At 47.3% G+C, this 142,800-nt stretch overlaps 4 protein-coding genes and 1 long non-coding RNA gene across 7 annotated transcripts; 4 read left to right on the top strand and 1 right to left on the bottom strand.

Moving 5' to 3' along the window:
- The first annotated feature begins 21,036 nt into the window (after nucleotides 1–21,036).
- arhgef37 (Rho guanine nucleotide exchange factor (GEF) 37) lies at nucleotides 21,037–31,744 on the top strand. Of its 2 annotated transcripts, none has more exons than XM_027003571.2 (14): nucleotides 21,037–21,442; nucleotides 22,387–22,469; nucleotides 23,172–23,575; nucleotides 23,899–24,028; nucleotides 24,659–24,806; nucleotides 25,109–25,308; nucleotides 25,468–25,598; nucleotides 25,906–26,010; nucleotides 26,250–26,363; nucleotides 26,513–26,830; nucleotides 27,054–27,182; nucleotides 28,440–28,635; nucleotides 29,213–29,379; nucleotides 30,613–31,744. In XM_027003571.2, exons 3-14 carry the CDS (start codon nucleotides 23,270–23,272, stop codon nucleotides 30,820–30,822), a joined length of 2,154 nt encoding a protein of 717 aa, XP_026859372.2. In that variant the 5' UTR covers nucleotides 21,037–21,442; nucleotides 22,387–22,469; nucleotides 23,172–23,269; the 3' UTR covers nucleotides 30,823–31,744. The 2 variants fall into 2 exon arrangements, with proteins under 2 accessions (XP_026859372.2, XP_035388310.1); XM_035532417.1 differs by having other exon boundaries at nucleotides 22,825–23,575.
- A 24,564-nt stretch (nucleotides 31,745–56,308) lies between these two features.
- ppargc1b (peroxisome proliferator-activated receptor gamma, coactivator 1 beta) lies at nucleotides 56,309–88,953 on the top strand. Of its 2 annotated transcripts, none has more exons than XM_035532390.1 (12): nucleotides 56,309–56,389; nucleotides 80,366–80,551; nucleotides 81,263–81,469; nucleotides 83,642–83,755; nucleotides 84,556–85,468; nucleotides 85,708–85,753; nucleotides 86,292–86,356; nucleotides 86,919–87,441; nucleotides 87,536–87,596; nucleotides 87,756–87,874; nucleotides 88,000–88,130; nucleotides 88,530–88,953. In XM_035532390.1, the coding sequence occupies exons 1-12, from the start codon at nucleotides 56,309–56,311 to the stop codon at nucleotides 88,619–88,621; spliced, it is 2,538 nt and encodes an 845-aa protein (XP_035388283.1). In that variant the 3' UTR covers nucleotides 88,622–88,953. The 2 variants fall into 2 exon arrangements, with proteins under 2 accessions (XP_035388283.1, XP_035388284.1); XM_035532391.1 differs by lacking the exon at nucleotides 56,309–56,389 and adding an exon at nucleotides 56,527–56,595.
- Nucleotides 88,954–93,302: 4,349 nt separating this feature from the next.
- On the bottom strand, nucleotides 93,303–103,541 carry pde6a (phosphodiesterase 6A, cGMP-specific, rod, alpha). The gene is made up of 22 exons (XM_027003626.2): nucleotides 103,065–103,541; nucleotides 101,529–101,681; nucleotides 101,214–101,303; nucleotides 100,974–101,114; nucleotides 100,612–100,686; nucleotides 100,429–100,493; nucleotides 100,129–100,195; nucleotides 99,871–99,918; nucleotides 99,422–99,571; nucleotides 99,022–99,165; nucleotides 98,708–98,773; nucleotides 98,450–98,596; nucleotides 98,182–98,289; nucleotides 97,539–97,648; nucleotides 97,256–97,343; nucleotides 96,967–97,067; nucleotides 96,587–96,694; nucleotides 96,267–96,330; nucleotides 95,348–95,422; nucleotides 94,844–94,927; nucleotides 94,170–94,338; nucleotides 93,303–93,904 (listed from the first exon to the last, which is right to left on the bottom strand). The coding sequence occupies exons 1-22, from the start codon at nucleotides 103,539–103,541 to the stop codon at nucleotides 93,858–93,860; spliced, it is 2,577 nt and encodes an 858-aa protein (XP_026859427.2). The 3' UTR covers nucleotides 93,303–93,857.
- On the top strand, nucleotides 101,650–102,764 carry LOC113573397. Its single transcript, XR_003410202.2, has 2 exons — nucleotides 101,650–101,945; nucleotides 102,178–102,764. It is a non-coding gene; the product is annotated as an uncharacterized LOC113573397 (long non-coding RNA).
- Nucleotides 103,542–105,804: 2,263 nt separating the features above from the next.
- Nucleotides 105,805–114,053, top strand: slc26a2 (solute carrier family 26 member 2). Its single transcript, XM_027003556.2, has 4 exons — nucleotides 105,805–105,906; nucleotides 109,293–109,901; nucleotides 110,874–111,613; nucleotides 111,834–114,053. The coding sequence occupies exons 2-4, from the start codon at nucleotides 109,311–109,313 to the stop codon at nucleotides 112,606–112,608; spliced, it is 2,106 nt and encodes a 701-aa protein (XP_026859357.2). The 5' UTR covers nucleotides 105,805–105,906; nucleotides 109,293–109,310; the 3' UTR covers nucleotides 112,609–114,053.
- The last annotated feature ends 28,747 nt before the right edge of the window (nucleotides 114,054–142,800 follow it).

Genomic DNA, 142,800 nt, shown 5'->3' with positions numbered 1-142,800 from the left:
CTTTCTTTCTCCCTCCCTCCCTCTCTTCCCCCTGTGAGCACAGGACTGACAGTGGAACAGAGTGGGCAGGACTGAAGGGAAACCCGGTGCCTAATACCACATTTCCTCATGTCTCCTTCATCCAAGCCAAACGAGGGGTCAGTGCAGAGTGGCTCCCTGCATGTTCAACCCGCCAGCTTCGCTCACGGTCTGGCCGGCGTGACGGCCCGGCCTCTGTGGGACAGACTCCTTCCGGGGAGGCAGGCTCCTGCCTTAGTCCTGCGCTGTCAGTCTCAGGGACCTGAAATGACAGGACACCCCATTTGCAGAGCATAAAGCTGCGTGACACTGGGCTAGGAGTGCGTACAGGGAGTTAATCTGGGCACCCAAAGCGTCGTGTTAAGGCGTCACGTAGGAGAGATTTTTTAGTGGCTCGGGTGTAAGCCAGTTGCCTTGTTATAGACATGTAATAAGCAGGCAAGCCGTCACATACTGAGCAGACTGGGATGATGCATTCCATGCTCGTGTTCAGAGCAAACACAATGGGCCCGGTCCGGAACACCGGGGTCAACGCCAGAGCCGTGTCTGCAGAATCGCTGTGGCAGCCGGACATTTTCATGAGACGTTGTCTGGGGGGGGGAACTCTTCGGGGTGGGTCTGTTTCAGACGTGTTTAGCCAGCCGGGCGCGTTTATGTACGTAGCAGGCAGTGATGGAGTGCCGGCCTGCTGCTCTGTGTATTTACACATCGCGCACGTTCCGGACGGCTGGCCCGCTCCCGATCACCAGTCAGCCCCCCGCGCTTATCGGGGAGACCTGAGAAGTGCCGGCCATGGTGGTGGCACCAGAGCTGGGCCAAAGAGACCTGTTCTGTCTCAGACCAGCCGTCTTATCGGCCGCGGCCCAGATAAGACTGACGGAGGCAGGGCACAAAGAGGCGTTTTAGATCAATGATGATGTTTATGCTTAAGAAGCAGAATACACACACACACACACACACACACACACACACACACACACAGACACACACACACACACCCTCACCTCCTGTCTGCATTTCCTTCTTTGGAAACAAATGCCTCCAGATATGTAAATACTGGATCTGCAGTAACACCTCAGGGTGGTCTATGCTCAACTACTCATTCCGCTTTGCTTTAAGGTCCTGCACACACAGCAAACCCCGCTTGAATTACGGCCTGTCACAATTGCGGTAACTCGTGGCTGCCGCGCCGCCTGGCCGGCGTCCCCTGCCGGACGCTCCTCTGCGATGACGCCGCACCTGACCACGTCTGCTCAGGGTTACTGTCGCTGCTGGCGGCACTCGGCCATCCCCCACGAGCGCTGTCTGCAGGACAGGAAGGACAGCAGGCTCACGCGGGGCACGCAGGAGAAACCCGACTGGCTCCCCGGGACCCGACGGAGGAACGGCGTGCTTGCGGTTGAAAGACTGACCACACAACCCCCTCACATCTGTTGGAGGAGGCACACCGTGCCTCCTCCTTTCCCTCCTAACTCTGTAAACACATGATATCATCTTGGTATTTATTTTAAGTGAAAATGCAAAACAATTCGTCTGTCCGTTACTGCGTTCGGTTCTTTGAAAACGGTGCATTAAATGTGACACCGTATCAGTTCCAGGCTACAGAGGCAGAGAGAGGAGGAAAGATTCGTTTTTAAATTACACTGCTTGGTCATGGGAGCTGATAACCGCAGCGTTTACGCAGATCAAAGTGGAACAATTCCATGGCTTACGCTAACGCTGGCTTCTAATCTCTCTCTCTCTCTCTCTCTCTCTCTCTCTCTCTCTCTCTCTATTTTTCTTTCTCTCAATCTCATGTTCTCACTTCCTCTGCAGCTGAAAGGACGCAGGGTGAGAGCAGCTAGAACACTTTTCACGTGTAACAGTGCTGAACATGTGCACAGAGCAGCCTGATTCCAGCGTCTCGTCCCCGACTCTCACGGGACAGGGCGTTTGGTGCAACTGCCCGCGTCTGCCCCGCGCCGACGACATGGCAGATTATTCTGAGCATTATGAGGGGAAATATGATGAAATCCAACTCGTATCCCTGCAAGATTCATGTTTCGCTCCTAATCCTCACAGACCGAGGGAGAGGAATTGGCTGAGAGAAAGGGTGAGTTGTTTTTGATTAGAACAGTAGATCAGAGGGAGCGTTGGGAGAGCCAGGGAGAGTGAGCATGCGGAGATTAGCCGCGGATAGCGCACGCCCCTTCTGGATTCAACAAGGGATCAGGGGGCTCAGTCTGAGGCCCCGGTCAGGCGGCACTAATTCAAGACGGGCTTCTGCCAGGCCTCCTCGGGGCCAGCGGCGAGCATGGGGCCCTCTCTGGGCCTTCACTGCCCTGCAGCGCACCTCCTGGGCCAGGCGTGGCCGTTGAGCTCCACCTAAGCTCCTACTTCCCTGCTCTTTCCCCTCGATTATCTCAGTCTCGCTCCCTCGCTAAGGACTTCCTCCGGCCCGGGTGAGAGGGCAGGTGCTTCTCGTTACTGGGCTTTGAAGCGAGAGAGGCGGATCCGCGATAAGCCGGGCCCTCTCCCGCCGATCTGCGTTACCAGCCTGCCACTGCGTGGAGCAGGGTACACAGGAAACGCGACACCTGCACAGACGTTGTTAAAGGAGATTTCTGCACATTAAAGGCGAATTCCGCACATTAAAGGTGAAATCCAAGTATGAACCATTTAATATGGGCCACGTTACTGTGAAGTCGATCTGGAGGAGCCGACCCAACATTCTGCAGGCCGAAGGACCTAGCAGCAAATTAGCTTAACGGTCATGTGACATAATGGAATAAGGAAATAAATGCTACCCTCAGAAAAAAAACCAGCAAGGCTGCAGTCTTGACAAGTCCCAGCAAATTTGCTGCAGAATTGAAGTGTGTTAACACACACACACACACACACACACACAAAGCAATGAATTGTGCCACACATTTTATGAGGTTATTTGATTCAATAAAACAAAATAACTGTTTCCCATCTGGAAAATGGTCATGTATCCCAAGCAGCAGGGCAGATCTCATCGCGGAGGCTCTGCCTACTGCCCTGGTGATGTAGTTACTGGTAAAACTTCTTCTAGAGAGACAATAATGTCACGGATGCGGGTGTTTGCGTCGTGGGCTCGGCCTGCGGAGGGAGAAAAACCGGAGCAATTCAATCAGCTAAACTGCTGCGCCCATGACTCAAGGAAAAAGAGCCCTAAAGGCCTTCCAGTGTTTTAGATTCAGCGAAATTCGATGCCAGGAGCACTTTGTCCTGCAGCCGCGGCTTCCTGCCTTGGACTAGAGCGGGGCCACGTCGAGCAGCGCCACTGCAGGGAAAACACATGGCACAGAGGCTGTAGCGGTGGACTGAACCAGTCGAAGAAAACGAACCGAGTAACTGATAAACCGATAAAAAAACAAACAAACATTGCATCCAGGCTGCAAAAGGAAAAGTTTCGAGTGATCAAGGCCGCAGTGCAGGAAGGAGGACATGGTAAGGACATGTATCGAGACACTGACGTGGCTGTGTAATGAGAGGACAGGAGCCGGAGTTCAGGGAGACCGGGGATTGCCGGATACTGGGAGCTGGGGGGAGGGGGTTGATAAAAGGACCCATGAGAGCACAGCCAGCGTAGCCGGGACGCCCCTGGCCGAGGGTATCACGGGCATTTCCATCGGCACAGGGAAAGTATTTGTTTGAAGTGCTGGCATTGTAGTTAGCTGCGCGTTATATCCGGCACGATTTATCGCTGTTTTGATTGCCCTGGTGTTATCAGGCCGGCAGTGTTTTCACTGGCCGTGAGGAATGCGCCCAGGAATGTGTTGATGTTCCTGTACAGCCCAACACGCTTCTGCTACTCAGCACCTCCGCTTCAGGCCGATAAGAGCCTCTATCAGATGGGAAAGAATGTAGCTAACGGGGCCTGCCCAACGCCTCGCGCCTGACTGCCCCCCCGCGTCCATTAGGCTGCTGATGCAAAGATCACACACACACACACACACACACACACACACACGCGTGCACGTACAAATGCTGCTGATGACTGACACGTGCTAGCTGGACGTGTCACACGCTCGCAGGTCCAGTCCAGACACGGAGAAGCTTCTGGGAGACATGGTGGGGAAAAGACCATCAGCTCTCATTCAGGAGAGGAACATGGGAGGACTTCAGTCCAACATCTTCAGACTGTCGCTGAACACGGTGGGAGGGACTGGCACGCACCTGCAGTAACGTGGCCGCCGGTGTGGAGTTGATTAACGGTTAGCTGAGGGAAGCCGGGGGAGTTGGATCGGAAGAGTGAGGCGTGACGTTCCCACTTGTCCGTGGGCAAGCATTTGTCACCCTGCCGCCTCTGCCCACAGCCTTCATAAATCAGCCCTTGCCTTCGGAGGATCTCCACTCAGGTCCCCTTTAATCTCCAGCCCCTTTTATCCAATTAAATTGTCCCGCACAATGACAGTGGGGGTTCCCAACGCGGAGCTACCGCTCCACACCGCCTGCCTCAAGTTACAGGTGTGGCCGGGCCGCGGGGACCGGGCCGCCTAGCGCCCACCGCCCGGTGTCAAGTGTCTCGTCCCTTTGTGCGACTGTTTGTTTTTTTTTCTTTTAAATCAGTCTTCCTTTTCTTCTCGTTCTTTTCTCTCACATTGTTTTGGGCCTCCGGAGCGTCACCATTTGGTTCTGGAGCGAGCCGCTGTCTGTAAACGAGCCTGTGAGGCCTGTGATGTCATGCATTTCTCCTGAACAGGGTTCTTTCTTGTCTCATGCCAGGGCTGGCCCACCGGCGTAAATCATAAACTGGCGGGGCATCTGGGTGAATCACGGCACCATTAATCCATTGCTGGAACTCACACATGTGTTTGCAGCCCTGTGTGTCTCTTGCGTTGACAAAATTGGCCCAGACACACTCACATTGTACTTTGGGTTACAGACAAATAGTAGCACATTTGTCGAGGGGAAAACTGCTTCTTACTGGGTTTATTCGTCTTCGCTGAAGTTACACAAAGCAGTACGGTTAAATTACACGTTCAAACGTACAGTTAGCAGAACATTCGGCTTAGTGGAAGAAAAAATGCTTTTAGCTTAAGTTTACAAAGCAAAAAGTAGGCACTTTAAACATAAATCTCTGTAATTATGCGATTGCCAGAGCATAATGTAAACTAAATTGCTGGTTGTGATACAGTGACACCGAAGCAAGCAAAAGAGTGAAGTTCCCTGCGGTTGCTGCTGCACGTCCAGTCCATTACGGGTTTTGATTAGGATTATGTGAACAATAATTTCTGGGTGATTTGTTGATTGAACTTCTTAAGAGACCAACCTATACCTTTATCACGTGGAGACATTAAAAAGCCATTTGAGCTTTAAAAATGTCTAAGTTTTCTAGTGCTGCCATGGATTTCCTTTCCCAGGATATTAATGAGGAAATGACACGAGCTTGTAAAAAAAAGAAAGAAAGAAAAGAGAGGAAAGGCAGAGGGAGAGCGATGCAGGATCGCCAGGATCAGCCTTGTGATTAATCCTGCTTTCACAAACTCCTCCGGGAATTCCATCAAAAGGCCAGGGATCATTTAATTGCCATTCCCACTATCCCCCCCACCCCCCGTCCAACCCCCCACCCCCTGCCCCCAGCCCCAACCACCCCACCAACCCCCCCGACATCTCCCTCCCTCACTTTCCCGGTGAGGGGGTCTCGCCGGAATCCGGCAGCCCCCCCACACGGACCTGCAATTGCTTTCAGATGTGCATGCAGGGGATGCCAGCTCACCTAGCAGGCCTCCGCGGCAGGCAAGACCTTGTTAGAGCGGGTGGGTTACAGTGCCGCGCCTGCAAGCAAGGGGAGTTCTGGAACCGTCCTGGGGGAGTAGCACTGCGGCTAAAATCCGATCAAAGCGAGAGGCCTCGCTGCCGATAAGGTGGGGCGAACTCGATTTCCGCTCGCTCGCACGACGGCCGTTATCGCGGCCGAATGACTCTCAGCTTCCCTTAACCCCCAACAGTGCCCTGATCTGGTCTGAGTTACAGACTTTTACAGCTATTTTTAGGGGCCATTTCTCCAGATTTGTAGGACTAATGTAGCTACTGCAATCTGCAGGGGAAGAAAACCAGCTTGTCTGTTGATGTTTGGTAGCTGATTTAACAGTCTAAGAGTTGGGGGTGGGGCTGGGGGTGAAGGGGGGCGGTTCTGAAATGTGTTCTAATCAACCTACCAGATCTTAGTGCTTGAGCTCACCTCAGGCTCCCGGCTTTCTCCAGCTTTCTCCAGATTTAAGGGCGCAGAAAGCTAAGAATGGCGATGAAAGGCCGTCGCTGTGTCGGCATGTCGGCAGAATGGGAGTAGAACCCTGACCTTATCTGATGTGAGACAACAGAGAGAGCCTGATGGCTTGGTAGAAGATGGTAAACGCAGAGCCGGCACAGAAACAGGCCTTTGATCTCCTTTTGATCAACATCAAACAGTAGCTAATGCTTTCCTTGCTGAATGCGGAAAGGGATGTGCATGTGACGCTCACAGTAACGACGAGGGCCGATGGCAATGTTTGCAGGCGAGCCTCTCTCACCTCTGATTAATGTAACAGATTAGAAAGAAATGCAGCTAAACTTACGACCCCGGGGGCCAGCGACAGCTCCAGAATGCAACGCTGCCCCTTGACGAAAAAAGCGTGGCGCGGAAACGATGTGTGGTGGGAGAATATTTCTCAGAGCAGCACGAAATGCGGACCTCGCAGGCACCCTTACACTGCGGCACCGCCCTGCATGCCTCTTGTTAGCGCAGGCAGGGGTGTCAGATCATAATCAGGGCCACACCTGCTGAGCCTTCCCAGAAGCCCCCCGGCAGGGGGCCCACATTAAAGTGCTCTAACAGCTCTGGAGAGCCACGTTTCTGCGCCTGGTAAACATTTGCCTGCCCGTCACTCCGGTCCTTCCTAAACGGAACGACGAGAACTGTCTTCAGACTGAGCTGTGCTTTCTGTGCTTCTGCGCACGGAAATCACCACAGAGGTGCGTCCCTGAGGTTTTGTGCGTCGCGTTCGCTTGCACGACGGCCGTCCGTCCCTGCTACCGCTCGCCGGCTCATCAGCAAGCCCCCGCCTGCTCCCCCTGCACGTTTCAACCGCGCACTGCTGTTAAAGGGACATAGGTTGCCAAAACACATTTGATGGTGAAAAACACACACTCTTTACAATGACAATAAAAAACGGGTTTAAGGTGCTCCTGAGAACTGTTTTAGGGCTCTCTTCCTGTAGTCTACATGGGGTCCCGCACGTCTGCGCCATTCAGAGGGCCGTAACCACCCCTAAAGTGCTTCTTGGCAAGAGGCGCAGCCTGGTTTGAGTTAGCAGAGGAGTGGCACGATAAGTTAACGCATGCGGCTTTCTCTCGCTCTTAAACAGCGTAAGACAAGGGGAATAGAAAATCAGAGAAATGTAATTTGCACCGGAGCACTTTTGGGTCCCATTAAGTCAATTTAGAATCTGAAATCAATGCGCTGGATTTTCTATACAGACTCTGCAGTTGGTACTCCACAGGTGGTGTCTTAGCCTGCCACTCCGAGTATAAGAAACCGACCTCTTGTAAATGTCATAACTCTTAAATGGCTCACTATGATCTGTTTATAATCTATAAGCCTTTATTTTTTAGGATTAGCAATATTGATTACTCTACTGTGCCAAACTAGAGCCATAAGCCTGTCTTTTGGAAATGACAGAACATATCCAGACTACCCATGTGGCTTTGTATTCTTCTAAATCACTTAACTGCATAGTAACCGTTTGCAATCAGAAGATGGACAGTACAGGACCCTTCTTGATGTGAACGGAGCCTCTTTGCTGACAGGGAGCATTGCGGAGCTCGGAGAGGCCTGGCGTGCACTGCCATAGAAGGACTCCGGGAGAGCTCAGTGCATGAATCTGCCATGCTGTCGAAACCCTATGAAATGTAACAGCCAATCTCTAGCCAGTGCTGTGCTGAACACTCAGGACTCAGAAGCAATTAGGTGTGGGGGAAGCTTTTTCCGGACGTTTCCGAAAGTCCGAGGCACAAAACCCATAACCACAAACACACAATCTGAAGAACGAGGGACCAAAACTAACAGCTGCATGTGTACGCAAGCCAGGGTTCACTAACACAGGCAGACCGTGGACAGTTTATACACATATACTAATGACATCTTTAACTAGACACAGGTAGAGACAAAATGGGGGTGAAACCAGAGCAAAACAAAAAGACCAACTGAGAGTAGAGAGCTACAAGAGATCACTGCCTCTCTATGACAAGGACTAGGAGCAGAATACTAGATGACCACTCCAGAAGCCTTTGATGACCAGTCCAGCACAATGTGTCTTCATGACCCCTCTACTGCAAGATCCTTGGATTATGCAAAAACCTGATTACGCGAAAAACTGACCCTATTCCCTGCAAGGGGTGGTTAAGGCCCTCTGAATGTACCTCAGTTGAAGCTGGGTATCAAAATGTGGGGTTTTATCATAGCATGGAAGTTCCAGAGTGTTTTTTTTTTTTTTTTGAAAAGGGCTTAGGCAGCGTGGTTTTTTCCCAAAAATCCTAAACATACACTCCTTGGCTCGCAGGCATTAATCGGTTTTGTTTGGAAAAATGAAGCACTGTTCCCACTAGGAACGTAATAGATGGAAATATTATATATTCATTTAGATTGGACAACAGAACTATTTCTGTGCAACACCCAGACTCCCACAGAACTGAATCATCATATCTGAATCATCTTATCAAAATAAACAAAGCTTACATTTTTTTTCGAACACATGTGAAGTACGCCTTAGCTAATTTAGGAGTTCAAACATTTGCGGGTCTCATGAAAACCTACAAACCATAGTCAGTGATTTCTGAGGAAAGAAGCCAAGCCTGGCAGATCAGTGTGAAATAGCTAGTTCTGCAGTACACAGTAACATCTACAGGTATCTCGCCATAATACATCACAGCAAGCTGGTGAATCAGAGCATGATCTTACTAAATTCTGACGTCCGTGCATAATTCTTAGTCCTTTTTAAAATGAACAGTCATTTACAATTCAAGGGCCTGGACACATTATAGACATATTCCACTGTATACCCTTACCTTTAATTATTTAAAAAAATAATACTTACAGAGTAAGAAAGTCATTTATACTCAGATGCAAGTTTATTATTATTTACCTATATCACCAGGGAAGAAATGTTGCCTTTTAGAACTACTGGCAGGCAGCGTCACAGGTCCAACACTGGGGCCAGTGATTGGTTTGGCCCCTCACACATTTTGTCTGAGAGATCCACGTACGAGCCCATTACAGTAAGGGGTCGGTCCAGCTGCTGTCGGTCAGGACCGCGGGGACGATGACCGAAGGCAGTGATGGATCTCCCAGCAGCAAACGCGCTGACCCCAGGGGCTGGCAGAACAAATGGAGCGACAGGCAGGGACTGAATGGGGTCTTCAGGAAGCTCGTGGCCAGGCAGAAGGGGCTAGCGGCTCCATCAGTCACCAAAAAAACCAGCAAGAACCGCAGCTGCAGTGGTGTATCGATTTCCAGACCCTCCCTCCTTTAAGATTTTATAATCTTCATTCTCCATGTTAAGATCAACATTACCTAAATGAAGCAATACCTTATTGGAGCAATATCTTATCTGAATGTTTATGGTACACCGTGGTTTTGCTACGGACAAAGCATGTTTTATTAGTCCCTCTAAAAGTGTTGAAGTCCTACAGGTGATTAGTCTGCTTTACTTGTCTGGCCCGAAGCTCTTCTAATAAACGATCGGCGAGGACGCATTGACCAGGTCACTGGAGGGAGGGAGGGAGGGAGGGCGACTCTCGCTCCAGCACCTTCACTGGAGCGCCCCACATCTGGAGTTTATCAGGGAGGAGGAGAAGAGACGCCTGCGGTGTTGACAGTACCGTTCAATTCCATTTTGTTTACACAGCACATTTAACAACTAATTGTTTGAAGGAATTCGGGGTCTAAACCGTTCTTCTTTAGAGGTATATATCATGATATGCCACATACAACTAGTTTAGGGAGAGTTAGAAAATGTTGTATAAGTTACAGCAGTCGCATCTGTTTTTTGCTTCTTCTTCTTTTTTTTTTTTTTTTTTTTTGCTGTTGGCCGGGTCAACGTACATGATCATGGGAGCAATAAGCACATTAAGACGTTAAACGGCGGCGCATTTTGTCAAAACGGTGCGCGGAGAAGCAACTGTTTAAAGTGCGCCTCCCCGGATGGGGGCCTCTGCTCGTGCCCGCCCGCGTGGGCAGGCCGAGGGCTGCTTCCTCAGAGAAAATCAGGCTTTGTTTAAACAGCACGGGGCTGGCACTGGCCTCGCCGCCGACCGCATAATGATACAGCGTGACTCGCCGTGGAGGACATCGCTATAAATTCCCTTGAAGAGTAGCTGACAAGACTCTGTCCTTTTTTGCTCCCCCCCGAATCGCTTTGGCTCGAAAGGTTAATTTGTAAACAGCGTTTGTTCGTCTCGGTGAGCGATCTCCTAGCCCGCGAGTGACTTGTCCCGTGTAGTCACGCCCCAGCTTGTCTTGTTTGAAAGAAACATGGGCCAAGCGTGTCGGTTCCCCAAAGTCCTCGCAGGCTTCCGGGTGGACTTGCATACGGCGGGTGCAGTCGGAGAGGTGAACGATGAAGAGCACGCGCTAAACGGGGCCAAGGCGCCCTGGAAACCTGCGGCAGTGATCGCGTGACTTGGGCCAAACCCAGACCCACGAGTCCCAGCGCACCGGCTGGCCACGACGTGGCACGCAGCTTTGCCATGTTTGTTTTGCCGTCTGCGAGCATAAAGATTCTGACGGGATCCATATGTGGACATGTTTGTTTGCTTCTAATCGGTCATCCATGCAAAGATTTCATGCTAGAATAAGACGGAGCGCTGTGCTTATGGAAACTGTCATATGGTGTAACACTGATTACAGTAGGAAACGTATTGACTGTAACGTGCCTAGACTACACTGCGGGTAAATGAGCACTAACGAGACCCTGTTATGCTTGGAGGTCCATGTATATTTATTCTGCGGTGCCTGCTTACACTGCCCCCTTGTGGTGTTAATAAGCTCCTTAATGATGATTTGGCTGCCTCCAGGTCTCTGGTGTTCGGTTTGGACGCAGTATCTGAATTGTTCTCTGGCCAGGCACAAACACCGTTCTTGTCCAGAATAAGACTTGGGCTTTGTTAGGCATCCCATTATTCCGATAATGGGTCTCGCCCAGTCGCTTGTTATCTGTGTCAGGGCTTGTTTTCTTAGGGGAGCTCAGCTGTGGTTAAGATTACTCCCTTAAACCACAATGGACAGAAGTGGAGAGCAGATAAAAAAGCCTGTGGAAACAGGCGAGGCCCAGCGTCTCGGCAGGGACGCGCCGAGACCAGGATGTCACCTCTTCCGGAGCACACACCTCCCCCCCTGCCACATCTTCCCCACGGTGTAAAAGAGAAAGGCGACCCGCTCAGCTGTTTTAGAGGCCGTGGGCTCCCACACGGGCGCACAGTGCACTTTCTCAGGCTTCAGGGCCTTCCCGGCAGAGCAGTAATTCCAAGTATTCAGAAGCCTCTCGCACTCCCCCATCCTCTCGCCTGCGCGCTCATCAATCTCTCTCGCTGTCCTGGAATGAGGCCTTGGTTTATTGAGAAGCTCGAGTTGACGAAGCTATTCTGGTTGTGCGTAATTCCAACCGTCCCAAATAAAACATGGACTTGATTTATAATTCTTTTTATTAGCTGCCACAATTCTGTAATAAATCAATCAGGCTGAATTGTGTGCTACACACCCATCAGAACATCTCGTCAGAGCAGTTAAAGCATTTGACACCTTCGGTGTGCTCCTTTAAAAAGGAATTCTCTATGTTCTTGCAGATTTGCAAACATCATGACTGGACTTAATCTTTAAATCCAACCACAAATGTACAGGCATTAGATTCCTCAGTACTATCTTTATTTGTTATAAAGAAAATATAAATGAGTAAAAAATGCATACTTTAGCTGTCCACCCAAATATGGCCGTATTCTCCTATGTACAGTCACTCGGGGGGCCTTTTTGTGGAATTTTATGCCACTGTGACCTTTTTAGACCTTTCCCCGAGAATGACTGTTACATGTTTCAGGAGTTTGGGAGACATCAACCGTTTTGGCCTCCTCACGCAGTGGGTTTCTCAGGGGTGGCTGCCTAAGGCCAGCCTTGATGAAGGACTCCGATTCCAGAAGGAGAAAAATAACTGTGGTATTCCGGGGGAACGGTGGAGGGGTGGAGTGGTGGATCAGGCAGCAAAGATTTGGCGTGCTATCAAGCATGCGGCTTAAACAAACTGCTTATCTTTAAGCAGGGAGAATTTTTAATAAATTCAAAGAATCAAAAGGAAAATACTTTCTTGTCATAATATTTGCGACCAAAGTCAAATATGTACACATCTGTATATGTAGAGCAGTTCATTACTTTCAATAAACCACGGGGAAAAACCGCATGACTGAAAATCTGTATTATCACAAAGCGCATTTGTCTAGATACAAGTTTTTGGCTGAGCTTTGATGTGTAAGAACAGACTTCCCTTGGTAATTGTACCATTATCAACTATTGAACTGAAATTCGACGACAGTCACACACACTAACGCTAAAAGGTTTCAAATACTGGTTTATTTGAACTGTGCGTGATATTGGCAGGGAGGGAGCAAGATGCTGGTGCACGAAAATCTTGTCCATCATAAGAGTAAGAAGCGAACGAAAGCACAGCAGTGAGCTGGCTGTAATACTGGAGGCACCAAGACTGGCAGGGTAGCAGCTGGGTGATTTTTCATCGAAGAACAGGCAAGACCTGCACAGCACTGGATAACTGTACCTATGGGCTTCACGTTTTCTCCTTATACAAGGAGAAAAACAAGGTAGAAGTTCACATTATTACTAATAATCAGGTGATTGGGGGCAGGTGCGATGTGTGTGAGAAAGTGTGTGTGTGTGTGTGTGGTCATGGGTGTGTGGGGTGCCTCTTGCACCATGACACTGCACCAGTGATTTTCCTTTATATTTGTAGGTTCACAAGGTCATTTTATCCTTCTGTCCCACACAAAATCGTGTCTTGTTATTTAAACACATGCTGATTGTATTATCTCAGAATTTCCTTCTACTTGATAATATATTGCTCATAATGATATCTTATGCTATACTCTGGTGTGTAAACTGTATTATTCATCTTACGTCAGATACACAGTTGACGGCTGTCGTCAGAGGAGCCTCCCTGCTCAGACATGCCAGACAGTCCTGTGATTAGGTCCCTAGGCTCTGTATCATAGGCCTTAATCAAACACCAATCCCACGACGCGTGTTACTGTGGTAACGTAAGTGATTAGTGAATCCAACAACTTGCAGCTTGTTTGTTCTTTTCTGGCAAAGAAGAGAAGAGATAATATTTGTTTAATACAAGTAACGAGGGGTGGAAAAAAGGTCAGATGTTGGGGTGGGGTTGGGGCTGATGCCCACAGTCTTTCTGGGCCTTGCGTTTAGTATGGAATTGCTGTTTTGATCACTGGGTGTAAACCTGGCCTGACCCGAGTGGACTTCTCCGAGGTCTGGATGCAGAATTTGGGGTGGGTGGGGGGCTGTCTGGAAAACATCTGACCTGAGGGAGAGAAGAAGTGGTGTTTGGTTTTAAAGGACTCATGGTGGAGTTCAGACTGATAAGGAATCAGACTGAAGTGATGACCAATTTGTTTAGAAGTCAGATGAAGAGCCAAATGCTGGAGATGAGACATGCATTTGAAATAACAAGCTTGGGAAAAATACCGTGCTTACTTTATAAAGCATTAGTAAAGGCTGCAGCCTGACCTTGACTATATCAAATATTTAATGAGACCACATATCTGACCATCAGTTTTGTTTAAAAACGTGAAACCATCTCTCCCCCGATAAATCTAGATAACTTGAGTCTGGGTTTGCATCAGGACGTTGAGGCACTGCATATTGGCACAGGTAATCTTCGAAAAAGTGCTCATCACAGGGCTTTTGAAATGCAACCACCACAACTGTAACCCTGGCTGCAACGACAGCAGCGAGGTAAACAGAGGTCCGGGGGTGACAGCAGATGACTGCAGTTAGAGGCGGGTCCTGCGTGGATAAAAGAGACCAGGGCGTGGCGACAGGCATGAGCAGAGAGCCGGGGGGGGGGGTGTCCCTGCCCTTACCTGCCCCGCGCCATCCGCGCCGTGCTCTACTCGTCAGTGGCTCTGACAAACAACACCGCGGAGGACGTTTACCCTGCTCGTCACTTGGCAACCCCCCTCCGAGCCCCAGGAAGAGGAAAGTGCTGGAAGACTGCTCCTGATACTGAAGATAGGCATCTCCCCTCCTATGATAACCCACTCCGATAACGGCGCTGTAATCTGCTCCTGCGCGCTGTGTCAGCGGAGCCGAGAGCGAGTCTGGGAGCCCCTTTCGTCACATCTGCATTCTCAGGAAAAAGCAGGGGGTCATAGATATGATAACCAGAGAGAGAGAGAGAGTGAGAGAGAGAGAGAGAGAGAGAGAGAGAGAGAGAGAGAGAGAGAGAGAGAGATGTGCCAGAGACTGACTCGTGGTTATTTTACACGCATTACATCAACGGAGAGGTTTGTGGTAAATGCCTTGGCTCTTGTGGCCAACAGAGCATGATTGGTTTTAATTCCAGGTAAGACGCAAAGTTTGCTACACTGCAGGGCAGGGCTCGTTGCCTAAATTGGTGTGTAAAGTCTATAAAAACAAAACAAAACTTAAGGAAACTAATCTCACGTAAAGAAGCACACAAGCACCTTTAAAATAAGGGCGCTTTATATCAGCAGCTGAGCATGTGTGATCGTAAAAGGCGGTTAAGTAATGGTCTAGAAGTGGTGGCTAGGCCCACGGCTGTGGAATGCATCTGAAAGGAGGGAGTGCTTTCAACCGAGAAATGATTGCCATTTCACCCCCATGACAAATATAGATCATGGCAGACGATTTACAGGTAGGCAAACGAAAATCTGTCTGTGACAATTTAGCAGCAAGAAACAATAAGTAATGAAAAGAAACATTTTTCCCCTGGATTTCAAATTCAATTTTCTTCTTTCTCAGATCCAGACTGTCAGGAGGTGAAAAGTTTGGCTTTTTTTCCCTGCGTTTCTTCATACTTTTCTAATTCTGCTAATGCTGACCAGCCTTTAGGGCTTTTAAAACTGTTTTCCTTTGAGTCTCCCTATCATAATAGTAGCATATATTTATCCATTTTACTGACTGGATGGGTGTGACTAGACAAGAGCACAGCTGTAAATCTTCAGAGCAACCTCACCGCTGCCTTCGCTCCAACCACTGCACACAAGACACTGGCAAAGCTTTACAGTTTGACCCCAGCTAATCCGGGGAGCGAGAGGAAGTGGATTTCGATCCGTATTTATATTTTTCCTTTTCCAATTATATACATGGGCTTAATTTGGGGAACACTCGTGTGGATTGCCTGAGTGGGCTTGTAATTCACATATAGCGCGTTTGCTTAAGCACAGCGTGTTGGTAAACATGATCTTTCCGAACGTGAGAAGCGAAAGTGTTTGGGGACACCTCGGCATGGCCGGGAATCAGGAACGCAGTGGCTGCACGGAGGACGGAGCGTGAGGAGAGGGTGAGGTCACTCGTTCTGATGTCGGTGTGAATTTACACCCTCATAAAAACGCGCCTCAGAACGAGGCTTTGCCCTCTCGCCTTTGTTACGAATAGGTTAGTCTGAGGCCAAGAGGCGTCTCACGGTGAGTTTACTCAGTAAACTGAGTTTACTGAGTAAACTCACGGCGAGTTTAGTGAAAGCGTCCGCGAGTGGGGCTTGCACAGCTGAGCAAATGCCCGAATAGCCGCAGGCCAGCGCATGAGCCCTCGGGACCCTGGTCACGTACCATCAGGACGTTAATCTGGCCACCAGCGCTCTCTGCAGGGGGCCCTTGAGGAACCGCGCTCACAGGAGCTGGAAATTTGCCCGTCAGGTCCAGGCTACTCCTCAGAATAGGCTGGCATGTGATTCAGTGCGAAATACCGCATCCCGGTCCGAGGGCTACCCCAGCGATAGAGATCAGCTGCGCCCCGTTGCGTTACTTCCGACTGCGTCTGAGGGAGGGACAGTTTGGGCTACATGTGGCGTGGTGTTTCAGTAGGGCCTGTCAAACCCACACGTTTGGGATTGCAGCAAGCATGCCTCCTCGTTGAAACCGTTAACTCTGCACGGCTGCACGCATTCTTTCCAGGGTCGGCCAAAGTACCCTCTGGCTAAAATGTGTACGATTTAATACTTTTTACAATCTGGTCCATTACATTTTGATACAGGTTTATTTCCCCAGTCCGTGCTAAACGTCTCCCCCCCCCCCCCCCCCCCCCCCCCCCGGTTTTGCGGGACTAGGCCTCCGAGGGTACCTGCAGTTAGCGGGCCACACTCCACAGGCGATGCTTGTAAGAGCGGTGCAGAAGGCACCCTTGGCTGCAGCTGCACAGCCTGCGCTCGGCAACCTGGCTCTGCAACGCTAAGGTCAAACGCTCGCAGCTTTGGGCCTGAAAAAGCGCACACGCAGCCGTTTTCGATTATTTGTGCCCTAAAAAAATCCCCGTAAAACATGAGCGGGGCTCAAACCACAGCAGAAAAGACCAAATTCTTTCATAAACAGCCTCACTAGAGGAGGCTTGAGGCAAGCTCCGCTGAGGCAGAGGACAGCGGCCAGTACCCCTCACTCTGCACCCCCCGGGGGGTGGGGTGTAAGTAAGGCCCCTCCGACGACGCGTCTGTCTTTAAACGGCTTCATTTTCGTTATCCCAATTTATGGGCTGGAATAAAAGCGATTGTTATTTGTCCGCACATTTCGGAACAGTTAAGTTACAAAACATTTGAACACAAGTTCCATCCGTGATACTAAAATATCGGTTTCTTACATTTGCATTTTTCCTTTGGATCCGGTTTCCCCTTCGAGTCAGATTAGACACTGATTGCAGTGCTGGGCATCCATCGTGCAATTAGCCGAGGCAATAAACGTGCGATTTGCTATATATATATGACGAACTCGTTGGATTTGATCATAGTTCGCAGAAACCAGACCACGACTGCCTCTACTCGGCCTAGCGCGAGGCTGCCATTGCTCAGCTGGTGCACAGCTGCTAAATAAGGAGCGTCTGAAAAAACCGGCTATGCAAACGGAAACCGGCGTTTGCTGGGATTAGCAGCCGGTGAGATCCAAAATCTACGCCGCGTCTGATGGATTTTGAAATGTTTCGGGTCCCCGTGCGCGATCTTTCCAGTAGAGGAGCTTTCCCTCTTTGCTGCTCACGAGTCACCTTTCACTCTCATTCGGGCTCCTCATCAAGCCCGATGTTACGCACAGATCCCATTGCACGGACACGCGTTCCGCGCCTTTATCTCCACTTCCTCTTGTAGTTTTTCATTGCGACCGTACCTGTGCAGGCATAGAGACAAATGGACGTGGAGGATGCCGTGGGAAGGAGAATAAAACGGTGCGCTATGCTCGGACGCAGCCGTCTCGGTGGAGCAGAATGGCCATCCCGAGGGTGGATGAGATCATTGTTTACTTGCATTGCTTTTCCATCTTGGCACCAGGCACCGGCCAACACTAAAGTTCCCATCAGCTAGTATTTATGCGCGCGGGCATACATTACGACAAATCTGACAGAACCAAATATGAAAAGGAAGTGGCCATATTAACAATGACAACCGACCCAACGAGCGTTTCTCACTCCAGTTAAAGTGTTTATTTTGGCTGGTTTTGAGCGAGCCCAGTTGTTGCGCGCGCGCGGCCCCGCGTGCGAGAGCTGGGAGCAGCCCTGGCGTGCATTAGTCCAGCTTCTCTCGCTCTTAGCCGGACTTCAAATGCAGCCGAGTCTCTCGACGCACTGGGCCTGGCGTGCGCTCACACACAAACAGATTTTTTCTTTTTAAAGAGCACGGAATGAGTTCCAGTCTGTGCCTGTCACACTGTATGAAAATCAATGGAGTGTTTTCACCATATTGCTGACATTTGTTTCCAAGCTAACTGATGAAATGAATAATGTCTATATGGCCTCTTTGATTTCGACTATTGAGCGCTGATGTGGATTTCGTTTGCCTGTACTGCCCCCTCTTGGTCGGTTCTTTAACACGGTGGTAAACTTGACAGAAGGCTACATTTCCGTTTCCGTCTGCATTTACTGATATCAGATTCGGTAAATGTGTAATCTGGTTGTTACGATCGTCTCTGTCCGTTCATCTACTCGTTATTCTTTACAGCTACAGGAAGTGGTTTGTACATCCAAATGTTCTGCATGAAATGTATGAGTATATATACACATTTCGGATTCACTGTCTAATTACATTGTCTCATGGGGTTGCTTTATATTCACTGTTGTGTTTGGCTTTCAGGGCTCTGCCGATGAACCTATAATTCTTACCAAGGTCATCTCTCCCCTTGCCTTTAGCGTATGGCCCTCAAAGGCAGAAGTAGTACCAGGGCTGCCACTATGCTGGACAAACACACACAAACACACAAACACACACACACACACACACACACACACACACACACACACACACAGCTTTTTAAAAAATGATTTCATTAATTTCCTTTCCTGATCATAGTCCAGACTCCAGACTAAATGTTAGAATATAAAAGGTTTTAATAATCACTCAGCGAAGTTTAGCTGCATATAATAATTTAAAGATGTATAACTGTTAAAGACAACTAGGAAGAACGTGGAGAAAAAAGTAGGATGAGAAATATTATAACCATATGTTTGTCAGAGGACTCCGGCAGGCCTGCTTCTCTCTTTGAAACATATTATTACTATGCCATAGTTGATTTGATTATAATTTTCGTTTAAAAGCCCAAAAAATGCATGTTGATTTTTGCAGCGGGAAAAAGGATTCCAAAACGTCCAACCGTCTGGAGCTGGCGGCCGATGTGCTGTCATCAGGCTGCCCAACGACAAGCTCTGTTCGCTGGGTGCCCCCGCGCGGTTGGCAGGTTAGGCTCTTAACGCCTCGCCTCGGTGCCTGATGGCGCGGTCGAGGGGCCAGCGAATCAGGATCCCGCTTCTCTCGCCATGTCAAAATCTGTGGCTTCTCCAGGAAAAGGGGGCTGCAATTTACCTCCCCAGTGCCCTGGAACCCAAAAACCACACAAGTGAGCTGGAGATGAGAGTGAAGCACGCGTGGAGGAGTTGCGTCAAAAGGCCCCGAGCGCCAGGAGGTGGAACGTGTGGAGAGACATTCCGCGTCTTGTATCTCCCTCAATGGCTCGCTCACTGTCTCGGAGGAAAAAAGGACATACTGTGTCACAAGTTAAGTGTCACGAGTTAAGTTGCTCAGACCCTCATCAGTATGGGAAAACTAAAAAGAGTGAAATGTGTGTTACTGTTTAACTCCTGCCGTTTAACCCTAGTTGTGTTGGGATGTTTGAAACCATTGCTGTATTTTATTACTGTTGTTGTGGAGTTTTTTTGCTTAATGGTATGTGTATTTACTCTTGAAGGCCATTCATTTTCGATGCTTCAGTAGCCCTGGGCAAGTTTTTCTCCAAATCCGAAGCCAATAAGGGCGCTTTCCACTAGAAAACTGTATCTGGGTTATTGAAAATGCTGGAGTCAAAATGTGTGGACAGTCACATCTATGAAGAATGGGAGAATTTAGTTCTTTCAAGTTACTATACTATTACTTCTATGACGTCAGGCGAGTTTCTTTCTTTCAAGTTACTATATTCAGCAGTACAAATCAAAGTTGAAAGATGAAAACTTATTTTCATATTTTTGGACATTTGATCACTTATGGGTGCCAAGAACAATAAGGACAAATGAAGAGAAACTGGAGGATTTAGAGGATTAATATCGGAGTGTATTTGCCTTGTGCACCACAGGGTTGTGAACTGACCTTATCATCTCTCCACCATTTCCCATCAAAAGAGTTGTAGCTTTTTGTAGTCTGGATTTGTTTTGAGAGGTTTATCGAGCCATTGTCCTGAAACAATCCATGAGCCGAATAATAGGTTATTGTTTTTATTCTGTATCGCTCTACGATCTGATCCATATAATAGTTGCCTGGCCATTATTGTTCTCGACTCGTGTTTCGAACCTGACCCTGTCATGCAGGTTTTCCTTAGCGACTTGTGAAGGATTCGGCCCTTTCTTTCGCGGGAAGCCGCCCAGCCGCTTGTGCAGTCTCTCGTCATCTCAGAGCCAGACTATTGTGACTGGCTACTCGCTGGTCTCTAACAGACATCAGACCTCTACAGCTGATCTAGTCACACAGAAGTATGTCTGGTCTTCGGTCTTCCAACGTTCACACACGTCACTCTACTGCTGATGCCAAAAGGTAAAGCACCCCCCCCAGTAACAACAGTCAAAGCCTGGTCTGTATCTCGAGTACTTCTAACCTAACGGCATGCTTCGAGTCCCGTGGAAGACAGGCATCAGTTCGCTGTCCTGGCTCCCAGATGGTGGAAATAACTTCCACCGGCTGTCCAAAAAGCAGAGTTCTTTGCAGTCTTCACACACAGACTGAAGACTCATTTATTTGTGGAGTATTTAAATGACTAGTCCTGCACCTATGGAAAATCAATAGTAGTAGATTATCTGAACACTTCTAGCACTTATTGTTTGGTATCACACTTATTGCTGTTTAATACAGTACATATGCTCAGTGTGCATTTCTTTTAAGTATCAGCATTGATTCCTGTACCTTCTGCCATGAATACATTCTATCAGTAGATGACAAGGCACTTTTGTTAGTCACTCTGGATAAGAGCGTCTACTAAATGTCGAAAATGTTAATGTAAATGGAAGTAAATTGCTTATAGTTACATTAGGACGCTTTAGTACACTTTACAGAAATCAGAAATACTGCTGTGGCAAGTTCTAATACTACTACTATTAAATTTATATTGATGACGAAAAGTCTTTGTGTGTCAGATAAAAAATAACCACACGGTGTCTCTGTTTCTCAGCAATCTAATGTTTTGTGACATATGCGTAGGACAGATCCATCTCCAGGAAGCCTTTTAAAACCCTCAGATTTTGTGCCTAAATCGTCCCTCGGGTGGGTTATTTTAATGTTTTTGCACCAAACAAAAAACCAAAGCCAAACGTCCGTGAGTCCTACAGCGTGCAACGCATCATTCGAACTTGCAGCTTTAAGGATGCTGCGCTGCGTAACGCTGAACGTGACGAAGCGCTCCTCGCGTTCTTCGGCCGTCCGCGGAATGCGTGACGCGAATGTCACGGACAACGTGGACGCGAAAGTGGATCGCTATGACGAATCCGCGATGCCTCCTTCAGTCGTTCCAACCTTTGTCACTGTTTCGATCCGGTTTTTAGCTCGTTGAAAGGCTACTGAACAGCCAGGATCCGTCAGGCACTCGAGCAACAACGCGCGGTTTTCTGAGTGACTCTGAACGTACCCGGGACCGAAATGATCTCCGGCCACCGTTTTTACGCAGTGTTTAGGTAAGCGCAGGCGAGGGGAGATGAAACAGTAGCCGGCCTCACGTTTTGCTCTATTCTGTGTTGTTTAGGAAATAGTTTTCTTGCGTCCTATATAATTAGACTACTTCTAAAACATCTCCTCTCAAGGCTCTGACACCTGTAGGTCTCGACTGGATGTTACCTTTGAAGCGCCACATTTTTAATGGCATGGGGCTGTATTAATGTACTTAAAATAACTTTCCGACTGAGGGTTTGTGAATGAAACAGCTAAGACGAAAGAATGAGTTCTAGGTTAACCATGTTTTAAGCGGTGTCACTTATAGTAACGTACATTCAATATGTAGGTTCATAACCTTTGTCATGAACGGACGGCGAGGTTTGCTTCCTGTTAGTTCTTGAAATTACGTGAATTATTTCATATCGCTGTGAGTGGTGAAGCGAGCGTGTGTGGTTTTCGCTGAGTAATGCCGAGCGTGATTTGGCCTTGGCATTACGTTTTGGCCACAGCTAAACAGTTCCGTTGGCTTCGTTTTATTTACTTTTCGCACTAGACTATGTGAATATAGTAAATGTGACATTTGGGCTTTGCATTTTTGATTGGTTGTAGGCGCGCGCGCTTAGATCCCAGCAAGTGGGCTGCTTCCTCTTTAGTCATCACTTCCTTTGCATGGGCTGCTGCAGTCAATCAGCCTATTCAGCGGTGTGTGTGTGTGTGTGTGTGTGTGTGTGTGTGTGTGTGTGTGTGTGTGCGCGCGCGCGCGCGCTCATTGGCCTTACCCCGTGGCTTGCAGCTAGCAGCTAGCAGCCCCTCCTTCACCCAACACAGTGCTCTGCTGACCCACCATCCCCCGGCAGCCACACACCCATATGCCGCACGAGGCTCCGCAGTCTGACTCAGTGGAGAAAGTTACAGACCTACTGAGTGCATGTTTGTTTGTGTGTTTGTGTTTGCGTGTACGTTCCAGGCTTTACACTGTCGTAGTGCACCGCTCTTCCCAGATTTCCCTGCGCCACGACATCCAGCTCTAATTCATCTCTGCCTCTGAAGGTAAAGAGTCACTTTAACTACTGATTTTATGACTAGGCTAGACGGCCGGGCCTGTGTGCGCTGCAGTGCGCCACTGAAAACGAGGCTCAAAGAGAGCCTGTGGCCCTCTGGGAAGCGCGCGAAGTTGGTGCTTTTTCTCTCTATGTGCATGTGAGATGCACCGAATCCCTCACCTGGTTGAAGCGTATGTTTGAGCTTAAGTGTTCCTGTAAACATTTGACACAGCTGAGGAGCAGCATCAGTGTGAAAACGCCGAGACTGAGACGCAAGACTCGCCGCGCACTCAATTCAAATAGTTTGATCTCGGTTTGTTCTTTTTTTTTTTTTTTTTTTTTTTTAAACGAATATCAAATAGCTTTAGAAGTGTAGCCTGCACTACACGGAGTCTTGGTCAGCGACTAACATGTAGCATCTTGAGACTGGGAAGACCCTCCTCCATGAGCGCACGGTGTTCCGCCCCAGAAGACACAACACCGCTGACTGGCCCAAGTCCTTCAAAGCCGGTCACCCTCTTGAAAAGCAGCTTCCTAACTGTTGCCGTGGCAGCAGGAACCTCTAATAAAACATTCTTCCAACTTGGGGAGTTTCTAATGCTAATTTCTAATCTGAATTTCTAAATTCTAGTTTTGAATTGAGTGTCCTGACTCGGTGTGGCTTGTGTTTGCTGATCACTCCCATCCTTCCCATCCTGTTGTTCTGAAGCCGCTAGCTGCAGCTCTTGGTCCGTGTCGGGGGAGCTCGTGGTGGAGGTGCGCTTACTTCAACAGCCTTCGTCCTCCGTCATCCCCCTTAGCCCCGGCATGGAGAGAGCCAACGGGTCTCCAGCAGGAAGTCTGAGGATGCTGAGAAAGCCAGAGGAACTCGGAGGGGGCGTGAGACCGACTGGGGGGTTGGCAGAAGACGTGGAAGGACCTTCCGAGGGTGCGCCAGAGGAGGATGAGGAAGAGAAGAAGAGGACTGCTGCAGCTGAGCAGGCTGCGGCCAGAGAGGGTGCGGCTCAGAGGCAGCTCATGGCCACCCAGGAGCTGGTGGACACGGAGAGGAACTACCTGAGAAACCTGCGTGTTTGCACGGTTGATATTCGTGGCAACCTCCAAAAATTACAGGTTTGCTTTGCCTTTGTTTTTGTAGGCTGACGTTTTCTACGTGTGGTGCGGTTGGAAGATGTCCATCAACACACACAGTTCCTTCAGCGCAACCAGATATTTTGTATGAACGTAGTTATTGAGATTTCTTGTCTCGAGTGATGGTACTCGGGTCATTTCAGATGATTATTCTGACTGAATAGAATATAGTCTTTGCTGTGTATTATTCCAGTCATTACTGAATTAGGCGCTTGGTTAGCTTGTTTATTATGGCTGTAAATGAGTAAGGTCAAGGCAGGAAAGGTCATTGGAACTAACTCAGAAAACCGTCTTTTTCCACACAGCCCCCCCCCGCCAATCTGGATGGTATGTTCCTGCACATAGACAAAGTAATGAACGTGTCGGCCAGGTTCCTCAGCCTCCTGGACCAGGCTCAGATGGGGCCCAGCAATCATCAGTATCTGGAAATGCTTTGTGAGCATGACTGGCAGATTTGGAACGGCGCGTTGCCCTTCCTCTGGTGTCTGTTATCTTCTGTCCGGGTGCCATACACAGTCCCGAGTTTCATAATGCCTGGAATTTTTTGTTTAAAATATTATAGTGCAGACAAGAATTTCAGGTTTAAATTCTTGCAAGTGCATTCTGATCTATGACACATTCTCAGCCATCATGTCCCAGCTGTCGGAAAGCTACTGAAACTAGCTCTTAAACACTCACAAGAACTGCGTGTGTAATGGGATGACTGTCCTGCTACAGAACACAGATGTTCACCAGTCGCTTAGTGAGCTTGATGTTACAGAAAGGAATAAGTAAACATCCGTGTACACTTGCATAGATCATGGTCTTAACTCTGTGTGGAGGTTAAAACAAGTTATTTTTGTCCTCCATGGATCCCTGCTTGACAAGATCATTATATAGAATATTTTTGGAGCAAAGTCATTTCATGCCTGTTATGCTGTTGACTGTGTTACAGAAATAGATGTAGATTGTCAGGTTTATTTTATAGGTTCCCAGTAGAAGGGGATGTCCAGATTTTAAACCATTAGTTTGGTGATGCCCAGTAATCTGATTTATCCCAGCAATGAAGATGGTCTTATTTCTCAGGTGGATCTTTCTTGAGTTTATCACAAGACATAGAGACCGCATACAAGGAGTACCTGGCCAACTACAGTAACGTCACAGCCATAGAGAACGGCTACAAACAGAATGAGTCCCAGTGGAAGGCGATGGTGAAAATGATCAAGGCCTCCGTGTAAGTTCTCACATCTCAGGGTTTCAGTGCCACAGTGTGTTTGTTTTATCAGCTTGAAATGCTGCTGAGTATCTGCTACGGCTGAACGCTTGTTGCCTTTAGCAACCTCACATGTCTGCACTGTGTTGGAATGAATGACAGCATGCTCGACAGGTTATGAGCGCAAATGACTAGAAACCTGTGTAGCAGGAAAGTCTGTGTGTGGTATAAGAACATATCGGCTGTACATGTACACATGACAGAAGCATCCCATTCCGAGCATTCCTGTATACCCGCTCTCTCTCTCTCTTTCTCTCTCTCAGGCCCGAGGTGAACGCCTCCACGCTGACATTCTTCCTGGTGATGCCCGTGCAGCGAATCACCCGCTACCCGCTGCTGCTGCAAACCATCCAGAAGCACACGGACGCCCAGCACCCAGCTTACGCCATGCTGGAGCACAGCGCCCACACCGCCGTCCGGATCAACTGCACCATCAACGAATACAAACGTTTCCGGGAAGTGGGTGAGGACATGGAGACCAAAAACAACTTAAAAAAAAATGTTTTAATAATTATGTAGGAAGGGTTCACCAAAAAGGAAATTCATTCAAACGTGGTTCTTTTTGTTTTCTTAAAATTTTAAGCTTTTGAGTTTCTTTATTTCTTGCCCCACGTTTTCACAGCTGATAAGTATAAGAAGACAGAAAACCTGACCATCAGGGACAAGATCAACCGTCTGAGTAGTCACAGCATAGCCAAGAAGACAGCTCGGCTGAGCCAGTACATTAAGCAGGAGACTGGAATGGTACCAAAGGTGGGGCACTGTTTACTAAAGCTCTCCACCACTAAAAAGCACCCTGTAATGGGTTAATCATTAAACTGCTGTCTAGTCATAGGTATATGATCACTGTGTTTAACACTTTACCCATGTTGGTCGCATCAGTGTGTTGGTGCCAGTGTTTTGTGAAAAGACTGTGCATGAAAAACCTCGCTGTAAATCAGTTTGGTGAAAACTCTATTCCGAGTTAAACAGTTTGTTTACATATCTTTAGGACAAAAATGCTTTTTCCACTTTTTCTTTCTCTCTCTCTCTCTCTCTCTCTTTCCTTCCTCCCTTGCAGCACATAGATGAAGAGTTTAACGCCCTGGCTGGCTTCTTCTTTGTTCTGGAGAAGGGCGTCGTGGAGCTGCATGACAACATGGAGGCCTACCTCGGTCACCTGCAGGTGAGCCCTCCCCGTTACATTTTCCACATCTTGAAATTGAAATAAACCAACGTATCCGTTTGTTATTGTTTTAGTTTGGTGAGTTTCCACTGCTGTTTCAGCTGGGGGGATTAAAGGGGAAGCCAGACGGGGCTCACCCCGGGCGGGGGGCGGAGGGGACCGCCGCTTGGGTCACATCTGTGAGCCTGCACAGCATGCGTCCCGCGGTCTAGGCCGTGAGCTCTGGTGTTTTGTTGCAGAGGTTCCTCAGCTGCAGGCCGGAGGAGGCCGACCTGGAACAGGAAGGCGAGAAGGCCGCTCTGTTCTCCAAGGAGATCACTGTGGCGCTCAGGCAGTGGATCTATCCCGCATACGTGAGTGTTCAGGTTATCCAAAGTGCTTAAGCAAAGAGCCCTGCTCCTCTCACAACATTCTCAAGAGTTTCGCTTTTGCTTTTCCTGGACGCGCGTCAGTATCGTGCGATCGATAGTGTTCGTGTTTGTGCCTCGCTCCTGTGCCGCAGGAGGCCAGGCTAAAGGCTCTGGTCTTCAAGCCGGTGTGCGCCCTGCGTGAGCTGACGGCCGGCCCGCGCAACCTGATCCGCAAGCGCCACCACAAGCTGCTGGACTTTGAGCTGCTGGAGGAGAAGGGCGAACTGAGCTTCAAGGAGAAGGCGGCAGCTGATGCCTACACCACCATCAACGCGCTGCTGCTCGCTGAGCTACCGCGCTTCAACGGCGAGGCCGCGCAGCTGCTGTGGGCGGCGCTGGGCGCCTTCAGCCTCCTGCAGAGGGACCTGGCCGCCGACATGGAGCAGCTCATCACCAGCTTTACCCATCAGGTGGGGGGTGTTTGTGTGGAGGGGTTGTGGCCAGGCGCCGAGCGAGTCTCATATCTGTTTTCAATAGAACAAGCGGTCCTTTGTTCTGCACCCTGTGCCAGTCTGCTGCAAATGAGCTGGCATCCAGGCCTTTTCCTACACTCCTTTAGGACCTGTGACTTGCATCACCAGGTATTCGCTGACGCAGTGTGTTGTTGACGCACTTCTCCCTGTCTCTTCGCAGCTCCCGCACATCCATCTGGAAGACGGGGCGTTCCGGGAGTGGGTGGAGGGCTCGCTTCTGCAGGGTGCCACTGAGCTGCAAGCGCTGTGTCGGAGCGTCCGTGAGGAGCTCAATGCCCCCATTGTGCAGGTCCGTGCCAACATAGGGCCTCGCCATTGTCTGCTCCTGGGCGGAGACCCACAGCCCGGGGAAACATCCCTTCCTCACTCGAGCTGTCGAGGAACTCGTGAGCCGCTGTGGAATGGATGTAGGAAACTGAGCTCAGTAGAGCCATTCACCTTCCGTCAGCCCACACAAGGGTCGTGTGTCTCGGACGTGTCCACCCATTCGGCCCGTTCCCCTCCCGCCCGAACATTTTCAGACGCGCAAGCTCTAGAGCAGCTAGGAGCAAACGGCCGTCTTCCGTTTGTGCTGTTGCTTTAAACACACAAAGGGAAAACCATAGCATCTGGCGCTACACCAGGACCACGTTGACAAAGTCCATTTGTCCAGTTACGTAGGTCTAATCCTCGTGTTTTGCTTGGCCGAAATGAGTGTCTTCGACGCGGTTGTCATCATTCATTATTGCGAGCCTCTCACTTTTTTTCAAAAATTGCCATTACTTCACCGCCCGCAGTGACGGGGGCAGCTCCGTTACTTCAGCGGACGGGAATGTCGAAAGGGCAGATCCTGACAGATGAGTCTCTCTCCGAGCCTGTTGGCTGGAGGTCCCCGCAGGTCGTAATGCAAGCCTTCTGTCCGCTGCGCCCCCAAACGTATTCGTGCTGATGTCTTCTGAAGCAGGCCTGGGCCGATCAGAGGAGGGCCACTCATGGCTGATGCCCTGCAAATGCAGCCCGGTTTCATCTGGGGGAATGTCAGACAGCTTTTGACTTCATAGTTGGGGGTGGGTAATTTGGGGGAAGGGGGGAGAGTGGTGGATATTTATTTAGAGACATTCTCCCATTTAGTGCCCAGGCAGGCTCTCGCAGCAGTAGCAAATGAACAACAATCCAACTGTCTTACTGCATGAGTCATGATGTAATTTCCAGTGATATCTCGTTATAGCCTACTGTAATTTTGGCTGCGTGGAAGCCTGTGTCCAGAGGTTGCCCCACGTCGAAAGACTTAGGCAGTAATTACACCATAGTCACTAGGCACATGGCATTCACAGTGACTTAGGATCTGGAACTTCTAGCTGAGAAACACAGCAGTGCATTGTGATTTTATTATCTGCATATTATTCAGGGACGTATTTTATTTTGAAAGACTAACTAGCTGTGACACTGCCGCCATTGCTCATAAACGTCACATCGCGACTGCGATTCCCTTACTGGCAGCGCTTTTGGATGGTTGCCGTACGGTCGTTATTTCGACGGGCTCATTCTGCGCGTCCGCTTCCCCCAGGCCCCCGGCGCAGAGGCTGAAAAGCGCCTCAAGGCTCTGGTCGGCCGGCACGGGCAGGAGAAGATCTACCAGCTGACCCGGCCGGTGGTGGCGACGCGCGACCTGGACCTCAGCCTGAACAAGGGCGAGCTGGTGGCCGTGCTGAGCCAGATGGACACGCGCGGAGACCGGCGCCGCTGGCTGGTGGACGCTGGAGGTACACGCCTGATCGTCCCTGCTGTCTCAACAACCCTCATGCATCAGTTTGATTCAAAACATTTTCATCTAAAATATTTAGCACAGGGTACTGCTTGCTCTGTTCCTCTAACCTTCACATTTAATTCATTTATTTGGAGGGGGTGGTGGTGAAGGTGTTTGGAAAGTAACTGTGTTTGACCTCCAAGTGTTTCTAGCTTATAGTTATAAAGCTTTGTTGTCATGTGACATCAGTAGTCCTTTAGTTTAAAGAGCATATTGGGGAAAGTGGGAGTTCAGTGGTTAAGGTACTCAACTAGTAATCAGAAGATTGTCAGTTCAAGGTGCACCACTGCCAAATTGCTAGTGTCGGACCCCTGAGCAAGGCCCTTAACCCTCAGTTGCTCGTTGTATTCAAACATATCTGTAAGTCATTTGGATAGAAGTGTCAGCGCAATGCCATAAATGTAAATGAAATTCAGCACTAACGAGTATTTTAAAGCCTTTATCGTGTCTGCAGAGCCACCTGCTGGTCACACCACATCACTGCACTGGCCTGAATGTCTTTGACTTACGCCAGCCTATGGCTCCCTCTGCAGGTCCCAGGGGCTACGTCCCAGCCAACAAGCTGACCAGCTACCACCAGGTGACCGCGGGCCCTCTGCCCTCTCCCAGGCCCGGCGCCACACCCAGCGCGCCCGGACGGCGGCACTCGTACACGCCCGGGGCTCAGTACTCCACCGCCACGGCCCCGACCTGCTTCCAGGTGAGCGGCAGGTCCTGGAGGTCAGCTGAGCCCGAGCGGCAAAGACCTCCAGCGTTTACGCCCCGATTCGCGCGTCAGGGAGACGGAAAGCAGGAGTGTGCACTGGCAAAGTCACTCCGCCTGAAGATCAGCCACCACGCGCACACACACACACACACATGCACGACGCGCTTTACAGGAAACGTGTAGTAGCAGCAGCCGGCAAGAACAGTATGGCCACGAACACGGAAATGAGCATCGCAGCCTCGTCAGCCACATTAGGGTGAAATTCTCCGCTCTTACGGATTCGCGCTGAATTATTCATTTGTGTGCTTTGGCTGTCAGACGGCGACGAGCTATTTTGCCTGATTACCAGAGAGGAGGCGCGGGTCTGAGGAGAGCTGCTCCATGGTCACGTGGCTGAGCACGAGAGATGTATAGCCCCCGCAATCGTAAACGCGTGATAGATTTTTCGGCGCAGGCTTTGAGGGTCATTAATCGTCGCTGTAGTTCCGAATGCTCCTTATTCCAATCTGGAAGAGACAGCCAGGTGACATCCAATTTCACAGATGCATTGTATCCTTCACCTTTGCGAGTTTAGATAGGGGATTCATCATTTGGCAGCAAACCCTTGGCTACCTTTTTTTAAAGCTTTTCTTAGAATCATTTGTGTTTTGTATTTGTGTTTTGAGTAAACAGTACCAGTACTGGCCACATGGGGGAATACTTGGTCCTAGTGATTGGAGAATCTTGCATGATTGAAGCTCTTTGATTTTTTTTCCAAGTCGAGGCATCTCAGTTCAAAACATAATTACACCTGGTATGGATTATGACTGGGCCGCAGTGGAAGGCTCTTTGTTTGACATGTTCAGTAAGGGTTATTAATCTATTTATTGATAAACCAGGATACAGCCAGTAAGCTTAATAAGGGGTAAAGCACACTTGGGTGTCGTTTCGTCCAGCATCTGTTCATCTCACTAAAAGATCCACCTGAGCTTTCTATGTCCTCATGAACAAGGCTGTGTGTGGCACTCTGAAGCCTTGGCGAAGTCTTCTACACGTTAAAATTTCACAGTGGTGTCTGTTGTAATGACTAATCTGACCTGTCTTCATCCTTTCTCTTTCTCTCTCTCTCTCTCTCGCTCTCTCTTTCTCTCTCGCTCTCTCTCTCTTTCTCTCTCTCTCTCTCTTTCTCTCTCTCTCTCTCTCTCTCGCATTCTCTCTCACTGTCTCACCCACTCTTTCTGTCTGCAGGTGTTTGCCAGATATGACTTCACGGCGAGGAGCAGTCATGAGCTCTCTCTGCGTGCGGGTGAGCCTGTGCGGGTGGTGGAACCCCACGACAAACGGGGCAGTCGCGAGTGGTGTTTGGCGGAGGTGCGGGGCCAACGGGGCTACGTGCCTTCCAACTACCTCACCATGCAGCCCCCCGCGGCGGGTTTACCCAGCTTCCCTTACTGCTAGCTCCCGCTGCTCCTGGCTGCCCCCACCGGAGCCACGTTGCTGCTGCTGTTCTTGCGGAGGCGCTCTGGTTGGCTGCACTCTGAACACAGACACACAGACACACACAGAGGCCACTACGAATACTCTTAGAGAAGGGCTCTCCACACTTGCGGGGGTGGGAACCAAATCTTCTGCTGCTTGTGTGGACTGAAGATGTTCACCTCTCTGCGGTGGAGAGGACGTTCCAGCCCTCCAGCCGGACCGGAGCAGGGGAGCGGCTTTCATCCAGGTGGCTCCTGTTCCCCTCGGGCTCCGCTAGGCATTGCGTCTCCTCGCTGGATACACAGGGATTCTGGATCTGCTCTGCTGCAGAAGTGAGTCGTCTCTGTGCCCTGGGGGCCCTGCGAGTCGTCTCTGTGCCCTGGGGGCCCTGCGAGTCGTCTCTGTGCCCTGGGGGCCCTGCGAGTCGTCTCTGTGCCCTGGGGGCCCTGCGAGTCGTCTCTGTGCCCTGGGGGCCCTGCGAGTCGTCTCTGTGCCCTGGGGGCCCTGCGAGTCCTAGCTTTTCTGCAGGAGAACGTGCGCTGGATACCTGCCCTGCCTTGGTATTTACTTTCTACTTCACACTGGACGAGCTCATTATGTAACAATGGATGAGCTGGTATTAACATAACTGGAACTACTGCTACTGGAATTACTGGAACTAAAGTTTTGCTCTTATATGCACACTGTAAAAAGATTGTATTAGATGAATTAGTTTTTTCGTGTGAGACACTGTGGTAAGAGACCTGTAACTGCGCTTTTGTTTCTACTTGGCTACATTCAGAAATGTACACCGTTTGAGACCTTTGTAAATATTTGTTTTAAATTTGTTTACTGCTGCATCAAATGAGTGATTTGGCCCAGTGTAACTACCAGAGTCCACAATGAAAGCTGTACAGCGTGATGGACAGGCTGCGGTTGTGGTATCTCACTCTTTCAAAACTTTTTTTTTTTTTTTTTTTTTTTTTTTTGCAGTACTAAAAATCTCACTACCGCTTCCAAGCTATTTTTTTTTTAAATCATTTTAGTGGAAATTTTCGTTGGAAAGGGCACTTGTTTTGCTGCAGTGTCCCTGCTGCATGGTCAGATGGTCTGGCTGCCGTTACAGTGGCTCTCCACTAGGGGCAGCACAGCACCGTCCTCAGACCACCGGTCCCACTGGCATCAGCGGGTGAAAGCGCAGCCTGCCCCACTGACCACAGGCAGGTGTCCGCCCTGTGTGGGGCTGACCAAATATGCCCGAAGGTGCCCAGAGAGGCGTGTGTCTGCGAGGATCACCTCAGCTAGTATCGACCTTCCTCCCAGGCAACAGATCGCCGTGTTGCTTTCTGCTTTCCTCCCAGTCTATGCTCTTAAATTTGTTCTTTTTTTATTTTTATGTATTTTATCTGCTAAAGCTGTACAATGATGTCGGTGTTGAGGATACGAGTATGAGTTTTTTGATCTGGTGCAGCCACGCTGACGTCGAGCTGCTCTGTTCGACCTCTGGGCTCCGTGAGGCTTTAGATGTGATGGCAGCTGCATATTCTACCCCCATTTGGGGGGGGGGGGGTTGTTTCGGAAAGCATTGTGGAAGGTTTGCTGCTTGCTGGGTTTAGCACATGCAGCGATATCCCACTGAGAGCATGTAAATGTCACTGCGCTATCGTGTGTGTGTGTGTGTGTGTGTGTGTGTGTGTGTTTTTGGCAGCATCTCCACCATTGGCTAAGAACCGCTTGTCAGCAGTGATCTGATGCATTAACTCCCTCACTGTGGCTGAACCCGAAGCTCTATAAATACATTTTTCTATTCAATGGTCTAAAAATAGCTTCTTGTCGGCAAGATCCCTGTCCCTGGTGGAGCTCCCCCTGCTGGCCATGTCAGGAAGTGCGGCTGTTTCCCCCCGCCCCCCGGGAGGCAGAGTGGATCCTGTAACAGTGAATCGTGTCTCCCTTATTTCTTAACCCTCCTCTCAAAGCCAGGGTTCCACACTAAGGTAATCAGATATGCTTTACTTCCCTTGTAACAACGTAGATTGGGGAGTGCTTCCAAGTGTGAGATCAAACAAGCCTAATGCTTTCTGTGCTCTCTAAGGCCAAACGTGTGTGTGTGTGCGCGCTTGTGTGCGTGCGTGCGTGCGTGCACTGCATCGGCTGTGCACCATAATTTTATAGGGCTGTGGCCGTCCTGGTGCCGCACTGAATTTACCGTCCGTTCCGGAGGCGGCTCTGATGCACGGGGCACTTGCAGGCGCATTCCAGCACCAAGGTGAAGCACAGTCCCAGTCAGCTGAGGAGGTTGTCTGCTTCCGCACAGGCAGGGGAAGGTGCTTGTCTCAGAGCTGCAGTGCTCACTGGGCCTCCGCTCCCGCCATGTTCGAGCTCGCTCCTGGCACAGGTATCGCAGTCGCGCGGGGTGGATTTGACCTTCAGCGCGGCCCTGCCCGTGACTCTCATTAGAGCAGGTTACGAGGATTCAGGCTCGCACGCCAGCCTCTCTCTCTATGCAGCCCGCACTCCTTGATGCACTCCGATTATCATGTTTTTGTGTGTGTGTGTGTGTCTGTGTCTGTTTTTATTACTCTGGGCTGAGTAGATTGGAGGAGAGACTCAGCCATGCCAATTTAAAAACACACAATAAAAGTGGAGCTCTGCAATTGTGGCAGCGTGGATCACTGACCTCTCGCTCAGATGCAGTAAATCTCATGAGTCTTTCCAGCAGCGGTGAAAGAATCGGGAGACCTGCTCAGCCCACACCACTCCGAGTGAGGAGAGTAATTCAGTCCCACCCACCCTCAGTGAGGGGTAGGGGGGCTCGTTTCTTTAGGGGGGACTTGATTGGCCACGGACTCGTGTGCGGTGATCAGCAGAGAGCCCCTCTCTCGGCACGAGGGCTTTGCCCACACCGCTCATGGTTGGAGCGTTCATCTTGGTTTCTGCCGTGGCTCGTGAAGCCTGGCGCCTGCTTCCCGTCCTGTCTTGCTTGCAGGTACACGTGCGGAGTGGAGGGGTGTCGCACGTGGGGTTCGCTGATGGCAGGATGCTTGCAGTTGGACTCATCTTCCGGCGGACCTGGAGGAGCACTGTGGCTCGGTGCAGCCTCAGTGTTTAAAAATGCTGTAAGCCCCACCCTCTCTCTCTCTCTCTCTCCTTCTTCTTCTTTCTTCTATTAGGTACTTGTGAATAGTGCTGACCCAGAATGTAAATAATGTCAGTCATCAGCATAGGGACTAAGGGCTTTACTGCAGCGTGCTTGTGCAAGGCAGTGGTATGGTGGCACACACACTAGGCTGAACGTTGCATCACGTGCCTTGCCAGAAACATGATAAGGAACTTTAGTTTACAAGCTTTACATGACAGCCAGGCTGGAGGGCATCACTGTGACATGAAGTTAAAACGCGTCGCTGCTAAACTGCAAACTTTAGCATTGCTAAACATCACTAATTTTGGCTCTCAAACTGTCAAATATTTTTACATTTTTAGTTAAAAACTATAAAATGCATTTGATTTCACGATAACTGAATAATTCTTAACATTTTAACTATCAATTTATATTATAACCTGATTATATGTCATACTGAACATTTAATTCATAAATGAAAGTGATTTTTCAATCTAGTCCATGGTCCTGTCAGGTTCCATGCAGCTTTATTTTTAAATTTCATACGCCATAAAGTGCACAACTCCTTGATGCTGTGAGAGAACTTGGCAGCTGCAGGCGTTTAGGACACCGGCCTGAGAGCGAGAGTCGCCCGAAGCTTCAGACAGTATCGGCACTGCATGATGATGCAGTTTGGGGAGAGACGGAGTCTTCCATTTCCACACTCCTTTCTCCTCCTCGTCCACTGCAACCCCGCAGGACACGCGTCTCTGCCTACCCACAGTAGGCTTGCAGGGCTTGGGTCTCGTCTCCTAGACCCTTGCCATATCCAGAAAAGAAGCATCTCTGTGGGACAGCATCCATACTGTTACACACGCTCGCGCGCACACACTCCCCTTCCATTTCTCCCTCTAATTCCCACATATCTTGTTTGGTTTTTTTTGTTTGCTTGCACAGCTAATGAATGACCTCTCTCCGAAACAAGGAAACCTGTGTGTGTGTGGGGGGGGGGGTGTGTAAGTAAAACATCTTTTTCAAATATAAACTTGTACCTCCTTCTACTAATTGAGAAGCACTTTGCTTGCACAGCTGATGAAGGACCTCTGTCTGAAACGTCCTGTTTCTCTGGACCTTGTGCGCTTCACTAGAGTCTTTAATATCTCTAATCTCAAACTGCAGTACACTGCAGTTACTCACCTTGAAGCTTCTACGGATTTATATATAAAATTTTATATATAATGTATATAATTTTTTTTTTCTTCTCTCCTTTGTGACCTTCATCCTTGCCTGATTCAGTCCATTCTAACCATACGTTAAAACTGCCATGTTCTTACATCTCCTGGCCATAAACGGTTTAAGTGGTGCTATGTCTTCAAGGACCACGCACTCTGATGGCCCTTCTATAAAGAGCCTGTCGGCAGGGTCTGGAGCCCCCCCCCCGCCGAAATTCTTAAACACGTCGCACATCCATATACCAGCATCCTGATTTTTCTTCCTGTTCTTGCCTGCAATTGTATAACGCAGTTTACACAACAGTCTCTAACCTACATTCCCCTTATGCATCCACCTCTAAAGAACCAGTTCAGTTTTAATTGTACTACGTTAGCTAACAGGGTTTCTTGTTCTCAGGTTCGTGCAGAAATGTTGAGCGGTCGCCGTGTTGATGACCCCCGTTCGCTCGTTCTCGCTCCCCAGCCACCGTTATGAGGAGGCGCTCGTCCTCCCTGCAGCCGTCTCTGTGTGTTTAAAGCCGCCGACCAACCACGCACCCTTGGGGGGGGGGGGGGATAGCCGTACCTTCCGCGTCACGCTCTGATCTGAGAACAGTGCTGCCCTGCGTCGTCACCTCTCCCCCCCAGCAGCTCGCGCTTTAATTAGCAGCTTTGTCCACTTGCGCCGCGCCAACACCTGCTCGGATTGGCAACGGAGCTGATGTTTTATCGGCTCCCGCCCGTGGCCCCGCACGGAGGTTCGCTCGGAGATTCCCGGCGCGCCGTGTCGAGGACGTTGTCGGTGGGAACTCCGGGAACGTTCCAGGGAGACGCCGGAGGAGATTATCGAAGAGAAGGACCGTAGACGGTATGCCGGACAGGGCGGGAGGGCTCAGATCTTGGACCCCGCCCGTCGCCACACTCGATGTGATCAGGAGGTCGGAACGGGTTCTCGCAGCAGGCTGAGGTGCGGACGTGGCCTGAAACTACATTGAGGTCGAAAGCTGGACTCTGCGCGCAGAATCCCAGCTGGGCGCTTTGTCTTTTCTCCCTGTTTCTCTTTTGCTTTTTTTTCGATTTCCCCGTCTTCAGAATCATTTGCCTTGACCGGTGACCCCAATTTCTGTCACCCCTTGCTGTTTTGTCTGTCTGGTTCTCCCTCCAGCCTGTGCAATCAAGGCTGCCCGGGGCCTCAAGTTTGACTCCGTAATGAGGCTCACAAGGGCCCAGTGCCCCCGCAGGGGTAGCAGGTCGAGGCTGGGCTGGGCTGGGCTGGGAGCGTCCACGTTTCCAGGAACAGTTGTTGAGCCTGTTTTGCTGTAAAAGGGTCAGAGGTCAGATCATCTTTCAGCGGAGGGTCCACATAAACACCTATTTCTCTTAGTCCAGCGCCATGCGGACAGATGGACTTCAGAGCCTGTTATCGTTACTGGCATTCAGGCAAACACATCTCCGTTCAGTCAGCCTCTACTCGCCGAGAACAAAGGGGGATTGTTTTGCCTCCACTCCAATATGTTTACATGTAAATAGGCCCACACTGGCAACATGGCAAATTATACTGCTGCTGTAAATATTCCATGCAGAGGATTATGAAAAATAAAAATAATGGCTTGTCTAGAGACAGGGTTTCTGAAGCGCACGTACACATTTTCAGTAGCATGCAGCTCCAAAAGGAGTATTTCTTGTAGAACTGCTTTTTAAATAAATTCTTTTTTATCCAAGTCTAGGTTTGCCACACAAAAACAGGCCCATCTGAAATTCACCACAGGGTTCCATCATTTGTAGTTCGGCCAGGGCTGGGATTTGGAATTGACCGATGTGATATCTTGTTCTCTTTTGTCAGCCATCGGTTGGAAATGCAGGATAATGTTACTGGTTGCTTCTACCTGCAGCACCTCCCCAACTAGACCACTAGAGGGCGGGTTCTTTATTTTTGACTTTAAGCAGAAGTTTGTTAGACAATAACACACAATCTCATCTGTCATTCCCTAAGAAGATGATAATGTGTTGTTGTTTTGTTTTTTACCATGTGGCAGACACCACATCTCTGACGAATTAGACCGTGTGGTTAATTAGACTGAGGTTAAGGTGACCCCCACCTTTTGCCAGCAGAAAACTGATTTAAATGAACCCAAGTTCAGGAAAGTTCATATCCGTGGCTGGAATGCGGATACCGCCTCCCCCTGCTCTTAGTGCTGTGTCACCGTGAGTGAGGTGCTCCGACGACAGGAACATGCTGGAAATGTGCCTGACTGCCAACGGCAGTCTGGTGTGGCATGTTGTCGGGCCTGCATGGTTACACGGTGAGCCTCACGGGGAGGTAAAGGAGGAAAGGCCATGTCACTATGACTGAAGCCTTACAGCGTGCTGCACCGCTGCAGATTTGAGACGCAGACCCCCGCTGCCGCTCCCGGCCTGCTCTTGTGCCTCGCGCAGGTAGTGCTGGGTCAGTGGCGTTCGGTTTCCCCGACAAAGCTTCCATTTATGGCTCTTAAGCCTGATTTGATTACCTCACGTTCAGCAAGCAGCCGAGTCCCACAATCCCCGGGGATTTGATTCCTTCTCTTAAGCACTAGCAGGGCCTGTATTCCAGTAAGGCTAACAATGGGGGAGATAAATACCACGGAATGACACGTTCCCTATTCCCCATATCCTTGAGTGCCGGGACTACACCTGACAAAACGTCCCGCAATATTCTAGGGCTCTGGCGGGACTTGGCCGCTGTTCCTTTCTTGTGGTTCTTTTGACTGCATGTTGCCTTCATGGAAACTGCAGCTATCGTCTGTCTGGTGAGGCCCAAAGCTGCGTGTTGCACCGAGGCAACAGTGATGCACCTGTGCACTAAATTTAGGCTGCTACCTGCCTTCATTAAACATGAGCTCGCGTCTGGGGCTTTGAGAACAGCTCCCTCTTCCCGCCTCTCCGTGGCTGCGGCTCCAAGACTTACCGGGCCCTCTAGGTTTCGAGTGTGCTCACCCGGCACGGAGGCCCGGACTGTAGCGGTACGCTTCCCCCGTAGACTCAGCACTCGCTGGGCAGAGTACAAAGAGTATTGGCATATTTGATTCATTTTATTTGATGAACAGCACTTAATAAGCAGTATGAAAGCCTCAAGCCTTGACTTGTGTTAAAGCTTCAGTTAAACAGGAAGTGGTGTATCAGTAAAAACCAACAGGAAGTGCCATGTTCTCTCTGGGATTGTAAACAGAAAGCCTTTGTGAAGGAAATTGTTGCACAGACTCTGGTATATTTTTATATGTTAAAAGTATATTAAAAACAGAAAACAAATGTGAGTAGAATTCTTCACAGTCTATGGATCCCTTTTGAAGCCTGCTTTTCACTTCCTGTTTGTGGGGAGAAGCAATGTACACATACCGAGGAGTCAATATCGCTCTTGAGTTCATGAAACTTGAGCTCAGTGGTAATGTGACTGCTGGGTTCCACAACAAATCAATTATTTATTTATTTATTTGCTTGATGTGGAATTTTAATAATAAGTCATATAGCATATAGGGATCATTTGGTCACATGGTTATGGCCCGGTTGATTACTCCATCAATAGCTTGTCCGGAGTACTCGCTAGATCGATACTACCCGGCCTGCAGTAACGGCTTATTCCTCCATGCCTTTTAGTCAGCCATGGAGTCACATATTCCTGTCAGGTTCTGCATGAGGTTCGGGAGAGATTCAGTTGCCAGAATGAGGTGTGTGTTCTGTGCTGCTGCTCAATGATTCTCTGGGGAGATGTGTGTTATGCTTTTCTTTCTCTTTCTTTCTTTCTCTTTCCTACTGTGCGTGCATGTGTGTTCTGCAGAGTGAGAGAGCAATGAACTCTTCAACACTGAGCTCTTAATCTGGAGAGATGGTGCGCCCTCCACCACTCAGGAGCTGGGGAAAGGACAGTGGACTGAGTTTGCGTACAGACACACACCTCTATCAGAACAAGCCCCGCAAGGACAGGACGGCACGAGCTCACCGTGTGCCCATGGGACGGTGCCAGGTGAAACCCAGGAGTGAGCCAACTCGCTTGGCCAAAACTCCGTGCGCCCTGGCTACGGTACTCCCGGCATACGCTGAAGGGTAAAGCATCCAGGCAGGCGCCAACGTCGCGATCCGTAACCCGGCCCAAGCGTGAGAGCGGGTCGGCTCATGAACAGAGGAATTTGTTTTGGCTGATGCCGAACATGCAAGCTCAGAAAGGTAAAAGCGTTGTTTACACGCTGCTTAAGCAAACTGAGATATGCCTCCTTACACATGCCAACACTGTTTGTCCTCCTGTCCGCGTGCGCTAATCCGCTAACCTGCGGACGTTCGAAGCTTACCCCACTGCAGCTCCTGTGGAATGTAATCCTAGAGTGGACTGTGCTGTGACATCAGATCCCAGCTTTGTGCTTTGCCCACTGCCGTTCGATACCGCAAACCGCCCGTCGTTAGGGCTGAGCGTTTTTCCATAAGACGCCGTTTCCCCCTCGCGAACCGTGACCCGGGAAAGTTTCGAGTTAGTTGTTGACTGTGCCGCTTTCTTCCCTGTGGTGACCCGTTTGACCTCTGCGCGCCAAGGCAGGTCGACTCCGGCGCACGTCTGCGTTGTTTGCGTACAGCTGCGGCCTGCCGCGAGGCAAACTGTTGACGGCAGGCCGCGCTCTGTTCGCGAGATAATTCCCCCTTTCGTAATCTCTCCGAACAAATGTGCAAAGATTACATCCCTGAGATAGGACTGACCTCTAACTGGCAATGTCACCCCTAAGGTAAGTTTCTGATTAGGTCCTGAGCGCTCCCGCTCCCGGCCGCGCTGCTGACCTCGGAGCCCCGGACCGGTGCTCCTCGATAATGCAGCTGGCTGCTGAGACGGTGGGGGGGGGGGGGGTTTCGGGCTCGTATGCGGGATTTTCACGGCTCCGTTCGTGCGAACACGTCCACCCCGGCTCCTCTACCCTCTCCCTCGGTTTCCGTAAGCAGAGGCTGTGAGCTGCTCCAGATCTTAGTCATTGTTGGAGGGACCTTTCTGGTGCTGCAGATCAATGCTGCCCACACACATTCGGGGACATACTGTCAACGTCCACACACACACTGTACACACTCTAAAGAGAAAGGTATCCTGGTGCTTGACAGAAGAAACAGCAGTGTGGGACTAAACAGGGAGGGAGGATGAATCATTGCTGAAACCACAAAGCATGCTTCACATGTCGCAGTCTTTGCACATACAGGTTGGGTAACAATGAACCAGAAGGCAAAACTAAACATAATGAATGGCAATGAAATAATTGGTTATGGCATTGATTCTGTGTGCGCGTGCACGTGTGCATGCGCGTGAGTGCGCGTGTGTGCGTGCGTGTTCACGTTCGCATGTGGGTTTGTGGGAATTATGCATGCAGAGCTTTGAGCGCTGTTCTTCTGCAGCTGTGTAAGAGGATATGTTGCAATGCTTTCACCCCTGCATGCAAGGTTGCTCTGACTGACCAAGCTTAATGTCGTACAAAAATATATACTGCTGTGCCGGGCCACTTCCGGCTGAATCATCGTGTCTGGCTATTTCTAACCACCACATGGTGAAGGCATTAATGTTTAATATGACCTTTATGTCATTAATATGCCCACATGTCAGAGCGACTGAGGGTGCATGTGTGCGCGTTGGCGTATTTTGCGTGTGTGTTTGTTTGTGTATATATATGTGAATATATGCAGCGGTGCATTGCACAGTGGGTCTTCGTGTCTGTCGTTTGCTGTCTGTGGCAGATGCGTAGGCCCTGCTGGGCTTAATAAGAAGCATGGAAGCAGATGTTTAAGTGGCGGGGGTTGCCGGGGCTACGCTACTCTTGGCTGCGCTGGCCGAGAACAGTGCCATGTTCCCTAAAGATGGTTCTGAAAGGCAGAATGGAAATTCTCTCTCTCTCTCTCTCTGTGCGTCTGTAGCTCGCGCAGAGGGCGCGTGGTGTTCGTAACACCGAGGTGGCGGGTCCGATTCCCTGGGTGCACTCGTGCTGAATGAGTGAGTACCTGTAAAATGTGTCTCTGTGTTTCCATCTCTTCTCCTGACTCCTCCTTTGACACAGCTTACACCACCCTGGAATGGAACGTCGATATTCCTGCTGCTGTCTAACAGTATTGTGATGCCGCAGCCTGTCTCATAAATGTTGGAAGAGATACAGTTGCCTTCATTAGGTCTTCTTTCTTTTAGCAAGAACCTCCCATCCAAGCTGGAACATTTTACTCAGCGAGATGCGGAAAAAAAACTGCAGAAGTGACTCTTCTGCAGTACAGAGAGCAGTTGGAGGGCTCGTGATAAGACCCTCCACAGAAAGTGGTTTAATTATGGTCTGTGCAGTAAGCTCACATGCTATGGGTAGACTGGGCTCTCATAGATGTGCAGTAAGCTCACGTGCTACGGGTACACTGGTCTATCATAGATATGCAGTAATCTCACGTGCTACGGGTAGACTGGTCTTTCATAGATGTGCAGTAAGCTCACGTGCTACGGGTAGACTGGGCTCTCATAGATGTGCAGTAAGCTCACGTGCTACGGGTACACTGGTCTATCATAGATATGAAGTAATATCACGTGCTACGGGTAGACTGGTCTTTCATAGATATGCAGTAATCTCACGTGCTACGGGTAGACTGGTCTTTCATAGATGTGCAGTAAGCTCACGGCTACGGGTAGACTGGGCTCTCATAGATGTGCAGTAAGCTCACATGCTATGGGTAGACTGGGCTCTCATAGATGTGCAGTAAGCTCACGTGCTACGGGTACACTGGTCTATCATAGATATGAAGTAATATCACGTGCTACGGGTAGACTGGTCTTTCATAGATATGCAGTAATCTCACGTGCTACGGGTAGACTGGTCTTTCATAGATGTGCAGTAAGCTCACGGCTACGGGTAGACTGGTCTTTCATAGATGTGCAGTAAGCTCACGGCTACGGGTAGACTGGTCTTTCATAGATGTGCAGTAAGCTCACGGCTACGGGTAGACTGGGCTCATAGATGTGCAGTAAGCTCACGGCTACGGGTAGACTGGGCTCATAGATGTGCAGTAAGCTCACGGCTAGGGGTAGACTGGGCTCTCATAGATGTGCAGTAAGCTCACGTGCTACGGGTAGACTGGTCTCTCTTAGATATGCAGTAAGATCACGTGCTATGCTCACGTGCTATGGGTACACTGGGCTCTAATAGACTGTCCCATTGATGCACACAGACCTAATAAAATTCATTTTCAGTTCAATTTAAGGTGTCTTTATTGGTATGACTGTGTCAATTCTAATAGTACTAACAAAATAACAAAAATTAAAACGGACTATAAATTATAGTAAACTAGATAAAACAGGATCAGTAATGATAGTATAGTTTTAACGGCATATGGATATTTATTATATACTGTGAGGGATGTGGTAAATGGGTAGATAGTTAAATAGATTTAGTGCCTAAACTTATTTTCTTCTCCACCCTGTCGATTAAACCCCAATATTTCTGTCTTTCTCTCTCTTTTTGCCTGGCACTGATATCACAAGCTTTATTTTGGGTGCAGCAGAGGTATGAGGTGAAACACACATGGCGGGCTGCCATTCACTTCTGAGAGTTGTATTTCCATCATCCCAGAGAGGGCAGTGGGATCCGGCCCTCCTTTGTTGTAGGAGTGCTACAACAAATCACAGGGTGAGGATGGGCGCCAGCGCGTGGCCCCCCCTCATCTCCTCAACCGCCATCCCGCTCTGCTGAATGGCCGTCGGAGCGGAACTGGCCTGCATGCGCCTTGGATGTGTTTAAACTTTAAACCAAATGTGCTGGTGTGGCGCGGGTGGAGCGCCCACACATCGTGAACAACTGACCGTGACTGCGGTGCTCCCATGGGCTCACTGCTCCCTGCAGGGAGGAGAGGCTACCCTGAGTTGATCTCAGAGGAACACGCAGGGTTAATGCTCGGAGCTCCTCACATTACCAGCCAGGATGCTGTTTTATGGGTTAATCTAATGAGTCTGCGTCTGTCAGACACCTGCTTTGTGTGTGTGTGTGTGTGTGTATTCACCCTACTGGGTCTCTTTATACATGTTTACTAACAAGAATATTTGGCTTAACATTGTCAAATGTTCCAGATCTGCTTGGTACCGTGAATCAGTGAAAACTAGTGAATGGCATGAACCTCCCAACGAAGCGTCTGCAAACTAGCACGTTCGGCACGTACGCAGTGCTTTTGCTTTCTGTTTCCTCCGTTTCTGTTTGTTTTCTCCATGGCATGCGCTCCTAGAGAGTCATCGAGACAGAGAGAGAGAAATGTCTGTTCTCAGAAGAGCAGCTCACATCTGAAACCCCGCTGCCCCCAAACCCACATGCAGCCGACTGTAAGCACCACACTTCTGGCACACCCCGGGCGAGGTGACCAGCCCTGCACACCTGCTCGCACCTCAGGGCGATTGAGGCTGCGCAAGCGTCGAAGGGTGAAGATGTATGCATACGAGGAGGAACGTTTCCCCTGATATTACCCTTGTGTGTACGTTAAAAACAAAGTCCGACTTAACCTTTGCATGCAGTTATGAAAACAAGTAATGGTGGTGTGTTTGGTAAAAGGAGGGTTCCGGGGGTGGGGGGTGAGTCACATGAGCCCGTGGGGGTGGGGTGGGGTGGGGTTGGGGGCTCATATGAACGAAAGCTACATTTTGTTTTGAATTCCAGCACTCCAACTGTCCAAATATCCCAGGAAGTTAGGCATGGACCACGGAAGGAAGCTCAGCTGCTAGGAAAAGCACAAGTGTGACGGAGACGAGGAAATGTGCGACATGGTGGTGAGAAATGGCCTTTCACACATAACAAGGATCTCATCATCCCTGGAAAAAAAACCGCGTCGGAGAGGTTGGCTCGCACTGCCCCTCACTTATCATACTGTCAGTTCCCATTCTGCTGCGTTTCCCGCATTCTGCTCAAAGTGTTCTGTTTTAAGTGCCGCCATTTTGGCTCGTGGACGTCACCGCGATGGAATGCATATTGATTCCTAAGGGGACGCGGGCGCTGCGGAAGATCCGAAATGGCCTTGAAATGGCCTTGCTGTGTAATTAGATGGGAGCTTATCGCCGTCACATGTCTTCCCCTCCGCATGTAAGCCAGCACAGCCATCAGTCTGTGGGCTGGCAAGTCTCCACACCCCCTGGTGCAGAGGCAGAGGTGTTCTTCCATTGGCCCGGATGCAAGTCCCATCATTGCTCTGCCCTGGGGAGCACCTATCGAGACAGGGACGCAGAGGCTTCCTTCAAAGAGAGATCCCTCTCCCGAACCTGCCCGGCAACCGTGCGCTGCGACTGTGCGCCATTTTGCGTTTCTTCACGGATGTAAATGCCGCTTGGAGGTCACCCCGGCATGGCCGCCGGCTCTGACAGGCCGAGCCGTGGCCCATATCGAACTGACCTTCTGCTGGTCGCGCTTGTCCTTGAGCTGACAGCGGCGTTGCCGGCCACTGCTTTTCTCACTGGGTTTTGTGAAAGTTCCGCGGGCTCTTCAACCAAGCCCAGCCAGCCAGAACACCTGGATGAATGAGAATGGGGAAACTAACCACCGGTGCCTTGTCAACCCTGGACCATTGCCTCAAAAACTTCCCGCGGGTGCAATGATCCCAGGAACCCAGGAGCAGGGCTGCTGCCACACTCTCTCTGAGCTCGGGGATGAACTTCACAGTGCCAGTTATTTTGTTTGCTTATTTTTCTGGTTTATTGAGGTCTGTTTTGAGGTCAGAATCTGTTGTAAATAAACTTTTTTTTTTTTCTTTTTCTTTTTTACGTTCCAAAGGGCAGTAATCTCATATGAAACATTTCCTCAAGGCCTTGCTTCATATTACTATAGTGATTTATCCAAGGTTAGATAAGATAATTAATGCAAACAATCCAGATTGCGTAGGGACGGCAGCAGAGCTTGGCTGTGTAGGCTGGACTTCCAGGGAGCTGAACTCTGTCCTCTTTGTACATTACGCATGGGTGGAGCAGTCAGAAGCTTCCATTCTGATAGCGAGAGATGGAGCAGGGCTCAAGCTTGGGGTGGGTGTGGGGGCGTGGCATGGCATGTACCATTTCTAAACACCTAAGGCCCAAACTGGAAAGACGATGTCAGAATACCACCCAGCCAGACGCAACTCTATATGCAACACTCATAGCTCATGTCTACAACAAGACACAACAGAAACCAGGTGCCAGGTTACATGAGTCGTGCCAGAACTAAAACAACAGGCGCTTGGGTGAGTGGCACAGATGGGAGGGAGAGCCAACCGTGGGCAAAGCCCTCGTGCCGAGAGAGGGGCTCTCTGCTGATCACCGCACACGAGTCCGTGGCCAATCAAGTCCCCCCTAAAGAAACGAGCCCCCCTACCCCTCACTGAGGGTGGGTGGGACTGAATTACTCTCCTCACTCGGAGTGGTGTGGGCTGAGCAGGTCTCCCGATTCTTTCACCGCTACTGGAAAGACTGATAAGATTTACTGCATCTGAGCGAGAGGTCAGTGATCCACGCTGCATGGGGGTTAACGGGTGCGCGTGGCCTGACGCTCACTTCAAATCAGAAACAACGGGCCTGTACAGTAAAACGTGTTCATATCAGCTCTGGGCAATTGTGATGGGTAGCAGAACATAACCAGCACATCTAAGGAAAGTATGTGGGAGAGAAAGCCAAACTGGATTGTGACTGGATTTGCAGTGTTTCTGGAGTTGTATGCATTTTCTGAATTTGCAACATGTTTCTGAAATGCCATTTTGGGGTTTTTTTTTCTTGTTTTTTTTTTTTTTTATTATTTGCAGCGAGATTGCTAACTTGCAGCGCAATGGTTCTTCCCGACCACTTTAAAAATCCAGATTAAATCCAGTTACAGAATGTTGTCACCAGCATGTCCATAACAGCATGTTGAGTTTGCTAAAATGGTGTGTACTGTACCTGTTGCATATCTGGTGACTTTTCAGGTTAACATCTACAGATGTGAACTTGGACACTCCAAATAAAGCAAAAGATGACTGAATTAATCATATTATAAACAAATCTTATTTACACAGTTAAAGTCTCTTGATTAATCTGCTGAACGTATTCAGATGCTTCACTACTGCTGCATCATTGATGTTCCTGAGAGTCTGTTAAGTGTTTATTTAATCTAAAAAGGACCAGTCAGAATAAATCCTCACCACATGTAATCTTAGCTGAATTAAGATGACTAAGCAGTCGCAGGTCTGTAGATTGCCAGCCAAATTTTTGTGCAAACAAAACATGTTGCCAGTACAATCAGTAAAACCAGTTTCCTGCCTGGGGCAGACCCATTTGACCTTCTTGTCCTATCTAGTAACAAACTAAATGTTATCTTCATATCCCTGGGCATACATAATCTGTTATGAGTTTTACTAAATTGGCCAAATTGACTAAATAGCTTTTGCGTGGTGCCTAAGACTGACGGGCAACAGTTAAAGGGCTTGATGAGAACATAAGCTATATTACTTAATTTTTTCTTTGACTCCCTCAGTTTTTGATTGTCATCCTGAGTGGCAAAGAGCCAGAAAATCCACCCCAACGAGACTTCGTGGAGTATAGTACATACCGTGCAACGGTAATGTTGCAACTTCACAGGCCTGTAGTCCAAGCTTTCCATGGAGTCAGTGTGACAGCCCAACAGGAAATGAGAACAATAACACTTCTGTTAAGTGTGACTTCATGGCCTGAGTCTAGTCCTTATACCAGGCGTCAGATAAATGTTTCAGCCTAAAGAAAAGAAATTGTTCCATTTTGGCATTCCCACTTTACATTTACATTATTTTTTGTTATGTTTTGTCCCCCCCCCCCCATTTTCCGGACACAAACATCGCGCACAGCAGGTGCTAGAAATTCACTTCGGAATGGAGCTTCGGGGACACAGGAACAACTTGCCAGGCTGCGGCCTCCTGCAGCAAAACTCCACCACGCTTTTGCCTTTGCGGGCGACTCGGATTCGGGTTCCTCCTCGGCAGGAACGTACCGCGCAGCCTGCTGGGAGTGCTGCGTATGCCTGGGGCTGGCGCATGGAGGGAAAAGGTCTGCGTTCCCACAGCCGCCAACTACACGGGAGCGTGCCTAACCGTGCAGCTGTGACAGTCATGCGCATCTGATGCAGTCTCGCCGCACCGTCCACGTTTTCCAGGTTTGGGGACTGCCAAGGATATTTGGGAGTCCGCAGGCCGACCCCTGACCCCGCAGAGGGGAAGGCCTGCCACTGAGGAAGATCCACAGCATCTGCAGCTACCGGATCCATGTGCCGAAGAACTGATGGCTTAATTCCCAGCAAAAGCACTGGCCGTGTGTTTATGTGCGTGCGTGCGTGTGTGTGTGTGTGTGTGTGTGTGTGTGTGTGTGTGTGTGTGTGTGTGTGTGTGTGTGTGTGTGTGTGTGTGTGTGTGTGTGTGTGTGTGTGTGAGCAGAATGTCCCTCGGCCATGGTCCGCCGAAACAGTTTTGTCTGTGTTGATGATCCTGAAGTGGTCCATACGGGAGAGTAACTTTTCTTCACACGAGTCAAAATGAGGAATGAGGAGGCCTCCATTCATTTATCACATGTTCATTTTCTTCCGTCTGCCATGGAAGCGGCACTTTGGACGTTCCGGCACAGCCGACTTCAAAGGGCTGCTCATGCTCCGTTACCGCATATGAAGGCGGAGCAAAGGGAAGTGATAACGGAACAGAATTTCTCTCATTGCCTCATTTTTCATTGTGCGGCCAAGTACAGAAATCGCGGGGGTTTTTTTTCCTTTTCCAGACAACATCTATTGAATTTTTCCTTGTGTTTGGTGCAAGATACCGCGGTAAACAAACTAATCCCAAGTGTAGGAGTGACCCGGCGGCCCGCTTCGGACGCGAGGTGCTGAGCTTTTCCCGTCTCCCCTCCGTCTCAAATGGGCTGCGGCGTGGCCGAGTGCAGCTGTGACGAAAGACGTTTTTGACTTTGCGCTTTGAAGAAGACTTTGAAGGACAGGGAGAGAGAGAAAGATTATCTCCATGAAAAGGAGATCTGGGGGGGGGGGGGCCTCGGTGCTACTGTGAACGAATCCATATGTCCCTCCGTTTTTGCGGCGTGCTAGAGGAGAGACTCTCCTCCGTGCAGAAAGCCTCCCCTGCCCTGGCCTTTACAGGGGACCTACCGGACATGTCTATTTTTAGCTTTGCCCTCAGCTTCACGAGTGCGAGGTAGAATGGAGCCGTTATAGCAGTTGCGTAACCTTCGTATGACTAACTGCAGAAGCATAACAGACCCCCCACCCCCCACGCACACCCCCTAACTGTCCATACAGGACGGTTCGTATGCAGGGAAACGGTCCTTTGCATAATTCAATTACCCAGAGGTTTGCTGTTAAAGCAGTGCGGCTATGTGATAAGCCAGCTGTGTTATCTGGTGCTGTGTCTATGGGCACAAATGTGCCTCTGAGATGCTAGCGGTTGGGTGAGTGTTTAGAGTCATTTCCATAATTATGGTGTTGTCCTTTAGGGACAGTCAAGTATTCAGGTAATCATTAGCCATTGTGTGAGATTCATGAGAGCTGGGTGGTGAGGTCTAGACTCCTGGTCATGCGTGAAACACTGGTGAGTTTCTGTCAGTAGGCCAGGGTTACAGGGGTCACACGTGGACATTCTGCTTGTGAACTCTTTCTTCTTCCTCAGATGTGTAGCCAGATCCATCCCCCCCCTCCACCATCTCACCCTGCAGTGATGTCGCCCATAACTCAGGGGATCTCTGGGGAGCCTCGAGCAGCACTGCTGAGCTAAGATGCTGCACCTCCGACAGCAAGGTGACCTGGTTCGCCTGGTCCACGTCTGACTGCGCACTCCGTGAGCACGTGCCCCTCACGACCCCTACCAAAGGCCCAGGACTCTGAACCAAACAACAGCAACAATAACAACAACAACAACAAAATAAATATACTTACTCATCAGCTCCATGTCATAACATTTGGTTACAGTTTAACAACGCGGTCTTCCTCATTAATAACCAAGGTGACCGCATTCCATGGAACTGAGTCATGTGTCTGAATTTAAATCAGGAGTCAGGTGCCAACAGGACCTTGGATGTGGCCAGCTCAGCTGGTCCTTCCCATGGGCCTGTGGTGGACGTGCACCTGCCAGACCCTGAGGACCTGTGATGGATCTCTCCGCTGCTCTGTGGCCTGCAGCCGCGTCGCATGCGAATGTCATTCATCGACTCGGGAAAAGCCCTAGATCTGTTCCAGCTCAGCACCGTCACGCCCCAGCAACCACTGTCCATGTAACTGAAGCTGACGCTGGCATTGGTTTCTGTGCTCTGTTTTTGTTGAGGGGCTGGGGGCTCTCTGTAGGTTTAGCCTCCCGGGCAAGAGGCAGACAATGCTGGCAGGAAGCGAAGTCCTTCAAAACCTCCGTACAAAGGCAGAAATGCCACACATGCAGCAGTGTGCGCGCACACACACTGTGGGTTGTTACTCCCAAGCCTTGAACACAGCTCCTCAGATCACCTGTTCGCAGGCGGCCTGGACGGAGAGGCCTCCGGCCATTGTCCTGGGCCGTTCCTTGTTTTGACGTGCTCTGGAGTAACAGTGGATTCCAGGTCAGGTCAAAGATGAAAGCGAAATGTTGGGAGGGGGAGGGGGGAGTTCGTGTTCTCAGAAGTTAGGGGACACTAACAGGAGACACACAGTCCCAAAGTCTAAGTCGGTCGGACTTTTACCTTTTCCTACAGTGTTTGGGCGTGAAAGGTTCGTGCAAGTGTTATTACATTTTCCACTTTAGTGCTGTACAATATAACCTAACTGTGCTTTGACCTCCTTTTCTTTCTAGGAATGAATATCAACTTGGCAAAACTTCAGTACTACAGAGTCAAATCAGTTTGACTATGAATTCATGAATTTACTTTAAGAGCTATACAGTAGAAGTGTGTGTGTGTGTGTGTGTGTGTGTGTGTGTGTGTGTGTGTGTGTGTGTGTGTGTGTTTAAGAATGTCAGTTCAATATCCAGCACAGAAGGGAACCTTTTATACTTTGATTTTCTACACAGGTGTCTGAGACAAAAAGGAAATCTCTTTCAAATAAAAAGTGATGTTAATTTTTTCTTAAGCCATCAAATTGTATGGAGGTTATTGTGTCTACTCGTGTCGCTACTGTTCCACATTTGTTGTGTTGTTGTTTTTTTTAAACTGGAAAAAAAAATCCAACAACAGCAAGCATTATAAAGAAAGGGAGAGCAGAGGAGAGTGTGAAGGAATGCTTAATAAATCTGCCGTGTCCTTCCCCTCTTCCCCCTTTTCTCTCTCTCTCTCCCTTTCATGCACGTAGACAATGGAAACTCCCGCCTTTTTCAACGTCTCTTACATTGTCTGCACTGCCGTCTCAGAACAGAGGTATTAAATGGTCACCCGTGGAGTCATATCTAGTATGAAACTAATTTCAGAAACCTAGCCACCGTCCGCAGTGAGTTTGAGGAAGATCGGATGACTTTGAAAACTTTTATGATGGGCCTGAATGTCTAGTTTAAATAGCGTGACAGGCTGTGAATGCAGTGCTCCCGCCCACAGTGGCGCTCGGAGAGCCAAGTCATGTGACAAACGTGCACGTTTTGGCTCAGAAGAGCTGACTTTCAGAACGAGACGGCCTGTGCTACTCTACACACACCCCCTCTCTTCAGCCTCTGAGATTGCAGCAGCACCACCAGCCAATTGCAGCCTGGCCTGCCTTGCGTGCTTTGCATATCCGTAGTATCCATGGCTTCTCATCCAGCCAATAGTGTGGAATTTTCTGAGCCATCCCACTTCGTTCAGTGCGCTTGGAGGTGCTACTACCATGTTTTGTTAAGTTAAACTTCACCCGTAATTATGGTGTACTGTAGTTAAACGGCTCATGTCTTCCGTAGCTTGTTCAGCGAGTTTTGAGTCAGTCATTCTGACGGTGTGTGAGTCCTCATTGGCCTGTCCTGGTCATGTTTTCCATTCTGATGAGTACATTGTGTTCTAAAAAAGTGGGGAAGATGTTCACTTGTACTCAGAAGATTAACTCCCAATAAGAGGCCATTAAGATCAGGTACTTCAGTAAATTAAAGCCTTATTCACCAGCATTATCAAAGACAGCTTTTGGCTATAAATGTCAGTGGCCTTAACTGTTGTTGTAATAAGCAATTACGCTTCCTGAAAGGAAATGGTTTGTTTTCATCTGTCATGGTTTCAAATGCACAAACAAAAATATTAACAATGCGTAATCCTGATGCGGCCTTTCTTCGATGGACTTGCTGCTTGGGGTCACTGGGGAAATTGCAGGGTAATTTACTTTAAGACAAAATAACCACTCCGGTGTTATTTCTATACACACACTCCTGCAGTGTTTCTCAGTGGCTGGAACAGAGGCAGCAGTTTACCTGTACTTTTACAGTGACACATTATTTCTGTTTGGGCTCTGGTCTCTGTGAGGTAAGTGATCAGTCAGCGTTAATTAAAGGGGCCCTACTGAGCTTTTGAGCTTTTCTCCTTTTTCCTTAAGTGTGATGTGTAGCGTTTGGTGCATGTAAATGGCCCGTAAAATTACGAGGCCCAAAGTACATGCCAGAGTAACTCTCTCGCACAGAAGCCACTGTTCTCACCTGCCTGAAATGCCTCGTTGGAATTTCGGCCATTTTCTTTGTTACAAAATGATGGGATCTTGCCACACTTTTCCATATGGCCTCTCTGCTAACAGGCTTGGCATGCGCTCCCAAAATGCATGGCAAGTACTTAAGGCCAGGAAGAGTTTTGTAGCCATGTCAGGAAGACGCCATGTTCTACGTTGTGAGGGGAAATCTTCTTTTTATACTTTGCCAAGGTAAACCCACAACGAAGTTAGTGATTGAAATTCATATTTACTATTGCTCCTTCCACTTTTCCAGTTATTTTACTGTGCGTATGGCACACAGTAAGCCGGTTAGCTTCTAATAGCCATTTAGCGTCTGCTAACCAGTTATCTAAATATCTAAATCCCCCCGATGTGTTATGCCAAGTTCTGCCCACCTGCAGAGAACCGAATGTATGTTCACAAGAAACCAAACTAGCTTGTACACCAAGACAGAAATACAAGTCAAGGATGGAACAAGCAAGACAGGGGCAGAATGTAAAAGGCAGAACTGCTCAGGTGGTTGACCAATCAGAACAAAGTGGGAGAGCTGACCAATCAGAGCAGACAGGACTCATTCACAGTTGGGGGAGGGCCTCTGACAGAATGTTTCAGGCAGAGGGTGAAAATAGATGTTCAGTACAAGAAAAATCATGTGCTTTTGGAACATTGAAGCATATAAATCTATTCTAGAAGGTCCCTTTTAAAGTATTTTGGAATTATGTCTATATTGGGTGAACCATATAAAAATAACACCCTATTTTATTACCTTCATTTTATTACCTTATTACCTTCATTTACTACTTCCATGACCTCCATTTCTGGGGAACTGAAAATGATTGGACAAATAATCCAACAGAATCCAATGAAAAAATTGGTTGTGGTTAGTGTTTGGTAGCAAACTCTTTGCTGTCCATGTTTGTCTGTCACCCGTGGACACCACCAAATGCTGCTAATTTAACCTTGCAGAGTAACACATGCCAATACAGCCATTATATGTACTTCTGTTTTGTTTGTTTTTTAATCTTCAGTCTTGTCTTTGGTAGGTATAATGCATGTTCACTCGAGTCTGTGACAGTTTTGGCTAGCTAAGAACAATTATATTTATCGCCCTGAATAAAACAAAAAACATAGTCACTGTGATGGTACGTTTGGGGTAATTACTTTGCCGCAAGTCCATTACATTTTGAGGCGTTTTCCAGGTGCTGAACAGTAAAGGTGCTTGAGAATTCATTCTGCTTCAGTCAGCAGTCAGATCATCAATAAAGCCAAATGAGCCAGCTCTTGTGGCAGCCACACGCGCCTGTGTCGCTGGCTTTCACGGATGCCCGTGAATAAGCAGTTTCCTCATTCCATCACTCTGGTACAGGTTAATCTTCATCTCCTATAACCATAAGGTGTTGATCTAGAACTCAACAGGTATTTTGTATGTGTTGTTTTGTTGTTTGTTTAGTGAAGTGTAACCATTTCGGTCTTGAGGCTAACCTGTGGTTTGCAATGGTCTCTCAGTGGTAGAATATGCCTGTATCCCGAGGGGCTGTTCAGCAGTTGAAAAGGGAACTTTCTACTTGACCAAAAGCATTATTCAGGCATCTGCTAGTCTGCCAGGTAATCTCATGTTGCTACAGTCACTGTTTTTTTGTTTCCTAGTAATATACCAAACAGTTCACTTTGATACAGCTGATGGTGTGACTGCATCTAATTCATTCTGATACTTCACCCTGATGATAGCCTGCAGAAACACACTTTGGATGTAAATCCATGCGAAGTCAAAACTATGCCTTTTGTCAGCTCTCCTGTACACGATCAAACAATGCAGTGATGCACAACAGGCTGATTCCCCCCACCCCCCCCCAGTTGGAAGAACTGTCATAAAGGGCCACAATTCCTACAAAGTTCACCCAATGAACATGCCTCTAAATAAAAGTCTGTACTTCATAATCATGGCTCATTGTTCTGGAGTGCAGAGTCAAAACTCTGAAAACAACACACCATTCAACATGTCCAGGAGTCCACTGACAAAATGTGACCACTGTGGGCTTAGCCATTTGTGTACATTGACACAAATGAACCCATTGACACAAATAAACCAACGTATACAAATGTACATTGACACAAATGAACACAAATGAATGATACAGAAATACTTTTAAAATTTGTCAACCTGTAAAGCGACTATGGTCACTCACATAGACATATGCACACACACACAAACACACACACACACACACACTCTTACACGCAAACACTTTCTGTTATGCATTACTACAGGAGTTTGTTGACATTATCCTCATTACCTTTGAAATACTCCTTCTCTGAATTAAGCTATATACAGGGGCCAACACCTCATGTGCCCAAAAAATGCATGTGATGAATTTCTGAGCTTTTTGTCTTGTGACCAGGAAAATCTGAAACAACTTCTGCACTCCTGCAATGAGTTACTCTCATTCTGAAACAAGATGTAACGTTTCCTTTTTTTGGTTGAAAGAACAGCTTTAGCATAGCTCACCTAAATTAGCCTTCACTCCAGACTTGGCAAATTAGTACTTTTGTTAAGTTGATAAAAAGGATCTGAAACTGCTCATTGATTGATGCCATCTGTCACAACAGAGCCGCCGCTAAGCTTCCTGAAACTGACAAACACTGCACTAGTAGAATGGGTGTAAAATCGGGTGTGAAAGTGTTTTGAAAAGCAATGCTCCATGCTTATTTCAACACTGCACTACATTAAAGGTCAAACCCAAGCCAAGTCCTGATCAACCAAGTCCTCCCAAAACAAAGCATTGAATTATCTGTTGGCTGCTGCCTAAGGACAACTAGGATTGAACCCACAACACCGCTGACCTCCATAACCCAAGCCCTCAAAATATAATGGGTAACGTAACTGATGAAATGAGGTAAACCATTGATTGACAAAGGCAACAGGCAACTCTCTACCCAGACAGCTGTCCAAAAGAGCCTTCCACTGACTCGTGTAACCTTGTAGCAGGTGGTATGTAGCCCGGGTGGCTATAAGTAACACACCCACACTTACGGGGGGGCTGTAAAAAGATCCTGAATTCCTGAATGTCGCCAGGCCTTTGTTCTCCTTGATTCAGTTGCATCAGCCAAATAACTTTATCCCATCCTTTAACTCGTATCACTATCTAATTTATTATTGTTTCTATTCACCTCTAAGGGTATGCAGTTCTCTGGGTCTGACTGAGTCACGATAAAGAGATCAAAGATCATACGTTAGTCTACGTTCAGGGGTCAAGAGTCATCAGCTCAGGTATTTAAATATGGCCTTGAGCCATTTACAGACTGCAAGACTGCAAGACAGTATAATAGCATTTTACTGTTGAACTGTAAAACAGATCAGTAAGCAACTTGAGTAGAATATAGAGCCCATTGTTTGTATTAATTCTGAATAAAGTAGAATTGATTTTAATGCATAAAACACATATTTAACTTGGTCTTCCAAGCAGAAGCAGGCCTATGTTTAGTATTGTTTAGCCGACGTGACCATATCAGTCATGCATCCTCCTCTGTCCTCAAACATCAAAACAGCATTAGTTTGGTCAATAGCTGGACAGTTGGCGTGCGGTTCAATAGACTATTGACCTGAGAGCACTTTCTGATTTGATTGAGAAGTAGTAACTCCCCTTCAAAGGCTCATGCATTCAGATCTATTGCTCTCTGCTATGCACAATGTTTTTCCAATTATGTTCAGGATATTTCTCTTTGGTTTGATGACACTTTCTGCAGCAGGATGGGCCTTGCAATTAGGAAGTGGCCACGGCTAAGCCCTTTTGTTTTGGTGTTTGCTGGAGCAGTCACTGGAGTAAACAAACAAGTCACTCGGATTGTGATTAAAAGATCATCTACACAACTCCAAATCCTTAGTCTGTTGATAATGGCCAATATGCTAAAACGCTGGGTGCCTCAGGATCATTAGTGAAGGCCTGTCAGCAACTCACTGATATCACCGAAGGCAAAGCCAACACATAAGAAGGATTTCTCTAATGAATCCCATTCTTTAGTTGTGGAAAGTTTGCACACACCTATAGACGTTTCATCTTGCTTTTGCTTGCTGCTGTTTTGCTGACAGGTTTCTTGATAACAGTACTGATTTGGGCCTCCCTTTGAAACGGACGTGGCGCTAATTAACAATGTTTATAAATGTGGGAATATGCAGGTGCTTGTTGGGAATATAACCTGCTCCAAATCTGGCTGTCACTGATGTGGAAATAAAAAAAAACAGCCAACGCTTGCTGTATAAATGAGTCATAGGCAGCGATATGGTTGAAGCAATTCAGGCAATAAGACTCCCGTTAGGCATCGTGCTTTTTGATTGATTTTGGTCGGTATCCCATTCTGCAATTTGCGCGATTTTCCCACGGTATCGGCCCTTATTGCCCGGATTGCTAGCTTTACCCAAGGACGAAAGCACGTTTCCAGCACGTTCAAATAGTCATCTCAAACCAGCTTCATAAGAGTAATCGCTACACTGAGCTGAGTTTGGACAGAACACTGCCCCCTCATGGCGGACACCGCGACTGGAAATGAGCAGACCTGTATACCCTGTTCTGACTTCTCCGGATCTCATTCTCTAGAAGATGGCGGACTGCGTTTCACTGTTGGATGAGGAGCTCTCTTCCTTTGTCTTCAATTACCTGACAGAAAACTCCGCGAGCCAGGTAAAAAAACGCTCGTGTTCTGCATGCGCAGGTTCGCGGCTTTTAAACCCCGGGATGTGTTTTAAAAACGTTGTTTCTGGTAGCGCTGCACAGTGTCATCTTTGCACCTATGCAGTGACAGCGTTCCAGCACCGCGCAGCCGGCGTCTCCAAACCCTGACGTCTGTGCTTCACGTGGACTTGGAGGAAACGCTTGAACGGGAAAAAGTATTTCATTATTAAGTTATTGCGAAAATAGTGCATAGCAGTACATTTTCTGAGATAATTGAAAAGATCGTTTAGAAAGCCTCAAAGACTTGATAAACGTTGTAGTAAAACTTAGAAATAAGTTTACTAGTTAGCCAAAAAATATATGAATTGCCCGGCGAGTCAGACACGTGGCTGCCAGCCTCGTGAACTTGTCAAGTGGCCAGATCGGGTCTCATTTTATTCTTGCAATGCGTGATCTGTGTGGTGGGCACTTAATAGGCAGTAAACTGAAAGGAAACTACAATTTATGGCTACGGCTTATGTTCTCGCAGAAGGTATTCACGTAGCCGGTATTGCACCTAATGTTAAACGGGTCGCTCTGCTCGCTGGCAACTAGTTTACTGTGTGTAACAGATGGATTTAGAAACGACACGTCCGATTTACGTGTTGGATTATGCTTGTGTAGATTAGGCAGAGACTCCCCCCCCCCCCTTTCACCGTAGCTCATCGGTATAACGAACAATGATGATTTATATGTGAAGTTGAATAACTTTGAAGATGTTCGCGGTCTGAGTGCATTAGCAGATATGCTTATTGTTTGCATGGGAAATGCGTGGCTATATGGCTAGCTAATTGTACATAATTGCGTAACCGGCACATTTGTGTTTGCATAACTGGGAAAAAAAAGAGTTGGAGAACAAAAACGAGACGTCGAGGTGGTATCGATCTCGTCTTCGCTTATTTTCTCTCCGCATCCTGGATTATAAGTAGAACGTTTTAGACGCATCATTTCACGAGCGATTCTTTCGTACCGATGCAAGATGAAAAATGCATTTGTAGTCAAAGTAGAGATTTGATTAAATATGCGGTCTGTTAAAAAATACTGTGAATAGAAATGCTTAATGGACATTACAGGTGTTTATATTCACGTCAGTTGCACCCCTGAAGTGAAGCGCTGCGTGTGCGTCGACTGTTAACACAAGTGAATGAATTAAATGTTGGCAGGAAAGTACTCGGGCTGGAATTCTAAATGATAAAGTTATAAAAACCCGCTAGCTAAGATAGCATACGTGTCCAATAACGAATGAAAGTCGCTGTAGCAGTTTAAGCGACGCACACTTCCCCACTGCATCGCGTTCCCTTAAATGCATCAGCTGCCCATAAAAATGTTCCGTCGTCCTCGTCTGATGTCCGTGCGTCAGCGCGAGTATTCCGCTCCCAACGCGAGCGCGCTCGGTCGGGGTTGTTGGCCTGAGCCTCGCGCCTCGGCGATGTAATAGTACTCCGTCCCCGTCCTCGTGACCCGTGAGTTCTAGAACAGCGAAGGTGCTGCAGTCATGTGCTCGTTGCGCGTAGTGGAACGTAACCGGTGACGCGCGCGCACGACAGTCACGCCCCCTCCTCCTCCTCCTCCTCCTCCTCCTCCTCCTCCTCCGGGCTGCGTGCGACTGGCGCTGCGCAAAGTGGAGCAGCTTAAATCACGACCACTCACGCGGCCGTGATCTGTAAGGACGGTGCCGGTACTCACGTGTCTTCGCAGACTCCTTTAACCTAAATGATCCACCGCCCAACGGAACCATTCATTCTGACTAACCCCAGCCTCATCTAGACTGTGATCTGAACAAACCAACCCCACTCCACAATAATACTGACCCTATAAGCAACAAATAAATAAATACATCAAACATAAAATAAAATGGACATACGTACGTGCGTATTTCGTACTTGAGACGCAGGGGCGCTGACTAAATAAGAGCAGAGAACCTTAGGGGGAAAAATATAGGTCTACATTACACTGCACCAGATCTCAGGCCGACGGGCTTACTAGACGGAGAGTTGTCGTGATGTGCAGCACTGCAGTGCGATGTGTTCTGCTTCCGTGATACAGGCTGAGTCACCTGTCTTGACAGAGTAAAAGCAAATGTATTTACACCTTGATATGTTTCAACCTACTTGGCTCGCAGTAACTGCTGTTCCTCTGCACAGTGCCACTAATAATTTTATGCTAATTCGTTGCCATAAATATGATGAGCTGGCGTTTACGGAGGGTTGAGACAGTGGTCTCTGTCTGCGTGTTTATATAAGAATTTCCATATTCCATCACTATCCACCCCAGACATTTAGCTGGACAAATCTAATCTGCTTCAACAGAATTATGAAAAATGTTCTTGGTTAAGATGCTGTCATCAGTATCATGTCAGGGAGCTGATTCATATCTATCACTTTCATTTGAATTTTTTCAAAGGAATTCAATATCTTTGTGTGTATTAATTTGTAATGCCGGAGACGGAGTGCCTGCAGGCCACTCACAAAGGGACAGTATTTTTGCGCTTTTATTTGGAGGTTCTGGGTTGCGGTGCAGCTCATGGAACTTTGCATGTACCTGATGCTTTAGACGGAGTGAGATTTTGATGGCCTCCGCCCCGATTGCTGTGCCGCACGCACTCATGCACCGGTTGCCCATCTGCGTTGGACGGGAGCAGAGTAAAGGCTGGGGCAGGCTGCTTCCTCCGCCAGCAACCCACGGGTCTGCCACGCGGCTTTGAGACGCACCCCTGCGGATGTTTGTGGATGCACTGTCACGGATCACTGTCCATCTCTGACTCTGTGCGGGAGTGTGGATTGGGGAGGCGAGGGGGTTCAGCTATCAATAATTGATACCGACTAATCCGTCATCAGCTGATTGCACAACTGGCATCAAAGGTTAACCTTTGCTTTGAGTCCCCAGGCGTGAGTCCCCATAGGAGTCAGAAACTTCCCCTTTTGTTTGTCGTAAGCCACCCTTCACTGATTCTTAGAGCTGGTCTGAATATGTTTATGCCTTTTGGTCTGTATTTTTGCATTGTTAAGCTTATATTGCATTGCTTTTTCTGAAATGATTTAATTCTATAGGCCACTCTAGTGAATGAATGATGTATTAATCCGTGTGAGAAGCTGTTAAGGCTACAGCCTTTAGCATATTCATTTAGCTTGCTATTGCTAGCGAGGTGACCTGACTTTGGGTTGCACCACCAGGAATATGTCTCATACTCTGCAAGTGGTCAGCTGCAGAATACGGCTTCTACAGTGTTAATAAGGTTGTAATTCAGCAGTGATGTGCAATAGCCTTGTTGATTTATAATTGCTTTTGCAATATTGTGAAGTTCTATTGGAGTTGAAGTTTTCTGGGCGTTGTGTGTGTAACATAATGGACTGATGTTGTTTTTTTTTTGTTGTTGTTTTTTTTTGTTTGTTTTTTTTTTAATACGTGCAGGGATAATTTTTATTTATTTCCATGAATGTCAATGAATAATTTTAATATACCCATTGGTATGCACTGGTAAACCCAACTGAACCTGCAAGGACCTGCCTGAGGTTAGTCAGACAGGCGAGATCATTATTTGTCCTGGTCATCATTTGCAAGACCAGTCAGGCTCTGGGGCAGCAAATTTGCAATCTAAACAAGGTCGCAGGTGCATTGGATCTCGGCAATAAGCTTCACCACCTGCAGATTTTGTGAAATACACGCACACAGTACGTTTTGTGTAGAATCTGGTCCGTCTCTAAAGTCATTATATCAGGGTTGGGGGGAGGAAAGGCTGCGTTGAAAGCCAAATCTCATCATCCATGTTTTTGCATTTGGATCCCAGTCGTCTTTTGAGTCCTCTCAGAAGACAACCGAATGTTTGTAAATCACTGATTAAGGCTCGTGAGCCAAATCTCCCAATCCTGGTCTATACCGCAAGTCTGGTCTGGGGTGGCCAGCCAGCCAAGTCTGTCTCTTGCTGTAATTGGACATATTTTAAGAAAATTGCACCCTGGTTATAGTGAAACAGTCTTACATAATACCATGTAAAACAAAGGGTGGCAGCCGCAGAAATGTGAGTCCACAGCACTGTTCTTAATTATCATCTACTTAAACCGGGAGGTCAGCACCCGCACGAGTCACAGTAAATGCTCATGACTACAGTTAACCAGAGCATGTACCGACTATTTCAGTTAAGAGATCGGCCTTTGTTTGGACAGACGTTTCCGGACAACGTGTGGCCATGTAAGTCACTGTTGTGAAGGAGTTAATGATGGGAGGAGCTTCTGCTCATTTGGGGTTGGTGTAACAGCTCACTTGGGGTTGGTGTCACATTGCCATGGTGATGTGACATCAGGGAGAACAAGCTCGGTCCGGCAAAGGCTCACATGGAACAAAAGGAACCTGCAACACTCTTAATTGCAAAGCAAGTTTGGGTAGGTGCGTTAGCCATAGCCTTGTTGCTACGGGCTTGTACACTGCTGAGCGCATTTCGATTACAGTGCTTGTCATGCACAGTGAAATTTGATGGGATGCTTTTAAGGGGATAATGGCATATAAACCTTTGCTTAAAACCTGGTTACGTTTTGGCTGCAGATCCTTTTGCTGATGTTTTATGTAGGAGTTGTTGACATGGCATATGGCCATATGTTGTGAAGAATATCAGAAACGTATCGCGATCCAAACAAATACTAGCTCTGCAATGATGTGAACCCCACTTCAGTCCATCACTGATTCAGGGTTCTCCTGAATAACTCCTCTAAAGTATCTTCAGACAAAAATAGAACATGGATGTTGGATGCATCCAACAGCTACACCTCATTCCTACAACAGTATAGCTGAGACCCACTTGGCGCATATTGACGGCCTTCTAATGCCAGACTTTCATGTTCTCTGTTTGTCGTTCTACAGTTCATCCATGATTTCCTATCACACTAGGATGAGCACAAGTCTGTATCTTTTATGGCACAGCAAGCCGAGCCATTATTTTCTGTGTGAAGCACGGTGCCATTGTTATATTGCACACCATTTAGTTCCAGCTCACTGCTAACTTTTCAGGGAGTGTTTCGAGCAAGATCACATGACGGATTATGAGAAAAAGATCGGGAGACCCATGGGAATAGGGCAGGAACGTGAGGCAGACGAACGTTGCCGCGGGCTATGGGGATGTAGTGAATGCAGCTCTGATGTTTATGGAAATGGCAGCGCTCACGAGGGCACAGGGTGCTGCTCACACCTCCCGGGAAACTTTCCATCCACGGCAAAGAAATCGAAGGACAGCCGAGCGGGCCACTCCCACAGGGATGGAGCAGCACGGTGTTCCTCCGCATGGTGTTCAGCTCAGGCGAAACAGCTTAGCCAGCGAGGCCTTACAGCGAGGCACCCTTCTCTCACTAGCTGTCCTCTGAACTCCTGACTCACTGGCCCTCAGCCAGTGAGTTAAAAAAAAAACCTGTTAAATTCCATAATGGTCATTGAGGAGGCCTGGCAGGACAGGTCAGTCCCGCTGCAGGACAGGTCAGTCCCACTGCAGGACAGATCAGGTGAACAGGGCCCCTCTCTTTCCATGCCTTGGTGCCTGTGGCCTAATTGAGCAGTGCACTTTTGGCTTGGGCATGCTTAGCAGCGCTAGCGTGACCGCGCCTCTGGATTTTGTCACTTTCCTAGCCAGCTTGGACTGGCTGTGCTCACATGGCCTGCTCTCAGAGAGATGAAGCCTGCACATGCAGAAACACGAGGGCTGTCCTGTCAGTTCTGACGTTGCTCCGCCGGCTTTCTCGCCGGCTTTCTCCCTTGCCCACTTTTCACCCGCCCCAAGGTCACGTTTGTGCCGTGGCCGAAACGCCTCCCGTTATGACCCCCTCGCGCATCTGAGAGCTTTTCTCTGGTCTCTGACCTCCTGACCCGGCTTTAGAAACGCAAGGGTCCCATGGTCATGTTGGACTCTGATCTGTTTTTCTAACGTCTAAAGCGCAAGTTTCCAGAAATGTGACTCGGAGGTTTTGAAACCGTGACATGTAACCTTCGCCAGTACAGGCCGGCATATTAAATCAGCAAACACCTAGTTTGGTATTTCTCTACAAAGCAAACATGTCTGTGGTGTGGTAGTAAGGACTGTTGTGACAAGTCTGGAAATACCACGTTGGTAGAGAAACATTCCACACCTAGAGACATGGCTATAGGGCACTAGAAATGAGAGCGGGCGATTTTGCAACACTCCCATGATTAGGATCATTGAGAAACGCGTAACACGCTGTGACACGGTATTGCCTTATCTACGTCCCGGAGACCCCGGACGAGGCACGGTGGCGAACGCACAAGGACGGGTTCCGTGCGGACGTTTCTGAGCAGCTCTCAGTCCTCCATGGCACGTTCCGCGTCCTCGTTCCGGTGCTTAGGAGGGCCCTCGGATTTTCTTTTTTCCCTGCCGTAGCGCGGCGGCCCGCGGCCTAGACCAGCGTCTCTCCGGACCGGCAGAGCAAGTGAAACCCTCCGGGATCTGTTTTCAGTCGATGCTTTCTGCCACTAGGCAGAATTCTAGCGATCACAAGTTCCGGCCTCACTTTTATTCCTTGTCAAAGGCTTGAATTCTGCGCACTCTACAAAAAGCCCCCCCTCCACCCTCCCACTCCATTAGTCCTTTCATGTGCTCTCAGTACTCCGTGTGCTTTTCAGCGGCTCTCTGATGCAGCCAGTCTGCGCCTGACCCTGTTTCTAGCCTGACTCTTCCTCGAAGAGAGCAGCAGCAATCTCATTGGCTTTCATTAGCATTTTCCCTGCATACATTTGAATATTTGTGGCTTTCCCACATGGTCACACAAACAGCCTCTTCTGATCATTCACATTAGACTCCGAATTCGCCTCGACAGGGTTTGAAATTGACATGCATTGTTAATAGCCAGAAGCCAGTGGGAATCACAACGCTTTGCAGTAAGGTATTATTTATCTTCCTCATGCAGGCTTTGACGCAGGTATAGTGGAAGTTTCAGGGTTCCGTCTCCTGAGGCGCACACACACAACCTGATGAGGAAGACGACCGGTGGTGGACATTCAGAGAGGGAACCAACCTGCCTCTGATGGCTTATCGATTTCTTTGGATGCGTTTCTCTTGAGGTTATTTCCCAGAAGGAAAACAGTTTGCACCTCAACACACTTTCTTAACATTTGCCTGAAAATTAGTCTTCCGTTTTGAGTCATATTATTTCTAATGGATAAAGTTGTTTACAGTGTTCGCACCCCTCGAGTTTTCTTGACAGCTGCTCCGTCACGCGGACTAGCGAGAGGAGTTCTTAGATCACGTTGAGCTTTTCCATTCGAAGCTGAAATCACTCGTTTATAAACACTTCTCAAGTCTGCCAACATGGTGGGATACAAGAGGCCAGTCACATGGCCCCCGAAAAGCTGCCAGCCAGTGTTATGGTTTCGAATCCCGCCTGCTTAGAAGTCAAGGCATGGTTGGCCTTTTTTGCAGAGAGCATGGCTTTGTTTTGCTGGTGCCACCACAGAACCGGCCGTCGGTGTAGCGACGGCGCGCAGAGTGGAGTGAAAGACTCCTGGGAGGGGGCGTCCCCAGCCAAGGGGTCGTTAAAATGCGAGGGGTGCACTGGAGGGCTCGTCTCACGCCGGTAGCTCAAGGTTGGTGTAAAAGGCACGACCATTAAGAGCAGCACGATCACTGCTGCAGGATGTTCTAGCTCTGCCTGTCTTCACAGAGCAGTTAAGCGCTCAAACAATAGCTCACTCATTAACTGTCAACATCGGCACAACTTCCTGCTTTCATTCTCTCAAACTTGAGGAAATGAATTCCAGACACAACGGTAACGCACGTTTACATAAAAAAAAAGAAAAAAAAAGCGACCGCCCAACTGCCGTAACCTGGGGGGGCCCCCCGGCGCGTCCCTCGTACAGGCAGGCGGACAGACGGGAAACAGCTGTGGGAGGAAACGCGAGGGGATAACAAATGAGTAAGCCACCGCACCGTCCAATAGCAAGCCGGCAACTTGCATAAGTGAGTCCTGCTTTCCCTGGCAAACACGCATTTCCCTGGCAAAATTCGCACCGGCAGTGGCCCTAAAGGTGTAAACTCCCCCTCTTTTCCAGAAATACTTCACCAGCCTCTTTTATGCCGACATGCATCGCTTACTTAACCTCAAAGGAATTCACGAGCAGGGCAGATTCCGCAGGTGTGTTTTTTTTTCAGGCCCACTTCCTCCTGCTACGTAGCAGCTAAGCAGCTGCGATTATTCCCGAGCCGGCAGCCCACCAAAAGTGAGCAATAGACGTGCGTGTCCGTCAGTGGGGGGAGCCTGGGGCAGCCGTTAGTCAAATGGCCCTTTCTGTTGTTTGGAGTTACTTAAACCCCCCCACCGAAAGCCAGTCTCCCTGCTCCCCACCGGGGCAGGCCGGAAAAGCGTTCCGAGGACAGCCAGTGACATGGGAACCTCCGGCTGGGTCTGCTAATCCGAGGGACGTAGACGGATTGCCCTTCCGTGCCTTCCGCTTACCAGCGTCCGGCACCGGCGTCCCGAAAGTCGGGATATGCGCATGGGATTGCGCATATCGGGATATGGACATAGGGAAAACGGTCATGCCGTCACTCAGCGCCCGAGAGCCGCCCCAGGCGTGGGGCCTGCAGTGAACGGGTCACGCGGTGGAGGTCCAGCGCGGACTGGACGCGCCGTCGCCCCTGCGGACGGGGCCCGCCCCCTCTGCGGTCTGGCTCTCTGCAGGCAGCGGGCGTTCGCCAATCAGGAGAGCACTCTACCGCGCGCTCCTCACTGCAGAGAGGGCAGGGCAGGGCAAGGGAGGGGTGTGGGGGGTGGGTGCCCGCGAGATGGAGTGATTGCGCTTCACAGCTGTGTATTATTTAGTGCAGTCCAGGAAAGGCATCTCTCGCTGGAGGGCAGCTGGATCCGGTTCGAACCTGACTGTCAGAGATTTAGCGCAGAGATGAACCGGCAGTGGTTTCGACATTCCTTCGTGGCTTTAACCGGAGGAGACGGATGGAGACGGAAATCATTAGCAGGAATTCTCCAGCCACCTCAGGGTCACTTTTGGCGAAGGCCGCAGTCGTCATTATATGTCTTGTCGGCATTCAGGACAGAACGGCTTGGTGTCTTCTGCCTGATGGTGGATTTTATCGGAAAGGACAGGTGTTTCACAGGCCTTTTAGCTTTGTGTGTTGGATTATAATTTACATACGTCCCCCCCGTATGAAGATGTAACCTGGTGCAGTTGCATTCGACCGCGACGACAGAACAGGGGAATCATTTGTTTGTGGAGAACTCAAAGGAGCCTCCCCCTTTGATCTGACAGCTGTGAAGTTCAAAGGCCCTGCATGTTCAGAGGAGCACGTGCGCTTTTGTAGGAACCGTTCGGGTCCCATCAGAGAGCGGCCGCGCTGACACAATACACTGCCCGTCGCCCCTGACGCTTTCAGTTAGACTGATCCGAGGGAACACTGGTCAGGTTCTACGTCCCCCTCCCTCCATCCGACTCTATCTCGCTTTCGTTCCAAATAAGGCTCCGGGCACACGCGCAAGCCCCGCCTTCACGTGTCCGGACCGCTGTGCAGACCCGCGACGCAGCACTCGGAGCCTCTGCTGCAAGGAACGGCGGCTTTCCGCTGTGTAAACCAGTTTGCCATGCTAATCTCTTCCCGCGGCTCCTAAAGAGGAGCGGCGGGCAAGCGCCAGAGGCGGACGCGTCCGGGTTTCGCGTGGCCGCCGGACGCTTCGGCGGGTCCCTTCTCTCCCGTCGGTTCGTGTGTGAGAGAAATATCCCTGGCGCTAAGCCACGCCGCCTCTTCCTAATTTCACTGTGGCGCTGTTGGAGTCGGCCATGGCAGCGCTTCCTTTTTCGGACAGCAATGTCACAGTGAAGGATCGGCTCGGTAAACAGTCGTCTAATTCCTAACATTTTCTAACCCCAGCGCAAAGCCGGGGGTTTAAGCCTCGAGTGCCGGCGCTCGTTCGGTCGAGCTTCCTTCACACCTGCGTTTTTGAGTAGTAACATGAAACAGTAACGTGAAATGGGCTACCAGCTAAGCCCGGCGCCGGCCGCGGCCTTAAGTTGTTTCATGTGTTTATTTAGCTGCTCGTGTACTTTTGCGTGTGAAGGTGGAGCTATTTGCGTGCATCGTTTTTCTGAAGGCAGATGGCAGTAAACCTGCTGCAGTCAAAATCGTCCACTGCTGACTCCGCTTGCGAGAACATGCCTGGCGCTTGCGCCGGCGTCTTTCTGATGGTCGCGCGAGGCGAGCGGGTGGCGGCGGCGGGATTCGTTCGTCCAGCGGCCAACGCGAACGGAGGTGCGGGCCCCGCCGCGGCTGACGAGAGCCGCGGAAGGAGGGGTGAGCGATGGGCCGCTGGCGTGATGAAGGTGGCCCTCGATGCGTGATGAAGGTGGCCCTCGATGCGTGATGAAGGTGGCCCTCGCGCCGCAGCTGCCTCTCAAGGACATCTCCGTGGCGATCACGCTGGCAGGACACCAGGCGGAGGCTGGTCTCTGGGGCTCGATCCGAGCTGTCATTTGATGATTGCTGCGTTCAGGACGCGCGGGCTGGAGTTGGGGGTGGGGGTTACATGTGCCAGTCTCGCCTGTCAGCTAGCTAATGATGCAGAGCGAGTGGGAGGGCGACATGCACGCGGCGCTCCGGAGTTGCGCGGAAGCAAGGAGAGAAGGCGCATGGTCGTTTCCCACGCACAGATGAGCCGCCAGCATAATTAGGCGTGGAAACCTAGTCCGAATCCGTAGCTCGCGCAGGATGAACCGTGGGTAATTACAGCTCTTGTCTAATAAGTACTGATTTGAGAAAGACATTGGCATCCCCAAAACGGCACTTACGGACGGGGAGAGGGATTAGGCACCGAGGCTGTTGTCGTGGGCGTGATAGGGGGCGTGACGGGGGCCTCGCTTTAGCCAGTGGGCGCAGGGTGGCGTTCTGGGGTGAGTTATGGCTCCTACCATCTGTCAATAGAGCAGACCTTGACAGTCATAAGAAGGAAGTGCTCAGGATGTGGGAACGGCATGCCATGACCTCCCAATACTCTCCAAAGATGGCTCCTGCTGAATAATTTATAGCACCCCAGGCCTTTACGCTCACTGCTGTTTGAGTATTGTGTGTGTGTGTGTGTGTTGGCATGTACTCTGTTCCCCTGCTATCAACTATATGTTTGCATATCGGGAGGATACTAATATGGACCTTTGTGTTCCGGGCTCAGAAATCACTGACGCTGATAAACCTCCGTGAACCTCCGTCCGCGCTGATACGCCATAGGCAAAGTCCCCGACAGCACGGGCGCGTCACAGCAACAAGGCGAAAGCAAGCGCAGCGAACGAGTGAATCCTCGCCAGCTGGGCACGGTCAGCGTAGCACTTCCGGCTTTCCGTACACACGTCCCAAAGTCCGAGCACGGCAGCGCCACTGTCGTTGTCCTCGCTAAGGGCGTCCGAGGAACGGATGTTTCCTAATAAAAAGTGCGTGCTCAAGGATAATGGTCCCAGCGCTAAACTGGCCAGCTCAGATGGCAGATGTAGATTGCACTTCCTGCACCGAACGCAAGCTCAGGGATGGAGCTCGGGGATGGGTGTCCGCCCCGGTCAAGGAGGTGGTCATGGAGGTGGGGGGATGTTAAGCGCTTGCCTGGGGGGTTTGCGTGAGCTTCTCTCTCAACCGCATCAGTGAGCACATGATGACTGTCAGGATAAAGAAGTGCAATGTGTAGTCCCAGTTACACAGAGAAATGAAACTGGCCCAGAATATAAATACTTTATGAAGCCAATATTTCAGGTAGTTCATTGCGCGTCACAGCCGCAGTTCTGGTTCGACAATCAACCGTCAATCCTTTTTCTCTTTTTCTTTTCTTCCCCTAACTTTTTAATTCCTTTAAGTGCTCACTCTGGGTGGTCTCCATCTATTTCAGTAACACGGTTCCCATAGCATTAGAGGTGTGTGAATGCTACTCAGGTTTCCGCTGGCTTCCCCGTTGTCATGGCGTTGACTCGGAGGCGGTGGAAGGGAGCTGTCGAACGGCCACAGCAGAGCAGTCCAAGATGAAGCATTCCATTTTTGCTCCACATCGGAGACTAAAAGGAGTGTTAAAAAAAGGAGAAGGTGATGTGTCTGTAGGATTCCCGAGCAGAGAATCTGGGCCATGTTGGCATAAGAGGCCTTATGGGACGAGGAACACTTTCTTAGCATCGCAGTTACCTCCCCGAGGAGGGCCTGGCACACGGCCCCGCCCCTCTCCGCCAGCCCCGCCCCTCCCCGCCAGCCCCGCCCCTACTCCACTGTGGCGAGGACGAGCAGGCGTGTTCGTGCGGCCAGGCAGTCAACTGTTTAAGAGCAGGGTGGCACAACTTCCATTGGCTTACAGCCGTAGAAACCACACGTCCCGTCCCGCCCCCCGATCCCTATCGGTCGGTTTTAAAGGCAAATTAAATCAGATTTCTTTGCTTTTCCTCTCCTTTGCTTCCTCCTCCTCGGTCACGTGTGTGAGGGGTTGGCCAAGGACACGGGCGCGAGCGCTCTCCGGCTCCGTTCCCTCCCGCCGAGACTTCGGGGGCAAAAATACCAACGCCACCAGAAACGCCGAACGTGGCCGCCAGCCCGAGCAAGCCGCGCTGCTCCGCATCACAAGATCAGCCGGCCTTACGGTGGCAAAAGAGCGCACGAGGCACTTTCTGGAGTGCTTGCGCTGCACCCGTCTGCCTCGTGCGGGAAGGGACAGAGCCACAGCCGGGCGAAGCTCGAGCGCCTTGGAGATCCTTGCTCCATCATCTCCCCACGCCCAATCAAAATACCACGACCCCGCCGTTCCCCAAGTTACCACAGGAAGGCGGCGCTGTCAGCTTTATTAAAAGTTTAACAGCATAACGATGTTTGCACGTTTCTTTTGTATCAGAGCTCTTGCTTTAATAATCCTTTACTGAACCCGAAGTCGAGCTATGCGCAGCATGCATCGAAAAGGATCCGTGCCGCATACAGTTGAGATGTAATTACGTTACGCTCCTTTGTCTGTGCTCTTAATCTTTATTGACTCACTCTGTAAATCTGTCACCGGGCTCGGCGTGAGGTGACAGTCACTCAGCAACGGGCGGGAGCGTTTCTATAGCCGCGCGCACAAAACCTCGCCAAAAGGGTGTCGGACAATGAAACGCGTCAGAACGATCCGGCAACTCAAGGGTGCGCCTTGCAGGAGGCCGTACGCTTCACGCTACGCTACAGACGAGCTACCCGGACCGAACGGCGTCCCAAAAAATGCCCCTCAAGCCCATAATCAAAGCCAATTACCAGTTTCTTTTCCCTTGGTTCTCCATTATTCTCTGCTGGCATTCAATAGTTTGGAGCCACAGATAAGCAGGTCACTCCTGTATTTTTCACACGGCTCCTCAGACTCGAGCGCACTCTTGGTGAACTCCGCAAGAGGGCGCGAGCCTAATGATTCACACATCATCTAATTAAATAATCACTCTCACAAATGGGAAATGTTTACTTAAAAATTATTATTATTTTTAAAAAAAGCTTAGCCATAGATCAGCACGCGTTACATTAAGGGTGCAGAGGACTTTCACAGTGAGACAGTAGTGCATCCCTGATGCTGATTCAGGAACCCACGTCATGAGTGCACAGCACCACACAGCCACAGCTGAACTCCACCTATACAGCGAAATGGGGCAAAGCGCTGAATATACCTGAGCGTCATTAGATACACAGCACACTTCGTTTAGGAAATAAATACTCCTCTGAGGTGGCATCTGAATTGTTTACGTATCCGTCGAACAGAGCGTGGACCACAGCCGTCGCGCGGCGTTCATAGCCGAGGCTTTGTCTCGGCGCCTTCGGTTAGTTAGCAGTTTTTCGTAGTTACCGAGGGCTCAAGGAGCAGATCTAAACGAACCGAAACTCGCCGTCGCCCTGCTGTTCCGGCGTTTATTATTAATGGGTCTCGCTCGAGGATGAGATGACATTAATCCGATCCTGCCCCAGAACAGACGGAGAAGCGCAGCGGAGTGCGCCGGGGCAGCCGAGGCCAGACGCCGCTTCTCCAGTGCCGCACCCGATCTCAAGGCCGCGCCGAGGGCCGGGAGCCGTCCTTCCGGCCCGCGAGTCCATCCCGCGCCGGACCTCTTGATGTTTGCGCTGGAACGTCCTGACCTTTCCGGCGAGGAGGCGGGGTGCCGGAATCCGCGGGACAGGCACATCCGATCCTCAGCCTCGCGCCGAGAAGCCAGGGCAGGTGGAAAGCCAAATGCCACACGCTGCTATCTGATGCCCCAGGCTCAGGACAGCAAGGAATTTAAGATCTTTGCTGTTGTTTGGGTTTTTTTTTTTCAGTTAATTGTTTTATAAGAATGTTATGAGGATTAGACCATTTGAGGTAGCGAGTACAAAATTACATAAAAATATAAATAATAAAAATGTCATCAATGACTAAATTAATTTAAATAACAGACACCTCACTAGAGGCCCATATTGCCTCCAGGAAAGCACTAGTGCATGTAAAGGAACACGATGTGTCTTGGTGGGCTGCCATGAGTGGAATTAATAATAATTTGTCAAAACGAGTCATTTTCTCTCTTGGAACGAATGTGGCTTTGAACCTGCATGGTTGGGTAGGCCGAGTATAAGTGCTGTTTGATCAGACTTACCAGGCTGCTCGACAAATACGTTGGATGTTCAGGAGCCGCCACAGCATTTGCTGCGCCACCGGCAAATACGAGAGATTCCGACCCGAGTGCCAGCCGCCTCCGTTGTGCCCTCTGAGCACTCGGCACGCCTTCCGTGTTTACAGTATTTTGTCTTGTAGTGGACAAGATATAAACTGCAATTTTATGCCTATTCATGCTTGCGCTTCAAGTAGATTTTAAAACGAAAAGACATTAAAGAGATGGAATCGGTTTGTCGGCGTTTACATAACGAGCAGCAGAAGCTCTAGGTGCTGAACGGGACCTTTTAATGACCTTTGACCTAGTACCACACTAATGAATTTGAAAGAACCGATGCGAGATCAGTGGTTTAACCAGCGTATCCGTCTGGGCGCTCCGCTCAGAGCAATGAATTGTGCAGATTGCTCCGAGGCGGCGGCTTTAAGAAGCAATTAGCCTCGCACCGCCAGCAGGGTCACTGACCGAGCGTGCGCCTTTTGACCTAGTGAGGCCAAAGTGGGACACAGCCGCTGGTAGTAATATGGCCCAATTCCCAGTAATGCAGCCACTCCGCTGTAACCTCCAGCCCCTTTTGGTCTTTGATCTTAGTGCTCGATTGAAGCAGAAACTATACCTTTACGACCGATCCCTCTATCTAGGCAGGGAAATGAAACGGAAGAAGTTGTTTAAATACTCCTAATGATTGCGGTGTGTATATTAAAAACGCATCAGTAAACCTTTAAATTGAATCAAACGGTAGCCCGTGTTTTGTCCAAAAATATTGACATAATATTGTTGAGCAGCGCGAGTGACGTGATTCATCACAACACCCACGGAACGCCCGGGGAACGCTCATCTGGCGCGTCTGAGACACTCAGCAAAAAAGGCTGCGATTTGCAGGAGGGCTTATTTGCACCTGCCAGCTGTGTGTGATGTATCCGTATCGCAAAGGCCAGTATCGCAAGGGCCGCTAACAAGCAATCTACCGCACCCTACCTGACAGCCGAACACAGTGACAGAATGACAGCGATTGTAGAGTTGCCAACATCCCTGCCATTCTGAACAAGGTTACGCTCCCTTTATATAACGCAGGGAGTAGAAAATGTCAGTGCCAAATTGGCGCGTCGGCGCCGAAGGAGAAGGAGTGTCTCGGTAGAATCCTGGCTTTGTGGCGGAAGGTATCCCAGATAACGGGGCTGAGAAACTGCGCGGCTAGTTTGCATTTCTTGTCCGAACACCCCTGCATCTTTACGCTCTCCGCAGCACTGACTCGAGGACGAGGCCTTGGCAGATGGCGTGGCCTTCTGTTTGAGCGTTAGGGACGCAGGGTGAGTCATCGCTCTGCTCCGGAGCTCCACCAGAAAAGCCAGAGAACCGCCACCACACGGGCCGCCCGCGATCCTCCCCGAGGCCGACTCAGGAATATTGCTCGGGCCGGCGGTGAGGGTCAGGAATGACGTTACGGGGCATGGATATGTATTTGGGGGAAAGGTTAAGCAGGACTGAGGTTTCCACACCGAGCTCACGAGGGCTTTGTGTGACGACTCTTGGCAGAGGTTTCAGAGGTTTTCACAAGTTGTTCTTTCATAGGTCATTTATTAGGGGCACTGCAACTTTATGGCCTATCCTGTAATATGAAACGCATTCTCTGAAATGTCAGTACACGGTCAGCGCAAGTGAATATGCACTACAGCCAAGAATTTTAGCACACGCTCGTTTGGTCTCAGCGAGCGTGTGATTCATTCTTGAAATTTAGTGAATAATTACTAAAACACGCAGGAAGTGTCAAAAGAAAAAGGTTTTGTGTCCGGGACGCGCTTGTGTTGACAGAAGTTCTGTTTCCAGGCATTGGCATGTGGCGTGTTTTAAAACTGGCACTTCTAAATGACCACTGCCACTTTGTTTCCGTGCGCAGCTAGAACAGCTGTGTCCGAGCGCCGCCCTTTCAACCTTTATCCCAGCAGAAGGTCAGCTTGGCGCTTTGGGTTGACTCTTGGGTTTCAAAACAAAGCCCGTTCTCTCAGAACACCCTCAAAATAGAAACTGGACGGGTCTGCGCTTCCTTGGCTCCTCTTAAGTGGCTGAACGAGAGATTTAAGGGGGGATGACGAGAGAAGTAAGAGTCTGCGCGTCCGCTTTCCTGACGCCGCGTCTCCCGGTCGTGCCAATTCTCCCTGTTGCAGCGTCCTCCGGCACAGGACTGCTGCGCCCGGTCACCAGCAACCAGACCTCTCCGCTCCGCCACACTGTAGCGTTCCCAAAAGGGAGAGCTAAATTCAAACCTCGGGACCTCTGCAGCGCTGTGGGGTTTTTTTTTTCCCATATTTAGACAGCTTCTAACATTCTGTTTTAATAGGCTAAGAAGGAAAGTTCCCCTCTTCCCGATGTTCCGTCCTAGGCGGAGGCCCATGAGAAAGAGAGCCCTGCTCTCCCTTTTGACACCGAATGCAGGCCGGTGCCCCCCGCTGGCGGAACGAACACGCGGCCACCGTATGTTGTAAGAGGCTCGTAATGCCCGAGTAACCCGCGGCCCGCGGGGACCTGGGCGGATTAGCCAGGCTTTTGCTGCAGAACTTCGGTCTTGACTGGCCCCTTGTGGTGGCCTTCAACCAAGGAAGCGGCTGCTGGCGTTCCCAAACCAAACGTGTCCTCGTGACCCACAAAAACCGGCTAATTGAAAGTTCCCGCTCTAGTCTCATTCGCGCGTGTACTTGGCAGGCCGGAAGCACCGTCCCAGCGAAGCCCCTGTCGGACGCATCGGTAGTGTACGTTTTTCCCTTCTCCCTAGTCGAGGATGCCGGAATACAGCACGGCGGCCCCATCTTAAGGACTCCCTCAGGAGTCTCCCTCAGGAGCTGTTCGCCCCCACCGCAGCGAGGACCCGGGCCCTCCGTCCCGTCTCGAACCTCCAAACTCCTCGAATCATTTTATTGCCTTCTTCCGTCATAACGTTGCTCGCAACTTTGAGGCTCGTGGCCAAGGGTGTTCACGTTCATTCAGACGAGAGAAATTTCTACCCGCTTGTGCTGACCTGTTACTGGCACCCCTGACCCTGCCAACAGCACTGCCCCTCCCCCATCCCACCATAGTCGCGACTACAACAAACACAATCTCCTGGGCTTCTCCCAGGTGCCACTGCTCCCTGGTGGCAGCCGCCCACCGTCACCGTTGGAGATCAGCCAACGGCCGGGCACGAGGCTCGGAAACCGGAGACGCGCACCCCTCGCGCCCCCGCTGAAAAGGAGCCGCCAGCGTCTCGGATCGCCTGCTGATCCGTCACCTCCTACATCTCTGAAGTAGCGTGCGAGCCGGCCCTGCTAACGCGCTGGCTGCCGTGTGGTTCGCGGTCAGCGTGCTCACGCGCGAGCTGCCGTTTCCATATTCCGAAGACGCGTGGGTGACCTTCAACATGGCAGCAGTTCAGCACACCATGTATTTAAGAAGCAGATAAGAGTTCCGTTAGCGTTCACGGGTAAGGCGGGGGTGCTAAGCTACAGGCCTGGGCTACAGCTTCATCTAGTCCTTTACATCAGTAGATCACCAGTCAGGTAACGTAAAGTGCAGAAATGAATAAGTAACGGCGACTTGGGAGAGCAGCGGATCGGTTATCGGCCACAGCTCACCGCGTCTGCCAGAAAGAACAGCGCCTCACCGGCGATCGGTTTTCAGAAAACGGCGGAAAAATGAATATTTGCCTTTTCTGCAGAGCTGCTGCCTTCATCTCCTGGTCATAACCAGCTTGTTCCCTGACCAGCTTGCTGGCCAGATGTGCCCCACGGGTGAGACAGCAGCCTGCTGCTTAGATACGTCGAACACGAGAGGGTCTATTAATTAATAACAATTGGCGAGACTCTTTTCTGTTCTTCGAGGTGGTGTTGTCCGTGGGTATCCTTTAATATTAACCCCTCTCACTCAGAATAAAATGTTGATCACCCTGAAAGAGATGTCTGTCTGTCTGTGTGTGTGTGTGTGTGTGTGTGTGTGTGTGTGTGTGTGTGTGTGTGTGTCAGCACTGTCCACAACAACGGGAGCTATCTTTAGATAAGCAGACATAATCCTAAATTAATGAGGCATGAGAGCTGATGTGGGGTGGAGGTGGAGTCGGTGAGGTTGCATGTTGCGCGTGTACGATCGTCCCCTGGGGGATGCCCCACCCCTTGGTGCACGGGGGTTTCGCGGACACGGCGCGTCTCCCTTGGTCCCGCGGCCTGTCCGCCGGCACGCGCCCTCATCGTTTTCCCGCCTCCGGGAGACCCTGGCGGCCACCACGGCTGGGTTATAGATCTCTCATGATTTCCTAACGAATCAGATGTTATCGTTTCGCGACTAACGCGCCGCCGTCCCAGAGCCGACGGATCGAGGTGAGAGCTCGCGGGGGCCGCACGGAGACCGGGGCGGGTCCGGGGGTCCGCACAAACACAGCTGCGGTGTTTCCGTTTCTGAACCAAGGCGGAAAAGACCATCGGGCATTGGACACAGCAGAGATATAATAACTTTGGCTAAGTCCAAATCGAGGTCAGCACGTCTTCGCTGGACTTGTCCACAGACGTTGCAGTGAGTCACTTCAGGGGGGCCGGCGATGATCTCTGCAGGAACCAAATAAACGGTATTTCGGGGGGGGCGTGGAAATCCAGCTACATTTGTGACCTTTCACCTCTCTGTCTTCATCACTCTACCGAACCTTGTTATGTGCTGAAAAAAAAAAATGTCTCAGTCTGTAGTCACATTCCTTTAAAATAATTAGCACCCAGGTGAGGACTAATGTTGCCGCAGACGTTTGACGGCAAGGATGCAGGGATCAGGTTTACATAGAGCAGAGAGGGGCTCAGAGACAGAGCGGTGTAAAAACCGGAGCCAACTTGGTCCGCGTCCAGCTCTTGGCTCGGTCCTCGCTGACCGTTTCCACTTGGGAGTTCGATCAGTAAACAGCACACTGCCTCGTAGCATATCGGCTGTTCAGGCTGACTAGCTGTTCAGAGCAGCTGACTCCATGTGTTGAAGTGAGAAGCAGTCATTAACGGTAGCGTTGTAGACCTGATATCCTTTGCGTACGGATAAACAGATATGAGACTTGGAGGAAGTGAAATTCATAAATGGCGAGATAGTCACTCGGTCTAATTCATTTCTCCTTTAGGGAAGTTTTTCTCTTTTTCTGTCCGAATGTGAAGTCTTGAATAAAGTCTATCAGAAGTCTATTTTTTTAAATAAAAAAAGAACACGGTTTCTAATCGTTTAATGTCACCAGTTTTCCTGCCCGTCTCCGACTCTGTGTCCTTTACGCTGCCTTGATATTCCGGAACACCTGGGAGACACGGATGTATTTTGATGTAGTTTGCTAATTGGACAGCAATTAAGGAAGATTAAAATTGGGCGTTGAGCCACTCTCCGTACACCACCTTGGACATCAGCTGTGACACCGCCATTACCAAGATGCCTTTCAGGGTCAGCCTGCCCCTGACCGTATAGCAGGGGTGTTTTATGGTGAATGTCACAGAGCTGATTTGTGCTGGTAAACACCTGTTCCTCAGTGTAGAGTCAGTAAATTCTTCTCTGGCCCTGATTTAAAGGGCAGAGCGGCCTGCGCGCCAGGGTGAATGGGGGTGAGAGAAAGCCTCAAGGCTAAACACCAGTGAAATGCCCTAATCCCTCCATTATCTCCACAATCCTGAGAATAACGCAGATGAAAAATGGAAGGCGGCAGCCCCGAATTAACGTAGGGATCGGCAGGAAAAAATGTATATAACGCCGGAACTTAAGTGGGATCCACCCGCCGCGTAGCTCCGCCAGATGGATCTCTGCTTGCCGTGCTTAGAAACGCGGTCGTATGTTGTCACCGAGCGTCAGGAAACGTAGGGTAATTTCTCATAATTACACCTTCACAGACGGCTTCAGAGACAGGCGCAATCCGGAGCCTTACAACTTAGGCCTTAGGTAATTTACAACCGTTGGACTCTTGTGAGCATGTTTAATAACAGGCACATTGGTTTGAAAGGCCTGGTCCGGCCCCAGACGCGACCTCGGGGGCGGCGTGGTGGGGTCGGGCTCTGAGGGGTTTATGCATGCTGCAGCCATGCCAGCTGGGTCTCCCTCCGTCAAGCCTCATCCCCTCGCTCTCCGGACACTGAGACAGACAGGATGCCTCTGCTCTGCGCACCTGCCCCAGATCTTCCTTTTAACTGCCCTAATTTCCAGCTGGCACCAGTCAATTCCGACTCCGCTGGCGGGTAGCGGTGGACGGCGCCGTCAGAGGTTTCACTGTGAATAGCGCTCTTCCTCTCTCGGGCCACGCTTTCCTCTTTTTTGGGTGGGGGTGGGGGGGGCTCAGAGTTCAAAAGGTTACGTGGCCAGAGTTCATGACAGCACGGCTTGGACACTCCACACCACGACTCTGCCGCCCACGCGGTCCCGCGGGCTTCTGGGAAGGCCGGCCACCTGAAGGAGAGCCGCTATAGACCACCCCCGGTCCGGGCGGGCCGGCTGGAAGAGCTCTCTGGAGCGACCCGAGAGAGAACCCATTTAGCTGGGAGTAGGCTAGAGGCCTGAATGAGTGGGTGCACTGTGTGTGTGTGTGTGTGTGTGTGTGTGTGTGTGTGTGTGTGCGCGCGCCCATCTGCATTTGGCACGGGCAGCGTTTCTGATGCCGCGCCCGTCACACACAGCTTGTGTAAGAGGCAGTCATGAGACTGAGGATAATGGCTATATATATATAACATACCTCAGATAGCAGCAGGCTCAAAGGGAACAGAGCACCCAGATAAGAGCCTATTAGCTCCCGCGAGAGGGAGATGAATGTAGGCTCCGTACGTCTCGTCAATCACTGCTTTTCTCCCTCGCTCGTGAGTGACAGGAATCCCGAATGCACGAGATCTTTAGAGATTTTGATCACATAGCAATGTTTAATGAGCCAATTGGGGGAGGGGGGTTATGGGTGGAGGCAGGGAACATGGTGGAGATGGAGGGGTCTGGGCCGTAGAGGCAGGGAATAAGAGGATGGACAGATCGACTGAAGGAACTTCGTCAGCCGCCATAATTCCATTAAGGCGCATTTCGAGCATCCAGGTCGATCTCCGCGTCCGCCGTCCGCCGGCCGGGCGGCGACCTTGCAGGCGGTCGGCTGTTGTTCTGCGCTCCGCACCTCTAGTGGCCCGTCCACCCGGGGCAGCGCGAGCATAAACGCCGTCCTCGGGCGTGCAGCCTCCGTTATCTCGACGCGCTTTGACTTTGTGCGCTTGAACGTACACAAGGACCAGAAGCTACATGGTCGCGCCTCCCGCCCTAAACGCTGATGACGAAACAGACGCGGTCGATGTTTTCCCTTTTTGGCCAAGGCGAGAGTTAAAGGTCATTAGGGTCATCAGAGACTCCTTGCATAATTCATTTTTACCGCATTTTTGTCAGCCACCACCCTGCATTCCCGCTTCGTGGAGTCATTGTGTTTCAGAATTAAAACATTTAATCTCATAGAACATTTGAAAGGAGCCTTTGTACTTTCGTATTTACAGACCTGGTCCGCGTGCGAAAGCGCGTATACTGTTACCTCGTGTAAATCACGTGGTCCAACGTGAGCCAAAGAGTAAAGCGTGGTGAGTAACGTGCACGAAGCCGTCTGGGTTACCGGGATGAGATGGCGGTTTTATCAGTCTCTTAGTGTATCGGTGGTGTGCAGAGCAGGAGGGAGTGCAGGCCTTCCACAAATAAGCGCGCGCAAGGCTGTTGGCATGCGAGTCACACCTCAGCGGCCAGCTCTCCTGGACACGTGGCCTATGCCGGCTTGTCCGATGGGCAGGAACTGTGCGAGCGCTAAGGAGCTTTGTATTTCCAGCATGCCCTTGCATGGGAGCTGCATGTGTGTGCGCGCGCGCGCATGCGCTACCATGTGTACATGCTCAGCGAGTGACCTTAAACCTTCAGAGCCCAAGGAGGTTTTTATTGATTGATATCGAGGCTTTCTATAACAGTGAGAGGAGAGGCAGAGAGAGAGAGGCAGAGAGAGAGAGGGAGAGAGGAAGAGAAGGTCAAAATAGGGGGAAAAAACCCCCCCACAAAGGCATGTGTGGAAATGTGAGGCGCTGAGCGTATGTTGAGATTGATTAGCAGGGGCTCGGCTGCCACTGAGAGGTGGGGAGGGTCAGAGGTGGGCTACGGTGCAGGAGCAGGGCATGGAAGGAGGATGCGTGGAAGGTGCTAAAAGAAGCAGCACAGGTGTGTGTGTGTGTGTGTGTATTTATATGTATGTGTCTGTATCCTCTGGTAGATGAACACCCGTATCAGCCCCCCGTCAACACACACACACACACACACACACACACACACACACACACACACACACACACACACACACACACCTGAGCCTCAAAGCGCACTTCCCAGCCTGTGTCCCTCTTCATTATTGCTAATTACAGTCGCCTGATCCATGCGGTAGTCGCAGTTCTGCACTACAATGGCATACCTGCCTCTTGAAACATCACGAATCACTTCGGTTCATTTCTCTAGCGTGCCGTCCAATCGACAGCACTGGTGTCTCCAACAGTACTGGTGGCTGGCAGATGACAAGCAGCAACTCACCGTAAGACTCCATCAGGGCGCTGCGACTCCATGTAATAAAAGACAAAATTCATTTAATACCTGCTCGGCAGCCAGTTGCTTGTAATGCATACTTTGGCACCGAAGCCTAACGATATGTGTGTTCCTATTGATCCTACAATGCTTACTGAGTTTTCTGGAGTCCGTAAGCGGACACCGAACCCTCGGCACAGGCCCGTTCGACTCCGTAACCGCTCCGCTGCAGCTGGGGCAAAAGCACCGGACGGAACTGGCGAGACTCTGTGGAGAAATGTGTGCGTGGTGCAGGAGCCCACGGAGGGCCCCGTGCAATATCAGCGGAGCGGCCAGCCCGGAGTGGGAACGCGCAGATGGCAGAGCCGCGCGCACAGGCGGAGCCTCCGAAAGGAGATATGGGGCTTTTCTCGAACCCCTTCGCCCAACCCCCCACCCCCTCATGGGATTTCAAGTACTTCCCTTCCCACAGTACTCTCACATAACGAACACACACTCGCGGCACATACCACCCAAACACACAGTCTGGTTTTCCTGCGTTTATCCGTCGTGTGCGCCGGGGTGGTTTTCTTACGAAAGTGCAGTTTGTCTTATTTCCGAGGCACGAGGTGGTGGTTAAGGAGACCGTGCTTGCGGGAGCAGGTGGACCCGCAGGCCTGCTTATTGGCGCATCTTAGCATTCAAAGGCAGAGATGTAGCATTACATATGGACTTAATGGAAATGCACTTCTGATTTAGGCCCATGACCTTAAAGTTTCTCTCTCTCTATCCCTCTCTCTCTATCCCTCTCTCTCTCAGTATGGGGAAGAGGAGGTCTGCTCGGACCGCATGGACACCGATTTCCCCGACTTCGACCTCTCTCAGCTGGACACCAGCGACTTTGACTCAGTGAACTGCCTCAGCGAGCTACAATGGTGCAACGACCACTCATGCAACTCCCCCGCCTCCATCCGCTACAGCGCGGTGGACGCCGAGCTCTTCGAGGTCAGCCCCTTCACCCAGCCACTCGGATCCGACCTTAGCCGTCCCCGCCACAAGGGGGCTAACGGTGCCGTATCCGGCTCATCAGCGTGTAGTTACGAGACGTGAACCCAGCGATCTAGCGGCGAACTGAACTTGTAGATCATGTCCAAATGCATGTTTTTCCGTAGACGGAGATTGATCCCACGTCTGTTGTATCCAGCGCTAATTCACTCCATGTAATTCTTCATGGCATTATTGATTTTTTTTTTTATTATTTTTTTTTTTAGCCACCAAAGCACAGAAAATCCCTGTAGGGGTTTATTTTGAGATGCTAGGGAAACCATTGATCTCGGAGCCAAGCGCAGCTCACCTTCAGGTGGGGGGCAGAGCCGTGTAAGATGAAACCGGACCGTATCCTGTAGTCCGGCTTGCTGGAGCGCACGCGCAGATCCGGAGCTGCAGTCGCCTAGGGAGCAAACTTGCGTGGGAGAGGGCCAGGGATCCGATGCAAAGTTGAACCGCTTGTGCTGGGATGTGGGGTCATTCCGTCTCGGAATGGGGACGAAATAGTCTGCGCCGTCCCCAGAGCAGGTCGTGCAGATGGACGAGGCCCTTTGGACCCTCAGTGGCACACTGCCCTAACCCCCCCCCCCATCCACACTCTCTCTCTCTCTCTCACTCTCTCTCTCTCTCTCTCACTCTCTCTCCCTCCCTCTCTCTCGCCCCCTACAGACCGAAGAGGAAAACGCAGCACTGCTTGCTGCTCTCACAGACAGCCTGGATGGCATTGCAGAGGATGAGGCAGGAGGGCTGTCCGTGTTCCCCTCGCTGGGGGAAGACCCCGATGAGGAGGAGGAGGAGGATGAGGAAGATGGCCTCCCACTGGACAGTGAGCCCTTTCCAGGCTCTTTGAGTCCAGAGGCAGAAGACCCGTCTCTAGTAAGAACCCTTCCTTCCTGTTTAAGGTGGATGTGGACTACCCCTCAGCATGGGTATGATAGGCAAAACAGGTCTGAATTTTCCTCATTTTGGGCTTTTCAATTCTCTAATAAGAATCCTCTTTTCAGGCAGTCGGTCGGACCACAGCTGCAGCTCTCTCTTTTCCTCGCGCGCTCTCTCGCTCTCTCTCCTTCCCACTCACTCCACCTCCGTCCCTCTCCCACCCCTAACACTTCCTCCTCGTTCCCCTGATCAGTCACACTGCAGTTTTCACACCTGTTTGAGAGTGAGAGAGAGAGGGGGGTGAGGCTCCCCTGTCCTCTCTGTACAATGCCACTTCCAGGAAAAATACATATTTTTCTCCCTGCTATCCCCTAGTCTCCTGCTCGCCTGCTTCACAGCCGGCCCTCCGGGAAACGTTTCTGCCTCTGTTCCACTTCTCTGTCTTTCAGCCAGCACGACACCAAGCAACGTGAAGGCACGCTTGGGCTCCCCCCCCCCCCCTCCCCAGACCGTTAAATGAACTGTGATCTAACTGCAGAACACACGCACCGTCCGCTGTCTTTATCGCACCGAAAACCGTGCACAGCCTTAATTTCGCAGAGCAAGAGTCCCGGTCCGGGTACGGCTGGATACGGACGCGGTTAAAAGCGCTAAAGACAGCGCGCTTTGTCGAGGGCTACAAAGGTCTCATTGTTGCCTCGATAATAGCAGCTAACTGAATGCCTGGCACCTTGGCTCTTTACCTGGCCATGAACGAAATTAGGCTAAGTTACAGGACGGAAACATGAGTTGGGCGAGGGATGCAAGGGGACGTAGAGCCGGTTCTCAAACCGATCCGACTCTAATGTCGGCGTCTTAAAGGGCGGCCGAAGGCGATTTGCCTGGCCGCCTCTTCCCACAGTTGTACTACAACGGGGTAACGTGCTCGTGGCTTCACGCTAGCACGTTTTCTTAAACGTCTGAACTTGGCGCCCAAATGACACATTTATGTATTCTCACTTTTAATTAAACAGGATCATATAGTCTAGTAATCACAAGCAGCCGTCACCAAACAGCTCCGAAACTCAAATCTGCTTAGAGATGATTGTAGGATGAGCGACAGTTCAAACGTATGCATTATGGCAAACCGTATGGAAATAAATGTGACCGTGACATGTTTAATGTAACTAATAAACCATATTCATGCTGAAAGCTGAGACGATGCATATAAGCGCCCATAAAGCCCACGGATGCTTATTCTCCTCTCACATTTTCACGGTCCGGTTGCAAATTTGTTACCTGAAAGGTGGAGGAATATTTCTCTGTATATGATGCTAAAAAGAAAAGAAGGAAAACAGCTGCTCCCCCATGCCAAGCGTTAAGCGCTGCACAGACGCGTTTCTGTGTATCGAGTCTGCTAATGGAGCCTTGCTCTGTCTTCTTGCGGGCTTGCTCCTCAGACAGCGTTGGAGCATGTCTTGTCTGGGCGGCCGCAGCCCCTCGCAAAGGCGCGGAGTGCCCTCTGCTGGGAGGAGCTGGAAGTGCAAGTCTGGCTCAGTCAATGGAGCCAGTCTGTGCTGGGAACAAGGGGCGCATTGAGGAGCCGGGGGCCGGCGCGAGGGGGCGGGAGAGAGCCCGGCACATGTTTTCCCGGCGTAGACGGCTGTGGCATGTTTTTCGTGGCAAGATGGAGCCCCGCCGGGGCCCCTTTGCTTCCTCCGCCGGTCCCTGAGAGGCACTGCAGATCGAGCTGCCAAGCTGGCACTGCTGCCCGCTGCCACGACAACCCAGTCGGCCCAAGGCTGGTTTTCCCCGAGGGCCCTCCGAGCATGAGCTCCTCATTCTGAGAGCAAGCGGCCGTTCAGCTGTGGCTGCCCCCCCCCGACCTGCTGTTTTTTATTTTTTCTCCCCTCTGACTATGCACTAGCAGTAAGAGGACTTGTGTCAGCTGTTGATTGTTATGCGGTGTTTCAGTCGTGAATTTGGACATCCTCCAGCACCACTGTGTGATGCGGTTGCCCGGCGACTCCAACACTCCGATGCGGCGGTGTAGTACCCGCTCGTTTGGCAGGAATCAGGCAGTGAGCGCTCCTGGTGTGGATGCTGTGTTGCACGTTTGTGCTGAGTGGCGTGCCTGCTAATTAGCTGTCCCCTTTCTCTCTCTCTCTCTCTCTCTCTCTCTCTCCACAGTTGAAAAAGCTCCTTTTGTCTCCTCCAAATGTGCCCGTGGCTTTGGACTCGCACAGAGGCAGCAGCTCTCTCCGCAGGTCCCTGCATCAAAAGCCCGCCCGGCTTCTGCCCAAGGTGAGCCATGCCGCCTCCCGCCATCGAGCACCCTCCTCGCCCAGGTCAGCAGGAACATGCCTGCATCTTAGCGCAGTCTTGCTAACGCCTGGCTAGCATGCGGCTGCCTCTGAAGAGTGAGTCATGGAAGAATGAGTGGGGGCTTGTGGGAGTGCAGGACTAAGGACTCGGAGATGTGTCATGTGCGTCTGCTGTTTACTCCGACTGTGTGCCACAGCACATCAGGAGGCGAGCGTGACATTGCTGCTGGCTATAGTCATCTGTCACATGAAAGCCATGGCCACCAGCAAGCTAAAGGGCAACCTGCCTCACACTGGCTACTTACCCTGCCTCACACTGGCCACTTACCCTGCCTCACACTGGCCACTTACCCTGCCTCACACTGGCCACTTACCCTGCCTCACACTGGCCACTTACCCTCCCTGCCACAGGCGGGATAATTACCCTGCCTCAGACTGGGCACTTATATAAGGTCTCGTTCCCCATATCACTCCTCTCAGCCCACTTATCACTGTAATTCCAGGGTGATTTTTTTGAAGACTGCGAGTTTGAGTTGGCTTTCCAAATGACTAAAACGACTTGGTGCATTATATACAGGAAGTACGCCGCCCGGCCAGTAGGCAAATGCCCCTACACCAAAATGCAGTCCAGTGACTCATCAACTCTATTAAGTTACAATCAAATCTAATAGAGCTGTTTTTGATTTCCCTCTCCATCTCTTACTCTCTTTTTTCCCCTTCCATTTCTCTCTCTCTCTCTCTGTCTGTCTGTCTGTCTGTCCCCCTCCCCCGCCTCTCCAGTGTGACAGGATGTGTCTGGCGGAGAGGAAGCCGCGGGCAGTTAGGCCCGCCGGCCGTCTCTGCATCGAACTTCACCGGCACCTCACCACCACTCAGCAGCCCGACGCCGAGGAGGAGCCTTCCGCCGACACAGAAGAGGAGGACGAGGAAGAGGAGGACGAGGAAGAGGACAGTGACTCGGAGGAGGAGGAGGAAGAGGAAGAGTCCTCGTCCAGCAGCGAGGTGGAGAGTTCCGCATCCGCCGAGCCGGCCGAGCCCCAGTTCGCCTCTGAGAAAGAGCGCCACTCGGTGGTGGAGCTGATCCGCTACATGCACACGTACTGTCTGCCCATGCGCAAGCAGGCCAGCTGGGACCGCAAGGAGCGCGAGGCCGCGGTGCGCAGGGGCCGAACCGACACCGCCCCGGCCCCCCGGGGCCCGCCCAACAGCTGCTCCAGGCCCTCCCCACAGAGCAACGCCCCCGCCCCCAACAGGCCCAGGGTCCCCTTCGCCCGGCAGCGGGAGATCCGAGCCCACTCCCTACTCAGGGAGCTGCTGGAGGCCGTCACCGCCTTCGACGTGAGCAAGCCTTACAGACTGCACAGCCCCCCTTACGGGCCCGAGCATGGCCCCTCCGCCCACCGGCCCAGAGCTGAGCCCAAGGACTCGGGCAGCGACGGCACGCAGGTTGCCGCCAAGCGACCCAAGGGCCCCGAGCCTGAGAGGGGCTCCTTCTCGGTGCGGCGCTCCCGGCGCCTGGCCTCCTTCCCTAGCCATTTCGCCAAAAGACTGCGGCTCTGCAGCAGCGGGCTCTCCAGTGAGGAGGAGGGGGGCTTGGTCAAAGACCTTCCCGCAGACCCGCCCTCTGACGACAGCAGCCTGAAGGGCACTCCCCAGAAGAGCCCCAAGGGTCCCGAGCCCTGCTGCAACAACGGTAAGAAACAGGAAGCAGCGTCTCAGCGGGGCAGCAAGCGTGACGAACAAATCCTTGGCCTCCTTCCCCGGTTCTCTCTCCCCAATCTCGATGCTCTGCTGTCTGCAGAGGGTGTGTGTGTGTGTGTGTGTGTGTGTGTGTGTGTGTGTGTGGGTGGAGCTGGTTAATGACACCTGCTGTATTATCTGCGGTGCTCTCTGACCATGTGTCTAATTTTGGTCTTTCTTTTCTGGTTGCAGAGAAACGCGCCTGCCTCTGTCTGCCGCTGACTCCCAAATCAACAGGGTGTGTGTGCTCACCCCTCCCTTCCAAATCTACTCTAGAATGCTGGAGCCCGTCCAGGACTAGAGCTTTACGACGCTCCTGGACGTCTCCCAAATGACTTCTGAAAGTCTTGTAATGACGTTCTAGCTTTAATGTCCTAAAACATTCCGCTTGCCTCTCATGGTAACACTGGTCCTTAAATAGCCCGGAGCCTGTTTGTTTTACAAATTATAGATTCTTGTTGTTGCACAGATCCATAGCCAACACTGCATAGCTCAGAACCGCTGCTAAGTAAACTTGGTACATCAGACAGTTTTCCAAACATGGACCTCTTTAAGTGCTCAATCTGACATTTATGTTATGAGTCAGCTGTTCAGACCTTCTCTCTATTTCTTGCTCTCTCTCTCTCGCTCTCTCTCTCTCTCTCTCTCTCTCTCTCTCTCTCTGTCTCTGTCTCTGTCTCTCTCTTCTTCTCTCTGCATTTCTCAAGAGCCTTCTGGTTGACTCTGCAGTCTCTCTCTCTCTCTCTCTCTCTCTCTCTCTCTCTCGTCATGATCAGAGACACCCAGTATGGCAGCAGACCCTTTGAGCAGACTCTCTGCGTGGAGCTGTGTGGCACAGCAGGTAAAGCCTCGCCCCCAGCCAGTGGGCCACGCCTCTACCTACCCCGCTGTGCCCCACTACGGGGGTCCTGCCCCTTGCCCCTAGCTTTAAGTTCAGATGCGTGCCGCGGGGGAGCCAGCATGCGCGCGGGGTTAGACGTTTACTGGGGAAGACTAACGAACCCCAACGTCCCATGACGCGAATGACACTCCATTAGCTCAACTGTTCAGGACGTGACGTTTACATACGTCCAACAGTCAGAATTCTTCCGCTCATGCCGTCTCATACGGCTGCATCCTTCTGTAAGCAGTCCGAACAGCAAAGTCAGTCAAAGCTAATTTAGTTTTGCTCATAATAATAATAATAATTTGTGCAGTACATTTTACATCTTTTTTTAAATAAGCTTAGGTAGCTTATAAAAAGGTCTCCCTGTCATGCACTTGCCTTGTGTGGTCAGTGCCCTCTGCGTCCCTGTACGTTGTTTAGAGTTTGGTGATGAGTGCTAGTGGTGGTCGCCGTGCGCTTTGCTTCTGCGGCCTGGTGTTGGCGGAGCGGTGAAGCCCGTGCGTGTGCTGTCTTCCAGGTCTCACACCCCCCACCACGCCCCCCCACAAGCCTGTCGAGGAGGAGCCGTTCAAGCCCGAGGGCAAGGCCGAGCCGCCGGGCAGGGGCGCGTGCCCGGCGCGGGTGCACGCGCGGAAGCTCCCGGAGCAGACGGAACTGTACGCCCAGCTGCGCCGCACGGGCCACGCGGGCAACGGGCAGGCCAAGCGCGCCTACGGTGACCACGACTACTGCCTGCTGAGCCTGGGCGAGAACCGCAAGCGGTCTGCTGCAGGCCTCCCGTCGCCCAGCCGCCCTGCCGACACCCGGGAGACGGAGGAGGGCTCGGGCGAGAGGAGCGGACCAGAAGTCAGGCAGGAGGAGGCCGGGAGCCGGAGGGGGCAGCCGGAAGTCCCGGGGGCCGACTCACCCCCAGCCCCGCCCCTCGGTGACCCTGAGGAGACCGGGCAACCATCGCCCGCCTACTCCCCCAGCCCTGAGGCAGACATCGAGTCCCCGGAGTCCTGCCAGCCACCATCCCCCTGCCACCAGATCGCTCTCAGGTGGGGGCTCATTCCAGATCTGACCAGTTGGTACCCATCAGGCGAAGCGCTTCATTGTTGCAATGTAATCGTCTGCCCTTTTTTTATGCTGCAGCTGTGAAAGTTCGGAGATGCGCCATCAGGACAAGTCAAAGAATCGCACTAAGGACGACGTGGTACGTGAAGCTGTCTGGTTTTGGGCCGCTTTTACAAAAGTAGCGTAGCGACCGAGTGGCGCGGGTTTACGATCGCTTCCGTCACCTAACGCGGTTGCGGGGACTCGCTCCACAGCCGAATGTCTGATCTTAGAGTTGTGGTCTGTTCCGGGCCCTCAGGACAAGTGCCAAGTGTTCTACATCCACAATCTGCCGAGCAGCGTCACCCAGGCCATGCTGCGCCGACGCTTCCAGGCCCTGGGCCGGCCCGAGGACTGCCAGGTGCTCGTCAAAGACGAGTAGGTCCAAATCCCGTCCACCCCACGCCCCATTTTCCTAAGAAGGCTGCACCCGGGAGCGCGCTGACCTTTTGCCTGTGTGTGTGTGTGTGTGTGTGTGTGTGTGTGTGTGTGTGTGTGTGCAGGGAACGCTGTGGGGTCATCACTTTGAGGCAGACTTCGAGCGAGCTGAATGGCAGGCCCAGGCGGGACTCTGCGGGACAGCACGCAGGGAGCGGCACCCGGAGGCTGGGCAGGAAGCGCTACATCGATCTGGGTAGGAGCGCGGAGGAGCCTCTCCCTCCTGAGGAGGTGGCACCTCAGCTTCAGTATTTATCAAAGCGATCAATATAAGAACACTACATACACACATAATAACATTCAATAGGAGGTGAAAGTAGAGAGCCTGGCCTTTTACAATAGATGTTATTATCTAGCCTTCTATTTTAAGGTGTGTTTTTATAGTTTTTTTTGTTGTTGTTGTTGTTGTTTTTTAAACCAGTCTTTTTAACAGTGATTAAAAAACGTGGAACAAATGAAGAACCGAGATGACAGTACATAATAAGACAATCCTAATCCTTTCTTTAAGTTTACCCGTTGAGCTACTGAATGCGTTGAGTGAGGTGATTTCCCACGGCAGGGCACGGGGATAACCGCGCTGTGTTTGGTCCTGTAGATGAGGCCGGACCGGGCCCGGTGAAGAGCAAGTACGACGCTCTGGACTTCGATACTCTCCTCAAGGAGGCTCAGAGGAGCCTGCACCGCTGACGTGTCTCAGAGCCAGTTCCTCGTGTTCCAAACCCCACCCCACCCCCCCCATCCCCTTTATGAAACCCCAGCTGAGACGCCGCCTCATGTTTACATTTTCGAACATTGGAATCGGAAACTTTTTTTTTTTTAAGGAAGGACTTACTGAGAACTGAAGGCACCTGGGGCGTGAGGGCGAACCCGAGGAACAGAACAGCGACTGAGAGACGCAAGGACGATGAAACGCGCTCGTGCGTATGTTTGCAAGGTGGCCGTCCCTGATCCTGAGCGGCTGTAGCAAACCCTTTCTCTGTTTGGTCATTGTGATGTGTGTGTGTGTGCGCGCGTGTGTGTGTGTGTGTGTGGGGGGGGGGGGGGGGGTTTGTTTTTGTTTTGTTTTTTGTTTTTTGGAACTCTCTGTCCCTTAAAAGTGTATAAACAATGATTGCTTTATATTAACAAATCTTTGTGGATATTTAACTGTGTTACAAAAGGTGGGGGGGGGCACAAAACTCCTAACAACAGAGTTTACAAATCAAAAAGGAAAAAAAAAAAGTTTTTTGTTTGTGTTTGTTTTTTGTTTTTGTTTTTTTGTTTTTTGTTTTTTTATTTTAGTGCTTCCTTATTTCATCTATGCACTCAAACGAGGTAGCGTTTGTGGTTTCTCAACGGCCCCTCCCTCCGACAGGCCTTCTGCCACTCCCTGCCACAGACCGCGAGCAGCGGGACCCCAAGACCCCTCCGCCCAAGGTGCACCATCCACCGTCCCCCTCACGACCGTGTCTCAGCGCAGACACCTGGAGCGGCGAGGCAGACGCCCTCGGACGCGACAGAAGCCCGGCTTGAATGGAGCAGTGTCAACAGCTGTTTCATCCAGAAAAAGAACCGCTCCGATCTGCCACCAACGCAATGGACCAGGTTGCTTTCGCTCCTGGGGGGGGACCGTCCCTCACAGATCTGAATGTACTCTGCCCCGTCTTAGTTGAGGAAGGTTTTTCCGCAGCCTGGCGGTGCAAATTGACCTGACATATGGGCCATCCTGCTGGTTGCCATGTCGTTCAGTTGGAATGTCATGATGGAATGTCATGTTTGCGCCCGAAAGCTCTCGCTGTGGGCAGCACTAGAGAGAAAGGCGGCGAAAATCTGGGAGGAAGATCTTTCCAAAGCTCCCAAGAGATACCAGGGTGTCTCTGCCTTGTTTACATCTCCCTCTCTTAAACACACACTGTCTCCCTCTTTCCACGAATGCTCAGATGTTTATCCCCTCCCGCCTAATAGGGGAAGATCTGCGGGTTTTTTTCTAGCTCTTGCCTCGTAGTTCAAACTCTTTACTCGTGCGGTGTGTTGTTTTCGAAGTGTAAAAACGTATCCGTGTGTTGCTGTCCCTGTCTTTTGTCGGGTCTGGGCCTGGGCTCGGCCCCCGTTTGTGTGCTGGGAGCCCAAGTCTCTGGTCCCTCGTCTGTGTTTTACTTCTGCGGGGGCCGGAGCCCAGCCCGCGGGCCCTCGTGCGGCGGAGCTTTGTGCTTTTCGTGTATGTGCGCGTGTTCCTGACGCATTATCCCCAGCCTATCCAGTTTTGCCCAATCGCCTTCTCAGCAAACACACCAGGAAACTCAATGTTTACATCACTGAATCCTCCTGTGACTCTGTTCGAGCGCACACTACGTACAAGACGCCTTATCCGGTGTTGAGGCTCCCCTAACAGGACGTGTCTTCTTGGCCTAACCTGGGGAACCGAAGGTTCATACACATGCTTGTTTTTTAAAAAAAAATAAATAAATAAATAAAATGCTGAGTCATCTAAATACCCACAAGGATCCTGAAAATAAGTCATGTTCGTGTTTAGTACGTATACTACTAAAGTGAGAGAATGTGCTGGTTTACATGGCTATATATAGATCTATATATATAAATATATATAGCTATATAATGTGTACATAGCACTGTGTCTAATGTAAACATGATAGTGGTGTGCTGTATAGCAGTGTGTTCACTCGTGTGTTCGGAAGCAGGCCTGTCCGGGTGTCAAGGGGAAAGGTGACCCAATGATGCAAGTGTCTGGTGATGCAAGGTTGAGCAATACAGGGAGATACAGAAGGGAACTATGGCTTCATAAGTCGAACGCTGTTGTAAAAAGTATCCCTTTAGAAATTTAAATATTTTCTTCCTTTTTTAATGATTGTAATTAAGTATTTTCTTTTTTTTTTAATGGAATTAAGATGCAATACATATATAATGGAGCCTTTCTCATAAACGGAAGGTGTTATTTAAGAGGTAAGAGGTTGGTTGTTTTAAAGTTATTGGGGCAGTCCTTGAAATAATCCTTTACTGTACGTTGCAGTGAAATACACACCGGAGAAGTGGTGTGTACTTCTCAAACATCCACTAACTAGTCCACTAGGCAAAGCTCCCAGAAGTGAAGTCCCCTTGGAGTGGGGTATAGCGATGCTAGTTTTGACTGGTACTCACTTGGACTACTGAATCCCTCCGCACTTTCATGCAGTATTAGTGAACACATATGACTTAGTTGTGTGTGTGTGTGTGTGTGTGTGTGTGTGTGTGTGTGTGTGTGTGTGTGTGTGTGTCTAGGCCTGCTGAAGTCTGGGATTGTTGGACAATGTCAGTGTGTCCAGCAAGGAATACTCTGAGAGCCCAGTCTCCCAAGGAAAGCCTTAAACCAGTAGAGGAAAACAAAAAACACACCTCACTAGCTTTTATTAATAACTGTACTGTCCTTTAAAACTCCAATCTGTTTTCTTAAGTAACTTTTTCAATACAGCCATATTATCAAAGGTGTATACAGTACATATATAAAATATATGTATTCGGGTTTGTGTAGATAAATATATAGATATATAATTTCGTATAGAGATCTTTGACCATTTTATTCAGCGTTTGAAAGTACTTCAATACATTTCAACATACAGTGTCAGTCTCGAATGTACAGACTGAGATTATCCAAACTAAAAGAAAAACTTCCAAAGGGAAGCCTTTTCAAATGCAATACATCTCCATTTCAGCAATCACTACAGAAGCTTGAGATGACTTGACCAAAAAGTATATTTGATGTTTGTGCCAGAAAGGTGCAGTCCCACATCAAATCCATCTCACGGTTGAATGTTATGAGTATGCTTGGCCCTCATTTGTTTGTGTGTGTGTGTGTGTGTGTGTGTGTGTGTGCGCGTGTGCGCGTGTGCATGGTGTCCATGTGTGTGTGCTTCTGACAATAATTTAAAAAATTAAAAAACAGACCCATCACATCACTTAAAATCATAATCATGTCGCATGTCTTATCTTCTCATCGCTCACAAAGTGTACTGCAATAGTAGACAGAATGTGCCCACTTGGTCATCACTCATTGTTGTAATTGGCAGATATTCGTATCGTCTGTGCTGTGCTACGAGCATGACTATCTAAATTTGTTCCTATTCCATGTCATTTTGGTGCCACAGCATCAGCTGACAGAGTGTCTCTGGTGTTTCTGTGTATCCCAGAAGCCAGTGATGCTCGTAGTCTTTGGTGGAAAGAAAATCTGTGTCATGGGGCATACTTTGATTTCTTTGTCGTTTCATGTCTATTGGTCGAGTCTTTACATCTAATAACTATCAAATTCACTCTGATTTTTTTTAACTTAGTTTTTGGTATATGGTAAATACTGCTAGTAAGATTTTATATTTTTACATATATTGGTTTTGAGTTTGTTCTTTTTATTTATATGCCACTTAGTTTGAATGTCTTTTAATGGTGTTTTTCCTTTGTATTGTGTGATTTCATATGTCTTGAGAATGGGGACAAATGCATTTCAGTATTTTTGAATTGTTAAAATCTAGTTTCGCAGATTTATCTATACAGTGGAAATCTGATGTTGTAAATTATATTTTAATTCGTGTAAATAGTTTAAAAAAGATGATGGCTTCCTTTTGAACTGAATACATTTCTTTTCAGAGATTGTTTACATTATTAAACTGTAGAAACTGATCCTCATATACTGTACAAACATACATATATTCATCTATTTGCCTCCAGAAAATAAAACAAAAATCCTAATGACCATTGTACTCTGGTAATCTGTGCATGTGTTATTCAGATAATGCAAGAGACACATTTCACAAGATACACTTGCTGGGTTATGCAACCAGGGAGTGCAGTGTTTCCCAGCAAACTCAAGTGAATGTTACAAAACCATCACTGCAGCTAGTATGAGGAAACAGTCTTGGCCAGATTGGATAGGAATGAGTATGTAGCAAAAGGGAGTGTGAATTTAGAATTTAGCATGTGTTAGGAAATCACTGTGTAAGCGGGAGATGAGTGACTGGCTACTGTGTAGGAATTCAGTAGCCAGGCCCAGCCTCCAGATCTCAGACTCATGATGCCTAAGCTGTTCTTCCAGGCTCCCGAGGAGAGCCAGTGGCGGTTTGCGATTCAGATCTCGGTGTGGCGTGGCTTTCTGAGTATCCACCGTGGGCCGTCTGCGCGCAAACGAGTTGGCTCCTCGATGGCGGAAGCTGGAGGTGTGTCTCTCTAAAGCTCTGCAGCGTGGAGGTAGAAACAGGGCCATTGAGTCATGACATCGAACCCTGCTGACCTGCCCTGGCTAGGGTTGTGGGATGATGACCGTCATAGCTGACCCAGATCTACTACTTCTTCTTCCTGCCCTGCCAATCAGCCGTTGCCCGTTTCCCCACTCAATTACGCTGCGCCACTCACCACCCTCACCACCGCCAACCCTCCGGGCACCGTGTTGGGTTTTGGAAAATCATTATGTGTGTCCCCTGTGGGACAGTTAGCACACACATAAACTCAGCCAAGTGTATAGAATCTGCTAGGCACAAAGCTGCTGTTGCAGAAAATCTACAACGCACTGATGGGTTATATGAACTCCAATGGGGCACAAGGTTTTTTTTTGTTGTTTTTTTTAGCCGATTTATTTTTAGCACTTTTGATTTTGATTGACTGTATACATGAAGAATGAGGGGAAGGCTAATATAGAGCAAACTAAAAAATAAAATGAACACTTTTTGGAGCTACATTAAGACTGTCATGTCTTAAACTTTACATTTTAAAGAATGCAGTGTGTGCACACTGTAGTGTTGTCATATCAATCTTTTTAAAGCCTCAAGCTTGTAAAATGGATTTGTCTATATCAGACTTCAAGTAACTTCTAAGCGTGGCCTCAATTAGTAGTTGACTTAAAATAATGAAACGATTTTGCTAACAAAAAATAAAGTTGGTGTGTCTTGTATGGGCTCTCGGAGATTTAGCTGAGCACACAGGTCTTAGTCTGTGTGGCTGGTGCATTACAACCTGCAAGAGAAAAGAGAACAGAGGTTAGTTAAACCTGCACAGGTTGGACATCAAGTGTCTCTTACTTAAAATCTGCCCCATAAGCAAAAGCACTTTTTATGTTGGTCTCTTAGCATGAAAACCACCACAGCAGCAGGGATTCTAGAGCAACAAGATGATTCTTTTGGTTCTTTCTGGTTCATATGGTCTGATACAGAGCTACAAAACTATACTATACGAAAGGTTCAGGAAATTAACGTGTTTCTGTGGTGCGAGAGGCTCTCACCCGGGTTGACGGATGCTTTGGCCGCGACGGTGGCCTCTGTGGCCTTCTTGGCCTCCTCGAGCTGCGCCAGCTTAGCCTCGTGGATTTCTTTGAGGTTGTTCCACTCCTTCCTGTTGTTCATCAGTCTCTGTAGCATAGGTGTGATCTCCACATGGAAGCGAGAAAACTCCTGCAGAAGGAGACACCCAGCCATGCAACTAAGTGAGGCTGACAATGAAATACAGAAGTGGCAGGACAGAGCTGTACTAAGGGGTTTGTGGTCACTGCTTGGGTTGGCTTGAGGAAGCATTTTGATTGGCCAGGAATAGTAAACTGCAGTTCAAAGTGCTCCATAACATCTAGAAATGACATTTGCAAAATTCTAGGTGCAAAAATCCTAGAACATGACACTCATACCTGGGAATGACACTCATACCTGGGAATGATGTCGCTACGTTGGCTGGGTAATTGCAGCATTCAGTTCTGAAAATCTAACCACTGTATAATACCATAATGCAATTCTCATTCTTCCATTCTCCCAGTATTTCACAAGCCATGTTACCGTTCAATAAAAGATCATTAACCAGTTATAGTCACAACAGTAAATAAGTCGATGTCTAGACCATCCGGATAAGTTTAAGATTCAGTTTAATCGTACATGTGCGGCATGGACTTATCAAAATGGAGTACCTCACCTTGTACACAAAGGAGCAGACAAAATCTATAAAACCACACTGCAATTTGGGCAGCTCGTCTGCTTTCTTCCTGTCCATCATGGGCTAGAGAGCAAACAGAACTTCATTAGTCTTATGTGAGAGTGAAACCCCCCATTCTTTTCTTTAAAAAAATAAAATAAATAAAATTGCTCAGGAAAAAAAAAGAAAAAGAAAAAAAAAAAGCCAATTTTTTCAGTCGCTCAGGATTGTCAGACTTAAAGTTAGTAGCCATGTCACAGCAATTTGAAGAGCTCAACATTAAAGGATCTGGAGTCAGTGTAGTGTAAAATAGGGGAGTTAGGGGACAGTGCAGCCGACTGCGCCACTCTGACCGCTCTTTCTGATTCACTGCACTACATAATAGGCAGTACATCACCACGTGGCCCGTGGGGAATCTTTACTCTTTCTGCTTCTCCCCGTCTTTCCCATCACTGCCTCTCCTCCTCCTCCTCTCTGTCTCATCATTCCTGGAGAATATCTCACAATGGGCTGCTGCTCGAGGACTGTCCTCTCCAAGTCGCCTTGCTCCCAGAACTCTGCCGCCACAGACAGCGCCACCTACAGAAGGACACAGGCACGCTCACGTTAGCTTATACCTGCGCTAAGATGTGCCGTGCAATGTGCAATGTTAGGAATATATCGGGCGGACTTAGCAAAGGGATCAACGTGTTAAAGACCATCTGTCAGAGAATGTTCCAAGTGATTCAGTGAGGGGCTTCGGCGAGCTTTTTAATGTGACACCGCTATCATTTTGGCTAAGAGCACGTCCAATTCCTCACAAGTAGTCAGTATGATTTATTAGCCTAAGAGCTCCACAAACTTTAGACTTGGGCTGATAACTCAACAGAACAAAAGTACTACTGTTTGACTCTACTGTGGCGTGTGCACACGTAAACTGTAACAATCAATGGTTTAATTTTTTAAGGACTTTTTTCAAGGACTCGTGCGTTTTTTCAAGTTATGAAACATTCAAGTTAGGAGGTTTTTTGTTTTTTTAATGAGTTGTGCGTTTTCTTCCAGGACTCAAGGATGCTTAACCATTAAAGAAAAGCAGTTAAAATATTAAGAGAAACTGTAAAGAGACAAAAACATATTGTCATGCCCAATTATTCTCAATTAGCTTCTCTTTAATGCATACAAGAGAATCACTAGAAAGAGAAAGCTTTGAAATATTTTGAAACCTGATGTCACGTAAGCACAAAAAATTGCCTAGGCTGCAGAAATGCAAACAACACTGCGTAAACAAATCGTCACATTACCGTCGGAATAGAGCCGAGACTTATTAAAGCATATTGCCTTATAGTAAAGATATTTCCTCTGTGCAGTCATGGCTTGTTCCCATGCAGAGGGTTTGGAATCTGACGTGCTGAGCGAAATTGCATTATGCACAGAGCTGCCGTACCTTACTCTGGATCTCCCAGGGCTTGGCAATAGCAGACAAATCACAAGCGGTCATCATCATTGCCCTGTTGTGGAAACATCAGCAGCACCATGCTGTGGTTATGAATGAGCTCAGTTGGGTCCCTGTGATAGTCGTAAAGTAAGAAAGTGCTATGCAAGAAGTAGAAGGCCAGGTATCCGTCACTGCATTCGCTGCATTGCACCAAATTTCTCTTGCTGTGGCTCAGGCGAATTTTACTAGTGCGTATACACAGAGACATGCAGGGCAAGGTCTTATCTTGAACTGGCACCTAAAGTGTTCATATGCCCGTCTGTACTTACATGACTATTTCCTTTCTGGTTGTCTCCAGCATCATGTACTTGGTCCAGTCTTCCTCGTTCTCATATGTTTTGGATTGATCCACAATCTTTTGAAACATGGCCCTTTTCCTGCACAAAAAGAGCATCGTTCCAGGTGCACATAGCCAAATGTCCAGTGTCCAAGAGTTAACACTGCAATGTTCATTTCCAGCTAGACACAAATGAACAATATTAGAGTTAATTCAGCGCTCTAGCTGTTAACACTGGGGACTATGGACTGTTACAATCCAATGACCACCTAAAAATGTTCTTATACATTCTATGGTGGAACACCCTTGATCTGTGATGTAGTATTCAGGATTCACACATCATTGCAACTCTATAATATTCAATATCCTTACTTGAAATACAAAGCCAAATCTGTAGCAATGATAGCTATGTCCATCAAATGGATGACAATATCGTGCTGGCGCCGGTTAAGATTCTGGTAGATATTCAAAGCCTGAAAGGATCACAGTAAACGAGAAAAGACTGCTGACTGGAAGTAATGAAAAGGTAGCCTTTCTGGTGATCTGCACCGATTGGCCAGCTTCTTAAGGGCTCGCATGCACAGACATGCATAGCAGCTATTTTGTTAAAATATTAGGAGGAACTTTGAAAATCTGAAAAGTTTCTAAAGTTTTGGGCTACCTCATCTCTTAGCAGAGTTTTACCAAACTCCAGATGGTGTCTCTCAAGGATGGAGGAGCCATATAGCTTTGCCAGTGGGTTCCCTGATCTGTGAAAATCATTTGGGAAAGGACCTGCTTTAAAGGAGAGAAATGCTCGAAAACATAATACCATATGGTTGAGATATATTGTTATAGCATATGGCTGAGATATACTATGTTTAACAGTTCACATAGTTCTGTCTAGCAAGAGAACCGAGGGACGCTGACAGTTCATGGCAGTGATAACTGTAAGCAGACTGTACTTCATCTGGTAGAGGTTGTTGGTCCCGCGGTGGTCAATGTCATGGCAAAAACCAGCAGTGACCATGGCCATGGCCTCCAGATCCGTGTAGTAGCGCTTTAGGTTACCTGTCTGAAAGCATGTCAGGGCAAAAGCTTTAAAGCGCCTCCTGGGCAAGCTGCATAAGAAAGGCCGCCCAGACCCAGCAGCTGGGCTCCAGAGAGCTCATTAGGCTCAGTGACACCTGGGAGCAGTACTGCGAAGGGCTAAGTAAGGGCTGGGCTCACAGCACCACGCCTCAATGCCGCCTGACTCATGACTCGGCTGCTGCGCTTGCCAGTGGAGCAGCGGCGGAAGGTCTCGCGCTCTCACGCTCCAAGTTACCATTAGACAGCCATGCTCTCCACACGGAGGGTTATGTGTTGGAGGAGGGGCCTAGAACAATATGTATTCCCAGCACAAGGCCAAACACTAAAACCCCAAACACAACACAGCTGGGAGGAATCCATCAGCTACCCAAGCGCTGCAGTCAACAGGCGTCGTTTGTTTGTACCTAGACTCAGGTAGAGTGCAATCTGTTCAGAGGCACACTGCTGCTGGTCTAATATTAACCACATATATCCATCAAATGTAAATGGAATCACTGTGTAGCAGCTGTTTCTCACCATAAGCAGTGAGAACATGGTCTGGCCAACGTTGAAACCGTGTCTCCAGTTGTGGTAGGTAATTCTTCGGTACCCTTTACTGACAGAATACATGAACCTTGCCAGCACCTGCGGATAACAGAGCACTTCTGACCCACTGTCTCCCACAATTAGGCAAAGTTATGGAATGTATTTCAAAAATGCAGCAACCTTAGAGACAGGATTCCTAAACTAGTCACAGAACTAGTTCTGGATATCAGGTTGTTCTGAGCTTTGAGCCCTAACTTACCTCACGGGGAATGTGAAACTTGTTCACAACTCCCAGTTCATAGTACATTGCAATGCCACATTTAACAAGGTCCAGCTCAGAGTGGTCAAAATCACAGAAATGAAATTCGAAGATTTCTGACTCCTCTGAATCAGGTAGAACATCCATCTATAATGCAGATGAAATACCATTAAGTGTAGCCTTGATAAAATATGTGCTTTATCTATTAAATTGTTGATTTATTGATTGATTGATTCATTTATTCATTCATTCATTCACCAAAATCTCTTCCAGTTCATCTTCATCACATTCTTCTGGTTCTTTTCCATAGACTTCACGTGTATTCTACCACAGAATCCACAGATCAGACTGATATTATGTTACTACACTTTCCATGCATATTGTATTTCCTAACAAACAATCTGAGATATAAAACAAATGGTCTCTTTGCAGATACCCACACTTCCGTATTACACTCATATGACCGTTCAATATAAAGAGGAGACCTACAAGAAGCAGGGTGATCTATTCTCAGGTTTCCATTAAGGTTCCGTTCCTGTAGCTGCTCGACTCCACAAAATGCAGCAACCCACCAGGATGTTCTGGATCTCATCCTTCCTGCACTTGACGTGGTAGAGGACCATGTCCTGGTAGACATCATTGCGGTTCTCCAGCTTGTTCATCTTATCGTAAGTGTCTGGGTTCAGCACAGACCAGCCCAGGAACTGGGTGAGGGACTGAGATGGAAAAGATCGAGGGTTGGGAATCAAAGCAACTCACTGGCTGTACATTAACCTCATGCCAGTCAAGAACAAGCCCACTTGTTTTGGCAGCCAGGTTGACTCTGCATAAGGCAGCAGATTGGGTCTCTTTTTGGGTATAACGATCTGGGTAAAAAATTCGAAAATAAACAACGGAGAGACTGTTGTGTAATAATACAGCTGCTGTGACTCAGCGGTGTGACATGTCTACATATACTGAACTCACAAATACCTCCATTAGAGTTTCATCCATTTCATCGAATGGCTTTCCGTCTTTCCTGTTAAAAAATGTTGCAACACCAACTATTTCCTCTTTCTTGTTCACAATGGGCAGGGACAGAACATTCTTAATGGTCCAGCCTGATTCATCCAGTGGCTCTTTCTGTAAAATAAATTAATATGATGGGGTAAAAAAAATTATTTGAAGTAGTTGGTTAATGTAATGTTAATGCAGTCTTCTATTTTGATTAAGTAAAACATACTTAAGCTACTACTACTACTACTACTACTACTGATACAACTTATAATAATAATAATAACAATAATACTCATAATAATAGTAGTAGTACTTTTACTATAAGGCTGCTAAGAGCATGATTGCTTTTTTATTTCATGATTAAGATCTGAGCAATGTTTGATATTTTTGTGATTACTGAAAGAATACTAAAAAGCTGAGCTTACTTGGAATTCAAAGTATTCGTCCTGTGCCGCATTCATGATGTTACAGATCTGTAAAGCAGGCAGAGGTGATGAGAGGAACAGGGAGAGCAGCTCCGTTTCGTTAATTACAGCCTCCGTATATTCCTAGCTCCTCGTCCTCCCGTTCGCATTCCATTTCCCATCACTGTGCACGTGAGTGTTACATGCCCTCCTGCCTTAACGGCTCTGCGCTCGCGCGACAGCCATGACCAAAGGGTTTGGAGAACACCGCAGACTCACCAAGCCGTTTTCAGCTACAAAGGTGGGCAGTCCGCTGACCAGAGCCCAGTGGTCAGCAGGGGGGTTCCTGCAGAACGCAGTAGATGCGCCAGGTTTACCAAACGAGATGGGCATGGACAGGACATCTATGGTCTAACTACTGATGTAAAAACACTGAAACAGCACATCGATATAAGGATCTCCTTGGCCAGAATTACATTAAAAACAGTGTGATTCCTTTGGTCAAATCAGTGCTTTTTTCCCTCAATGACATGTCAAGTAATTAAAACGCTGAGACCAAGATCATAAACTTGAACTTACGGTATTACTTTAATGTCCTCCTTTCCATGCAATATGTAATCAATCACTTTGTAGAAGTTGATTTCCTGAAGGGGGGGAAAGCAAGTATCATATTTTTTTTTTCCCCTAAAGCAACACAAACCATATCTGTGATGAAGGACGCTGACTTTAAATACTGTGGCCTAAAGGTTAGCGAACACTCACTCTTCCATCAGGAGTCTTTGGTCCTGAATATGGAGGTACTTCCCCCATCAGAACAGGCCAAAGGTCAAAGAACTCCTAGAAGCATTATAAGAAATGCTTTTGGTCAGGAGGGCAGTTACCAATGTGCTATTGATCAGGGGCAAACACTCTTTCAGTATTTTATATTAAAAGTTTAAGATTTTTGAATGAACTAGGTCTGGTTTCAGACTCCCCTCTGCATAAGCTGTTATTTCATCTGAAGAGAAGGTTTGACATTTTGTCTGCTTAGAAGTCTATATCATATATTGAAAAAGTAAAAAAGTAATTCAGGTCAGGCATTATGGTTCTCGTGCAGTGACATGCACGTATCTTGAGAAAATCACCTTTGTTTTGGTCATGTCCAGCAGACCCACGGAGTATCGGTCACAGTTGAGGAAAGCACGCACTGTGTAGAGCGCCTTGTGGAACTGTCTCTCAATGTCCGTCAGCTCCTCGAAAACTTTGCTGGCAGACCATAGCAAAACCTATGAGGCAGAAGTAAAGGGAAACCACTCCACAAGCCAGAGCCAACGTAATGTTATTGCACTGGATGACAATAATAACATGGTTTCTTTTCAGATCACCTGTCCTCTTCTGGTTTCACAGTTGTGCAAGTAACTGAGGTGAAACACTCGTAGAACAAGATTGGCAAAGTTCAGATATTTCTGCAATGTCTGCAAGATATAGACATTTATTATGGGTAAATCAAACAGGCAGGTACCAGGGGCATAAAAATGTGCAGAATAATGACGTTGTGCACCCAAATCCTTCAGTATTTTATGTCAGATGGAGAAAGACATTGTAGTATGATGTACACCATCAATTAAAAAAAAACAAACCCAAAAAAGAGACAGGGGTAGAGGGTGAGATAGAGAGTGCGAGAGCAAACGAGAGGACACCTCCTCGTCCTGTGCGGTGAAACTAGGGCCGTCAATCTTGTTCACGGCCATGATGACAGCCACCATGTCCTTGCCGTTCATGATGGGCGTGGCCAGCACATTTTTGGTTTGGTACTCTGTCAGTGCATCCACAAAGTCACTGAAGTGGGTGCTCTGAAGGAATAGACAGTTTTAGAGTTAGCATGTCTCGAAAGAGTTTAGTATGTTCCCGAAACTATTAAGGTGGTGCTTAATCGAACTGTATGAGATTTTCTTGTCACATCATAAGTAGGGATCTGGTTTGTTCACGTTTGATAGGGGTCTGATCTTTACCAGGAAGTTTAAACTGCAAAAAAACTGTTTGTGCTTAAGGCTCCACTGGCTGTTATGAACACCTTACAAGTGCACCTTTGGGAGACACTGGACACGCCTTAGCAGGTAATAACAATTATTCTTCCCCTTAATCAGTACAGATATTGCAGTAATGACTTGCACATTATGGAGAGCTGTGATTCTGTTGAAAAGCAATGTATGAATGAGCTGGAGAGTCATGGTAAGCTGTCGCTGTTCTGCTGATGTGGAGGACATGGTTTTAGCCTCTGACCTTTAGATTTAATCCAGGATCGATCTAATTCAAGTAAGATTATCAGTCTTTATTCCCTGTGCCCAGTCACACCCAAAGTCAGAGGGAGAAGACACAGATCTTCAGTAATCCCACTCTAGAATCCTATGGCACTGGTGTGGTGAAGCCACACGGTCATTTGTATGGGAGAAAGCAGAAGGAGACGACTTCCTTCCAGGAACTTCTGGATTTCAGTCACACAACGCCATCGACAAAGGAAGCCAATTTGTTACATGTAATGATGTACTCTGGAGTGGTCGTGTTCTACAGAGGAAAATGTTTTACCTGATGAGGTGTCTGGGTTTGCATGCGGAGGGACGGCGACATTCTGCCTCTCACAAAAATGATTGTGCCTTGCTAATCAAATAGAGATGTGAATTTTATGGCTTTTACCACTATCATGCACATCAGGCTAGGTGCTTTTGAATAAATCAGTGTGATTGGGGTGGAATTGATCTGCTGGTCTTGGAAGCAGTGGTAGTGTCCTTTGGAAACTGCTCCCTGTGCTCTCCTTTAGAAGCACATTACGATCTAATCATGCCAGCAAACACATTCAAAGTATTTAAAACATGAAGTGATTAATAAGTGTTAAACATTACAAAGGTTTCAATGCAAATAAATGCAGTATTACATCATGTCTGTATTGGTGAACTTCACTGATTGCCAGGTGAAATAATAAACCATTCCGTTATTGCACAAAAATAGCACATTGTTTGTGTTTCATGTCATAATTCTTCAGCCTGATGGAAGTGTGTATCAGGATCTTACAGGATTTTGCAGTCCTGCACTGCCCTCTACTGCTCTGAATAGGTATTACTAACATTTTTCAAAGCAAGAACAACATAGTTCCTCACCTAACATACAGAGTCTTTCACCACATCTTATTGTTCTAGGCTTTGTACATACTTCTTATCAAAGCAGCAGAGTTGATGTACCTGCGTTACATCAGACACGTTAACCGTCCTCTTCACGCATGCCACGTGTCCCACAATGCCTTGGTCCAGCGAATAGACAACCTCGCTGTCCGGGGGCACGAGGCAGTCATCCAGGGCGGCATCTTTGTGGACGTTGAAGAGGCGCGTGGCGAGCTCAGCCGTGCCGTTCCGCTGCCGGTACATGAAGAGGCTCATGCGGTCGGAGCGCAGGATGAAGCTCAGATGGCGCATGAGGTTGAACACCGCCCGCTCCATCTGCAAGTGCTCCTGCAGGTCCCGCACCATGTCGAAAATGACCTCACTCTCCTCCACGGAGTTCAGCTCGTGGTACGTGCTGATGTCCACCTCTGTCTTCTTGGAAGTGGACAGCAGATTCGAGATGACCTGCGCGCGGAAGTGTGAGTCGTAGTATTGCTTGGCGAAGGCCGGATTGCTGTCCAAAAACTTCTCGGCCATATCCTGGTCCACTACAGCCATTTGGCCTCAGCTTAGAGGAAGCCTGCACGCTCGTTTCGAAATGTCCCAGTGCGCCTGCACACACCTCAGTGGTTTGTGTTGTCTTCTGCACTTGGCAGAAGGACTGCAGAGGAAGACTGGGGGATTATTGGGATTTAATAAGGCTAATCCTCGATCTAATAATAACTTGGATTATGAAATTCATTGGTCTCCATTAACATCCATATCATGAGAGAGTTCATTTATTCATTTATATGACTATGAAAGGCAATATTTGGCATTAGGACCAGGATTTTGTGATGGCAGACTTGGTTGTCTATTTGTCTTAGGTAAAGACTTCTAGCATAATATACTCAAATTAAAAATGTTAAATAATTTTGTTCATTAGATTTTTGAAGGTAGTGTAATATTTAATGTCCTTCTAAACTAGTCTCTAACTTGTTACCTGTCATGCTCCCCAGCCCTGACTACAGTTCCCAGCATACACCTGTTAGCAGCCCCTTGGATGTTCCATTCAGCGTCACCAACCTCGTCAAACTCATGCCTGTCTACTTAAACCTGTTTGTTTAGCTTATCATTACGCAGTATTGCCATGTCAGGTTGATGCATACTGATCATGCTCTCTGCCTGCCTATTGGTTGTGCTTCGGTTTTTTGTCTCACTCTGATTTGCTCACATTATTGGACTTTTGGTGCTCCTCTTGTTGACACGCTTGTCGTCCTCCCGTGTTTTGTTTGCACTCTCTCTGGCTACTGACCTTCACATGTTTTATGACTATAGCTCTGGGTTATCCTCGTACAAATAGAACCAATTTGCTTATTCATATCTGCGAGTGTCTGTCTCTAATCTGTGCCGTAACAGAACAATTTTGTTACAATACAGCCAGTACGAATATAGTTAAACTCATTTTAGTTATATTAGTTATATTTTAGAATATTGAAATACTCAGTTTGAAAGTCAAAAAAGTCAGATTCCTGAGTGGTATTCATAATACACATTTGTAATGTCATAGAATAAGAATAAGAAACAGCTGAAACTGAGAGAGCATACAATAATACATGTTTAAAGGAACACCAGTTATTCTTAAGTTATTAATTAATGATTAATATTTAAATATAGTTTTAACACTGACACTTTAAACCCAGTTGTGCACCATGAAGGAGGCTCTGATGTCATGAGTGGAGGATAGTGAAAAGAGCACCATTGCTGAAAAGTATAAGACTTCTTTGCCAAAATAAAAGCCAAAAAGTGAAACTTTTAAATTTAATTAAACAACGTTGTAAATGTAAACAAGACAAGCTGTGATCATTCACAGTTATATTGTTCTGACTACTGACTCTACAACAAATATTTTTTGTTGTTTTGATTATAGAATCTATCCATTGAACTAGTTTAAAAATAAGCTTCATTTATGAGCTAGGTATGTTAATCCATCCTTAGTTTAATAAATCTGACTTTTCATGAAAACTTTGCATAATTTGGAACACATCTTAGACAAGTCAACATCTAAGTCATTTGCATGATTTGGAACACATCTTAGACAAGTCAACATCTAAGTCATTTGCATGATTTGGAACACATCTTAGATAAATTAATACATGTAAAAGAGGAATTCTGATATGTAGTTTTACGGAAAACGTTGCTGGGACATAAAGTTTGGAATGGTGGAATGGCACTTTATAAAAAGACATATGTCCTTAATCAGAATTTAAACATAACTTTAAAGAATATGGCTTTAAATATTATATATATATATATATAGATTTCTGACAGTTGGATCTGAAAACTGATCAAAATGTTCCTTATGATTAGGATAAAATTCTAATAAAAATGTTTTTATAGGAAAAAAAAAAGATTTTTGAATTACTTTGCAGGTGAGTGGATTAGTGGGGCTGGCAAATATAATAAAATAAAGAAAATTTGAAAAGAATTTGGACAACTAAGGGCATCTTTAAATAGACAAATAGTAACAGAAATAGGACTTGTCATTTTATTTGTATAGTCTCTATTTAAATTATTGTAGCTAGGAAATAAAGTTTTGTGCTGGCCTTTTATCAATAATGTCATAGCCAGGATTCATAGACTTTACAGAATTTTTAATGAATATTTTAAAATAAATTACAACATTTGTCACTGTACGTTTTGGTTCTCCCTTTTGAAATTGAAAGTACAATGAAAGAATTGTTAATTGGGACTTTTATTTTGACAGATATTGATTCGTAATTGTGGCCAAGCATTGCGAGAATCTCATGTTCATGAGACGGCTCTAAGTCTGCTGGCGGCGTGTACAGTGGTCCACTGTCTCCTATAGGCACTCAACCGACGCGTTTGATGGTGTCTGTGGTTTGAATGCCGAGGGTACTAGTGACTTTGTAGACATTAAGAGGTGAGTGGCAGCCAAACTTTCAGAACTCTAGGCAACTTACTGTGTATTCCTGGTTTAATTCCGCTTTCTTTGGTGACGTGTAAACTAACATAACGTTAACTACAGATGAAACTTCTCATTAGTAGTCCTCATTCATGAAGCGGGAACGTTTGGGCACGACAACTTTAAGCCAGTTTATTTCGGATGTCTCGTTATTTTGTAATTTCCTGATTCTGCATGTTGTAGCGTTTTAAATTTTAAATGAAATGATTTTTTTTTTTACAGGTATACATATTATACCCTTCACCTGTAAACTTTTGCGTTTTTAACTTTTTTTTAACTTTCCCAACAATTTTGTTTATTTTATCGCTTTTTGCACGCTTCAAATTCAAAATACAAGGAAAACATGGAAACCCTCACTCAAGCAAATTCGCAAAAGGTTATTGCTGCTTAAGTGATTTTCTTTTATGTATTGTGTGTGTTTCTGTTAATGCTCTGTGCCATTCTAAAATGAATGCGTAAGCTGCTTTTCTTGCTTTAAGTGCTTAGTCACGTGATGATCAGATGACCAAAACTACCACAGACATAAATTCAGATACGGTCTGTACACATGCGCACATACATTTCCACAATATCAAGGAAAATGCTTCAAAAGAGGGCAGAGGCTAATTATCTAATGCAAAAAAGTGTACGGTTCAACTCCTCAGTCGTCCCTGCTGTTGCCATGGTATCTAAAGTAGGAATCCAGAAAGCTTCCCATTTAAAAATCTTGTAGATTTCCCACCCGTTCTTACAGGTGTAACACAATATGACTATGAAAATGCACTCAGGCTTGTTTATACACTACGCAAAACCCATGAGAGCTAAGACGCACCACCTGGTCTGCCAGTAGTGGCACGAATTGCTAACCTTACTGAAAATATCAATGTATGCGGATACAAAATTGCACTATTGGTGAAGTCAATTTCATCATATTTGAAAGACATCACATGCTTTCCGGATGTTTACACAACAGGTATTTTACAGAAAATAAGATGACTGAATTGAATAAAACGGGTGTACTGGGGACATTTGACGTCATGCTTTTTTTTTTTTGCTTTTTTTTTGTATTCTGTCATTTATTTATTTTTTTATATGGAAACATTCTAAAATTTTAAATTTTGCAAGGTAGAAGGAGTGTATGATGGACCACCCCCAAAGGAGAGGGCAGTGGGACAGAAGTTATTACTCTGGAGGATAAATGCGTTTTCTGTCTGCTATGCCAGGGAGCTGTCTCTTTGGTCTGACCACACATTTGTCACCTTGAAGATGGGTGTAGTTTCTGGCCTCTGCCTTCATTACAGGGAGTTGTAGCCACTGAAAAAGCTGTAACTGTGTCCCCCCTATTTGAATTCTGGTTTGTCTAGTAGCAAACCTGTAGGCTGTAAAGTGTAGGCTTCAGATTACAGACTTCTCATCAATGTCCCATTCATGAAGCACGAACATTTTTCTAGTAACACATTTAAGCCAGTCAATTTATTTTACCTGTCTCGTTATTTTGTAACTTTGATTCTGCATGTTGTCATTTAAAATTGGAATGAAATTAGATGAGCTAGGTGGAATGCCTTTATTTGTGATGTATACATGTGTACAGTACAATGAAATGCAGTCGTCACATAAAGCAGCTCTTTGTGAGCTTGGGTCAGCCATCGTATAGCACCCCTCAAGTCATGGGTTCAACAGTGGCTGCATGGCAGAGCCAGGATTTGAACCCACAACCTTCCAATTGACTAGGTTACCAGTAGGCTATCACTTTCCCACTTGGGGGACTTGGTAATACCAGGTCCAAAAATGTATATTAAAGTTGCTGGTTACATTTGTTGCACTATAATGTGAGTGTTCAGTTTAGTAATTGTCAGGAAAGGGAAATTGGGTTACAGTTATTCATACAATGCTCATTTCTTTATATCCTAAATGAATTATTTAATTACACAGGTGTACATCTCCCCAGATTGGCTGTGCCCACAATTTGCAGGCTTTACTTTCAATGTGGCTGTCTCACAAGAAATCTAATCAGGAGTATTTGTGCTACCAGCACATTATGTCCTTTTAAAAAATGAATTTCTCTAATTTCCATCCATTTCCTTTATTCTCTAATGAATTGAATTGTGGTTTAACTGAAAATTTACAGGGTACTATGCAAGGTACAATTTAACATATTCATTAGTCAAAAGCTTGCGGAAAAGTGCAGAGTCAAGCCCGTCCTGGAGCGGTGTCACGGGAGCACTGCCACAGAGCACTCTTTGTTGCTGTTAGAGGGAGTGGGCCCACTGCTGTTGACTGAGGATCCTGCCTTAGCTGCTCTATAGGAGGAAAAGAATCTGGAGAAACCGTGTGTGGTCGTACGTTTGCGAGCGGTCCAGCTGCAGCGTCCGTGCGGCGTAGGCCGCAGTCTTAACCCCTTTGCCAAAGCATGCTTTAATGCTTGTATATGACATTAAACTAGGGTTTACTTTAATCGAACATCATGCTGTTGTTTCAGTAACAATCTACCACAATAAAGTAGGCTGTAGTGAAACGTGTTGCACCAAGGCCAATATATTGTTTCATGTATGTCCGGAGACATGTCAGTATGCCACGCGTTTTTGCAAAAAAGATCGTTCGTTGCTTTTTCTATTCAGCATAACGTTGCTGTCATGTTTACAAGTTGGGCTGTATAAACGTACTGACTTTTTAAATTAGTCTTAATGCTGCTTAATAAATTGACATTGTCATGGGCAGCAAATAGGGGAACCACACGGAGTGGAAAAGTAGGTATTGGTGTCATTACATTTCACCATCAATCTAAAATAAGTAATGGACTTCTCATTTTAGCTTATTGAGCTTCTGTTCAGGAAGAGCTTTTTCTCTGACTAGAATTTTCTTTTTTTAAATTTGTTAGGATTGAGAAAGGTTTGGTAATTCATCAAGCAATGCGTGAAATTATGAAAAATGATTTCACATTACAGGTGGAGCTATAGTAGTGATGATGGGCTGTTGTATTTACTTAGACATATAAAATTGTTTTTTGTTTAGTATTTGAGTCTCAGATGTCAGCTCAAAAGCACCTAGCTGTTTGACCCTTATAAAGTCATTTGAAGCATGTTGAGATAAAGTATGATCAATGATTCACAGATCGTGGTGCTGCGTAGCAAATATTTAATGTCTCAGGCTTGCCCTAATGAATGATTGGACCTTGATAAAATGCTTATCTTTGCATTAAAAGTCAATATTTACATTCTCATTTCCCACAGACCCAAATGCACACCTGCCTACTACTTTGTCTTGGCATCTTAATTTTGTCAAACCGATGTTTAATGTTCAAGGTTGCGGCCCATGCAATACGATCCTCGTTAACCTTATTAAAAGATGTTCCCATCTGTGCCTAGTGCTCTAAGGATCCCAGCATGCCTGGCGGTGGGAGTAATGTTGCTGCCAGAGCACCTGGACCTGAAGGGGACCTTCACGTTCCCCTCATCCTGGAGGAGCGTGGGAAAGAGGAGGAGCCCCTGAAGGTGGTGCTGGGCCGCAAGCTGAAGAAGCGTTGCTCCTGGAGCCCGGCTCGGGCTGCGGCGCTGCTCCTCGACTCCGTCCCCATCCTGAAGTGGCTGCCCCAGTACCGGATCAAGGACTGGCTCTTGGGGGACGTGATGTCGGGCGTGATCGTGGGCATTCTGCTAGCGCCCCAGTCCATTGCTTACTCTCTACTGGCGGCCCAGGACCCCATCTACGGCCTCTACACGTCTTTCTTCTCCTGCATCATCTACACATTCATGGGCACGTCCCGGCACATCTCGGTGGGCATCTTTGGGGTGCTGTGTCTGCTGGTGGGCCAGGTGGTGGAACGGGAGCTGGCCGTGGCCGGATACGTCACGGACGTGCAAGGCAATCGGACCGGACTGGGCAGCCTGGAAAATGGGACCTTCCCCGACTGTGACCGCAGCTGCTATGCCATTATCGTGGGATCCACTGTTACCTTCACAGCAGGAGTCTACCAGGTACGTCCCTGCCTACAGGGTCCAAAGTGCATAAACTTGACTAGAATGGAAATACTTTTCTTTCCTTTTTTTAGGAGTATTTTATGCCAAATAATTTATGGTCAAACAGACAGTAACGGATGACTTTTAGATGCAGCTACTCTATAGCTATACCTAATGGCTGCCATCCATTTTGTAGTCAGTTATAACTTGTAATCTACACCACTGTTGTCATCTGAAGTCAGCTGTCTGACTTTGTGCTGTGTCCACGGGGTTGTTACTGGCATGTTTCTTGAGCGATCATTCAACTAACTTGCAGAGAACTGACAAAAACATTGAGTAGCCATAGAGCTATAAAGTAGATGTACGTAATAATAAGTGATAAATATAATCTTGGTCAGTATAATCACACCAGAGACTTAATTAGACGCACCTCCCTTATACCTACACTCCCTGGACACTTAATTAGGTTGATTTTGTGTTTTTTAATGCCTTTGTAAGTGTGTAACTACAGGTTGCAGCCTGCACACAGGGCTCAGCAGCTGCTCTCACTGCTCAGTTTCTGATCATTAACGTGGACATGGTAGTGGCATGGCTGTGGGTGTTGGCTGGGTTGGTACATGTTTATCAGGCACAGTAATACTGTGTGCGGGCGTGCGTGCGTGTTGGGTTTTTTTTTTTTTTCTTTTCCATTTTCAACATGCATCAGTGCCCCTGCTGAGAGTGTGGCCAACCTCTCACATATCCAGCCAGCAACAGTCTTTTGATTAGAAACTGACCAGAGATAAAGGGTTGGGTGATTCCTAGCATAAGTTGTGCATAGCAACAGAAGGGCCACAGACTAACTGTACACCCACAAGGTGATGTGCGTCATTGAGTGTAGAGGTCCTTACAAGTGTGGTGTCAAACCGGTGATCCTGTGGTTGATCAAAATTTGATCTCAGGGAAGTAAAAGAGCTTTTTTCTTTCTTTTCTTCTTTCCTGCGGTTTCAGGTGCTAATGGGTCTCCTCCAGGTTGGCTTTGTCTCGGTCTTCCTCTCTGACTCTCTGCTGAGTGGTTTTGCAACTGGCGCCTCTCTTACCATCCTTACCTCCCAGCTAAAGTACCTTCTGGGCCTGAAACTGCCTCGCACCCAGGGCTGGGGCTCGCTGATCAAAACCTGGATCGGCCTGCTCGGCAGCCTGGACCAAACCAACATGTGTGACCTCATCACCAGCGTGCTGTGCCTGCTTGTGCTCGTACCCACCAAAGAGCTGAACGAGCGCTTCAAATCCAAGCTCAAAGCACCCATACCCTTCGAACTCTTCGTGGTCATCGCCACTACCCTGGCCTCGCACTTCGGCCACTTCAAGGAGCAGTACGGCTCCGAGGTGTCTGGCCACATCCCCACGGGCTTCATGCCCCCCCAGCTCCCCGCTTGGTCGCTCATCCCCAGGATTGCGCTCGACGCCTTCTCCATAGCCATCGTCGGCTTCGCCATCACCGTGTCGCTATCCGAGATGTTTGCCAAGAAGCACGGCTACGTGGTCGACCCCAACCAGGAGATGTACGCCATCGGCTTCTGCAACATCATCCCGTCTTTTTTCCGCTGCTTCGTCACCAGCGCCGCCCTCACCAAGACCCTGGTGAAGGAGTCGACTGGCTGCCAGACGCAGCTCTCCAGCCTGGTGACGGCACTCGTGCTGCTGCTCATTCTCCTCGTCATCGCGCCGTTCTTCTACTCTCTCCAGAAGTGCGTAAAGGCTGCAGTATAAACGAGTGTGGACGAAAGTAAAGAGGAAAGGAACACTTAATTTTTAAGCAGTCGTGACTTATTAAAAACAAAACATGAGCTTTTTTAAATGGTAGATTGTAAGAGAACTCATGAACTTTAATGTTCCTAAGATTTTGACGATGGTTTCAGCTTTTCGTGTCTTATGCACGTCCTCTGCTGTCTGTCTCCTGTATGTCAGATGTGTCCTGGCCGTCATCATCATGGTGAACCTGCGCGGGGCGCTGCGCAAGTTCTGCGACGTTCCCCGAATGTGGCGCGCCAACCGCGTGGACGCTGGCGTCTGGCTGCTGACCATGGCTACGTCGGCACTGGTGAACACGGAGCTGGGCCTGCTTCTGGGCGTGCTGGCCAGCGCCTTCTGTGTGTTGGCACGCACGCAGCGAGCCCAGACCCTCCAGCTGGGCCAGAGCGGGGATCGCGACGTCTTTAAGGAGCTGACGGCGTACAAGGGCCTCCAGACGCTGCCCGGTGTGGCCGCGTTCCGCTACGAGGCCCCCATCTACTACGCCAACCAGACCCTGTTTAAGAAATCCCTGTACCGTAACACGGGCCTGGACCCGGTGAAGGAGAGAGCCCGTCGCAAGAGGCTGGAGAGGGGCAAGAAGCAGGAAGAGGAGAGGAAAGGGGCGGAGCAAAGCCCCGAGGCGTCCAGCGGCAACTTCCTGCCCCACGCTCTCCCCTTCCACACGCTGATCATAGACTGCGGCCCCGTGCTGTTTTTGGACACGGCGGGGGTTGCCGCTCTGAAAGAGGTGCGCAAGGACTTTCAGGAGTTCGGTGTGCAGTTGCTGCTGGCTCAGTGCAACACCTCGACCATCGATTCCCTGCGCAGAGGTGGCTACTACGACCCAGAGACAGGAAACGTAGAGAGAATTTTTCACACTGTCGGTGATGCTGTCCGTTACGGCCAAAGCTTGCTGTCACAGAATGGTGACTGTGACACTTCTTTCTAAAATATTGTTTCAGCTCCACTTTTACTACAATTGAGCAGTCAAGCATTTGTCTCTTGCCATGATGTCAGGTTTTTCTATATTAGAGTCTGGTATTTTGCTCAATTCAGTCTTGTTGTGACCAGTGGAGAGTTGTAGTCTGCAATTGTAGTGCCTTTTTCAGCTCCGTAAAAATGGGAGTTCGCCAAAGATACAAAGATCAGAAGAATGATTGCTGTCAAAATCAATTATTTTTATGTCTTGTGCAGCACTTTAAATTGTGTAGGGGTTTTAAAATAATGCTCCTTTAAATCGATGTGCGTCTCAGGGCGTGTCCTTGTTTTTTGCTGGACAAGCAAACCAAGAAAAGACGTTTACTGATCTTCAGGGGAAGAAGATTTTTTTCTATATATTGAAAAGATATCCACCCAGTTTAAGGCCTATTATGCAATATTGGCCATATTTTAATAACTTAATAACACAGTTTTATGAGTTACTTATAAATGACAAACATCCCTCTGCTGCAGCCAGCCTGGGAAACGGCTAAACAACTGTGAATCTCCTTTAGTGGCAGTTGTACAACACTGTATACAAGTTCAGTGTCGCACCATATGTTTACTGCAGAGGCAGACGCAGCAGGGGAGAGGGAGGGGCTTAAGTCCGTTAAAGATGTCCACGGACAAACAAACACACAATCAATCAAACAAACAGTTGTTGGAAATGGCATGCAAGCACTTGTTTTTATTTGTGAAAGATGTTTAAATTGATGTGCGTTGGTTATTCATTAGGTCTTTATACATGGCTAGGATGAAGATTAGGTAACGTTTTTGTTTTTTTTTCCAAGTGGAAATCTAGCCAATTCCAAAGAGTTCACGAACTTGTCCTAAGTGCTGTACATTTTTTCAAGGTCCACACTGTTATGAGGGCATGCAATTTAAAGCCATATTGCAAACACTATGTGGTTTGCGTGAAAAGCTCTTTCACCTCGATGCCTTGTTTACGGTCCTATTTCTAGAGGTTATACCCTTTTGTCAAATAGTTGTTGAATATATTTTTTCTTCCTTTATTGCATACTGCTATTTTTTTTTTTTTTTTTTTTTTTTTACATAGCATTACGAGCTATCATAGGGAAAATGTATAGGCTTTAAATGTTTCATTCCATATTTATTTATTTGATATCAGTCTTATTTATTAGTGGAGTTAATGATTTGTCAAATATTTAATTTTTATCCTTTATTTTAGTAAGAGTTTTGTCTGACATTTAATTTTCAAAATATTTTAGCACTGTAGTTGGTGGTAAATTGTTAGAGGGTTTTTTTTTTTGTTTTTTTTCCTCCCACTTTATCTGTAACATGCAGATATTCAAACAATTCAAAAAGTATATATGTGTACATTTCTGCTTTTCTAATCACATTTTGGATTGTTAAAATCTACATTTTCAGAAAATAAACAAACACACTGGCTGCAAACTTTGGTTGTTCTCATGAAGCAAATCTTTACGACCGTGGGGACACTGAATCATCCTGTGCAATTTAATTCCATTCCACGAAAGATAAAAATGTTGCCTGGGCAGATTTTCAGCATGTGAGACGGAAACAGTTTGTGAAACGGATCCCAGATCGTGCACTCGTTTCGTAGCACAGCATTCCCTCGCGGCAGGAAGCCGGGCCCATCTTTCTGGGTGGGGCTCTGAATGCCGAAGAGCCCAAATATAGTTTATTACTGCCCTTCTGTGGAAATCCTTCTGGCTCGTCACCGAGAGGCGCTGTTGGGGCGGACTGTCTTTCTGGGATTTCACTGGCCGCTGTGTTGAGATTAAATTGGCTGGGTTGCATATTAAAATGACTAGCTATGTTAACGTTAATATATAATTTATAATAAACTATTTTGTTGTTTACATTAATCAGTCGACTAGTCAATTGTATTAGTAGAAGATTGAGGGTGATGAATGTATGAAGAAAATTAAACACTAAGGAGTGATTGGAAAGGTGCTACTCGTGATTCCTGCACTTTCCTTAACTGCTCTCTGTATGCTTAATTGGAAAGAGGAGAACACGACTGAATTTTCCTTGGTGAAGGTGTGTACTCCCAGAAGGATATTTTTTTTGTTTGTTTACACCAACAACAACTGAGCAATGGCGCTACAACCAGGCTCGTATGCGCAGTAGGAGTCTAGTGGGCATGTGTTTGGTGTTTGGAAGAGTCATTTTCAGTGCCTTAGAAAAACGCTTCGAGCCAAGAAGCCCCCAATTCGTCATCGCTGCAGCAGCTGTTCTGCACAGCTACCTGAAAGGGCATGGATGCCTAATCCCCCACCAGGAGAGGATGAGATCCAGATGTACCACCATGTACAGTTGACCCCAGAGAAGGACTGGCATATGGAGATGCTTTTGCGTTGTGCCACCGTGAGTAGATATTCTCAACACTATCCAACCTTTTCATCTTCTCTTCAGATCATCTACATCTTCACACAGTCATTTTATTTTAAAAGTGACTGTGTACATTTCGTCTGGCGCATTACAGATGCATCCATCATATCCAACATGGTCATTTGTTTTGTAGGTATTGCTGTGGCATTTGATGCATCTGCATCTCTCTCTCTCTCTCTCCCCTTTATCCTCATGTCCAGTTTTACTTGCAGTGTCTTTCGTGCTCCTCCTTTGATTTAACTGGTGTTCATGAAATTCAACTGGCAGCCTTGCATGAATAGCCAGTCTTCCGCTGTGACCAGTAGGCCCACTGGCAGACGCTGCCGCCCTTGCTTGTGAGAATGTGGAGGGTAAACCGCATTGTAACTCTTCAGTTCTGTCCATATGACCACCTCCTCGAAACCAGAACAGTGCAGATAAATGCAGATCTCCACATCAGATGAAACGGACACAAACACTGTTTTAAAGGTGAAAAGAATTCATTTACCTAAAGTAGTTGTGTGAGATCCATCATCTGGTATGTTCCGAGGTTGCCTGATCTCCGTCATTCCTGTCCGTAACTGTGTATTTGTTTGCAGGTCCAGTCTCGTACCAGCAATCTTTGAGTCTTATTTTTATATTCTTCCCCAACACCTCTGCATCAACTCACCTCCATGACGACTAACGTCAACTCAGTGATTTCACAAGAAAGAGAACGCTGATGAAGCTGATATTTCCTACCTGTAGTTGTATTGTTGTAGATGTGTGTTAATTTACACTGAATTCATTACAAATAGATTTCCAGGCTTTTGTCTGTATGGCTTATTGTGTATTGTTTATCTTCAGTAATGGGATGTCTTGAAAGTATTTGCTTTAAAGAAGATTTCTCATGCTCAGTAAAGTTTTTTGATCGCAGTTTATTCTCTGCTGCCATGGTCATCCTTACATTTGCTTCTCCAGTACAATACAAATTTAGGCATTCCATGTTTTATAGGCATTTTTGCTCCAGATAATTCAGACTAACACAGGTGGATTCAATTAAGATTGTTTGTTTACTTTAGTTCAGGACTCTGTAGTACAGATGTTGATAATCAGTAGTTGATCTGTGTTCCCGAAAGTTCTTTTTTAAGGACATGATTAACTATCCCAGATTAAGTTAAACCGTGTCTGGAAATCCTCTCCTGAGACTATGGTTTCTGAGACGCATCTTAAATTTGGTCCCAAAACACATCATCACCAGTAATTTCAGTCTTAGTCTACTGTAGGATTTATCACGTGTACGAAGGTGAAATTACCATAAAATCACCACCAGAGAGCAGCATTGTCAAAATGAGGACAAAGTGACTTTCATTGCAAACAGATGGACGTTTTCTCAGTGTCACAGCGCTTCATATTTGCGCATTTGTGCTACATGTCATGCTACATATGAGAACTGTCCAAAGATTTCGCAGGTAATAATTCTGGTGACAGATCTTATAGATTGGAATCCCTGGGGCAAGACAAGCCTGTCCTCTAGAGTCATGTCGAGCAGGCGTTTAGGCTCTGACTACATATCTGTACCTTAAATTGCCTTTAAAGATCATCTTCTGTCAAGAGAAATTATCTTCTCACCTCCTTCCAAGTCTTGACTCCAAGAGTTTTAAAAGTGTTGAAAGAGCAGCGCTCTCTCTCTCTCTCTCTCGCTTTCCCCTGCTTTGTAAATCGGTTTCACCTTATGTAGCCAAAAAAGCAACAGCTTCCATAAATACATTCAAGCACTTCAAGATCGGTCTGACCTCTGATTGCTACCCACCGTAAAGTTCTGACTATTGACCTAAATCCACTTTAGGTTCACAGTTACACTTTTTATCTACAGCACAAAAACCTGACATGGTAGCTAATTAGCCTACGGTGCAGGAAGAGGTGATAGCGTGTCACTTGAAGTCCAGACAGCCATGTTGCTGGCAGTTGAGTTTGAAGCCACTAGGAGTGATTGGCACACAATGAGCTGTCGCACCTCACGCTGTATATAAATACAGGTCACGGACGTGCACAGTATGAGCAGTATTTCATGAAGAGGCCCGCCAGCTGTGTAATTTGAATTGCCCTGCTGCACCCATGTGTAGGCGTGGCAGCATGTTATTTCATTCGAGCGTCCTAAGACAGTGGTCGTCAGCCTTCAACATCTATACAGCCCCCCTCGCTCCCAGGTGGTGGAACACAAGTGCTATTTTCAATCCCTAATTTGCTCTTATATAACCCCCCTCATCGCCTCCGATCGGTGTGTGCTGAAGAGAGATGGAGAAGGGGATAACAAAATGAACATGAAGGAAAAGTTCCATTTTCCCAGTGATTTTAGAGCGCAGCGTGTGGCTCGTCTGAGAATAATGAAGCGTCCTGCGGTTTCAGGCATGCTTGCGTTGCTGCTGCGGTATACCTTTGCGTTAAGGTTGCTTCCTGCTCCATGGGAGCTGTAGTGCCACAGCTCTGCACTGGCGTTCGTTTATCTCACCTATGTGCACCGCGGGGCTCTGTGCTGTGTACGGGGGGGGGGAGGCTGGCGTCTAAGGCCATTCTTCATTTGCATCGCAGTTACACACCATTTGTACATTCCGCCTAGCAGGAGCGGCGTTTAAAATGGTCAGGGCGCTTTGGGGGCGTGCCGCCTTTGATTTATATTCAGGCAACGGCGTCGTGCCATACAGTGGCTAGGGGACTCCTCGCCGGGCTTGGCTCTGCTGCCGGGGCAACACCAGCACAGCGAGCGGAGATGTGCCATCCGCCGCCTTCGTTGGTCACCTCCCTCATCTCCGTCGCCCTCTTGGCAAAAGGGAGTGTGACCCAGGCGGGTCCCCAAGCAGGCTCCCAGCAGCTGCTGCTCTTCTAACTGTGTGACGGCTGTGCTGTGTTGCACAGTTCCCCGGCCCAGGCCCTGTGACTGGGGACACTCTCTGCCAGTGATCCCAGCGGTGAGGGCTGGTTGATGAGCTGGCTTTGTTTGGCCAACGCAAGGTCGTTGCCATTGCGTCCCGACTGGCCTACTCCACCATCTGTTTCTGTGCACTCCTCAAAGCGCAACACAGATGAATCTGAGGGGTGACCTCTAACCCCTCTCGCTCTCTCTCTGCACCGCCCCCCTGGATTTTACATGGCCAGTAGGGTTTCCAGCTGGTCCATCTTAGACCAGAATGGAACAGCTGCTTAAAGAACAGTTATAGCTATTAATTGTGGAAACATGGAGGGTGATTAGAAAGAAATTGTATTTTTAAGCAAAGAAAGCGATAGGGACAGTTTTTAATAAAGATATAGCATTCAAATATAGAAATAAGACATATATCTACAGATAAAACTTGTCAAAATGATTTGAGTAGATTATATTTAATCATAATCTTTTGATTAAAAGTGTTATTACACTCACTTTACATTTGTTAAGAACTGTCTGAGCTCCCAAAGAAAGAGTCTTGCTCCATAACTTCCTTCTTTTGATATCAAATCCTGCTCATTTTTCAGAATAATCTTTGTAGGCCCCATTTTGATATAATCACCTTTCAGTGGATTATCCTGGATGTGGCTTTTCCTGTAACCAGAAGTGCGTAAAGTAGATTTATGTTTCTGCAAATCTTTACTAAAACCCAGAAGGAGTGCTTTCTGTATTTTGTATTGTGTCAGGAAAGAGAAATTGATTTTATCAGAGTGGTAGTGATCCAGCTGCTGAGCACATCACATTTATTCCTGGAAAAATCATCCATCCAGATCTACTAACACCACAGTTAGTGCAATGATTTGGTCAGTGACTAAATAGCTCTATGTTTTAGCCACTATCAGCTGTGCAAAGATCTTACTGAGCCTTGTGCTTGATGAATTTACTGGTACTCAGGAAACCTGTTTCATCGATAAATGGTTACTTTAGAATTATATATATATATAATCACTTTCCCCCTGGATATTTTAATATTTTTTAAACATCTAAGCAATTATGGGAAGTACAATATGTTGTCAGGTAAACACAGATTTCAGCTACTTTTGTTTACCAAACATCAATCTTTGTCATTCATTGTTCTTGCTTACCAATGGTTTGGCTAATTCCTGCTTTCATTTCAGCATAGTTTTAGGCCTGCACAGTGTGTATCTGCATTTCTGTGAGAGATGAACCAAACAGACAGACAAGAAAATCATATGATATGATATATTCAGTCCACAAGCTGCAGACATTAGTCCTCTCATGAAAAAAGGCCCACATCACTTAAAATATTGGGTGAGTCATATCAGTGTCCGATAGTTTGAAAGCGGTCTAGTGTGGCAGCATTATTTAGTATTTTTCAGCGCCTCACCGGTTCATCAATGTCGCATCCTGTGAAACGAATCAGTCATCTCAACAGGTGGTCTGGGCTGCCGCCGTGAGAACAACCTTCTGAAAGAACACAGCAGCCTGCAGTTTTGATCCACAAATAAGCACAGAACATGCTCTCTGCCCTGTGTCTCTCAGGCCAGATGAAGATAATAGGATGACAAATTTCATGTTCATTCTTCCCAATATATCTGTTTTGATCTACAGGGCCTGAACATTTTGAGCAAATATCTTCATACTGAGAGTTTTGCTGGGAAATCTCACCAATAATGATGCTTTCATGGGATGACTCAATCTGCTGCAAAGGAATGAACGTTTAAAAGAGGCTTAATTATAGTCAAACTAAAAAATATTGAACAGACCAATAACTTTAGAGTCTAGGATATTACAACAACCTCTGCCCTGCACATTACTTTCAAAGAATGATTGTCTCAGGTGTAATAGAACAATCAACTAGACTTGTCTTTTAAATTCAAGGCGTCTTCCTTTGTCTGCAGATCATAATGAAGTCAGTCCTAGAATACTGTCCACACACACAAACAAATCCCCAAGTTAAATTACCATTATAGAAGAGATTGTTGTACATTCACTGGCTACGTTATTGGGTACAGTTAAGACTTTCACCCCTGGCATAAAGCATTCTCTACCCTATTCATCACTGGTCAGTTTTTGACTACAGGGCCATTACACACTGGATATTTTTCTATTATTTATTCACTCTTGACACAGAATTAACACTGACGTGGTAGTGACATGATTATGGATGTGGTGTTGCACTGAATTTGACAGGGACTGTAGTGTTGCTGGTATTTTTACATGTGTCAGTGTAACAGCCTGGGCTGATCAGAAATTAACCACGGAAGAAAGGCTACAGAATAGGTAAAACAAACTGTATGCGGCTGTAGCGGCTGTCCTGTGGTATTTCTAGTGGCTGGTGTGTTTGTTCACCGCAGGGGATTTTGTAGTGCATTAGTATTACTTTGGGTAAATTGATGTCCTTCTGCATAAAAATGAGGAAGTTATTCCAAGAGCACTTTCTAAAGGAAACTCTTATCTGACCAAAAGCAGGGGAAATCAAGCTAGGTCAGAAAGGTTGTGCTCTCGAGCGAATTGTTTTACTGCCCTCAGCAAGTGCACAATTCATTTATTGTAGTTATGGCAGTGTTATAATCCTTATTGAAAAGGTTTTATATTTTTATGACAATGTAAATTAATTTGCAGCTCTGGGGATCTCCAAGTCTTGATTTAAAATTTAACCATACCTGAATGAGTCAAGTTTTGCTGAAGTTATAAAAGTGACCTTTGCACAAATCTCTAAGGGAAATGATACAGGTACTGCATGTTTATTGCTGTAAATGTGCATTTGAAGGGGACTGAACACACGTGGTACTGCAGTGTGCTGTGAACCAGAAGAGCCAAGTATTCCATTTTAACACAATGTATTCTTCATGATTCCATTTCATTTTGTAAGTCAGTAGACTTATTATCATAAAGTACCAATAAAATGTTCTCCACTCCAATATACTGGTAATGCCATGTAATATGCATTATGTTAATGCATTTCTAACAGGTTTCTTATGTAAGATGCAAGCCGTGTATTTATCATGTATTTTTCATGACCTTTACTGTGATTATGAACGCAGCGGAATGAAGTCTAGTGTGGCTACCCGGCTACAGTCTGCAGGAGTCATCATTTAACAGACAGAGCATAAGGGAGTATCACACATCATGGCAGCAAAGTTTGGGCAAAGGTTACTGATAGCCTGGCACTCCTAGAAGAGTCATACTAACTTCTCCTGTATTAAAGCCTCATCAGACAAATGATGAGAAATATGTCTCCGCTCCCTGGCCACATCAGTAGATAACACATGTCTCATATGTGCCTTGTATAAGTATACAATTGCAACCTGTATCCCTGTTTTGTTGGTATGCAGGGTTCGTCAGCCATCCTTAACCCTGTTTATCACTGGTTAGTTTCTGACCATAGGGCACTTACTGGCTGCTAGCTGTTTTGGAAGCAAACCATTCTTAGCCGAGTGTTAACGCTGAGGTTGTCAACACATGTCATGTGGAATACAATAGGGATTCTGTGCTCAGAAACTGCCCATTGATGGAGGATGGCTAACGATTTCTGCATGGCAGGAATGTGCTGTAAAATACAATTTAGCGTGTCCTATGCGTTTGCAAACAGATACAACTAGTCCTCCACAGCTAACATTATACAGAACAAACATCATTTGATACCACACAGTTAACATTGCATAATGCTCTTCAGCACCTAATCACGGTCACAACTGTCCTATTGAGCCCCCTGCTGACTGAACAGTCTGAATGATTGAGGAATGTGGGCAGGAGCAATCCTTTTACACCTAAAATATGATATTCTACAGCAGCTTTTTAGCAGCAATAACTGATATCCAACCCAATCTCAGCATGGTTTTAGTAGTCTGAACAAATAGTTGAGCTACAATGGTTTTAATAAGATAGTCAGGCTCTAAGATGAGAATGTAATATATCTAAGAATATAAAAGGCATTTATACCAGGCCATTTCTGTGTTCCCTGAACTCTTGAATGTGCTGTTCATAAGAGTGTTTGACATGTATATAAAACCATCATGACAGCTGCAGAAAGACTTATTTCAACAGTTGTTTTCTACCATAAAGGTTACTTTGGCAATTGTAATTTTAAGTTGACAGAACACCTATCAAGTAACGTTATTTCCTGCTGACATAAGATTACGATGCTCTCATGATTTACATGTTCTGTCTGTGCATTAATTAAACCAGGCCATTGCGAGTTCAGACCACGTCATGCCCTTTGATCTATAATATGTGGCTGGACATTAATCTACCATCAGATAAGGCTTCGGTTGTGAATATGACACAAGGGAGCGTATCAAGCTGGCTCTTGCCAGGCCATCGTTGAAATGTATGAGTGCATTTTATAAACTGACCATCTCAGTGCTTTGCCCTCCTTAACCTTCAGCTCGCTCTGTGAATTGGCAGGTGTGGACCGGTCTAGTCAAAGCCCTACAGTCAGCTCAGCAATAATGAATGGCCTCCTCCAACCAGACTCATAGCTTGGCCAAAAGCAATTCTCTATTATAGTATTCTCCAGTCTTACCTTTTCTTGCTTTTCTTCAAGCAAGCAAACTAACTGCCATATGACCTCAAACATCATGACCACGGCATACGTCAGCACCCTTATTCGGTGATATGCGGCGTGGCCTTGCCCCGGAGCCTCCAATCCATCCCTGGAATCCCCCTGCAATAACAGTGCTGCAATAGGAAAGACACTTTTTGGCAGCATCGCGTTCTTGGGGTGCAATTAAATGGAGTTTGATCTGCTGTGACTGTTGGAAGGAATTGAGGGAACTCGGCCTTGCAGTCCACCCCCTACATCATGCTGTCAGTCATTTGCTATGTAAAGAATGATACCCTGCTCTGTTTTCACCCCAGGAGAATCCGAAGCTTTATGTTGCACACGCATGGATCCAAAGTAAACATTTTTGTACACTATTTAGTTGCTGGTAATTTTCCATCACATACACATCATTATACACATCAGTCTACTGGGAGTTTAACAATTTGCTTCCTAACGCAGATGGCTCGTTTCATTGGCCATCAGTGGCAAATTGTATCTTTGCTTCTTATTCAGAAAGTTTATTATTGCTGGAAAAATTCAGAGAAAGTGAAGGGCTCCTGTTAATGTATTAGCATGTTCTCATAGCATATTAAATAACTTGTAAGTTCTATAAATAATTAGCCTACTAGCTAGCTACTCCTAAATTATTTCCCCTGTACATGCACATTGTACCCTCTTTGTAAAGTACATTGTGGTGGATTGTGAGATTTCTTGAGTTCTGTGCACATGTCTTTTTCTGTAAGGCATGATTACAGAATAGCAGACTACCACTATATAGTGAACACTGTGGTTTTGGACATTGTTACTGGACGTAGATAGTATAGATAATGTCTGGACATGGACGCAGCTAACTTGTGACAGGTGTGCTCGCCATTATACTTCCATGTGCACCCATGAACCTCACAATGTTCCAAGACGAGACTGACAATCTCACGCCTTCACATATTGAGCAGTTAATTACTGACTTGCATCTGACCTGTCTGACACTGCATAGAAAGGCTGAATTAATTTAAAAACAGCACAGGTCATGCTTTTTCTCTCAAACATGCTGATTATTACTTCAAGAGAATGGTCACCCATGGAATGCCTTTTTAGACAGACATTTTGTTGTTGTCATAACAAACTAAAGATGAATTGGCTCTGCATCTCACCAGTCAGGGCAGTGACAGCTTGGGATGGTTTCCATGACAACTGGGGCTTCAGTGTAAGTGGGGGAAAAAAAAATTGTTCGGTTGGGAAAGGAGTACCGCGAGAGAGGCCGATAAGATCGGGTGAAGTATTCAGCAGAAGCGAGCGAGCATTCTCTCAGGTGATACCCTTTAGTAGGTCCAGGGGAGGGCAAGCAAAAGAGCCTCAAACTTCCCTCTGCAGTGAAGCCGCTATTCAACCGCACATCGTCCACTTCGCATGGCTGCAGGTCTTATCCATGACTTGCGCTGTGGCTACTGCTATCGGGACCCTCCAGAAGTGATCAGAGGCTCACTGCAGCAGAACATCCCAGGCAGGTTGGTCAACTCCGGCCGTTCCCCGACCCTAGTCACAGAGCATGAAACCACACGAGTACTGCAAAGTCCTTCTGATGACCAGCAGCAGATGATCCTGCTCATCTCTCTTTTCAGGCATTAACCATACAACCACGTATCACTGACCGTGATTTGTATTCAAACTTCAGTGGGGAAAAAAGCCAATCCTCTTTACTGTGCAGTAGATGCTGATGAGTGCTTTGTCTTTTTAGGGACTGTGAACACGGAAACGTGTTTTGTCTTTTTAGGGACTGTGAACACGGGAACGCTCCCCCCTTCCCATTCCTTGTACTAAGAATGCTGCAGTATAGATGGGGTATGCCAGCGGATGGAAATGAGCGCTACGGCTTCGGAACTCGCGCTGAGAGAGAACATATGGGAGAAGGAGCCCCTACGTTCCTCACAGTGAGAACGTAGCCAGAGGTGCACCTGGAGCTGAATACACGGAACTACCCGGCTGAGACTGCTCTGGCTGTTAATGAACAGGGTGTGCACAAGGTTACAGGTGCAGACAACACTCCAACGTACAGAGCACGCAGTATCCGGGGCCCAGATGATGCCATACACCTGGGTTCAGGAAGTCATCGCTTAGACTAGGATATTTCCTGATACCTAGTAGGCAGACTTTATTCCCATTACCAAGACAGGCAGATGACTATGTAGGCATCGTTTTAACTGAAATGAAACTTTATAAGTCAGCTTATTGAGGCAATCTAATAGTGTCTGTTGCAGAAATAAAGTTTAAAATATAATATATGACCTATGAGTCTGAAGCTTTTACAACCAGCACATAGTCTTATCAGTCTTATCTACCAAGAGTAGCCAGTTTATGACTTGGTGATCTTTTTTTTTTCGTTGCCTTTTTTCCAACTCATGTCAGCACGTCATGCCTTCTTGTTATCAAAGTTTGACATGACACCGGATGTTCTACTCTTTACACATACATTAATGCTGTTGGCAGAAAAGCTCTTTGCACTGCATCAGAGTTTTTACGTATTTGTCTCTGAGCTCACTAAGCAAGGCTTCCTCAGGCACTCTATTATCAATTTATCCATGTAGCTACGAACTATAATATAAGCAGTCAGGGAAAAGTCCTCTCATTCGTTATATGTATAGTATTTTTGCTTCACTTATTTTGCATAGTGGAAAAGGTGAACTTTAAATGACACATAGCTGTCCATTTACCTGATGCTTTTATCCAAAACAACTTACAATTCTGACTGAACACAACTTGAGCAATTGCCAGTTAAAGGTCTTGCTCAGGTGCCCAACAGTAGCAACCTGGCTGTAGTGGAGCTTGAACCAGCAACCTTCTGATTACTAGTCAAGAACCTTATCCACTGAGCATCACTGGATGAGTATTCCATTTCCACACAGCATACAACTGACTCATTGTTAGACGCTTATGGGTAGCAACCTACATGTTGGGAACTGTAAACCTGCACTAAACTCTTCTCATAACCTACTGATTCAACTTGATATGTAATGTTTGATCTTCATTGCCATGGGCAATAAGAACAGGCATCCAGGGGATGGGAGAGAAGAAATAAGAGCTGATCTCTCCACGTCACTGTGCAGTGACAGCCATATCATTCTATTAAAATGCTTAATGCTTCATTCAAAGGCCCCAGACCCACTCTCTTTCACATCCTTTTGTTTTCAGTAAGTGCTTAAAATGAAGGCATAATTGGCCATAGCTGGAATGCTAATCTTCCTCAAAAATTCAGCAATGATCCTTTATCGTACCGCTGATCAATTTAGTGTAATTAACTACTGATTGTGTGCTGCAATTCATTCACTAGAGGGCATATAACCTCCAACTAACCTCAATAACGGCCAATATTAGCAAAAGGGTAAAGAATTGATTTTCAGGGAGGTACGCTTTGGCCTAGCATCGCTGGTGTAATGTTTTAGAGAGAAGAGAGCCAGAAACAGAATGATATTGCAGTGATCTGGCAGCTGAACCTTTGAAGTGGAGAGCATCCATCTGAGTTAAAGGCAGGGCTGTCTGTGGCCCTGCAAGCAGCTGTTCACGAAGTTGAGAAAATGGCTTCAGAAAGGGTGACATGCTCCTGAACTTCCCAGAGCAAGAAAAACCACAGATGAGAAATTCTACAGCACTAATGGCAAACTCTAACTTCACAAGGATTTTACCACCCTTGTCACCAATTCAGATGTTTTCTAACAGTAATTTACTAAGTAATTCACAAGTTATTGTGGAGCTGTCATTCCACAGAGATTGATGGTACGTAATGTTCTGTCCTGAATCGATCCACCAGTGTTTCTCAGAATTATGAGTTCTTCCACTCATAAATTTTTTTCCAAACGAGACTTAAACATGGCTGAATTCACTAGATTAATATAAATTTGTGAACAGTCTGTTGCTGAGTAGTGACATTTGTCAACACTTGATAATTGTTTTAACCAACTGAGAAATAATATCGTTTCCTCATTATGAAATAGCCACCATTTGGGAATACTTAAAATATGTGCTTGGTGTAATTTAACCATGTGAGTGAGATTCACGAGACCCACTTGAAAAGCATCAAAATAGCAGAAGCAGTATTCTAGCATACCCTTCCTGAGGAATCCAGGAAGCAGTCTCTCTTTTGTCTTTTATATATGTTTATCTCAAACAAAACCTCATCGTACCTACTGAGCAACTGGTACTACAAAAAGATGGTTCGCATAATCACCGTATTCTCATTTCCTTGCCCGCTCCAGCTGTGTATCATGTGCATTGGTGGAGAATGGCATGCAGAAGATGAATAACAGACGGCTGCTGCGCCGCTGGCCAAAGCATTTATACTTAGGAATTCCCTGCGGAGGCTGTGAGGGAGATCGAGACCTCTGCCAGTGCTGAGATCCATGGCAGCAGGAATCATACACTTGGGAACTGCCAATTCCTGGGAACAACACAGATTGCATATCATGCAACATCCATAGCATGATATGCGGCCGTTTGGTGGAGGCTGTCTGTAGACGCAGGCTGGACTCTTCCATCCAACAACCACCACGCCCATCAGTGTGACCTGTCCAGGCGCTATGAGACATAGTTAATAAGGTCCAAGGCACTGGGACATGGCAGGTTAGGGAAAGCTGGTTGCCAGATCTCGTCCTTTCATCCGCCTGCAGTAGGATAAAATAAAGTGTGAGATCAACCAACAATCTTTTCAACCGACTCACAAACAAAGTGCACACTTTAATTAATTGGACTCCACAGTCTCTTCTGGCACTATGTTCCATGGAGTGAAATTCCATTCTAATAAAATATAGCACTGGCACTTGCTGTCTTAACTGCCTGTCTGCCAAACAGACTGTTCATTATTACGTGGAATGCTTTTAAATTAAATATTTAATCAAACAATCAGATTTTCTCAGGACATATTTGGTGAGCTGCATAATAATAATAGTAATAATAATAATAATAATAATAATAATAATTGGAAAGTGTATAGTACCTTTCTTATACATATGGTCACTTTACATTAGCTAAAAAAGAGGACGCAAACCTAATAAGGAAGTCACTAGGCAGTAGACCAATACCAGACATACTTTGTGTGTCTGAAAACCGCACCATCTGAATTTTGCAGTAATTGTAATGTCAGGTCATGAAAACATGTATCATTTTCCCATCTTTTAGACTGAGTAGAAGCTGAATTCAGACAAAGTGCTGCAGAGATGAACAAAAAGTGCTTATAATTAGAGACCTAAAATAAGGAGCGGACAGAATAAAAAAAGATTGCAAACACAAAGGTTTAAAAGGCAATCAACATCAATGCAAAATGTATATATTCTAGCAAGCAGGATTAACAAGTAAAATTTTCTGGGAAGAAAGTACTGATGTTTATCTGAGTATTGCCTGTGTAACAGGGAAAGTTAAGACACTGAGTATCCTGAGTGGAAGAATGTATCACTGGTATCAAAGAGCAGTAGAGGTAAGGTCTGTCAACGGCATATGTAAACCACACAAGAGCAGGAGAATCTGTAGAAGAGAGGTGAGAGACAAGAATGTCAGAGGCTCTGCTAAAGTCCATCAGAACAGGAACAGGCTCAGCGCACAGAGAGAAGGAGGTTATTAAACTGGTGTATAGCAGTTCTGTATGAATCTATAGGTCTTTTGCTGTGCAGTGGTCAGAAGCCAAAGTGAGCAGGTTCAAAAAATGTTATTAGTGGCGAGATTGTTTACGTATAGCAGTGGCTACCACTCTTTTCTCGACTTATTAGCACAAATTGGCAAACTGGAAGTCTGCGGTTCACAGAGTCATGTTTAGCCTGTGAGCCATCTCTAAGCATTGTATAACATGCTTATTTGCCGGCTGTGGCTGTCTGAGGTGTGTTTGCTCTCTTCATATCTGAAACCCTAAATCAGCAGAAGGATGTTATGACACTTGCAAGAGCCCAGGTTATGTAACTCAGAAACACACTGAGAGGTAGCTAGAAGAGAACGCACAGAAACACCTGGGTAGTTTGTCTGCAAAAAAAAGTCTCTTTTGTGTGGAGGGAACAGAACACGCACCACAGGTTTCTTGTTTCATTCCTGTCTCTGGTAATCTCTTAGCAGAGATCACATAATCACCAAATGGAGCTACAGGGGACTTCTTCCTGGGATTTACGGTTATCTTGCAACAGTTTCCCAGGGGCCCGCGGTGTTCTTACACCCAGCAGTGGACTTGTGTTGGTTGGGGCTCTGCGCGGCATGCCTAGGCCCCTGCTATCTCCTCCGCATCAAGAACAGCCATCGGTTTCCCACCTCCACCGAGCACTTCAGTCTGCGCACTTCGAACAGGGACGGCGAGGTGCAGGATGTGGGCCTGACTCTAACAGCTACGCAAGATCGAGCTGGCGGGGCAGAAGCTTCATACGTCAGAGCTAGCTTGGGAGTTCTCTCTCTCTCTCTCTCTCTCTCTCTCTCTCTCTCTCTCTGTCCCCCCGAACAGACTCGGCAGGAGCCTCTTAGCACACCCACGCAGCACACACCAAGCGCGCCGGTGACTCACGCTATTAGCAGCCTGGCAATAATAATGCAATCAGAGCTCCGCAGTCGCAGTGCCATGGCTTGACACACTAGAAAGAAGTCAAGAGTCAGGCGACTGAAATTTACATACCCTCAAATGAGCGTGCAAGCTGATTATGTGTTACTGCGTGCTAGCACTAGCAGCTTGCAGGGAGATCTGTTGAGAGCATAATAAGACTACTCTGCTAGCTGAAGTCATGCTCTCATGCCTTCTCCTCACCTAGTAGTGGATTTAGATCCCTGTGCTCAAAACTTAATAAGTGAATGAGACTGGATCTTCGATGTGTAACATGTGCAGAGGTCCATAAGGCTCAGTAAGGTGGGGGGTTTCCTTGATTGCACTAAGCCTTGTATTGAACCCTGACAACGCAGCTTATACTGGCTGTGCATTACCAGCTCCTTGCTGGGTGACACCTAAGTTGTTATGAGGAGGCATAGAATTGTAAACAGTAGTCATGTTTATGGAGGCACGCAAGATTCTGTGTGTGGTCAAGTTGTTAGTAAAGGAATGCTGAAAGCTGCTGGCAATCTTACAAGTCAGTGTGGATTAAGTCAGGCTCGCATCCAAGCGGTTCTGTGAATTCCAATGAAATGTAAATTGTAGTACCCATTAAACAGTCTAGGAAAGTATTATTTTAAAAATGCAACTACAACATTCCACAGTTCCATCCGGCATTCTTCCACGACCTTCCGCAGACTGCTATGTACCTGTCATTTAGAGGCCATGCTTAGAGGCAAGATGTATAACACATTATAAAAGATATGACATGTTCAGAATTAATGGCCTGTGAAACATGACAGCATCATGCCTCTCTGCATCACCCATTCCCATCCGTCTGTGTTTTCACCAGCATTCCCTGTGGTGACCACATACAACTCGCTGGAGGATTTGGGCATTTTAAATGCAGCTCTTCGCTTGTCCTTCCTATGGGGCACTAAAAGCCTGGGTCCAAAAAAAAAGGCTCTCATTCCACGGTTGGTTAAATGTCAAGTGCAACGTGAAAGAGCTTTGTGATCTACGGTTCAGCAGGATGTGCGAATAAATAGCTACATTTGCAACAACTAAAGAGAAGGTCAGGTCGGGGGAGGGGGCTTGTGTACAGTAGGGCCAGCCTTAATGGAAGAACGGGATTCCATGCATGAACTTGTTTGCTTCCTGACTTCATTGGAATTGACTCATTAACTTCCAAATATGCAGTGGACCGTCATGAGGAGCTTTGAGCACATTTGCAATCCTATTTGCTGTCATAGCACCTCCATAAAAAGTGAGCAGGTTTTAAAACCTGCATGCAAATGAGTTACATTATATAATTTAGCAGGTGTTGTGATCCAGAGCATCTTACACGATGTGCATATTCTGTCATTTTAGATTAATGTAAGGAATATGTTTATGAAGGCATGCTTCTCCTTCAAATGTATCAGGATATCAGGTAGTTTAGAACAATTCACTGCTAGATGTCATGAGCGTAGCACTATTAGGAATGATTTATTAATGCCATTAGCATGAAATTCTGTTCACGCAACGTCCACTGCAAGGTCTGTGACACAGTCAAGACAATCCTTGTGTGCAATCATGGCGTGTAATGTGATATCACAGCTGTGAAAGAGAGTGCATTCCTTTATTGCCCCAGGGTGCTATATGATCACAGTTTTGTCAGCTGGTGCCAGAGAAATGCACAGTCAGACATTATGACACCACACAACATAAAACCATAGTGATTTAGTAAGAATTTTAGTTAGAATTTGTTCAATGTTCATTACACCTGCGACGTTTCCGTGTCAACTCACCTGCCCATCTGTTTCAATTTCAGTCTCTCCATCATGGCTTTTGGTCATCTGTCGTGATTCATTCAATATTTCACCCTTCACATTGGCTGACTGGGAAACAAAATGGAATTTGGTATATTGATGTTGTTTTGATTTTCACTTGGTTCCAGCTCTGTGGTTTACTGGCATTACTACATATTTAAGTGACTATATAATGCCTTCATGGGCTACAAGAGATCACAGTCAATGGACGGCACATATTACCTATATGTAGTACTATTATTATCAACTCTAGCTGTGAGTTCATTCATTTTCTCCCCAGTTTCTTTACGAATTAGCTATGAGCCCTTTAGCACTATGTCAGACATTCTGTCTTCCAGTTTGTTGATTTAAGATCTCACCTCAGTGTGCAGTTATTAAAAAATGCTTGTACTTCCTTTTGCAAATCATCCCCTTCTAACAGCTATTTTAGAAGTGAATCAGATGCTCCAGGTTTCACTGTTATGGGAGGAATCTCAAGTAATACATTCAGTTGCAAAGTCACTTTTAGTCTTGACTCTGCTGTGCTGCTGTATGACTGCATCATGTTAGTGCGCTGTCTGCTGGAGACCCCTTCCTGAGCACTTTGGCTGTAGCAGGAAGACTTCATGCTTTAAGGGCCTTAGTGATCTCTCAGCTACTTCATAGCATTGTTGTGTGTTTTGTAGTCACTCAGTCAGTCATGTCAGTGGAATAACACACATACACAAGCACGTATATTCACACACAGGCCATACAGTCACTCATTCTATGTCATTATGAAAATTAGGGGCATATTATTAAAACATTTAACTTCTCAGCCTGGGCTTATAGAGTGGTTGGATTATAGACAGGGCTTTTGTAGCATTAGAAGGCAGCAGTGAATTGCACAGCATGGCATAAAGCTCTGGGGTAAGATCAGCACAGCCTGCACATTTCACAAGGCTGCTCAGGCTTTGGCTTTTAAGTTTCACAGAGTTTCAGTTTCCTCATGGAAGCCTGTTGCTGCAGGGGACTGAGGGCTATAAAGGGAAAGATCAGTGTGTGTGTGTGTGTGTGTGTGTGTGTGTGTTTGGGGGGTGGGGATAATGGGAGTAACAGGAGTAACAGGAATAATGGGATTAATGCAGACTCACTCCAGTGTAACACTGTGCCACAGGTTCAGCGTGAGGCTCATGGAATGGCTGCATGAAAAAGGATTATGTGGGGTCCAGTTCAAATTCCATGAAGTTATTTATATATCAAATCAAATATGCTTTACTTTGTCCTCGGAATGGCAAAGTGTTTCATGTAGTCACTTTTAATGTGGTTTTAATGTCACTTTTTAAATGTATGGCCAGTATGGCATTGTTTCATTAACATATATTGTAGTTTTCCTGCTTTATACCATGCGCTCCCTGCCATGGTAATGTTTCTCCATTTTTGCAGTTTAAAGTCATAACAGAATGAACATGATTAAAGTGATGTTTACAACTGAATAGTTATATTGCCCATCTCTAAAAGTTTCTATATTAAATTTCACCGGATTGGAGCTGAGGAGAACATGTTTACAAAATAAATCAAATTTTTTTTCATCAAAATTCTTAAACATTATTCCAAAACTGATACAGCCTGTTCTTTCAGCTGCACCACCTGTTATCACAGTGAATAATTAAACTAGTATTAGTAGCTAATTGCCTTAGGTATGTTGTTAACATGTCAGCACACTGCAAAGACAGTGCCAAGCAGGCGATTAATGTACCGATCCCTCCCTATCCAGGAATGCTCCAGATTTATATTTGGAAGCCACACTGGCCATTCAATTATAGTTACGAGCCACTAGGTGCAAACTGACAAAGAGCCAAAGACGCAGCTGGTGACTGTGACTCCATCTTATTTCTCAGACAGTACCGCACACTGTTTTTAAAACTACGATGGAAAGAGGATTAAACGGAGGCTAATTAGACCCCATAGCTGACACAAGATGGGCTTTAAGTACAATCATGTGGTTCACCGTAGCTGTGTTGTTTATTTAACAGGGCTTGACTCACTGAGCCATGTGTGTATTTAGCGGTCAGGGACGTTAAACACAACATTTAAAAGCCAATGAAACATGTTTGCTTAGCGCCTGGCATATTAACTGCCTCCTCCAGTCTATTTAGCAGCGCTGCTATTCCAGGCTGGGTAAAGGTCTGAGAAATGAGTGGGGTGCCCATGCTGAGTACTTCCCTCCCAAGCAGTTACCGCAGTATTGGTCTCCTGGCATTCAAGTGATGTATCCCTACTTTGCTGAGCTCCAGGACACCTTGTAAATTCACGAGGACACCTTTCAAACCTACTGCTTGTCACAAGATCCATTGTTTTCCTTTTCTTTCCTAGGACAAGCAAAGATATGCATCTTAGGTGTAAGTGCGTATGGATCACGTCATCTGGAGTTGACGCTTGTGAGGCTGGATGCTGGGCCCACCTGTCAAGCTCCTCCTCAGCATGGATAATACAAATTGGGCCTAAGTAGGGTCAGTCGTATGGGACTGTGGAAGAGGCGCCAAAGTGTGACGCAGAAGTAACAGGAATGAGTGTATGATGGAGTGTATGGGGATTTAACAAGAATGAGTGCATGATGAACTGTATGGTGAACTTATTTACCCGAAACCTCCAAGAAATGCCTGCGGAGCTACGATACATCTTGCTGGCGCAGGCATCTACAGCTTCTCCAGGGGGGATCATAGAAAGCTTGCTTTCATGTATGCTGAGTCAAGTGGCCTAGGAGAACGGAAGCCCACATCCAGTACAACCCAAGACGCCCCCATAATTACATCAGCATGACACATCAGGTGGAGCATTATAGAGTGGACAGCTCCCCAGATCACTCCAGGCACTTCACGAGCCTGCCTTGGACAAAGAACCTCTCTACTGTGGTCTTTTCACATTGGCTCTAATAAAGGAACATGACAGTTACAGATGAATGGTGTGTAAATAACCCTGTGCCAGTGACATTTGTATGAATTGACTATGAATAGCAATTCCTCTGATGCCTGTAGAACATTGCAGTTTTTTCTTTGGCACTTGTGTGGGTGTATACAGTCCTGGTTGGGGAACTGTGTTTGTATTTTTAAACCTCTTTCCCTTCCACTAGCTGACCTGGCCAGTTCCTTCCAGCACGGTTTTCTGTCTTCTTCCCCTTATCTAAATAATGTTGAAGTTTGATGAATGGAAAGATTTGTGAGAAACTAAAAGGGTAATGTCATATATCACTGGACATGGGGAAGGTAAAAAAAATAACTTTGTGAAAACTGCATTGTATAGCAAAGGGCCAAAATAGTATGATTTGCATGTCCACCCACTTGAAACCAAACAAATGGCCAGTAGGAGAGCCAGATGAAGAGTAGTGTGAGAGAGGTGTGAAGAATGGATGAAGTCAGAGTAGGAGGTTTCATCATACTATACTTTCTTTTGTTTTGCAAAAAGCTGTCCAGCATAAGACAACTGCAAGTTATGACATTTCATTTATCTGTGTCCACCTACACCACCCAGATGGTATTGTAATGAGAGTCCAATGAGAGCAGACGCAGACTGTCTAAGGCCATGCTGTAAGAGTGCTGTAGGGATTTCAGGGAAGTCACTAGCAGCAGCCCAGTTAATCACATACAAAATGAGGATCAGGTGTTTTGCTGACTTCTGTTCCTTGTCAAGTTCCAGAAAGGCTATGCTGCAGTCCTGCGAAAATGATTGCTTCTAGGTACAAAAATATTTGTCCTACTGCAAAAACACTGAGACAAAGTAGGAAATGCAAGAGAAGAAGGTTTATAATAGTGTGTAGGAGGTTAAAATTGTAAAAAGAAGACACTCACACACACACAAACAAAAGGAACTTTTGTATGTTTGCATTGATGGACAGTTTGCTTGACTATGAGGTCACTATATGGATGAGAATCATCCAGATTTCTCTCAGGATTACCCAGTGACTACTTCTCCCATCATATCATGGTGCTTTAGGGATATGTGTGGGTGAAAGAAAATGGATTAAATAAATATCAGGGACAGTACCCCCCTGGGGTTTATTCTGATAATCCTATCCATCATGTAATGCCAGTATTTGTTACCAGCTGAGATATTGTGCAGTTTACAGTTCCCCGAGTTGCATACATGGGCTAAGATCAATTATTCAATAGTGTTTACATTCCACCCAACAGATTTAATTGCTTTCCCACAAACTTCACATGGCCAGTTCAAACCCCCATGGCATCTCCCATTTTCCACATGGTTGCAGATGGCTGACATGCAGGCAGTTTGGGTTGCTCTCTGTATCCCCCCTGCTGCTTGAAGTCAGGAGGGCTGATCGGTACTGTCAGCCCATTTACTTGGAGACAGACAATCTCTATTTGCCACATGGAGGCAAAAGGGGCCAGCAATCTGCACAAGACAGCTCATTCCCAAAGACAACCACTTTAGTTAACGCCCCTTCCAAATATTCTGTACAGCAATGAAATATGCAACAAGTCAATATGCCAGTGACTGTCAGAATTAGCTCATGCAGTCAGTTTGGAGAGTAACGTGCATGTATTGGGTTTTGGAATAGAGGTCCATCGGCTTTATGTTTTCTTTGTCTGAACATAGGGGTCAGGATCTCTCCACTAGAGGGATGGGCACTAGAGGGATGAGCACTAGAGGGATGAGGTCACTAGAGGGATGGGCACTAGAGGGATGGGCACTATAGGGATGAGCACTAGAGGGATGAGGTCACTAGAGGGATGGGCACTAGAGGGATGAGCACTAGAGGGATGAGCACTAGAGGGATGAGCACTAGAGGGATGGGGTCAATAGTGGGATGAGCACTAGAGGGATAAGCACTAGAGGGATGAGCACTAGAGGGATGAGCACTAGAGGGATGGGCACTAGAGGGATGGGGTCAATAGTGGGATGAGCACTAGAGGGATGGGCACTAAAGGGATGAGCACTAGAGGGATGAGGTCAATAGAGGGATGAGCACTAGAGGGATGGGCACTAGAGGGATGAGCACTAGAGGGTTGGGCACTAGAGGGAGAGGGTCACTAAAAGGATGGGGACAATAGAGAGATGAGCACTAGAGGGATGGGCACTAGAGGGATGGGCACTAGAGGGTTGGGCACTAGAGGGATGGGCACTAGAGGGATGAGCACTAGAGGGATGGGCACTAGAGGGATGGGCACTAGAGGGATGAGCACTAGAGGGTTGGGCACTAGAGGGATGGGCACTAGAGGGATGAGCACTAGAGGGATGGGGTCAATAGTGGGATGAGCACTAGAGGGATAAGCACTAGAGGGATGAGCACTAGAGGGATGAGCACTAGAGGGATGGGCACTAGAGGGATGGGGTCAATAGTGGGATGAGCACTAGAGGGATGGGCACTAAAGGGATGAGCACTAGAGGGATGGGCACTAGAGGGATGAGCACTAGAGGGATGGGCACTAGAGGGATGGGCACTAGAGGGATGAGCACTAGAGGGATGAGCACTAGAGGGTTGGGCACTAGAGGGAGAGGGTCACTAAAAGGATGGGGACAATAGAGAGATGAGCACTAGAGGGATGAACACTAGAGGGATGAGCACTAGAGGGATGGGCACTAGAGGGATGAGCACTAGAGGGATGGGGTCACTAGAGGGATGGGCACTAGAGGGATGAGCACTAGAGGGATGAGCACTAGAGGGTTGGGCACTAGAGGGATGAGCACTAGAGGGATGAGCACTAGAGGGATGAGCACTAGAGGGAGAGGGTCACTAAAAGGATGGGGACAATAGAGAGATGGACACTAGAAGGATGGTCACTAGAGAGATGGGGTCACTAAAGGGATGGGGTGGAAAAGTTAAAATTTTCCCTGTAGAATGTGTGGTCTAAAGCCCTTTCACTGTTGCCCAAAAGATGTTGATAAGTAGAAGAAAAATTAAGATTCTGCCAAATGATTTTTTATGCTTTTTGGAATAGGCAATTTGCTGATTATTTTTGTTTGTATGCAGTGTAGTTACACAAAGGTGTAAAGCTCGTTTACTTCACTGTATTTTTTTAACAAGAGTGTACCCACGTTTCCCTGCTCTCCACCTCAAACATTTCCTTGCACTCCCTCCATTCTGGTCACATCCACAATTCTATCATGCAAAGGAGAAGGCAGGGTACATTTCCATTTCCATTTCCATTTACGGCATTTAGCAGACGCTCTTATCCAGAGCGACTTACAAAAGTGCTTTGTCATTTACTCACAGAATACATCCTAGCTAGTAGAACAGGTTAGAGACCAATATACATATATATATATATATATATATATATATATATATATATATATATATATATATATATATATATATATATATATATATATATAATGATCTGGAATACTGTACAAATATAGGGATAAATCTTGATGCCTAGAAGTACAAAATACATTATTATATATTATTATAGTATTATGTAGAGTCAGCATTATAAGATACTTTCATTCTATGTAATTAATATTTGTAACTTAGAAATATGAGTGATGTTTGACGCCTTTGCAAATTAATAAAACCATATTCATTTGTGCCACATTACCCTATCTCTGCACATTTGTTTCTTGTTTATTTATTAATTTGTGTGTCTAGTTATAGTGTTATAGTGTTACTTTTACTAGTATAGTATAGTATAGTATTGTATGGTATTATTGCAGTGGTGTTCTGACTCATGTACTCTTGGTTTCAATAAGTCAAGTAAGAAAGAATAATTAGAATTTCTTGACTGCTTCATTAATGTTTTATTAATATTAATATTCTATATGGTTAGCTATTTGAGCATGTTCCAAGATCATTACATTTTCGGAAAACCATGAGTGTCAGACAGCCTGGTAGCTCTTTCTGCTGTAATGATGTCAAATGGGGCATCATTTAGAGGGAATATTGTCCTCTGGCTTAAATTCAGGTCACATGGTGTCATGGGTTTGGGCTCTCAGCCAATCGTGTGTCATTTTGTATTAGCTGAGGGGTGTGTGCACTGAAGTACCAAAAACACTCGGACATGCAGCATTTGCTTTGTCATGGACCAGTCTCAACATTATTTTCTAAGCTGATGGTAGGTTGAGTTATGATATTTGAGTCTCCTTGAAAATCTAAGATCCATATATAACCTCAATTGAGTTATAATTTCCCAGACAACTCTTAAAACATTTATTTATTAGCATCACAAAGTCTATTTTCAGTAATGCTTAACAACAGTTGTGCACTGACAAGCCAGCGCATTTTATGGTCCACTTCTGTACTTTAAACCTCAATACATTTATATAAAACCACCAGCCAGCTATAACATTAAAGAATGGAACGATAAAATGCTGACAATGCCAACTCTTCCGTTCTTGGTTGAGATATGATAGCCAATATTTTACAAAACACATAGCTTCACAAAAACAAACCACAGGGAATTTCCATTCCATTATATACCAATGCATCCTTTGATCCACCATTGCCCACCGTGTCCTGTTAAGGCAGCACTGTTGTGCATCTTTTCTCAGTGGAGATAAATGAAACCCAGTTAACTCAACAGAGCAAAATACACTGTCCACCGGATAACTGTTTGTGGGGCATTTGTATAGCAATGTCTAATATAATTAAGAATACAGTTTATTTTGACTCACAGTGCTGTACACAAATGGTATAGTCTTCTTTACAGCTTGGAGAGATACCGAGTGGTCTTAGGGGCTGGATGCTTTGATATTTGATAAAGTCATTATTAAGTAAAGCCCTTACAAATCTGTGGTGGCATTTGTCATTTTAATAAAGTAAATGGGAAGTGTAAATGAATATGGCATAACACTGAAAGTGAAGGTAAAGTCCATTTAACTCAAATCATAGTATAAGTCAGGAGCACAATTAGTTCAGTGCGCATACAGTGAACTCAGTGAGCTCAGTGAACATGAGGAATTCACACCTTATAAACAAAAACAAAATGTATTTTTACATTGTTGTGCAGGGCTCATTTGCTGACCTAATTTATGCAGGTTGTATGAGTGTTGTTGCCCACGAGTGTAACTGCCAATTAAGTTATTGTGGCTTTTTATACAATATACAGACATCAAAACATAGAAACAGATATGGCATTTACAATTACGGAAAAATTCATTGTTGTGAGATCTTCATCAAGAACAATGACCTATCAAAATTAATTACATATAATGTCACTAATAAAAGTTTATTCACTCATGAAATTCACTAATAATGTGCAAATCCTGTTTCTCGGTTAAACCCTCGTGAACGATTCAGGGTTTGTGTGGACAGGGCAATGAGACAAGGGGGAAGATCATCTTTCATCTTTACAGTTGATCAACTGGCTAGCCAGTTGGTAGAGCCCATTTTTGATTGATGCTGTGAACGGCATCGAGGCAGTGAAATTAAAAGAGAAGAAAGATCAGGCTTTCATGTCTACCTCATTAATTAAAATGACAATATTTAAATATTCATAGCACTATAAAGTAGCTTGTTTTCACATAGAGGTGCAGTTGTGTGGTTTAGTTGTGTAGTAGTGTAGTTTGTAATACGCTTGCATTTCATCTATATTTCTGTCATTGGCCATAAAAGAGAAAATATATTCAATTCATAGGCCTAGATAATGATAAAAAGTCACTATAAAAATTGGATTTCATTTTTGGACTTGAATGCCCCTGGAAGAGACAATATTTCTCTTCACTGTGGCTTCACTGTGACTCATTCTCTCTGAGAAAATAAAAAGTACTGAAGGTTTTATTTAAGACTATTCCCATTTTCTTTATAAGATGCATTTTAATCATTTTTAAATCATTTATGTGCAGACGTCTGTTCTGAATGACTTCTAACCTACACACAGATGTTTAATCTTATATAATATATAGGAAATGTGATATTTCCATTTTGTCCACTTAACACGGAACTCCCTTTTATAGCACGCATTTCTTGTTTCCATGGTATTGCACTAAGTGAAGCGCACATGATGTCAACTTTTACTATTCTGGTAACATTTATGTAAAATTATTACGTTAGTGACTAATTGCAGCCTAACTCTCCTCTATATGTCAGCGTCACAGAAGCCATAGTGCTTCCAGTTCATCAGCTGTCTCATTTGTATGTTTTTATGATCTTGCCAAAAAGGTCTGTCCTAGCAGACCATAGTCAAGCTGGATGTGTCAAATAACACTAGCCATTAGTCTGACCGTCTAAAAACATCCAGCCTCGCGTCACTGATGTTCCACTCTGTACATGCCGAAAAATCAGTTTGGACCAAACAGCTGAACAAAACTTCCATGCACAGTTAGGCTCTGAGATACACACATACTTGTTTGGTGGGCTGACATCTTTTCATCTTCCTTTTGATGTTGACCAGCATGCAGTAGAAGAGGTTGGATTCAGCTGGGCCTGGTGTCAGTAGTGGGTAGTATAATGGCTAAAACGCTATACTGAGGCATGGCTGTGAACTTCAGGAAAAAAAGATATGATCAAAGCCCAACATTCACAGATCGAGCAAACATTCATAAACACTGTGATATCACAGAGTCTTTGTGTCTAACATCTATGAGCATCACAAATATCTTGTACCTAATTTTTAAGCATTGTGTGAAATGTGAAATTCTAACACTGCAAAAGAAAACTGCACAAGAGATAGATCAATATGTTTGCATCTTCATTCTATAACAGCCACTGGTGTTATTATCTGTTTAATAAGTTATTGTATCTATATGTGTATAATGTCAGTATTTTTGTTAAAGCTGAGATTAAAGGCCCACATATAACTCTAGACCTTGTGCAAAACTCATAGGCTGTGATCCATTATTCATTTTTGAATCCAAAAATCTCATTGTATGCCATCTAAATGTATGCAGTAGTCAAGAAGACAATTCAAAAACATTATACGCTAGTATTTCAAAAATGTATCCATTTAATGTGCAAAGATTTTACTTTTTTACTTTTCAACTCATTGTCCACTTTCAGCTATGTACGGTAGCTTACTACTTCTAGGCAGAAAAAAGAAATTCGGTGTATATTGTGTGCTCCATTGCCTCGATCCTCAGTCCTATCTTCAGTTCAGAGGGTCTCGGACCTTGAGTAAAGAGCATTTGGAGCTGGTAACTACAAGGTCCAACATTCAGTATTCAAATTGTTCCTAGTGGTGTACTTTGAGATGTTTGCCAAATGGGAGTAATAAAACAGCTGGATGCTGGGGTCAGCGGGGGGAGCACAGGCAGCTCTCTCCCAGAGCAGAAGCACTCCTCACAGGCTGCTTTCCCCACCCATTCCCCTGACCTCTCCCTCTCTCCCCAGAAGGCCACTAACTCCATTCAGCTCTCATAAATCACAGACCTCTCTGATTGCATTCAGCAGGGGAATTGAGCTTCTCGACCTCCCGGCTTTCAGGCCGATCCTGACTAAGGTTAAATACCATGAGCTAAACCAGAACAGAGCAGCATCCAGTCACTGTAAACGTCTGTAACTTAGAGCCTCAACAGAAGATGTGGTCTAAAGATGCCTAGAACTTCAAGCCAGCAACCCTTTGAAATACGACAATCATTACTAAGTTTGTTAAGGTGAATTGGCTGGAGGAAAGGTTCTGGATAATAATCTTGGGAGGCCACCGACACAGGTTCTGGACATAAACTAATTAAGGCAATATGATACTGGCAGGCAAAAAAGAGATGATCAGGTAAATGCCTTAGTCCTGCCTGGCTGTATAGCTGGCTGCACTTTCTCCATAAGGACACGTCAGACTGTTAAATCATTGTATAAGTTGTATGGTTCATTTAATTTAGGTTTCAAGAGGGATCTAAAAGGCTAATTATTGGTATTAAGTTTAAAAAAAACATTTCATGGTTCTTCAAAGTAGGAGCATGCCTAACCCTGAAGAATACATGACTAATATGTGATGCTCCACTGACTCACTAGGTCTACATACTGGTCTGTTCACAGGGAAACCAAATTCCTGCTTGCGCCCATGTTTCTGATGCTGTTGGGCGGAATGTCAAGGAGAGTGCCTCGAGGGTGATCATTTTGTGCTGTTATGTCAGTGGGTGGAGTGGGAGTGAGATTTCGCAGGGACGGGGAAGGCGGCTGCCAGGTCTGGCTCCATGGCTGGAGATCAGGTGGGTGTATGCTTTTCAGAATGCGCAGCAGGGCAAAGCGGGCTCTGATGTTACACTGTCGCATGATCAACAGATAAAGGGAGTCTGAGCCGATGTCACAGTGGGTGAAAGGCTGCTTAAGAAGTAACATCTAATTCCAAAATTCATTCAGCCTCAGACTGAGGGTAACTGACAGGCAACAGGCATCTGTTCCTGATGCTTCTCCAGGTCTCCCACCTTCCTTTTTTTTGGGGGGGGGGGGGTCTTTGTTTGTTTGTTTGATTGTTTAGATGGGAGGGGTTTGTTTTCTCCAGTTTCCACATGGCCAGACACAGGGTGAAGACTGATGCCACAGCCACAGTCATGTCACGCCCTGTGGTGAAACTGAGCTGTGGTTGCCTGACAGGAGTTTGCCTCAGTGTCAGCAGTCATTGGCAATGAGACAAGATCAATGACATGCAGAAAAAGAAAAGATCATTTTACAGACTGATGTGATATTCAGATTTATACCATACCTTTGTTCTCAGGAAGCAAGAATATTTTTGGGAAGGTACTGGAGGTTCAGAAACCTAATAGGCCATTTAGACCGTAACTGCTACTACTACATCAGCTCCAGAACAAACTTATGACCCCTATAATGAACTATGTGTTTCAACTGAATTAAAAGAGTCTGGCGGAACAGAATGAGCAGCAATGTTCTAGAGTCGTGCTGTTCTACTGCATTGTTGTTTCACATGACCTAAACCAAGATTTAATAGTAAGATTACAAATGTTGTTGCTGTGTTTTATTTCTTGTAGGCAGTGTGTGCCCTCAGTAAAAGCTACATGAGAGCAAAAGTCACAACCGTGTGATATATATGCTGTCTTGACTGATTATTGGTCTATTAATTCTTGAATGAAACTCCTCGCAGTTAGACTGAGCACTTCGCTTCTTTTTGCTTTCAGCTATC

This window comes from Electrophorus electricus, chromosome 12, assembly GCF_013358815.1.
Source record: "Electrophorus electricus isolate fEleEle1 chromosome 12, fEleEle1.pri, whole genome shotgun sequence".
Taxonomy (NCBI): Eukaryota; Metazoa; Chordata; class Actinopteri; order Gymnotiformes; family Gymnotidae; genus Electrophorus; species Electrophorus electricus.
Note: the sequence above shows the minus strand (reverse complement) of the source record. Positions and strands in the feature narration are given on the sequence as shown.

Coding starts and splice junctions, on each gene's coding strand:
- ppargc1b (XM_035532390.1), top strand. CDS start 56,309: ATGGCGGACTGCGTTTCACTGTTGGATGAGGAGCTCTCTTCCTTTGTC. Junction 80,552..81,262: donor TGGACGCCGAGCTCTTCGAG/GTCAGCCCCTTC, acceptor CGCCCCCTACAG/ACCGAAGAGGAAAACGCAGC. Junction 87,442..87,535: donor TGCCACCAGATCGCTCTCAG/GTGGGGGCTCAT, acceptor TTTATGCTGCAG/CTGTGAAAGTTCGGAGATGC.
- pde6a (XM_027003626.2), bottom strand. CDS start 103,541: ATGGCTGTAGTGGACCAGGATATGGCCGAGAAGTTTTTGGACAGCAAT. Junction 100,494..100,611: donor CAAAGACTCCTGATGGAAGA/GTGAGTGTTCGC, acceptor CCCCCCCTTCAG/GAAATCAACTTCTACAAAGT. Junction 98,290..98,449: donor AGTTTCACATTCCCCGTGAG/GTAAGTTAGGGC, acceptor TGTTATCCGCAG/GTGCTGGCAAGGTTCATGTA.
- arhgef37 (XM_027003571.2), top strand. CDS start 23,270: ATGGAGAGAGCCAACGGGTCTCCAGCAGGAAGTCTGAGGATGCTGAGA. Junction 23,576..23,898: donor GCAACCTCCAAAAATTACAG/GTTTGCTTTGCC, acceptor TTTTCCACACAG/CCCCCCCCCGCCAATCTGGA. Junction 24,807..25,108: donor AAAATGATCAAGGCCTCCGT/GTAAGTTCTCAC, acceptor TCTCTCTCTCAG/GCCCGAGGTGAACGCCTCCA.
- slc26a2 (XM_027003556.2), top strand. CDS start 109,311: ATGCCTGGCGGTGGGAGTAATGTTGCTGCCAGAGCACCTGGACCTGAA. Junction 109,902..110,873: donor TCACAGCAGGAGTCTACCAG/GTACGTCCCTGC, acceptor CTGCGGTTTCAG/GTGCTAATGGGTCTCCTCCA. Junction 111,614..111,833: donor TTCTTCTACTCTCTCCAGAA/GTGCGTAAAGGC, acceptor CCTGTATGTCAG/ATGTGTCCTGGCCGTCATCA.